A 143,229-nucleotide genomic window follows, 5' to 3' on the forward strand; every position below is an offset into this window, starting at 1 on the left:
GGCAGATCAGTTTTCATCTCCCAACTCCTGAACATCAGGCTTCACTGTTGGAACATTCCAGTAACATCAGCATACGTAGTAAAAAGAAGCTTGGTAAAGAGCAGAAGGTTAAAAATGAAGCTAGGAAAAAAAAAAAAGATAAAAAGTTGGGTCAAAAAGACAAATTAAATCAAGGTAGAGAATACCAGGTTCACAAAAAAAGCTTGACTGCTTACAAGGAAGTACAACTTCTTGAAAAGGCTGACCTGAGAGCCAATACTTCATTTACTCTAAAAACCATAGCTATAAAAGATATATAGAGTGTAGAGGTTAGGGGAAAGGGAAGGTGGGTAAGTGGAAATGTTTGCATCTCTTGGTGAGAAGGCAGACGTGTGAAAGCAGGGCTATCAGAGTGACTCTAGGCATCCTAAAAGCCATGCAAAGCACACTCAGCAAGCACTGCTAACTTCTCCTATGACTGCAATACCAATGAGGTCTCACCACAGACTCTGGGGAGTAATTTTCAGCTGTCTGATGCCTTTGCCTGGCTTGCATCTTGCTGCTGTGGCTTGAGCCTCACAGATCAGCAGCCAGCTGGCCTTGGCCTCCAGCCCACAGCAAACACATCTGGAACAGCTGCAGATGGCAAACTGCTCTTGGCCAAGAAAGCATTCATCATGTGGATTTACTTTACTGCGTTCCATGTGATGTTTCTAATTGGAAGTGTAAGACAGCCACACTTGTGGTCACCTGTGCAGGCATCTGTTTGGCCCCTGCTCTGAACATGGCATTTCTGTGCCTGGAAACCCCTGAACCACCACAACAGGCTAGGCTGGTCCACTTGCAGCTCTTGGTTTCTTCAGTGAATTTAGTCTTTCCCATCTGGGCCTCCCGCAGGCAGAGTCAGACTGCTTTCCATTCCAGTCATTTGTCAGGTGGTTTACTTTGATGCAAGCCGAAGCTCTTTGACTCTATATCCCAGCTTTGGAGGATCTCGCCCATGACTCTACTTTCTTTTCCACTATCTTATCTCCTATATAAAGTTTATCCCATGGAAACTGATAGCAGCCTTGTCCTCACTGACATTTATAAAATGGCAGCACAACATACAGCTGTCTCCAGCAAAAGTTCTTTGCCTCAGTCCCACCTGCTATCCATTAGCATGAGGGAACTCAAGCTTGCACTCAGAATGCTGGTTAACACATTTAGAAATAGGATTATCTGAGGCCTGACATGAGGGGAGATACAACTGACCTATTTCCCCTCCACACACACTGAGTTTCCACACCAAAGCCTAGATGATTTTTTGGGGCTAGTTTTCATTTTGTCTTGACTCCATCTCCAAAGCACCTCCATGGGGCATGGAACGGGAGCAAGTGGTCAGCTTTCCTATTGATTTTGGGGCATACAGACAAGGCCAGCAGGTGAGGGTGCTCCAAATCCCTTTGAAGGAGATAGAGGGGAATTAGAAGGAAGAGGCACAGTACAAAGGCATGATGGAGCTGAGGAGCCGCTGCCAAGAACCAAAAAGACCTCACTGCACATCAGCTGCACGAGGTTTCAGCACTGCCCTGCTAGTAAGAACCAGAGTTACAAGGATGTGATGCTGGCAGCTTTTTAATTTTAAAATATTTTCTGTTAGATTTTCTACTTTTTGAAAAAACAACAACTTTTACTTTAAAAATGTAAAATGAAACTTCTGAAAAACTGCATTTTTCTTCAAGGTCTTACATTTCCACTTTAAGCTCTCTACTGACCAGAACAGCAGTAAGAAAGATGAATTTTTCAGAGGAAACAGAACAATCTTTTTCAGTTCTTTTCTCCTTTTTATCCTTGCATCTTCACCTGAGTGACAAAGAAGTCTGAATATTTAAGCAAGTAGCTACTGCCGTAGTCCTTTCTTCACTCATGTTTTAGCAACTAGAAAAGCTATGAGGGGCTTCCATCACTTTGAGGAAGGTGGAAAGGCCTGATAAGTCTTCCCTTAGAAAATAAAAAATTAAATCAGAACAAAAAAGCTTTGTCAGGTGAAAATGGATGAGAAAATTCAAAGAGAAGGCTATTTCTCACCAAGAAACCGCCCATTTGAACCAGATTCAACTCTTGTGCTAAGACATTCCTCTAAAAAAAAAAAAAAGGAGGGTTTAGTACTTGCTGCTAAAGGTACTTTTTTTAACCTGGGCTGATAATATCAACCGGTTTGCAAAACAAAGCCCTGTGATGAGACAGACAGTAAAGAGAGACAGTAAAGCTGCTTTCACCCCTTCACAGACAAACCTCAGAGCCTCCAGAGCCAGGTAGTGCTGTGCACTGATTGCTGTACTGCAAGGAACAGATCCAGACTTGGTCCTGGCCATGAGGACAGGGCCAAGGAACACCACCACAATCCGCAAGAGGTGTTTTACAGCGGGATTAAACATGCGTGAAAGTTACTCGGATATTGAGAGATTATAGCTTGCATGAGAAGAGCTGCACATTTTCCTAAAACACTGAGGGAAGGAAAACCACATCTGGGGTGGCACTGGGCTGTGCAGATCAGGACCTCTTTCCAAAAGGGACTGCTGTCCTTTGGCAATGACTAGCACCAGAATACCCTGTTTCAGGAGACCTAGAAAGAGGCATCCATAAAAAGGAGGTTACTGAGGGATTCCCTCAGCTATTGACACACCGAGATACTTGGCAAGATGCTCACTCTGGAAACTGCAGAGATACAGATGCTGTGCAAGCTCCCTCTGGGGCTTTTAAGAAGTGTCTGACTCAAATGGAAATCAATGCGAGGCTGGAGTCAACTACTCCGGAGAGAAAAAGCTCCATCCAGAGCCAAGCCCAGGCCAGCCTCTTTGTGCTGCCCTGGGGCCAAGAGGCAGTGTCCCAGGGCCCTGCCTAGCTTGTGGTGAGGGAGCAGCACACCAAGGGGAGCCCAGAGGTTTGCACCACATTTCCAAGAGCTTCTCTTCACCACATCACTGAGTTCCCCCCCTGTCCCCTCCCCCCCCTTGCCTCCCTTCTGCACTTCCTCTTTATTTTCTCAGGCTCTACCCACAGCCCTTGCTGGTCACACTCCCATCCCTATGCCTGGGGCAGGACTGTGCCTTGGTCCCAGGACTGCCTGTCCCAGAGGCCAGCCAGGCCACAATCCTGCTGGGGAATGACACTGCTATGAGGCCAGTTCCTGACATGGCACAGAAATGCATTTGCTCCAGCCGAGATCCTGCTGCTTTCTGTGCCTACATGCCAGCAGAAGGCCCACCGCAGATAGCACAGATCCTCTCAGCAGGCACAGAGATCGGGGCAAGAGGTATTGCTGGCACTAACAACATCTGCCTGCAGCCTTGTGCAAGGAAGGAGCCTGGAGGGAGACTGGATGAATCCGGTGGAGGAGCTCACCCAACAGGCCGGGCTAACCGCAACAGACGTTGCCCATCTCCACGACCCTGATCAGTCCCCAACACCCTTGCAGAAAAAAGTGCCTCCGCACCGGCTCCGGGCTGACGGCGGGGAGACAGCGGGGCAAGCGCTCGGGTAGCGCCGGTGCGCCGTCCGCCCCCGGCCCGTTCCGGGCTCCGCCGGCGGTTCCGCGGCTTCTGCTGCCCTCTGCCAGCCACGGGAGGGAAGCGCCGCTGCTGCGGCGGGGCCGGGCCGGGAGAGGGGCTCTCGGGACACCTGCACAGGGACTGCGATGGGTCCACACGGGCAGGTATAAACATACCCCCGTTAATGGAGAACAGACTCTCAAAGCAGCATCCGGCAGGGAGACCTCCGTCCTCCCCACCCACCCTGCAAGTGCTAGAGCTTACAGAGAGCCACACCTCAGCCCGGCCACAAAACACTCATACAGTTTTCAGACCAAAGCACCTGTTAGAAGCCTCTGCACCTCCACTGGTGATAGCGGATTGCCACATGAGCATTGCAGAGCAGAAGCAGCAGTGATCTGGGTGTACAAAGATACAGCTTGTTTTATTTATGCATATTTATTCCTGCAGAGAAGTAATCAAACAGCAGGCAGGGAGCTCCCTGGGAATTTCTGCAGAGCACCAGTGCCTGGTTCCTAAGGAAGGAGACTGATGCAAGAGCCACTCACTGGACTCCAGGAAAATCCAAGCTCTCTAGTTAAATGGACACAGTCTTGTCTTCTCGGAGAGGCTCTCCCCCCTCCCCCCACCTTTTACACAGCACTTCTAGCAGCCCTTAACACATGGTTCCCAGAGTGTCTTTGCTAGGCTTACTTGCTCACATGCTAAGAAAAGCTGTAAAGCAATTACAGTATTACCTGCAGACATGTGCCACAGCCATTCAGATCAACCAGTGCATTTCTGGTAAGTGGACATGTCCATGGGAGACCTCTGCTTTCCCAAATGAACTTCCATTTTAAACTGAAGCTTATTCAAGCATTTGCATCCCAGTGATGCATGAAAGTGTCCCTCTGCAGGTAAAGTGACTGTAAGATGGCATTTTTGTGTATCTGGATTTTTTTTTTTTTTTTTTACAAGCTGAGCTGTGGGTAGTTCCTTCTTCGAGTTGCTGCTTTTCAGTAGAGTTAGGGTTTGAGCTACAAGCTCTGCTGCCCCAGACAGGCCCCAGCCTGCAAACCTACCCAGCAAGGTAAGGACCAAAACCAGGGGACTAAACCTCTACCCAGCAACTGCAGATCTGCAGAAGTTCCCTTCCTACACAACTGTCCCAGCTGGACATCTGAGAAATCATTGACTTTGTTTTTGAGGGATAGGGAAATTCAGTCTCCCCACACCTGTGTTAACACCCCACAGACAGCTGGCAGCACCTCTAACCCTGGCTCTGCTGGAAGAGCGAGCTTCAGCACAAACAAGCTTCACCCCTGCAGGTCTCAACCATACCCAGACAGCAGCTTAGCACTAAGCATTTGCCAGCTTATGCTACTGCAGACATACCACAAGCTCACTAGAACAGGCTCATGCCTCTCCTTTAAACTCTCCCTGCCAAGCAGGCAGCAGGGCCCATTGGAAGACAGGTCAGTTCACTGCCCTCATGGTAGTCCCCCCCCACCAACCCACTGTGGTCCTAACCCTGTGTTTGCACCCACCATAAGCCACATAGGTACAGGCCCTCTCTGAAAGCCTGCATGGCGCTCTGGAGAGGCCCCATAAAATCATGGGGTTTGCTTTTCTCTGCCATTAGAACTCCTTGGCTACTCACAGCTTGTGGGCAAGCGGGTTGAAAAACCTTGTTTTGATCTCCAAGAGGACGATCAGCTTTTAAGAACTGTTCAGACAAAGTGTGACATAACAGGGTATCTGTTTCTTCAACAGATTTGCTTCCCTGTATTTGTTTGAAGTCTGACCTGATTATTCTTGTAATTGTATTTTTAATGCTCATCAGGTATCCTTAGAGAAATGGATAGTCACTTTTTTTAGATCATGCATATGCAATCAGACAAACAAAATATAGTTCACCTGCCGTGTTCTTCCCCTCTACAGCAAAAAGCACATCCTTAACAATTACTCCCATGAAAGCAATAGCTATTCAGATGGGACTGAGCACCAGTTTCTGATCTGCCTTGGGCACATGCACCAGAAGTGCCATCTGTCTTCATTTGTAGGGACGAATGCTACCCTCATACTGGAATAAACAAAAGAAAGTTGTTTCCTTGTCACCCATGCAGTTGCCCTACTCACAGTAGGAGTTCATGCATACAGTGCCTTCCTCTAGTATTGTTCCCACATACTTGTACAAATTTACCTAGATTTTTAAATTGGCAAGTTCAGCTCCATGGGTACTTTTATTCCTGTTTTATACAGTCTATTAACCAATGCCTGGACAAGACAGAGGCAGGGAGCGTCACTCTTGGTACATTGCAGTAGTGACCTTGCAATGAATGTGCTACTGAGAGGGGCACTAATTCAGCAGATGATGCAGCATCAGTTCAGCACTTTGTGGCTGGTGAGATGCCACCCACATGTGCTGGATCACACCCCACACACCCCCTTCAAGCAATATAACCTTGGCACTGGGGGAATAAGGAAGAGAGTCTGGAAGCACTGCTAAAGAGGCAGTCACTTATAAAAACTCAGCCAGCCTAGCCCACAGTGTGAACCTGGGACATCAGTTCAAACCTGTGAGCACACCCCAAGCCCCTCTGGTCTCTGGGGCTTGGCATGTGTTACAGTTCTAGGGCACACAATAAGATCCATAGGCAGCCCCTGACATCAGGAAATGCCATCTCATCCAGGTGCCTGATCAGCTCAGTCCCCAGCCCTCTGTGGGCTGTGGTCAAGGCTTCATCTCTCAGCCTTGCTGTTGAGCAGCTGCTCTGTCAGGTCAACATCCCTTCTCAATTCCTGCCTCAGCACTCCCGGCATGCCATTCGCTGCTATTAAACCTCCCAGCCAGGCAGGGTTGCGATCAGGGTCAGCAAGCCTGGGGTGCAGGGGAGCTCCACACTCCAGTCTCAGCAGCAAGAGCCATGGAAACCCCCCTCCAGGCCTGAGTTAGAGGCAGGAAGTTTGAGATGCTGCAGAGTGCTGCCATAAGCAGGAACCATGGACACAGGCAGTCTCTGCACCTCATAAATCATCAGGAGGGGGCAGAGAACTAGCCACCATTTCATCAGTTAATTACAACTGTTAATCATATTTTCATTAACCCGAAATGAAACTGCCAGCATTCCCCCTATTTCCACCCCACGCCCCAAGTCCCATTTCTCAGATAGCAATTCTCTATCAGCCAGGACACATGCTGTCCTTTGCAACACGCATCTGGCCAGCCATCTACGTACAGTAATTTCCAGACCCTGCTATCTTACCTCTTTTCCACATCTGCATACGCACCCCTTCCTAGGCTTCAGTAGGCACGCATACTGCCTTTGCTATACAGGTGACATGTTTAACCCCCTTGTACCCTCCTAACTCTGCTCCAGGTAACCTCCTAACCCTGCTTAGGATCGGGAAAGCCTGCAAGGTCTACACTCTTCAGGCTTGCTAACATATTGATCATATTGTTATAATAGCATGCCTCAGTTTGCCCTGTTTTTTAAAATGGACTTATGCTATAAGCCTGCTCCTGTAAAGCATTTTGTACTCTCCATGTACACCTGTAAACAGAGCTGTTCATACCAGATATCCTACGGGACAGACAGGAGGGACAGGGAAGCCTTTACCCTCTTCAGGGCCGGAGGTAGCTGCAAGGACTGTTCTGCACTCTGCCAGGGATAGAAAGCAGAGTTAATAGCTCAGCAGTAATCTTGCAACAGTCAGGCCTTCCTCCCCCAGGGATAGAGGAGTGGGCTGCAAAGCCCCTGTGCCACACTGCTCAGTGCCCCTTGTGCAGCCACCAGCAGAAGATCTGCACACTCCAACTCTGCTCCTTCTCCCCTGTCAGCTTCCACTCATGGCTCTCCATGAGGAAAAGGGGTGTTGATTAATGTTAATTGAAGACTTCGGGTGCTACACCTTCCCCCAGGGTACAAAGAAATAATGAGCAGTGTGACATTTGAGGTCCCCTTTGCTTATGCTGTTACAGCAGTGTGCCTCAGCCCTGCCTGAGGGTACAAATCATCTCTGGGGTGAGAAGGAGATTCAGCATCCCCATGCCCTAACTGGTCTCCCTTCCCTGCTCCAACACTCAGCCCCAGGCCTAGAAAACCTCTTCCAGGCTGAGGCATTGCACCTCTCACATCTTTCTGCTCTGGGGAAAGCAGCCCTTGAGCAGACCCCAAACACTCCCTAGGGGAGCAGTGCTATCCCCAACCTTGCTAAGCACAGGGCACCACATCAGTGGAGCAGCACTTACCAGAGGGTGGGGGAGAAGGAGGACATGAGAGCAACCACAGAGCTTAGAGCTTCCTTCTCAGCTTGCTGTGGTTCAGTCTTGGTCTACCAAGGTCAATCCTAGTCCGAACTAGGTGGCTTGAGAGAAAGTGGTGACCACCCTGGTCAAAGCCAAGCCCTACAAAGGGCAGGACAGCACTTCTTCAGCCTCCAGAGCTGTCCCAGACTTCTTAGATGGGGATGTTGCACCTCTTCCTCCATTTGCTCGTCTCTTCACCCACTCCTAACATACAAGAGTGAACTCAACTCTATACTTGCTCCACCACCAGCAGGGCTGAAAGGAGGTCAGAAAGCCAGCCAGGGAAGGGAGGAGAGCTTGGTTAGAAAGCCAGGACCAGAGGCTCCAAGCTCTGCAGTTGCTTTTGCCTCCCTCTCCTCTCCCCTACCTTCCAGGAGCCTCAGATGTGCTAAGCAGCCTGTAAAGGTGTTAATGGGGAACGTATCACCTCTGTTGCAATTGCAATGCAACATGGCACCCAGCACAGAAATGAGATATAAAGAGTGTACTTATTCTCCCAGTGTGAAAACTGCTGGGTTAAATATAACAAAGGCTTGCTGGCTCTGGGAAGCATAGTTGATCTCTTCATTTGATGGCAGAGTGCTTACTTTGCCAAACAGCCCTCAATCCCCATGAAGCAGGCAATTTCTCCTGTGTTAAATGTGTATATACATTACCAGGTACAACAGAGGTGCATAAATTGCCTTCATTATATATATTTCCATGGAAAGTGTCACAACACAATGTCTCACCAGCCAAGCCCAGCTTTTTTTTCTCAGTGAAGTTTTTGATTGGGTCCGAGTAACATTGGTTTCTGCAGATGCAGAACTTAATGAAGGAGGTGTGTTGCAAAGAGGGGCCAAGAAACCTTCGACACCTCCCTGGCAGCCTCAGGCTGAGACACAGCAAAAAGGACACAGGATTGCTACCAGTCAGGAACTGCTTCTGTGGCAGCTTTGAAAGTTAGCATCTGCCTTCCAGTTAGAGCTTTAGCCACAGATTTCCTCTCCCCTTTGTGCTTACCTGACCCGTTAGGCCCCAGACAGAGTGCTGGAGTGAGGATAAGCTGCATTTGTAATATACCATCACACTGACAGCACAGACTACTTGGCATTCACCCTAGGTCTTCCACAGGATCATTTGTAATCCCTTGGACTTGAGTCCAACACAGGACATCCTTATCAGCTACCAGTGAGGAGAGCTTAAATGCCAAATAAACACTCCCATGAGTTATAGACCTGCTCGCCCAGCTAAGCAACTCCCACATCTTGCACCCATGTTAGGAGACTGCAGGTGCTCACCATCATTAAAAATGAAACTTCAAATGCAAAGCCCTCTAAATTCAGCAGTAAGCTGAGTTAGTTTAGCTGTGGGGGAGGAGGAGGGAAGAAGGTGAGAAACAAGACTTGCTTCTTCCAGAATTGACCTCCAATTAGCCAATAAAAAAGTCACAAACCAAACTTTTTTAATGGCATGGGTAATTAAGTATTGCATTCCGTGCAACTGCATTCCTTGTCTACCTGGTTGCATAGGAGCTTCTGTTTACAAGAGGTCTACAAATCAAAATACAACCCTTCTAACAATGTGGCCTTGCCAAACACCTACTCTGCCTTCATCCAGCTAAAGTTATTTGGCTCATCAGCTGAGGAATGTTAACCATCTGAAACTTCAGGACACCTGCGCTGGTTTTAGCTGGGATAGAGTTAATTTTCTCCATAGTAGCTAGTATGGGGCTATGTTTTGGATTTGTGCTCGGACCAGTGTTGATAATACAGGAATGTTTTTGTTACTGCTGAGCAGTGGTCATGCAGAGTCAAGGCCTTTTCTGCTTCTCACCCCACCCCACCAGTAAGTAGGCTGGGGGTGCACAAGAACCTGGGAGGGGACACAGCTGGGACAGCTGACCCAAACTGACCAAAGGGATATTCCATACCATATAACATCACGCTCAGCATATAAAGCTGGGGGAAGGAGGGGACATTTGGAGTTATGGCGTTTTGTCTTCCCAAGTAACCAAGTAACCATGATGGAGCCCTGCTTTCCTGGAGATGGCTGAAGACCTGCCTGCCAATGGGAAGTGGGGAATGAATTCCTTGTTTTGCTTTGCTTGCATGCACAGCTTTTGCTTTACCTATTAAACTGTCTTTATCTCAGCCCACAAGTTTTCTCACTTTTACCCTTCTGATTCTCTCCCCCACTCCACTGTGAGGGAGGTGAGTAAGCAGCTGTGTGGTGCTTAGTTGCTGGCTGGGGTTAAACCATGACAACACCCTACACAGAACAACTTATCAAATTACCCCTTCTGGCCTCAAACTCCAATAGCTCAAACCTTCTTGAACCCTTATCAAAAGTTGAGGCAGTATAAGCCATTTCTTATACCAGACTAGCTTACTGCCAACAACATAGGAACACACCACTCACCTTAAAAAAAAGTCAGCATTAATATTTACTAACTGAATGCAAACTGCATAACAGCTCTTATCTGTGTTGCTTATCTGTGCCAGGTTTAAGAGCAGCCCAATAAAGGCATGTCAACAAGGCTTCTTTTTTAAAAAAGGGTGCCAAGGGATCTTGTTGTAAGTGAAGATCTTTGAGAAAATTGAAAAGATTCACTGAATTAAGTGCATGGTATAAAACTGGGTTAGACAGGACCGCTCTCCCTAGGGAGCTGGCTTTGCCAGTCACCTGGGGGGAAGTATCTTTCAGAGGAAAATAAAACTGTCTTCATTATTAGCCAATGCATTTGAGATCATGGCCCTTTACTAACCCAGTTTTCCTCCTCAGCTGGGAGCACCAGCTGCATGGATGGCATCCTCAGCCCCCACTGTGCATTATCCTAGCTGCGTGAGGGCATACCACAACAAAAGGCATAAGGCTAAGGCTACCACCCTCTTAACTCCACTGCCACAGTCCACATCTTCATGGCAGCCACAGCTTTAGCATCACTTTCCTTTGCAGTATGTTAAGCTAATCCAGGTCATTCATTGTCCATAGACACCCTGAAGAGTAGCTGCTAATACATCCCAGCTCATTTTCAAGGAAAGACCACATACAGGGTTTGCCAGCTTTCTTATATCTGTGATAATTTTATATCACTTCATTTTATTACCTAGCACTGTGACACAGAGCAGTGCAGAATGCAGCTGGAACACCATGCCCAAATTTGCAGCAGCATCTAAGAGACTGCAGACTCACTGCCAGGAGAACTGAAAAGCAACAGAGGCTTATTAGCCTTGTTTCTTCAGGCTGAAAGAAGTGCTTTGAAGACACAGGCAACAAAGGGGGAAGTTTCAACTCACCTGAAGCAGTTTGCTAAAAATAACTACTCTACCCCCATCACAAGCTTGTGTTAGACTGCTATAGTACTTTAAAAGAAAGGTTATGCATGCAGCTTCCTTCTCTTACCTCACTAAATTTCTCATCAGCAGCTGCGGCACATAGACACACACACTTTACAGTATGCACAGCACCCTGGCAACCATCCTGCCTTTAGGGCTCGTCAAGTGTTAGGTCCAGCTCAATAGGCAAAACCTAACACATTTGCTATGGGGCAGTAATTGCTCAGGTCCCCTCAACACTTCACAGAGGAATCACAAAACTCAGCAACTCAATGCAGAAGGAAGAAGGCTAAAATAAAAGGCAGAAGCAAGAAACAGTACCTAATTAGAGCAGGGACTAAAAAAAACAGGCTTTGCAGTGCCTTAGACCCCTGCCTCTGAGGGCATCTGCTTGCACTGCTGACACCAGGTCCCTCACCAAGGTCCAGAACATTCTGCCCCACAGCTCTGCTGCCAGGATGAATGAAGTCCAACTTGTGAGACCTCCCACAGAAACACAGCACCTACCGATCAGTAAATATGCTGATTGTGATCTGCAGGTGATTAACTGCAAATGATTTTACTCCAGTCTGTGGGGTGGGTACAGGGGGTTCCCTACAGTATCACAGGTGGGCATGATTTGCTGCTGGAGGCTGGCACCTCCCTGTGGCTGGAGAGGAGATGGATGCTGGCAGCAGTGCTAAAGCTGCTGCTGCTCCCAGGCTCAGATTTTGTTTCTGCTCAGGCTAGGAGTGCCCTGGGTAAACACAGCACTTTGCTAAGACGATCAGTGCTTAGAATAATTCCTCAGCAAACACCCCACCTGGAGAGCAAAGTCTTCCTCTCTAATACCCTGTTTTTGCAACAAGATGTTTTTGCAGGAGGGCTTTAAAGTCATCTAGTCTGCTACAGATCAGCAGTGGGAGATGACGTTTGGGCTAATGCTCAACTACATCTCCTAGGGCAAAGGCCAGGGAGAAATACTGCAGGAGAGCGGAGAGGGAGGGAGAGGAATTCCCTGAGCAGAAATTATTTTGAGCAGAGAAAGCTGCAGAGCAGTGTGGAGTGAGGCAGAAGAAACGCAGGAGAGGGAGGTGGCTGTGCTGAGGGAGAGAAAAGAACAGAGGAGGGTGGAAACTCAAAAGGCTCCTCCGGGGAGGATGAGTGGGGAAGGTAGGATGCTGCTCACTGGGGCTCTGTTGAGGATCCCTGTCAGGAGCTGACTGGGCTCAGCAGTGCTTCCCCCTGCAAAGGGATTCCCTCTGCCACCTGCTATTGGTCCTGGCGCAGTGACGAGCTGCTGGAGTGGATTTCTCTTCCCTGCATATGTGGTAGAGGTATAGGAAAACAGCAGCCCCATCCCCCTCCACTTCAGAGAAGCGGAATTCCTTCCTCTGCCATCGGTGGATGCTCTGCACCAGGGCTGAGCACTCACACAAAACCACACAACCTGTCTTCAAGGAAATCCGCTGAGGTTTGTGCTCAGCCAGTGTGCAGGATACAGGGGGAAAGGTTGCTATGCCAGCAGAGCACTGGGGAAGGGATTCAAAAGCTCAGTCCCTGGTGAGAGCCAACACATCTCCATCTGTTGCTGGCACCAAGACACCCCCTCAACCCCACAGCCATGCTAGGGTCCTGCCTGTCCACACAGCAGCAGACACCAACTAGTCTTGCAAAGCATTGTGCTCCTGCACTTGCAGAAAGTGCAAGCAAGGCAGCCCAGGAGATGTGGGACCTGAACTGCATGCTTTCCACTGACCAGTCCTTCTGCCTTTTCTGACTTGTGAAAGAGGGACACAACTGTCTACCCACCTATTCAGGATCATGCCCAACCACATCCAAGTGCAAAACATTACAGCCTAAAACCCTACCTTAAGTTCAAGTTGTATTTTAGTGACAAAACACCGATCTCTGACATAGAACTCCTAAGTAACCTCGGGACACTCCTTTTTTCTTGTCCCTCTTGCCAAGGGAAAGATCTTCCTCACTTTACCTTGAGGGGTGCTTAGGAGCAGGAACTGACTCCTGTTCTGCCCAGTCCCATGGAAGGCTCTGCCTAGCCAGGAAGTATTGCAAGAGAAATTGCAGTGTAGGGGACTCAACTGGTACCTTCTTTCCAGGAGTACATCTGCTCTCTGCCTTCCTCCTTGGATATGAACTACAGAATAGTCCTCAGAGAGCCACTCCCACTAAGTGCTGGGGAAGCAACAAGAGCAGGGCTGCTCTGTGAGGGAGGGCAAACCGGGAGCCAAGGGTGACCACAGCACAGGCAGTGCCCTTACCATTTGGGGTGCAGCCCCACTGTACCTAAACATGGTAGGGCAGTCTCCCACACAAGGCAAGACAACAAATCAGATCCAGGCAGTCCAGCCAGACACAAGGCTGCAAAATACGTGTGAGGACCCTCTAAGACGCAGATCCAGAGACAGCTACAGCATGGCCCAAAACAAGGGAGGGTACTGTGGGCCTGAGCTTAAATGGAGTCATAGCCCAACAGGAGGGTGGGTGGGTATCAGCGGACATCCCAGGTAGGGCTGGTTGGGGCAATCAGGGCCTGGTGGTATGCTCAGGGCCCTGACACAGCTGCAGCATCATAAGGCAAAACTCTTCAGGGGTGGGTGTCCTGATGTTTGGGTGTTTTTTAGGTGTCACAGGTGACTTTTCTTCTCATCACGTCTTGCATTATGCTGTTGTCTGTGGTTTGGGAATGAGCAGAATGCAAAACACTGGTGTAAAGTAAAAGTCTCACAGAACCGTTGCAGAGCTCGATGCTGCTCAGAGGCTGGAGGGAAACCTCAGTGAACCCTTGCAAGACACCTGAAGCGCAACCTGGACCAATCTGCAGTCCTGGCCAGGGAGAAACCAGAACCAGATTGAAAAGTCCCCTTGACACACCAGGACAAAAAGCAGCAGAATATTTAGCCTGGCATTAGCCAAAACTGTGTGAAACTGTGTGGTGTGTTACACTGTCCCAAACGACGTACATGAGTGTAACACATACCTGCCTGCTGCGGGTGCATGGACAAACCCCTTTGGGTTGGGAGGTTGCTTCCAGGGTGGGAACAGGGACTGCTGCATTTGCCATTTGCGCGGGGAGTCCTGGTGTCTTCTCCAGCATCTCAGACATCCTGTGTGGAAGCAGTGAAAGTTTTGGCCATGCAGACAGACCTGCTTTTTTAACCCCTCTACCTCTTCACTCCTCTTTGTTCCTTTTGGAATATTGCATGATTTCTAATAGTGAACAAGAATTACCTAATGCTTGAAAAGCCCAGAATCTTGAACCGTTTTTTAAAAAAATGTAATTCAGAGTCACCTTCTCTGTCCTGTAATGGGGAGGATAAAGCAGTCCAGAGTGGTGATGAGATTCGTGGGATGTCACGGCACAAACAGAGCCTGGGTCTCCTGCTTGCATCCCAGATCCCTGTCCACCGCCTGGCTTTGCCTTCCCAGGGAGAGACGTTGGGAAGAAAATGGGAGGGCTATCAAGAAGAAAAGTGGTTAAACCCTCTCTCCCCCCTTTCCCTGACAGCCAGGGTACAGATTATGCTGTTTTTCTCCCACCACAATAACATCGTTATTCAACTTGGCAGCACAAGGTGGAGTGAGTGAGAGAGAGAGAGACTGTGTGTGCGGTTGGTATTTTTTAAATCTATCAAACATTTCCCCGTTCTGCCGATTGCAAACTCCTGCCCGGCCGTCCCTGCCGCAGCATCCCGCGTTGCCATGTCAACAGAGGCTGCCATCCCCTGTGTCGTGAGGGAACGCTCCGCTTTCCTGGGGGCCGTGGGCTGGCGACGGAGGGATGTGCATGTGCCCGGCTGTTGCTGACCCCTAACCAGGGCATTTTTTGGTAATTTTTCCCCGGAGCTTCCAGTGCCGGGAGATGATTTACCCCTCACCAGCCCCTTTAAGATGTCATCATCAGTGTTTGACTTAATCAGGACATCTTGGCATGAAAAAACAGCTTTCTGCTGACCCCTCCGCTTCCACTGCAAATTAGATACAACAAAGCAAACAGCTCTTCCACTCCCCGCAATGCCTTGCCACCTTCTTGCCCTCACTGCCGCTGCAGGGGACCGTGCAGGGCTGGAGGGAGCTCGTGGATTGGGCTGGGCTGTGGGGCCTCTGTCTGCTTATTTCTGTGCTCTCCTCTCCTCCTCTGTGGGAGCGGGAAGCAGAGGCACCACAGAGCCAAGCTGCCCAGCCCTGTGCCAGCACGATTTCTTTTAGAGCGTGTTTAAAGCACCCGCTTCCCAGGAAGATGTCCTGCAGGGCTAGCCAGGAAACAAACAAGAGAAAGTTTGATGAGCTTTCCCTCTTTCCACCAGGGTGAAGATGCTTTCGGAAGAGTTGTGGATGTAAATGTGAATGCCACTACCAGGAGACAACAGCCTCCCCCAGGGTGTTGGTTGACTCCAACGACAGGGAAGCAGTGGATCTGCTGACTGGTCCAAAGCTCACAGCAGGCTGTCCTCCCTTCTGTCCCTGGAGCAGAAAAAGTGGCAGCAGGGCAATGTGGGGAAGGGGTACAGGGCATGTGCTAGAAGAGAAAGCAATGGCATGCCAACTACCACTTACCTGAGACTGGGAAAACAAGAACCCCCTTGGATCAGGAGTGTCCCTGGTTTTGCCTGCTGGTTACAAAGTGTGGATGGCTTGCAGTGTGAGGGGAGGTTGGACTAGATGATCTCCAGAGCTTCCTTGCAACCAGTGTTTCTATGATTAAATCTCTGGGCATCACCAATTTGTTGGTTCAGTTTTCTCTGCAGAAAAATTGCTGGAAGCGTTGTTATATTGGTGGTCTGGAAAACAACTTCACAGCCAGAAGTTGCGATGGTAGGCTGGGAAGCAAGCTGGGAAGCTGCTGCTTCTCCTGGGAGGCTGCTGGCTGAGGCACCCTAGGTGCAGGTTCCCTGGGGACGCAGGTATCCAGCTCTGTCTTTGCTCCTGGGTTGCCTCTGGAGGCTGTCCCTTATGGTTACATCTACAAAGTGCTTTGTCCTCTCCAGCTGTGGAAGAAAAGTGGCCCCTGTTCTTGGTAACAGAGGCTGGAGGAAGGGGATAGCAGAAATACAGGTCACCTCACTTCAGTGTGGGTAGTGTTGTGCTGTGTCCTCCTTTGAAGAGGACCCAAGAAGATGTGAAGGTGTCCTGGTTTCAGCTGGGATAGAGTTAATTTTCTTCCTAGTAGCTGGTACAGTGTTATGTTTTGAGTTCAGTAGGAGAAGAATGTTGACAACACACTGATGTTTTCAGTTGTTGCTAAGTAGTGTTTCTACTAAGTTAAGGATTTTGCAGCTTCTCATGCCCAGCCAGCAAGAAGGCTGGAGGGACACAAGAAGTTGGGAGGGGACACAGCCGGGGCAGCTGACCCAAACTGGCCAATGGGGTATTCCATACCAAGTGACATCATGTCCAGCATATAAACTGGGGTGAGTGGGGCTGGGAGGGATCGCTGCTTGGGATCTAACTGGGCATCGGTCGGCAGGTGTTGAGCAATTGCACTGTGCATCATTTGTTTTGTATATTCCAATCCTTTTATTATTATTGTAATTTTATTACTGTTATTATTATCATTATTATTGTCTTCCTTTCTGTTCTATTAAACTGTTCTTATCTCAACCCATGAGATTTACTTCTTTTCCCAATTTTCTCCCCCATCCCACTGGGGATGGGCGGAGTGAGTGAGCGGCTGCGTGGTGCTTAGTTGCTGGCTGGGGTTAAACCACAACAGAAGGTCAGGATTTAGCTTGAGCTGTGGGTTATTTAGGCTTTACAGTACACTTCCACTGGGGGCCCCAGGGAAGGCAGCAGTGGGATTTGCTTTTATTCAATTAAAGAAGCAAAATGCATCACGGATATCTGCAAGCCCAATATGGCTAGCTGCTTGCTTTGCAAAATCTTGACCAGCCAAATGTGCAACCACACAGTGCCTGTTTTTTAGCCTTAGATTCAGGTGACCTCCTATAGCCTTTTGGTTTGCAAATGAGGGCTAGAAACTCCAAAGCAAGCTAAGAGAAATTTCCAGGACCTGGGAGTTCATGGCAGCCTATGGGAGCACGGCAGAGGCCAGCAAGACCCTAGTGTCGGCACCCACCACTGACCCAGCCAGGGTTCGCTGCGTCCCAGGACAGCACAGCCCAGAGGTCCTGCTCTCCTGGGCTGCTGCTCCTCCCTGCAAGCCCCTGCCTGCACATCCCACAAGAAGGCTGAGCACTGTGGCCATTCCTATTTCCCATTCATAAAGGAAACTGCCTTTCCCTCCTGGAGGAGGTTTGTACTGAGCAGTGTTGCAGGAATGCTTTATACTTCCCCTTCCAGTTGCTTTCTTCTCTTGCCTGCCTGCAGTTTCCTTGGAAAGGGTAATTTTCCCTACGGACTTTCTTTAGATGGAAACATTTCCCCTCAATGGATTTGGTGAGCACAGAAAACACCAGTTTGGAATCTGAATGGAAATAATTTGAAGCACCTTGTTGAAGAAAAAGTGGGCATTCACTGAGAAAGCTTGCACCCTTGTATCCGTGCCTTGGTTCACGTACATATGAGATATGGCCTAAATTTATGTCAATAGCTTTCCAAAAGCTCTTGTGCTAGCTTCAACTCACTTTCTACTACCTTCTGCAGCAGCTGGCGCCAGCATAAAGCAAATCTAACATGCTACTAAAGTGTTATGTCTTTGCACTCACTTTAGGCTGGTGCTAGCTGCAGCAGGAGGTGTTGGCTGGTGGAAAATCAGATGTTTTAGCTATTGCTTCAATTATAGGTAGCTCTTCCTGAGAAAAGACTTTTCTGCCTGAGAAAAAGGCAGTGGAGTGAGAGGGACAGCAGCCCAGCATGAGGATGACTGAGAAAGGATTCACACCTCCTCTCCACCCTGCACAGGGAACATGCTGTAACCCTCCTCTGTCAAGTTTTCTGGGTATCGCTCTTAAGAAAAGGTTCTTTTCCTTGCGAAGCTCAGGCTATGGCAAGGACAGACGTGGTTAGCAACACAGCTGGCACAGGCAAACTCAGTGTGACCAGTGCACGTCCTGGTCTTGCAGCTGCTTCACCCTGCAAACACCAGCCCCAGGGAACGCTGCCTCCCCTTACGCTCTCAGGTGCTGTGCTGAGCCTTAATTTTTTAAAAAGAAAGCAATAGATTAATTTTCCCAGAAAACATGGTACAAAATGGAAATGTTCTGTGGAGAGGAATTGATTTTTTTTTCCTCAATACTCATGATAGTAGACTGTAATAGACTTTGTTCTGATAAGTGTTGCAGTCCTTATCAGTTTAAATTTAGTATTGCTTCATATTAGAAATGACAAGAAAGGTACAGCTAAAACAAAACTTTATCCCAACATCTCATAAGCAGCTGTATTTAGAAAAAGTATTTTTGCTCATCTTTCCAAATTAGGATATATTAACTGCTGGATTTGGGATTTCCTCCAGGTCGAATTCCTGTAACAACACTGTTTTCAGTCAGACTGGGTGGAAAAGCATCAAGATGGAAAGAACTGAACTAAAAGGTTTGTCTTAATTATTAAGACTCTAGAGCTGAGCATGGGGAAACCACAGTCTATCACAACCCTACTACTCCTTCACTGTGTGAGTGTGAACAAGATACCTTGTTTTATGTGTCCCAGAGGCAACATGGATGAATACCTCCTCCTGAGGACACTGTGACGTAGTGTGGTTACTCTAAAAAAGCAAAAGGGGAAGCCAGAGGGTGGCCAAAGGGATAGCTGACATCCTTTTTGCAATGTATTCTGTGCAGGGGCGGTCTTGTGTGGTATCAGGGGACTGATGCGGAGGGCTGAGCTCTCAGCCTCCTGCCTGATTCAGTGCTGAAAATGGGTTGAAATGCAAGCAGAGGGAGGTGGGAAAACATCACGTGTGGGACAAACACCACTCCAGAAAATTTCTTTTGGGTGTCTGGGGCAGAGGTCTTCAGCCAGGATTCATGGTGCCGTGCTCCAGGTAAGGGGGATTACAGACATCGCCTGGGGAGGGATCAGCAGTGGTGAAAGAGCGACCTACCAACAGGCCTGGGATTTCCTGGTGGGAAAGGACCCAGTGACACTTCAGTCAGCATGGTGGCCTTCCCCAGGGATCTTCGCTGAGGGCTGGCTGTAACCCCTCCCTGCCATCCCTCCCTGAGCCATAGCTCAGCTCCAAGCAGGGAGTCCCCTCTGGTCTGCGTGGTCATGCAGGGAAAGGGATCCCCAAATGTTGTTGTGGATGCAAATGAAAGGACAGAGGTGCAGGGGCACCTGCGGCTTTGCGAGGGATTATGAAGAGCAAAAGCATTTAGTATGGATGGAAACCAATTGCTTTCCTCATCCATTTACCCTGTTCCTATATTATTTTCTTTTCTTGCTTCCTTTTTTCTTTCTTTCTTTCCTTTCTTTTTCTCTTTCTTTCTTTCTTTCTTTTGTTATTTCTTTCATTATTTCCAAGCAGTTAAAGGAAATGAAGATTAGACTCATATGCTCTATGCTGACTATGTCTGACCCCTTAGCCCCAGTGTGGTCCCCTTGGGACAGTTGAACTGGGAGTGGGATCCTTTCAGGGATTTGTCTGAAAGGTGGTGTTATTCCCAGTGTAGCCTTGTGTGGATGCTCATTGCTCAGAAAAATTCCCTTAGCCCAAATCAGTGCAATCAGCTTCAAAACTTGTCTGAGGTCTCCAGGGGTTGTGAGGGCAGCAGGACTATGTGAATCCCTTACAGGTGAAGAAACACCACTGGTGCTCAAACTGCATTTTCCTGCAGTTCTTTGGGTCAAAGCTAGGACGCACCTGAAAAGAGACAGCAGCTGTCCCTGGGAGGTGACAGCCACGAGCCCTTGTAGCTCAGTGAGTGCCCAGATGTCTTCCCTGGGCTCCCCTTTCCTCTCTCCCTCTCTGACTTCTCTCTTTTCCCCTACCCTCAGTTAGACTTTCATCTCCCTCTTGGTTCTTCTCACTTTTTTGTGCCTGTGCCTTTGCTCCAAGGTACGTCCCTGTCTGCTGGAGCGCGCTCCCCTTCCCTCTGCTACATGCCACACATGCAGGCACCATGGCTGGAGATGCTCCTCTCCAGCACAGCCCTGGAGAAGAGTTGCCCTGTGCTCCATCACTCCCGGCCTGTTGCCAGGCAACACAGCATCACATAGATTTCACTCCCAAGCTCCAAGATAAACTGTATCTACAGGGGATTTTCCTCCTGTTCCTCCAAACAGGGACCTCGTGGACATGGGGACTGGCAGGTCTGAGAGGGTGAAGGGTCTCCAGCAGTCACTGTTGGCTGCTGGCATTGCTGGGGTGCTGCTCTGCCTGGAGCAGGAAAGCTGGGACAGAGTGGGGTGGTGAAGGCGGAGAGGAGACACCTGTAACTCCTGCTGGGACCAACCATGATTTCCTTGTCCCCCCGTGCAGCTTGCTTACACTTGACATCTATCTCCCATGCTGCAGTCGCAAGGGATGGGCAGCAAGACTTCTGCCAACCTTTGGGACCAGCGCTGTTTTCTGCTATGCTGGTTCAGATCAAGGCAGATTCTTACCAGTGTTAAGAGTGAACACAGCCCATCTCAGTTCTTTTCTTTTCCAAGGCATAGGCATACTTAAGACACAACTCCTCCCTTTACCTTCCAATCTGCCAGGTTTGCACCTGGGAAGTCCCACGCTGAGTTTTGTTTGAAGGCAGCGGCTCCCTCTGGGCACAGCCCCACAGGTGGCGGCAAGCCAGGCACTTGGGAGTGGTAAGAAACACTGGCATGATCCCTGTCTCCCACAGGGATTTGTTTAACACGTGCCCCACCTTCAGCCTGCACAGGACTGGCAGACTGCAGGCTTTAATTTGGCACTCTGCATACCTACACAGGAGTTTTGTTTTCACATCTACAGAGTGAATGCTAAACTGACTTCAGAAGTTGAGCCATGACCCAAGCTGCTTGTCAGCAGGCTGATGGACTGTCAGACCTATTTCAGGAGCAAGACACATCTCACTGTCTCCCATCCTATAAAGTACAAATTGCATTTCATGACAGCCATCTAACAGTCCTGAGAGCAAATTTTGGCACAATTATCACCCTTTTCAGGTCCTAAAAGTCACTCAGCTCTCAGCCACCTATTTCAGAGCTGTCAGCCAAAGCCCCTTGCAACCACTGCAGTGGTTAAACACCACAGGAAAGCACACATGAATATTATGTCATATAAAATGCTGAGTTAACGAGGAGCACACATCATGTTTCCAGTGAGAATGTATTGCAAATACCCGGTCCCAGGCAGGAGGAATCCTAGAGGAAGCACACCTTTCCCAAAGCAGCGTATGCTTCAGAAAGCACATTTCAGATGTGTCCTCCTGCATTTCCACACTAAAAACTAGACTCAGTATACTGTCTCCATCACAGAAACAAGCCTGCTAGTTGGCTCAGGTGTCCAGTCAAAACTAAGAGAGACCAAATTTGGGAAGTCAGAGACCTCCCAACTGGGAATGCGGCACTTGCATTACCAGTGGGGACCTCTTGATCCAGCACATAATTAAGGGGATCCTGGTCTGCTCCAGGGAAGCAACTGAGCAGAGCAGCTTCCTGGCATGGTGTGACACTGGAAAGCTGCAGGCTGACAGCACTGCGGTGCAGGACTTTCTGCTGTCATAGTGTCCGTGGCCCTGCCTAGAGGGCTGTACTGTGTTAAATGCTTTACGGACGCAGGAACGTAAATGCCTTCCCTCAAGGGGGGGCAACTGTCGTGCAAATGTCTTTGGATGGAATGGCCATTGGGATTGGTGCCACCTAACGCCAAGGGAGGTTTTCCACCCAGTTTTGCACTCCTCATGTAAATAATCACCCACGCCTTAATTGGAGCCCTCCCCAGGACACAGACATGGCACCTGCCTCTCTTCCCTTACTGAATTATTTTGTACATCTGATCACCAGAAGTGTCAGCATTTCATTCTGAACCAAAACTATGTATTAAAAACCTCCCTGAAATCATCACTAAGCTGAAATATCCGAGTGACTGAAAGACCCAAAGAACTAACCTTTACCTTTTCTACTGCACAAGTCCATCATGTTTGGGGGTGAGATGCTCTTGCAATGTGACATTGCTCTGGTTGCACTTTCCTGGGTTCTTGGTCCCTCACAGAGCTACCCCTGAACAGACAACTTCCTGGCTCTCGATTTAAACCATCAACTTGGGGAAAACTTCTCTTTCTTACTGTCTTGTTTTTCTCCTGTTAATCTCAAATGTCGTCTTACAAAGGTCCAGTGTTTTAAAATCGTCTACAAAGAGAATACTGTAATAGTTAAAAAGGAGGCAAGAGTTTTAGAGGAATGAAATTGTGTGTTGTAGGCAGGTAATTAAACTAGTATCTGCCTCAATTTCCCACCTGAAAAATAAAAACAGGAATTTATGATGAACAAAGGAATAGGGTTGTTCTTTCTGCATTCAGTCTGAGAAACTCTGAATGCAGTTTTATGTTCTCTCTTTCATCTCTGCTCAGAGTATAAAGCCCAGATGGGCACCCCCATGTGTGTGACACCAGTGTCCTTCACTGATGTCACAGTCTGAGGACTTCATGCATTTGCCCGTCTCTGCAGGTCACACATCTTTGGGATGCTGCCTTCAGCAATGTGCTTACTCAGTCAGCTTCTATGTGTTCATCACTTGACATTTTCCTCCACCCATGACATCACTGGGCATCTTTCCCTGCCATTTTCCAGAGTGTGTCCGTGCCTGGGTGACCCCTACAAGCCCCTATGCATGGCCTTTCCTGTGCAAGGGGGCCCTGTTTGCGAGCAAGCCCCGAGCCAGTGACCCAACCAGCCCCTGCTGAGCAGGAAAGTCATGGGAGAGAGCCCCAGCTGTCTCCAACCAGCAGACATTGCCTGTGGATGACATCACCATAAGCTTTGTCATGGAACAAAATACAGATGAGGACTCGCTCTCTCCTATGTGCCTGGGACACAGGAGACGTGGGCTTGACCTCCCTGAGGCTAATGGGGGAATGGAGCACAGGTGCTCCATGGTGTGCAGGAACGATCTCTTTTATCACATTTGCTGTAGCCCCTCAGTGCAGGTGGTGGATGGTGCAGGGCTTTGGGAGGAGACAGCTCCAGGTGGCACCTGCTCTGGGAACATATTGTCCCCGTGGCAAGTGGGGACCAGCAACTGGCTTTCTCAGCTCCTCCTGCCTCCTGGGTGATGGTGTTGAGCCCTGGCCCTCCTCAGAGTAGGAGAGCTGCAGGGAGAGATGGAGACTGAGGAGCTGAAACCATTCTCACCTCCATGTGGTGGTCAGGAGTGGAATTTTTTTACCTAGATCCCTGTGATCCATTTCATTGCTGCTTACAGCAGTTTTTGTTGGATCTCCATGACTCAAACCAGAAGCTTTGACTCGGAAGGGGACTTCTCTGCTGGTGTAAATTGGAAGGAGCATCCCTAGGAGCAAGAGGTGCTACACCCTCTGAAATGGGGATGCCTCATGGGAGACATGGGCTCAACAGACACACTCTGTATCAGAGCAGATCTCCATCATTAACAATAATGAACAGGGAGGCATTTTTTGGCACTTCTTAACTGTCTGCAAAGGGATGAAGGGCCTTTTCCTTGCCTTGGGCCCTTCACATTGCCAGTCATAATATGATCAGAAATGCCAGTCCCAAAGGGCATCGCAGCTGCTCCTAACCACCATTGTGGAAATGCGAAGAGAAAATAAACCTGGGGCCTTTTGTGTGCTAAGCTCAAACCTGAACAGGTCTTTGGCACAGATCAGGAGTTTGTATTTACAGCCCCGAGGTGAGATGTGCAAGCGGGATAAGTCGATGACAAGCCACTGCAGTAAGCAGGGCCAGACAGGCTGACACCTAGAGGACCTGGCCCGGATCTCCATGACAGTCAGTAGCCAGGGGGCATACCACTGTACATGCGTTCATGAGTTGACTAAGGCTCTACATCCCTCAGCATGCATGCAGGAACAAATCCACGCCTGCTGGGGCACCACAGCTCTACTGCAGCTGTGCGCCAGCCCTAAGGCTGCCCTGCGGAGCCAACTCACCTGCCTTCAGGTATGGCTGGAGCAGATCGTCCCTGTGCCACAGGCTCAGCATGGTGTCACTGTCACCCTGCAGGTTGTCTGTGCATGGCAGAAGGCGGTGGCCTGGGGAGACCAGCATGCATAGAGCTGTTCTTTCATTCTAGACATGGGAGCTAAACCTTCTCAATGACGACAGCTACCACAGCACTTCTACACTTTCATAATCAAAGGACCTTCACTTGGCTGTACCATTTTTCAAGTGAAGGAAAGCCCAAACTAGAGTGTCTGCAGCCTCGTAAGCTAAAAGACAGGAGGGAGTGGGAGCTGGTGTATGAACCCTTCTGCACAGACAATCCTTTCTCCCTTCCCTCCACACTTTCCATCCTCTTGTTAAAGAGATTTGAGCACAAAGGGGATACAACAGCTGCATGCAAAGCTCCATTCACCAGTTCACCTGTTCATGGTTCCTAAGAATGGTCAACAATTCCATTTACTCCGGAGAAGTCTGCACTATCTTGCAAAGTGATGAAGGATCTTTAATTCAGCAAAGGTGGGGAACCCTGTATATACACTATGTCTTTGGGATATTTCCTCAGGCATATATAACATCTAGTATATGGTGTGTGCAAGCAAAGGGGCTCCCGGGCTGATACATTAGGAGTGATTTGTGAGTTAGAGGACACAGAGTTGCCAAAATGACTGTCCCAACTGTCCAAGCAGTTGCCAGTCGCTGTCAGCCCCATCTGACATGGGGACAGTGACTTGTGGTCTTCTCCTGCCAATGCCTGAGGGTGATTAGCTGGCCCTGTAATTTCTGATGGAGCATTTGTCCTGCAGGATAGCTTGAGGAAAAACCTTTCCTGCCAGAACTTAGAGCTGGAATTGCAAAGGCAATTGGTGAGTTCAGTCCTGGATGCAGCTGCAGCAGGAGACAGAGGCTGTGTGCTACACTGGGTGGGAAAGCTTCCCTTGCCTCTGTCCTTCTCTATTTCCACCTCATGAGGTGCACTTCATTTCCTTTCACGGTGATTTCCACGTTACACACAGGAATGCCAGCTCTAAGGCTGAATATTTTCTCTGTTCCTGCAGAACTTTTATTAAACTTCTGGTTTAGTGCCTGTTTTGTTTTGCTTTCTCTTCTTTTGTCCTTTTTCTGCTTTAGAAGAACAACCATCGTCTGCTGGGAGTTGTTGGCTTGACAGAAGAGCCAGCCATCCTGCCAGCGGGGAGAGGGGACCAGGAAGATTTTCCACCTTGATGGCAAGCCCTTGGGAATAACAGCACTTACATGATAATCGTGATGGCAAGGAAAAGAGCTTCTCATTCCCTCCTGCAGCGAGGCAGACACATGACACCTCCTCAGGGCAGGAGGTGGCACAGCTAAGTGGTACTGGTGGACCTGTATTTTGGATGCTCCCTAGTGCTAGTTCTAATTATGGTATTTCCTAATGTTGGATACTTTCTACTGAAATATCTACCCAGAATCCATTTGCTGACTACATCTGCATGCTTGGAGAGGAGGTCTAAATCATGCCTTGGTGCTGGGAAAGCTCAGCCTCCCTCTCTTTCCCTGTTTTTGCTAAAAGGTAGAGACAATCTGATTCACTGCGTTGCTGCTTTACTTGTGCAAACCCCTCAGGACAGCACTGATCCTTCTCTCCCATGCATGAATCCAAAGGTGGAGGTAGCACACACTTGAAGATTCAGTAAGTGGTCAACTGTTAGAAACCGTGGAGAAAAAAAAAAGAAAAAAGGGGGAAAAGAAACAAGAAAAAAAGAAAGGAAATTGCACTGTATGTGGTGGCTGTAGACCATAAGCCATGATCTGTAGAGGCTTTTGGCACAACACTGTCACACTGACTGTGACTTGGAGTCAGCAGTGGCCACAGGATAAGAAGGGAGGTCAGGGTGTGGAGCTTGTGGCAGAGCAACAAGTAAGAGAGGAGTGAGAATGAATTTTTTGATAGTGGAGGACAGCAAATGGCCATGAACACAATCTTCCATGGCCTCTTCAGGGTGGTTACAGCCACAGCATGTCATCTCCAGCAGCCTCTCCCAGCTCTTTTCAGACTCAGAATATGAACTTCAGAAAAACCCACTGCTGGGCTCTCATGGGAGAGCAGATAGCCCCCAGCAAGGCAGGCAGACCCAGCCTTTGGGATTCTGGGAGGGACTGAAGTATGCCTATCTTCCGGAGGGCAAGAAACAAACACCTCAGTGAGCATCATCACGTGTCAATGTGCATCAGCCTTAATGAGACTCAGCAGACATGGGTGACTAATTCCAAAGCAGTCCTTTATTCATGAACATGGCTTCAGGTAGATTATTCAAGAGCACACAACAGCTTCTTTGAATGCATTCACTGCTAAGCAATTGGCTTTCCAAAGTTTCCCGTTGTGGCTGAGTGGTCAGATAATTCATGTGACACGGTTTCTGCTCCCGACTGGGTGAACTTGCAAGCACAAATGTCACCATTTGTGAGCATAATTTTTCCCTTCATGTATGCCTCTGACATTTGCTTTCCACTTACCTTTTTGCCAGTAACATGCAATCATAGCTGGTGGGAGAGAGCAGTGCTAAGGCCCCAGAAAAGGGAGGAGTGGAAGGGCCCAGGAGGGGCTAAATGGGGCCCCTGGTGCCCAGAGCCTTGGCAGAGGCAAATGCTTCTCGACTCCCCAAGAGCTCTTCCCTGGTACCCAGCAGCTTAATTCAGAATAAGTGCCCTCAGAAACACACTGCTGCCAGGAGACCTGTGCGCTGGCAGCAGCAGCTGATGTAAATACCATACCTATACAACAGCCGACACCTGAGTGGCACTGGGCAGCTCATCCCAGGCTCAGGGCTCCCGGTGGTACTTGTGCACATGGGGAGATCTCGCAGAATGCTGGCATATCCGTGCCATGGCTGGCTGTGCCCTGCACTGCAGAGCCAGGCACACCGAGTGAGGCACAAGTGACCACACAGGAGACAAACTGCCCTGTGTAAATGGTGGGACCAGCTGCTTTTCAAGTTGGGATTGAGCCTGGCCGAGCACAGCCCAGATCTGCTGGGCTGGTTCCTCTTGTTCAACAGGCACATGAGGAAACCTTATTGCTTTGGCCTGTCTCCCCACAGCCCTTTAAGCAAAGACAAACCCCTCAGCCACAGGAATCAGGGAGCCACAAGCTTCTGGGGGAGTTGACAAAGCGTGTATTGCTCATGACACCAGGGCACATGGAAGCTAGGGCACATCCTGAGGGCATACACCATCAGTACAGCAGTCAGTCCAGCGCTGAGAGCCTAGGCAGACAGGCAACGGTTGCTTTGGGCTACAATGCAGCTAAATAGCACCAGCCATAGCCGGATGCCATGGATGAGTCCCTGCATCAAACTGCAGCCTGGGACGCCACAGCGAGTGGTCTGCAGTGAAAGCCCATGGGTAGCGGTGCTGCATCCCAGCCCCTGACTCCTCACACGTAGACACAGTCGCTGGCATGTGACAAGTGCCACTTATCTGCTTTGGCCTGAGAGAAAACACAGTGGGAGATCACTGCTCTGAGCTTAACTCGCAGAGGTCTGGAGGAGCAGGGGTCGGCTGGGCTCTAAATCAAGCAGAGATCATTTTCCACCAGCTTCAGCAGCAGGTGAGAAGACTTTTTCCCCTCCTGTTCCAGCACAGCCTTGTTGTAAATGCAAAACCTTCCTGAAGCCCTCCTTTTCCCCACAAGCCTCGCATGCTGGCTGCCCACAGGACCTCCCTTTTGTGACAGGAGCCGCAAGGGAGATGATGGCCTGAGCTGTGACACCAGGACAGTGCATCACACAACCCAGCTTTTCCTTGGTTTAATGTCTCTGCGTCTCAACAGCTCAGTCTGGCCTGAAACTGGGAAGCTCTTCAAAACAGTCACTCTCCATCCCCCTTTTTGGGAGAAGGAGTTGCAGCATACATGATCTGTGGTGTGCCTCTGATGAGGAAACCATGAAGAGCCATGCCAAGCATGACGGAAGGGAGCATTATGAACCCCAGAGCCAAGGATTTGCCCAGCCAGGGCTGGGGCAGATCTCCCTGCAGGGAAGGGCAGGACAAGGGCACTGCCCAGCGGTCACTGCACATTGCCCTGTGCCTCTTCAGAGGCATTTTGGACCTCGTCCTGCCCAGCTGCAGTGACACATCTGCTCTGCCCTCTTGGCCCAGAGGGCTTTGGAGACCATCCACACATGGATGTCAGCCAGTGCCAGGGGAGGGGAGACTTACCTGCTCGGAGGGTCTGCTCTGAGCTGCCAGGCAGGTACAGAGGAGACAGCATCTGGGACGGTCCTGGTGTGAGAGCTAAGACATTTCCTCCTTGAGCCACGGCTTCTGCTCTGCATTGAAAGTGCTGCTGGATCTCTTCTTTTTCCTAGGAAAAAATCCTCCATACGTTACTGCATGTCTGATGTAGAGCTCCTTAATTATATTACTTTTTAAAGATATAGATCAGAAGCTGATGCACAGGAGATAGTGACCGTGAAGATTTCAATGGGTGTTACCATTTCAGCAGGCAAAGCCACAGCACCGGGAGCTGATCCTCAGCAGCATTTCTGGAAGTTCAGGTTCCCTTTTCCCACAAACTGTATTGTACCCATAACACAGCACCCCCCAGGGAAAGCTGAGCATCCCTGAGTATCCCTGGCCTGGGGAAGCCTCCAGCCCCACCAGTGGCTTCAGATCTTCCCTAGTGCCCCAGGAGAAGGCCACCAGGCCACTGTGCCCCATGGCATGGAGAGAGTCTCAGTAAAACACTTTTTTATCTCTGTGGCTCAAGGAAGAAGCTCAGCCTTTGCTGATCACACTATTTCAGGCAACGACAGCACCCATCAGTGCTTGCAGCTGAGCCACTCTTGTCCAGGCACATCCCCCCGCTTGCCAAAATGCCATCACCTTTCCCATCCCCTCCCCTGCTCCCATATCCCTGGGAAAAAATGAAAAAAAATCCCCTCTGCAAGCCAGCAGGGGTTAATGTTGTCAGCCATGACGTCAGGATCCCAATTTGTCCGGAGAGTCCCCCTCCCCATCCACAAACTCCCTCTCTCCTCCCCTCCTCTTGTGACTTTGCAATGAGCAGCAAAACTCCACAGGAGCTGCGGCAACAGCACTAGGGAGACATCCAGTCCTCCCTCCGAGAGCAGCCCTTTCTGCAGACAGGGATTTATTTATTTTCTACACATGCATATATGTATTTATTTATTTACTGGGTTGCATTTGTTTTCCCTTTTTTTAACCCTTTCAGAAAAGCCCCAAAGCTTCCAAGTGATGAGTCTGAGATTTCCCTAAAATAAAATAACTGCACAGTGGGGTTGGGTTGCTTCCCCTTCCCCCTCGGAAAATAAAGAGGGAAGGGGGAGCAAGTAGGTAAAATCCAGAATAAAATCATATTGCTAGATAACTCACACCTCCCCCCTCACACACACACACACACACACACACACACACACACTCACACACACTCTCTCTCTCTCTTTCTCCTCCTCCTCTTCTCTGAAGGTGGGTAGCAGGAGCCATGCAACATCTGCAGAACCGGATGGCAAAAGAGCAGGAGGAAAAATAATCCAAGTGGAGTGCTCAGGAGACACTGAGTTCTTTTTTCCTTTTTCTTTTTTTTTTTTTATTTTTTCTTCTTCTCCTTCTTCTACATACCTGTGAGATTCGATTTCACATTTTGCTGAGCCCATTTTGGGGCATTTTATTTTTCTTTCTCTTGGGATTTTCTCCATTGCCAGAGGATGTCTCTTGTTGAGAGGATGCTGAAAGGAAGAAGAAACGAATTCTTTGACTGGCACTGAAGGAGGGGGGGGGGGATATTTTTCCCCCACATTTTTTAGTTTTTTCATTATTCTTTTTCTCTAGGAAATCATGAACGGGGGGGGTTGGTTTCTTTTTTTCCCTCCCCCCCTTTTTTTGGAGGGGGATTTCAGAGATCCATCCTTCTTTCCCCTCCCCTCCAAAGATTTTTTTTCATCCTTCGTCTTTGTGGAAATGTGGACATTTCAGGCAGACAGATTGAGTGGAATTGTCTCTGCTTTAGCAGCTCTTTGTCTCGCCTGCTGTGCGCAAAGGTAAGGATTGCGATCCCAGGCTGCAGGGACAGGGGGGTTGAGACGAGATTTGTTTGTTTTGTTTGGGGTTTTCTCCATCGAGCTCTATGTGGTAAAGGGGAGGGGGTTCTTTCCCCAAATTGCTTCCCCTGCTGCCTGCTGTTGTTATTTCCCAGCCCGTGTCATTTTAGGGGGAGGAGGGATGCTCATACATGAGATGTGGAGCAGGCTCTCTGCAGCCGGAGCCCACCTCGCAGCCCACTTGCAGCGCGTCCCCTTGCTCCCCCCCCCACACCGTACGCGACCTGGAGGAAAATGGCAAAATGAAGCATTTTGCTGGGGAACATGGTGTCCGTAGGAGCCGACGGAGTGCACGGCACCGAGCTGTGTGCATACGCACCCCAGCACAAGGCTGCCTTGGCCATGCCTGTGTCGGCACACACACGGTGCACACGCAGCCACGCTCACATCCAAGCGTGCTGTGCCTGTACCAAAGCCCTGGCTCTGCGGTGTACGGGAGGCAATGCCTACGTCTGTGCCTCCACGCAGATTTATGGCATGCAATATAATCATCCGTGGGTGCGATCCGTTCAGATACACCCCTGCTGTGCACATTCATCCATGCCCATTCGGGTGCACACGCATGTGTATCACAACACACCTACAGAGCACGACACTCTTGCCTGCTCTGCGTATAGCCGTGTAAATGGTTGCACTAAATACCCTGCATACTCAAGCTGCAGCTATTCCTGGTACATGCCCTGGGCGCTCTGAGTGATCCAAGCAACCAGAGGTGCAGGCACCCATCCAGCCTGGACAAGGTGTACAGAGCACACCTGTTTGCTCTGACACAGGCGTTTATCCACTGCCTTCACACACAGGAGTAGCGCTGCCTACTCCTCCTCACCCTCCCTTCTCACACATGCGGGCAGGTGGGTTTGTACCTCTGTGCTGACGGCGTGCATGAAGTCTGTTGCGGGGGAGCTGTGGCATTTCCTTGCTCAGCCATGCACACTGAGCAGTGTGTTCCCGACACACAAATGCAGGTCCCTGCACAGGCTTGCAGATCTGTGTATACAAAGATTTATGTTCCCATAGTTATAAACATGCACATGCGCAGATTCGTGCCCACCTTACCCACACCATTCATGCGTGGTTCCACTGTGTATGGACAAATACACAGGCATGCTCAGAGGCAGTGTCCAAGCAAATGTGTAAAGAGTAATGCCCATACCAAAAGCCTTTGCTCAGATGTGTCCTTGCATGTGTGTTTGTATCTGCTTATGTCCAGGACTGATATTCACCTATAGTCTGCGTGTGTATCTGTGCACACCTTGGAGACAAAACACTCTCCCATGTGCACATGCCTTCAGCTACTCCCACACATCCCAGCCAGCAGCACAGTGTGCATATATGTAGACGTTTGGCTGCAAGTGTACGTGTATATGCAAAGCACATGCACACCCACACAGAGTCAGGGACACAGTATTCAAAAATTCAGTTCACAGGCTAGATGTATGTGCTCCCTAAGCGGATGCAGACCCATATTTGCCAGGAATAGCACTTACATGCAGCTGCTCACCCGCAGCTGGGCAAATGCACAACTTGACTGTTCAGCGGGAGGAACGTGACTTTTCGAATCAAAAGGAGCACTGAGGGGCAAGAGACCTTGCCCTTAATCATGACACCAGTTTATGCCCTCACTGGGCCAACTTGTAGCTGGTAAGGAGGAGAGTCCCTATATCCCCTTTCCCACTTTGCCCCTTTCTGCAGGGCCCCTGGCACATTGGTTACAGTCTGTGCCTCAATTTCCTTGCCTGTATTAGGGAGGTAACACTGCTTCCTGAGTTTATGTCCTGTGTGAAGCTAAACAGAAGTGTCTAAATTGATAGAGAAATACACAGTGTCTATATTATGAATACGGAAATCTACGTACCTAGGAATGACTGTCCACAGATAAACAAATCCTGGTGCACATCATCAATCCATAGTGAGCATATATACACAAGCATGTTGCAAAATCTCACATAACTGCATAGAAATCCACAGGTGCAAGTGGACCTTGCAAGCCTAGACACAGTGTGCATACCCCTATGGCCTTTTTACAGTGATTAAAGCAATGAAATGGAGAGCGCTACACCTCTAAGGTGCACGCTCAGGAACACAGCTCAGACACTTCTGCCCCCAGCACAAGTGCTGAACAGTTTGTCCATGCACCAAAGCTGGGCCCGGGAAGCGTGCTGTCTCACATTTGCACATCCCTGTTCGGTTGAGAAATCCCAGCACGTATACACCCTGTGCATCCAGAGCTTTAACGCATGCCCAGACTCCCCAGTGGTCCCACATGCCTCCACCCACACCTGTATGGAGAGTCTGGGCACCTGGGAAGCCAGTCTCAGGCACCCACAAATGCCTGTTTCTGTGCTCCTGCATAAATTGTGTCCACAGCCCAGTGTATCATCATAACCCAATGGAGCAAGATCTGCACTCACAGTCACCTCCACACAGACTTGGATGCAGTCACACACATGCACACACATTTGTGCATGTTTCACAGCTGTACCCTTGAGCTCCAGTGCTTTCATGTGTCTGCATGTCTGTGTGCACAGGCAGGGAGTCTATACATCCTTCGTACAGTCAGGAAAGCATGCATGTCTCGGGGGGGGGAGGGGGGTGCAGACACATGGATATGTCAATGCAAACCCCGGTGTCCAGTGAGGCACTGAGCTGGCTGACAGAGGTAGTGCTATGGTGCAGCTTTCCACCTTGACTTGGATGGATGTGGGAGGTGGTGTTGGTAGGGAGACATGCTGTTGGGGTGGGTGACTGCAAAGAGCAGCAGTTGTCACCGACAGGGTCTCTATTCTCATGCAAAGCAGGGGACGAGGGTGGCACAGAGGCTGGGTATTCAGGCACAAAACCTATAAACCCCGCAGTACTGAATAGGTTCGCTATTTTTAGCATCCTTTGCTTTCTGGTTTCCCACCTTCAGTTTTGCTTTGGCTCTTGGGCTGTTTTTAGAGGGAGCTCCCTTCTTGCTGAAACGGCTGGAGGAGCTGGATCAGTGTTAGGGAGGATGGCTGCCCCACTGTGTGCAAGTCAGAGGGTCGAGAGGGGAAGTATCGCTGCTCTGGAACACAGAGGGAAAGATGGAATCTCCTTCCCTGCCTCTGTCTCTTGATTTGTGTTGCTAAGAAGTCACTCAGTGATGCTGAGTGACAGAAAATGAATTTTTACACGCCAAAAATCAGGCGTATGTTGAGGCCATAGAACAAAAGGAACAGTCTTTTTTTCCTTTACTTCAATAATATGAAGAAATACCTGGGTGCACTAAGAAATAGAGGTTTCACTGGTGCTTGTGACAGTGCAGAGTGCCTGCTGAGGGGGGGAACTTGTGTAGTGGGGACCTCAGTGCATGACAAGTCCATGCTGTGCAGTGTGAGACCAGGAGCAAGTGCCCAGTGTGGCAGGGGAAGGGGAGTAAGCCCTGCAAGAGAGAGCCTGCAGCCGTCCCGTGCACACCTTGGTGGAACAGAAAGGGCAATTTCTGCCTGCGTGTGTGTGTGTGTGAGTGTGCACCCACCTACGGGCAGGGCACAGTGAGGCACCCCGAGTGCGCGGGTTGGTGGCCAGGAAGAGAGCGTGCATAGTGAGTGGTACCTACATTGAGGGGTGCACCAGCCCAGCGGGACCGCTGGGATGCAGGCACACACCAGGCAGAAGCACAGGGGATGGAGTTTGGGGTACCCAGGAGTTGGAGTGAGCCGCAGAAGAGGAGCCAAAATACCTCCTGAGACTCCTGTGCCACCCCACAGAACAGCTTAGGACCCCTGGCAGCCCTGTGGGGCTCATGTGCAGGTCAGGGGCTGAGAGCTGTGCCAGGGACAGAAAATATGAGTGAGAAAGGGAACGGGGAGACTCTGCCCATGGCTGGGGTGTCTGTAGCACACACAGGTGCTTTGGTGCCATGAAGCGTGAGGGATGCTGCTGCGGTGCTGCCTGGGCAGGACCCCCGCCCACGTGGCTGCTGACACATGGATGACAAGGACTCTCTTTTGTCTTTCAGCCCATCCACTGGGAATATTTCTGTGGTGAAAGAGATTGTGGACAAACTGCTGAAGGGCTATGACGTCCGCCTCAGGCCTGACTTTGGAGGTATGGTGACGGCCGGTTGCAGGGAGCAGAGCATGGGGGCCATTGCGTGTCTGTGCTGCTGGCTTGGCCGCTCGCAGAATGTACTGACCTTGTGAAATGCTCCCATCTGACGTCCCCTACCCTGTGCTGTTTGCTAGCCCTCATCTCCTTCTTGCCCTCTCCCTCACGTTTCTTTCTTGCCTTATGTTTTCCCTCCTTCTGTCACTGGCTCCTCTCCTCCCACTGTCACCCATTTCTGCACAGTTGGATTGTCCGTGGTGTAATGTTTCTGGGGACATTTTGCTGTGACAGAGACAGTCTGCTTTTCCCCTGTTCCAGAGGGTTGGGGTGATAGCTGGCAGGGCTGTTGGGTGGTCTGCCACGCTGTCCCCTCAGCAACTATATGGGATAAACCATTCCCTGGGGAGCTGGTGGCCTGGCTGCCTTTCAGTAGGAAATGCAAGGATCTGAAATTCCTCTCTTGTGTCCTGTGAGCAAAAAGGAGAACGGGAAGGGCCTTCTCTTTGTTGTCCTGGTGGAGATGAAATATGAAATAATCCTTGGGTACCACTGTACTCCAGGCTACAGTTGAGATCCATTTATTGGAGAGGAACAGGCAGTGGAGAACCACAGCTGACTGCACAGGGAGGGGGATTTGGAGGACTTCTGGCTTCATCCTGCTGAGCTTAGCTGTTTTCAGTCTTTTCTGGGCAATGTTATTTCCTCCTCATGAGGAGATGTGTGGGATTGGGGGATGTTCAGCCTGCAGGAGGACAGGAACCACATCGAGATGTCCTTCTCCAGATGACTGCTGGGAAGCAGATTCATGCTTGTGCTCTCGAGGGGGAGAGATGCCAGGGCCAACTCCATGGTGATACAAGGGAGGAGTTTTCTCCCAGAGGGCCTGATCCAGAGTTCCTTGAAGCTGGGGGTGGAGGAATATCCCCACTGATTTCATCAGGTTTTGAAGTCACCCCTGTGTATTCCAGTTTCCCATGACCCCATGAATGAACCTGTCTCTCCCTGAAACCTCTGGTTTCCCTGTACGTCACCCAAACATGCGCCCATCCAGTCACCACTTCTTACCCTTCAGCAGACGCTGCCTTCCCTCCCCACGCACACCGTCCCCACTGCCCTTACCACCGCGCTTCACCCCGAGGTGGAGCAGGGGCTTTCTGGCCACAGCACCAAGTGCTGCTGGACTCTGGCCTCAGGGAGGGCTGCGGGGTGGGGGAGATGCTCATCCCTCCATAGTGCTCGGGGCATCTGGGAGGTCACTTCAGTGCAGTGGGGAACCAATTTGGAGAGGCTTGCAGTGCTCTGCAAGGAAACAGGGCTTCCCCCTCTCCCTTCTGTCCTTTGAACATGGGATATGGCTGGATTTGATTTAAAGGCTCTGTCTGGTAAACATGAAATGTCCCTATTAGCTAACCAGCCCCAATCACAGGAATTGGTGCAGTCACACTTTATGAGGGGGAGAACTGCAGAGATGACATAAAAACTGCAAGAAAACCATCTTGTAAGCCACTGAGATGATTATGATACAGTAAAACAGTAGGTGATCTGGTTCCATGGAGGCACAGAGCAGAGGGGTGCAGTGGGGAGCCATGGGTCTGGAGGTCTAGCAGCCCAGGTCCACTTCACAGCCTGTGTGCTCCGATGCAAGGTCCCCAGGGCATCCAGCCGCTCCCCCCCAGGACACAGACCACCCCTTCCTTCAGCCCGGGCAAGGCAGCAAGGGGCTCGGTGCAGGCAGTTCTGCTGACCCTGCCATGTCTGTGTGGTGCACAGGCTGGGCTCAGCAAGCACTGCATCCTTCCTGACTTTAAAATGGATGGTTTGGGGCAACCGTTGCATTTTATTTGATTTTACTTTGAATTCCCAAAGCACAAACTGCATTTTCCCTCACTCAAGCGGAGAAATAGAAAGACGACGGTAACCCTCTTTCCTGCACCCATCTCAGTGTTGCCTTTCACCCTTTCTTGTCCTTCCCTTTGCTCGTGAGTGCAAAGTCCTGGCTGACAGCACCAGTGACCATGCTCGGTGTGCAGGGATGCCCTAACTCTCAGCAAGTCTGGCCCCCTCCCCCTGAGGATAAGCTTATCTGGACAAAATTGCCCCTGCAGCATTTACAGTTGAGGGAAGAGTGGGCTGAGAGGTGAGTCTGAAAGCTGAAGATCATTGGCTTTACAAGCCCAGGGAAAAGGGGTGAAGTTTCCTTGCTTCACTGCTGTCCCCAGAGCTCACCAGCTTTCTGAGATTTTGGGCCAAATCCATTGCTAGGAGAAATCCAGTGGGATCACACCAGGATGTGTCTAACCCTTTGAGGCTTCTAGTTCATCCACAGTCCTGCTGTGGAGAGGGCGATGTTCCCCCGAAGAAATTGTGTGCAGCTGGAAAAGGCACACTTTGGGCAAAGCCCCGGAACCTGTGTGTACGCAGACCTGCTATCTCTCAGGGATGCGTGGGACTGGACTGAACCCCAGTCCCAGCACCCTGAGGACTGGGCTGTTCTCCAGGACACTGCCCCACAGCCCCCCTCGTGCTTCATCTGGACATCCTGCCACCCCTTGGCTGCCTTCCAGCTGGGCAAGATGGGTGTAAGCCACCTCTGCTGGGGGAGACAATCACTCTTCACCCACTTGTGCTCTTGCCCCAGGAAGACCAGTCAGGGTGAGCTGTGAATGGCCAAGACAGCACCTCGGAGGGGTGGCAGGTCCTGCTTGGAGCTGTGTGCCCCAGAGGAATGGCATGGGGCTATCTCAGGGCCGGCCCAGCAGTGACTGAGGGGTCTGGCTGGACAGGCAGCTGCATGCAGGAGGAGTGGAGAGGACTGGAGCAAAGCAGTTACCACTCAGTTGCCTGTGAGCCAGGCTGAGCTGCTCCAGAAAGCGCCTCTACAAGGCAGAGCCCTCGGCCCTCTGCAGCTCAAGGGTGAGGGCATTGGGGGCGGGAAGGTCAGAGCAGCCGGTGCTGGGCACCCCAGATGTGCAGACAGAGAAAGGTCCTTCCCAGACAGATTCCCACGTGAGAAATGCAACCCACAAAAGTGATAAACCAGGCTGCCCTCTCTTCCCTCCCTTCTCTGCTCTTTCCCTTCTGGCTTTCCCCATATCTTACTCATACAGGAGTGTTGTTTCCTTCTTGCCATCCTCCCCTCACCTCAGTGCCTGGTGGCAATCACCCCTGCGCTGTCCCCACCCTCTTAGCCCTAAGGGCAGGGTACCACCTCTGCATCCTGGGGTGCCTCCTCCACGCACCCATGGGTGCTGCCTGCAGAGCAGGAGGGAGCTGGGGACCTTTGGATGTAGAGGCAATGGAAGAGCCTGTTCCTGTGTACCATTTGTGCGCCTTGCCACGGCTGGGCAGGTCTTGCACGTCACAACCTTTCTAAGAGAGCCAGTGCTTCCATGGCACAGCAGTCCCAGGCTGCCCTCCTCATTCCAGCACCCCCACCATCCATGGGATGTGGTGCTTCAACGGCTCCAAATGCAACTCACGGCTCCCCAGTCCTCTTTTTTTTTTGAGAGAAAGAGAACTCCAACTAATGCCAAAAGGAGGACAGGCCTGCTGGGGATTGCAGTTCACTTTTTAATTTTGAGATGCCTCGTTAGCTCTGGGCCGAGCTGAGTGGCTGAGAAGCATCAGCCACTCGCTCTCCTCCCCTCTCCCCCACCCCCTTGGAAACCCATTAGGCTGATGAGCAGGTCGGCTCTCAGGGGTAGTGCTGTGGCAATGAGTGTGACGTGCTCACCTGGGGAGCTGGGCTGAAAGGGGGGACACAGGGGAGAAAGGGGAAAAGTTGGAGCCATATGGAGGTGATGGAAAAATCTGGGAGCAACTCCTCCAGAAAGCCGTCCCAGCTCAGTGGAGGCAGCCCAAGGGGGTCAAGCACCAGGTGAGGTGCAGTGGAGGGGCTGGCGTTGAAGGGCCTGCAGGTACGTCAGTCCTTGGGGTGCAGGTGATAAACCCTTCCAGCCTGGGGACCCCTGGACAATCCCCTCTTACTTCTCACCCACAGTCCCCCAAGCCCTAGAGTAGCACACCATGTCATAGAGATCTGGGACAGTGGCCAGGTGGGACATGTAGAGACCACAAAGCCCAATTTTCATGGGCTGAGCAAGAAGATGACCTGGGACTGAAAGGGCAGGGGGTCATTGTAAAGCAGGTCTAAGGGGTTTGGCCAGGGTTGTAGTGGGGATCTGGAGCAGTCTTTGAGCAGGGATTTGCTGGGTAGGAGGAAGATCCAGCCAGGGCTCTTGGTCTGCTGAAGAGGGAGATCTCTGTTCTGGTACTGCAAGATCAGCAACGATGCAGAGCGAGGTCTTTTGGCAGGTTATGCTGGGGAGCCTGCTTGGCTGTGGGGGAGCAGGGCAGCGTATCTCACAGGGAGATCAAATCACAGGTGGGTGTCATCCAGCTGGCCCTGGCCTGGGAGAGGGACAGTATGGTGGGCAAGGTTCGGTGGGTATATTGCAAGCACAATAATTACACCACAGTAAGGCAAGCAGGATGCTCACGGTTTAGGACTGGATGAGCAGGGGATGCTGCAGATCAGGTCTAGGAAGCATTGCAGGGCCACAGGTGGAGAAGAGAGGGAGCTTTCAGAGCAACACCCTGGTTCTTGTAAGTGCTCTTAGGCACTCACTTTCAGAAGCATTAGTTCCATAGAAGAAAAAAAAAAAGAAAGAAAAAAAAGCAAACGAAGACTGTATTGCCCCACGGTAGAGAAGGCAATGAAGGAATGGCAGGAGGATCCCACCTGAGCTCAGTGACTCAGCTGCTCTCCGTTGGTGCAATATTTCCAGTCCAAAACTTTGCAAGAGTTTCAAGCAGACGGCTCTCCTTCCCAGGAATGGATGGAAAGGGGACCATTTATGGTTTCCCAGCATCATTTACAGATCTTGTTAGGGGAGGACATTCTCTGCTCCTTGCCCCCAGTCCACCTAGAACGCAGGGATCCTAGTGTTTCTCCTGGGTGGTGTGCACAGTATCTGAAAATGCCTGGTGAAAAAGGAATGACCAGGAAGCTCTCAGGATTACACAGTAAATCCTGTGTTTTCATGCCTGTGGATCCAGCAGCTTTCCCTGCCCCATTTTTAATTCAAACCTCCTTAAGGAGAATTAGGGCTTAGGTGGTCTTGGATTGAAATGAGCCTGTGTCCTGCTCCTCATCTGCTCTGCGGCAGGGACCTGGCTTCCCAGCTCTCATCACCCTTTCCCAGTCTCACCCCTCTCCTTTGACACCCAAATCCCTCCTTAGCTGCAATATCTTGGCCTCCATCCTTTCTCTCCCCTGTGCCTCCTTCCCTCAGCCCCTCTCTGCTCCACCATGCCTGCAATCTCTTGGGGACCCAGCCTGCCTCCCCGTCCTGCTCGTTCCCCAGTGTTTCTTCTTCAAAGGCCACTCCAAATTCAGTGGACCTGGGGATGAAATCCTCAGCCCTTCCCTGCGTAACAGCATCACTTGAAATCCAGAATTGTAAAAATAAATGATTGCTGATGCATAAAGTGTTGCAGTGAAGCATCATCAGTAGTTCAGGGCTCCGAAACTGGCGGGGCTGGCAGGCTGAGCGGCTGCGTTGGCTGGCACAAATGCGGCAGGAGGCCAAGGGGGGCCCGAGCCCTGGCCCACCAGCCCTGTGTGGCTGGGAAACAGCCGGTCTTAGTGGTCCTGTACTGGAAGGAATGGGAATTTGGTTTCTTATGTAGTGAAGGCTGGTGGTATTGCACATTGTTAAGGCTTCCCGAAAATGTCCCTGTTTTCCACTGCGTATAAGGTTCAGCCACAGTGGTTGTGTTTTTTTTATGCAGCTAGCTTGCTTTGGCTTTTTGAAGGGGTGGAGGGAAAATTTAAGCAAAATTATTCAGAAATTTCCGAGAACAAGCTGAGGTATGTATGTGCTGGGTTTTTTTCCTCTCCTAAAATGTTGGGGGGGTCAAACTGGCAGCACCTCCAGCAGGGCTGGCCCAGGCGTGTGTGTAGCAGGCGGGTGCCCGGGGCTGTCAGCAACCCGGCTGGCACAAATGCCGTGGTCCCATCACGGAGTGGTGGTGCTGCTGCAGGAGGACCAGGGCGTGGGGCTGGGAAGGGGGGAGCCCGGCGGGGGAATGGGCACTGGTCCTGGGCTGCCTGTCCTGGGGGCAGTAGGAGCTGCAAACCTGCCTTTCTAGGGCTTAGTCCTCAGCTCTCCAGCTCTCTTCCCTTCCACTTCTGTGGCAAAATCGTTTAAATCTCAGAGCAGCCAGATTCAATTATCCCTATGCTTCTGAGATGCCTTGAGCCAACTCTTTTGCACGCTTTGGGGCAGGGAATTGAGACTTAGCAGGAAGGCATCCCTCCCGCCAGGGCCATCTCCTTCTCTGCCTGCAGGAGGAATTGCCCAAAGCTGGACACAGGGTTAACCTGAAATGCTGCATTTCACAGAGCCTTACTGCAGCGGGAAATATCACCCTTCCTTCCCTATAACCTGGCAGGGCAGAGGAGCAGGTCTGGATTTGAAAGCAGAGGGGTGAATATGAATCAGATTGGGAAAGGACTAAATTGAGGAAGGAGAGACAGGAGCTCTCTGGAGAAGTCTGCAAACCCCAGTGTCACCCAGGACCAAAGAAAAGATGGGTATGCTGCCAGGGCTGCCAGTAGTCCCACTTTCCTTCCTGGGAAAAGGGTGTTAAGAAAAGGATGTTCTTGGTCAGTAGAACTGGCTGCAGCTGTGTAGCCCTCACTTCCTCCCCTGTTTACATGACTTCTGGCTCCAGACCATGGGTCACATCCTCTCTAGGGCTAATCCAGAAGGAAGATGACAATCTCCTGCTGTTGTGTCTTACTTCATTAACTGAAGTGGCAGGAAATGAAAGGATCCAGTCCTTCTTGGGACATATGTGGATGTTAACACATTGCCACATGATGGAATTTCTATTTTTTTCACTGCTCTTTTTATAGGAAATACATGCTGTGAAAAGGACTTTGAGGCTGTAAAGTCAGACACTCAGGACTTCAGAAAAGCCAGAATTAGGGTATCTCCCTGGATCTATATTTGGTCCCCTTGTGAGGATGCATCAGGAGGCAAGGTCCAACAGTCGTTTCCTCCTGAACACCTCTACAGAGCACACAAGAGATGCCATTTACACGTGGAGTTGATCTTTCTTGTTCCGTTCATTCAAGGGGGGGACAGGCTGGGAGCATGACAGTGGAGAGACTAGCTGAGGTAGTCACAGCAAGTGATTAGGACAGGTTGAGCCAGACTGGAGCGAGATGTGTGTCTGATGCAAAGCCTGGGACTGAGCAGGCAAAGACCATCTTGGAATCATGCTTTCTTGACTACTCTGTATTCAGACCTGCTCACAACACAGAATTAGTTGTTTTTATAACTGTTGTCAAGCACACCAGTACAGCATGAACATGTTCACACCTCTCCTCTGAGGAGTCAAAGGTATCCCCTGCTGTGGGATGCCCAGCCAAAACACCTGATTTTCCAGAATGCTTAGCAGCATTGTAGTCAGCACACTGCATGTTCAAAGCACAGCTCCTATTGATTTCAGCCACAGCTGTGAGTGCACAGCCCCAGTGCCCCAAGAGACAGACATGCAGAGTTCACGAAAACCTGTGAGGTTTAGGTGACTTGCATAGGAAGGAGCACATAGGAACCCCTGTGACACATCCAGTTCTAGAGAACAGGACCCAGCTACACAAACATCTTCTTTCCTTTCCCAGAGGTCTCCCCCTCACTAACTGCATGGCTATCAGCTTCTTCAGCAAATCAGGCAGGGACCCCACTGTCAGTGCTATCCTCTGGTATATAATCCTGCGTCATCCTCAGAGCAAATCCATCCTCTGTCAAACAAGCAAAAGGAATGAACAAAGATCCTGTGGACTGTTTAATTAAGAACTGGCTCCATAACATCCATTCAGCAGTGGGCATCTTTCCACCTAACTTTCATCGATTTTGTTTTCTCATGCATTTTTTTTGAGTGCAATAATATTTTAGAATATTAGACCAGTCCCTTCCTCCAGTGTGATAGAGCTTGTGAACTTCTTGCTCATGTTGAACATATTTGTGCATTTATCTGTGGCCCCACAAGATCCTTATTTTCCTCCTTCAGAGACAGGAAGCTCTGACACAGCAGTGGAGGGAGTTTTGGGTGGCGTGACGAAGACAGCAATGAAGATGAGTTCCCCTGAATCTCAGCCCAGAGTCAAATTGGGCTTGGGTTTCTGAGCAATCTGTGTGCCTGCCCTAGAGCTGTGCTTGGTAGTACCAAATATTTTTTTCTGGATTTGGTATCTGGCGAAGGACATGACATCTTGTCATCATCCATTAAGCCTGTATACTTTCACAGGAACTGGAGGAGAGGTTGACTCGCACATTTGTGCCAAAGCCCATGTTGGATAATTGCATCCGGTTGCCCTCCTCCTTCCTTTCCACCCTTGGCTGGTGCAGTCTTTCCCTGCAGCTCCGCTCGGTCCCTGACACAGCCGCTTTCCAGCACTGCTGGAGCTAGTCCATGGTAGTGCACCTTGGCTAGCAGGGACAGTGCACCGTGACTAGTGAGGGGCTCTGAGATAGCTCTCTGTCCTGGTTTCAGCTGGGATAGAGTTAATTGTCTTCCTAGTAGCTGGTACAGTGCTATGTTTTGAGTTCAGTATGTGAAGAATGTTGATAACACTGATGTTTTCAGTTGTTGCTCAGTAGTGTTTAGACTACAGTCAAGGATTTTTCAGCTTCTCATGCCCAGCCAGGGCACCTGACCCAAACTGGCCAACAGTGTATTCCATTCCATGGGATGTCCCATCTAGTTTAGGAACTGGGAAGTGGGGGGGGCGGGGTTTTTCGCCGCTTGGGGACTGGCTGGGGGTCGGGCGGCGGGGGGGGGGCGATTGCCCTGCGCATCATTTGTACATTCCAATCCTTTTATTACTACTGTTGTCATTTTATTAGTGTTATCATTATCATTATTAGTTTCTTCTTTTCTGTTCTATTAAACCGTTCTTATCTCAACCCAGGAGTTTTACTTCTTTTCCTGATTTTCTCCCCCATCCCACTGGATGGGGGGGGAGTGAGTGAGCGGCTGCGTGGTGCTTAGTTGCTGGCTGGGGTTAAACCATGACACTCTCTAAAAGAAAGATGTCATCATCATTTTAACAAAGCATTTATTCCATTAATTTTGCCTCTTTTCTTAGTCATAGATTTTTTATGACCAAATACAATGCATTCAAGTTACTGATTAGTAGAATAATTCCAATATTTGTCTAATTAATTAACTGATTAAAAACAGATAGTTGCTTATAGCCACTCTGGAGGATGTTTGCCATTTCACCTGGACCCATCTTCCTCCTTGACTAACATCTACATAACAGTCACCATTTCTGAGATTATTCTTGCTGGTAAACTTGCCTTCGAGGGACTGCCACTGAAAGCAAAATGTAAAAAGAGTGTAAAACCCATTAGTACAAGTCCTTTTGATTACTCAAAATACATTCCCACAGCCCTAGAGCTGTTCATCAGAGCAGCTTTACATATCTGCATTGTTCATTTCCTAAGACTCCCAATATCCCAGTTAGGCAGAAAAATATTTTTAACCCACATAGCACAAAATATAAAAGGAATATGCTGTAGTTTTACTGCTACATGAAAGACAAACTGTGTGTGCATGTCACTTTTCTCACCTATGTCTGGTTCAAAGAAAAAAAGTTGAAGGCTACTAAAGTGTCAGGCTGAACTGATGTAAGATGGTTCTTCAGCAGTAGTGACAGTATTTGGTGCAGAAGTCCATAAGATCCATTCTTGCAGATAGCCCTTGGTGGGGTTTGTTAAGTGTATATTTAGATCTTGGTATTTCACATGAAATATCATGCACTTGTTAAAACATGACTAGAAACATGGACAAGACAAAGATGCACTTAATGATGGCATAAAGCCCATTAAAGGAATTCACATCACATATGTGAGAAGGAGAAGTGTTGGACAGTGGAGACCTATAGCATGAACAGATTGGTCAAATAAACAGGAATCCTGGAGATCCAGTGATTGATCCTGTTCCCATTAAATGGAAAGAAACAGAGCTCTTCTCAGTCAGCCCTTCCTCCCAGGCTGTAGATGTGCCACTGTTTCCTTTGAGCAGGGTATGAATTTCAGGTTGGTTTGGGGAACACTGAGCATGCAGTTCCTATAGGCTATTCTTCTGGTTTCGGCATTTATCCTTGGTTTTGTGTCAGACCTAAAAACTCTTTTTCTTCTCTGAACTTTTTCACCTCCCCTTCCTGTATCTCCTGCTCTTTGCAGTCCTGCAGGAACAGTGCTTTTAAGTAATTGTGCACTTATAGATGTCTGTGCTTGTGACAGGGGTGAGCCTCAGCCAAACCTACCATGGCTTGAATTTCCTTCCCCAGACCTCAAGACCTCTTAGTTCAAGTCTGGGATGGCTCCGAGTACAGTTATAGTTGGAGAAGAGCCTCTGTAAAAATTACATCTTGTTGTTCCATATTTATTCTCCCTCAGTGGTTTCCATGTCAAACTTGCTCAGTTTACCAGTCAAAACAAGATATTCCTACCTGCCAGCTCTGCCAGCTCAGCCTGGGCTCTGGAAATCAAGCTGTGCTCTCTCTGCTCTGGACATCATCACCAGCAAAAAAGGATTCTCAAATCAGGGCTGAGCTGGATGTGATTTTGATTGTGCATGAATATAATTTGTTCTCAGGTAGTATTAGGGGCTCTATGTGACAGAGAGCAGCAAGGCTCCTGTGCTGTGCAAGCATTGACTAACAAATCTTCCCCACTAGCTGTGGGATGATGGGCCACCGCTAGATCCATTTTACATCTAGGGCACACCAAGAGAGGGCAGCTTGTTGGGGATGACACAGAAAACCCATGGCAGCGCAAGGGATAGCACTGGGAAGTTCTGCTTCCTGCTATTGCTCTTTATTCATGAGAACAGACCTGAGCACCTTCAGTGCTCTGGTCTGCTGCTTGACCACAAAACTGTGACCTTACCTTCAACTGTGGTGGCCTGTGAAATCCCCAGAGGGAACAGACAGGTGGCCCCACTTCTTGCTGCAGAGAAATGGAAGTGGCATAGCCATAGGAAAGGCTCTCACATGCAGTGGGTATTAATTTTGTTGACAAATAGTTCCCCTTCTGGTGGATGGAGCAGGAGGGCATTCCTCACTCTCCTTTTCAGAAACACTGAAATTGTGAAAATGTTATCATTGGCTAAATATTTCAAAAAATTATACATGGCAGATAATATATTCACTGTGTATGATCATGTCATATAGTAGAGAAAGTGGGAAGGGTGTCCTGGCTATTGCACTAGTTCCAACCTTCACTTTTCTTGTGCTTCTGTAATGAATCTCACCACGGGCTGTCAGCAAGAAGGGACATCAGACTGTCAGCCAGTGCGAGACCCTGCTCTCTGTGCCCACAGGGTTATTTCAGCCACTAAAAGCCATGGTAGGTTTTTTTCTACTATGCAGACCAACCCCTACCAAGAGCAATGACCCAGAAGTAATATGCCTTACTTGGTTCCTGTGACAGTTTATCACACTGTGCTTGCATTTGGGACCAAGACTCATCAGTCAGCTGAGGTATGAGAACACCAAACTGCGTCTTCCTCTTCTACAGGTTGTAACAGCAGCTGTGCCACAGAACCAGGATGGGTTGTCTGATCAGGAGATCTTTCCAAACACATCTCAGCTGCCAGGGGTGTTCTTCTTGCTCTTCTCTTACACATTGGCCACAGCAAGACAATCCCCCTGCAGGCTTCTTTCTTTAAGGAGCTTTGAGTTAGTGAGACCACAGCAGATGACTCCTCCAGGTTGGGAGAAACTTGTGCCATGGGGAAGGCCAGGTTTGGGGGCTGCACCGGGCAGTTCACCAGGGAATGCATAAAGAAGGGTGCTGCCCATTGCAGGTATCAAAGCTCTGGGTGTAACATCAGAGGCTGTCACACCAGGAGAGGAGGCCACCCAGGTTATGGTTGGGAGCTTACAGGTGGGACATTGTCACCTGAAAAGGAAACCTCCTTCAGCTGGGGCAGTCTGCTGGAAAGCAAAGGCTTGCTGGCCTCTGGGGAAGGGTCTCAGCTTGGTAGGAAATTTTTGGAAGTGAGGGAGAGGGTACGCTATGAGCTGAATTTTTCTTCTTATCCTCCTTTCATAGCAAAAATAGAATATTCATCACAAGTTTCCCTACATGTTTTTCTTCCCTATTGCGCACTAGCTCCTTGCTAGTATTTGAAGCTAGAGAAAAAAAATTGATGAGTACTCAAGTTAATAATGCGTGATTATTATGTTGATGAATTGCTGGAGATGAATATATATGTAAAAGCTCTGCAAGATTCGCTCATCCATGCATCCTGAGTGAAAGCAATTATTTTGGTGAACAAATGGCAGTTAGTTCTGTCTCTTAATAAGAGGTGCTGGGGTAAAAGGTAATCTGGTAACTTTTGTCCTGCTGAATTTCCAGGACACTTTTGCAAATCAATCATTACTGAAATGATGGAAACACCAGCACAGGGGTCAATCTTTCAAAAGTGACCAACTTACAAACTTGAATACTTCTTCCTACAAAACTCTTGCAATTCTCAGTCATCACTGAAGTTTGTAAGATTTTCTCTGTCTTGAGACTGGGGAGAAAATGCAGAACAACCTGAACAAGGCATATCTCTTGGAAACTGTGAGATGAAAACATATAATCCTATGTATAACATTTGGAAAGGGGGAGGCTTGTTTGTGTGCGCGCTTTACTTTTCATGATTTCTAACTCAGACTCATGATTTTAATGTGAATGTCATGATATTTTCAGGCCTGACTCACTCCTTTTTTTCAATACTTGCACTGTAAATTGTCCTGTCACTGAGCATAAGCCTTGGGCACCATGTGACCCCAAAACTCTGCCTCTGAGCTGAGCCGAAGGGACACGTGCCCTTCATAGGGTAAGGAAAGGACTGGGTGTGTAGTATGGGGAGGTAGTGGTTGGAAGCATCTGAAGTCAGCATTAACAAAAGCCCTAATAGCAGGCTCTATCAGGAAGGATAAGGCGGGCACTGGGAAAGGGCTATATCTCCACAACAGACTTGACAGAAGTAACAAGAAATGAGAGACCTTATCTCCCTTGGAGACCCCAGCCATTGACTTTGCACTGCCAGGGGAAGAAGAACCATGTCCAGCACCATCAGAAAAATCATCTCATGGAGGTATGGCAAGAGGGCCCACAGAAGGGCTGTCCCCTGTTGCTCCTGGATGTCCCAGCCCTGATTTCAATATCTGTGCAAGTTTGGCATGTCCTGACCTGGCCATCTTGTTTCTTTTCTTTTTTCCCCACATGCTGCGCATGTCCAACTGGATTCAATCCAGGAGTTAGATGCTGTGGTATCCTTTAAAGGCAAGAATCTGTAAACAGTGATGAGGAGGTGTGACTAACTCATTAAAAATTGAAAACGGGGAAAAGAAGGAAAACACCTTCTTGTTGTCACTTTGATAAAAATGACAAGTCCAGATATTTTGTTTTTGTTACAAATAATTCCAGGACAGAGTAATGGATTTGATATGAACGGAGAAGTTTGTGTTAACCCATTGAAATTAATTTGGTTCGGCTCATTTTCAGCTAAGGGGATTAGATGGCTCAGGATTTGGTAATGTGTGAGAGTGTTTTCCCAGACAGGTCACATACTCAAGTACAGGCCAAGCCTGCATTTGTTTGGGGGGTGATATTTCCAGTGCACGTAAGAGAGGCTCCTCCATGTAGCAAGCATTTATTGGTAATGTTCCAGAAAAGCCCAGCACTGAAAAGGTGGGTCAGGACCTTTGTGCCCTGAGAATGAGAAGATGAGAAGACAGACTGATGGGCAACATGGGAGAAATTTCCACAGCTGCCAGCTGGTATGTGGGAAAAATTGCTAAATGGCCTCACCTGTGTGCCACCCTGGCAGCCCCACCTGAGGGGGGTGGAGGGTCCTGTGGAGGGAGGGAGCTGGGTAGTTGGATCCTGTGTCAGTGCCCAGTCAAGCACTGGATGGGATGTGCCACACAGACCACCAGCCCTGTCGCTGGGAGCTGTTTGGCTGTGGGTAGGAGGATGGTGCTGTGGTTTTCCCAGGTAGTTTGCTGTACTCCTACCTCCTGGGCTGTTGTAAGAGTGCCATGGTGCTGTGGGGGTCCCAGCACTAGGAATTCAGCCCTAATCCTGCTTAAAAATCTATATGCATTTGTGGACCTTGTAGCACCAGAGCTTGTGCAGGAATCCAGCATTTTGGGTTGTAAAAAGCATTTTCCAGGCTGTGAGGGAGCCCTGGAGGTGGGTCTGTTCTGAGACTAACCTGGTGAGCTGGAGATGAGGCAGGAGGGAGTAGCTGCCTGCGCTGAGGCTCGTGGAGTGTGCTCTGGTGGAAAGCTGTAGGTATGTGATAAAATACCCCGCTCACTTTTGCACATTTACCTAGGGGTTTCAATATACTTAGTGTCTGTGTGCAACCCTTTCTGAAGACCTGCCCACTTAAAAAGCAGGGTAACAGGTGGTGGGCTGGGCAATGAGGAGCAGCAGGGTACCAAAGGCTTCTAAGCCTGCCCGAGCTGGGGGAGCGGTGGCTCTAGGAGTGCAGACAAGTGCCCAGGCTGGCTGTGAGGAGATGGAGCAAACGTGAGCCTGAGGGCCTGAGTAAAAGCAAAAGGGCTGGACTACTCCCGAGTCCTCCACAGCTTCCCAGGCAGGCGGGCAGAACTGTGTCCCATGGCTGCACTGGCAGGACCCACAAGGGAGATGCACTTGCCTGCCAGGATCCTGACAGAGGTAGGAGGGAAGTCTTCTCAGGTGGAGAAATGTGGGGGCGGCTGATCAGTGTGGGTCTGATGCTTCACATTGCTGCTGAGGAAGAAATGCCTGGCTTGTGCTGATCTGCTGTCAGTCTACAATACATGCTTGCTTGGGAAGCCCTGTTGCCCTCCTGCTACTACTCTTGGTGGAGAGTAAGAGCTGAAGGGATCTGGGATGCTCAGTGTCTCTGCTTTTCCCAGCGTTAGCTTAGCATAACCACAGGAAAATTCAATGTTTCGTAGGGCCCGGCTCTGCAGAGAAGCATGTAAAAGCAAAACACAAAGTGTGTACCCTGCAGACCTCAAAGCCATGGAGCAGGTCTGTGTGGGTGCCCTGGAGGACACGGGGAGGAATGTCCCTGGAAGGGGAGGGCAGGTGACTAATCCTTGCTCTAGCAGCACAGTGCACAAGGAGGTCAGGGCATTGCCTTCATCATCTCCTGATGGTCAGATATGGATCTGCCTTCTGCAGCCACCCTGCTCTGACAAAGAAACTGATGGCTGTGGCAGCCCTGCAGAGTAAACTGGCTGTGATCTGAGCTGGGCGTTGCCTGCTTCAAGGGATGGGTGGTGGTTGGGAATTGGTGCTCTTGGTAAAGTTACTCTTAAAGAGTTGATTGCTTGGGATCCACTGGTGGTGCCAGGTTGATAATGATCAGTTCTAGTAAGGTGATGCAGTTGTGTATGTCTGTAATGAGAGCAAATATGCAGTTTAACAAACCCAGGAACTTATTTTGCTCTCACTTTGGTGTGACTTTACCAAGTCTGCATCACCCAGGCAAGAGATATGCATACAGAAGGCTTTGGAAGACTATCTTCATCACTGAGGATGAAAAAGCTTTAAAAATCTGTCTCCTGAATATTGACCTAGGCTTCTCCCAAGAACAGATGGTATTCTGAGTAGTCAGTGATTTTTGTTAATGCTGAAAGCCCTGTGTGTGTGTACAGGTGCTTTCCTGAACTGAGTCCACCAGTAGTACAGATGCTGTAAGGGTTGGCGTCTACTCTCTTGTTCCATTTTTAGGCCTGTACATTTGAGACCTTGTTTTTATTCAGCTTGGGTAGCTGTCTACCAACATCTTTTAAAATCAACCTTGATTTAGCTTCCTCTGTAATCCTTCAATACCTCTGGGACAACCTTTACACTGTTTTTGCAGCCAGTTGATTGTTCTCTCTCACTTCCAAATTTCCATGGGATATTTGCCATATCCCACTCTAATACCTACTAATCCATTAAAAATACCCATGAGATAGATTAGGTAATCCACTGTGCCTCAAAGATTGTGCTCCTTAGCTCTCTGCTTTCCCTAGAATAGTCACAGAATGAGCACTACATCTGCATTGGGAAAGCATTGTTCCTCCAAAAGGATCCCTCAGCACTGGCTCACAAGCAGGCACAGCTTGCTTGAGAAAATTCTCTGTATCTATTCAGATCTACAGGGACAGCTTCATTTGACAACATGCTGGAAATGTGGCTGCCATTATCAAGGTTAACCTGTGTGTTTGCAAAGGGCATTACAGGATAGCAGTACTTGAGTGGTCAGTTCTGCCTGCTCTGCAAGTGCTGTGTCTCTTGGCTCCTTGCTGAAGAATTGGCCTCATTGCCTGCTTAGATGAAAGCCTGTCTCTTGCTGAAGCCCTTGATCTGTTCAGTGTTTGGATATTCCAAAGGTCTGCTCAAGAGCTATGCTATGGTTGTACCCTCCCTTAGATGTTCCATCAAACATGTGCTGTCCTTGATGTCACCATCTTGGCAAGAGCTTGCTCTAACTTTTGAGTTCTCTTGGAAAGTCCCTAGTATTCCCCATTCTTAAATGAACAGTAAAAACTCAGTCATCTGACTGGATGAGGTGAAAAGCCAGACTACCAGGAGAGCAGAATGGTACAGGCTGGAAATTGTCATTAGCCTCCTCGCATAGGGTGATGCTGTGTCTGGTCTGATGTGGATGGATGGAAAGCATAGTAAGGTAAGGCATGATCTTGTTCTATGTGCAGGCTCAGCGGCTTAAAAAGCACCAAGCAATTCCTAAAGAAGTATGGCAGAATGCAGGAAACCTGTCAGGCAGAAGAAACTGTTTTCTGCCACAGCTACTTGGAGACTAGCTGCAATCTCCATGAGAATTAGTGATGGTAGATACGTCTCCTGCCCCTGCAGAACAATGAACCCATGGGGAAATAGCAGGCACTGGCAGCCCCAGATATTCTGGAGACCAGGGTCCTGTATTTCAGCTCCAGAATACCATGCTTTCTTTATGTGGAGGAGATTCCTCAGCAGTAGCAAGTCATTCATACTCACTGTTCCCCCCCCAGACAAGAAGGCAATGTCATATTTGCTGACTTGCCATGAGACCATCTCTCTTTCTGGTAATGTATAACAGTGGCCAAAAGCAATGTCATGGTATGCTTTGCTCTTTTAAATCCAGTGGATGTCCTAGAGTGACCTGCTAAGAGTAGGGGGAGAGCTTTGATATCAGCCTCTGAATGTGTTTGATGGTCCTGGCTGTTGTGCTGAGCCCTGCAAGCTTAGTGTGCAGCATTGGCTGTGGGTGGGGGAAAGGTCATGGAGATAAGAGTAAAAACCAAGTGGAAGAAAGGTTGGAGAGTGTTTAATGGGTATTTAAACCTAGATTTTCTTGGAAAAGTTTGAGTAGGTTCTTAGGAGACACTGCTGCACTTGGTGCTTCTAGATGTCACTGTAAATCAGAGATGCTGGATGAAAGTGATTCCCAAAACGTTTCTGCTTTCATGATACTTTTGTCGCTCCTCAAGCAATGTTAACACTTACTGAATTTGTGCTTGATGCTGTACCTAAGATAAAAAAAAAAGGAAAGGAACAGGAAAATTAGTCTTGGGAAAATTCTTTGTGATTTGGCTTGTGTAGTCTGCTGGGATGGCACCTTTTAGACATTCTCCTATTAACTGCTGTAGCAGAGCCTCAGTCTTTAGATCTGTGAGCACAGCTATTATGCAGATAGCATTTTGTGAACTCTTACCATCCTCCTGTATGGTGAAAACCCAGGAGCGTTTCCATTCTCCCTGTTCTGGGGTGTTGATATAGACTCCTCCACAGTGAATCTGAGTGTCCTGACTACTCACAGGCTGGCCTCTGAGTTACCTTTTGGGTGGGTTTAAAAAAAACTATGGCCCAGGACTAATTAGTCCATCAGCTGAAAATTATTCAAGGGTATCTGTTTTGGGAGGGACAGAGTGGGATTTCTTAAGAGATCATATGGTTGCATCCAGGCGGCAGCTCCTCAGCTAGTAACAAGCTTCATGCTGAATGTGCTGCCTTCTGCACATCTGATTACCTGGGAGCTCTTGCCTCCTAACTAACCATGGCTGTCAGCCCTTGTATAGCTAACTCATCGCTGCACGTAGCAGTGACGTGGGTCATGGTTTTAAGCAGTAAACTTACAGCCAGGGTGCCCTGCGGTTCAGTGCTGTGAACAAAGCAGAAGCAGTGGCTTGGGCAAACTATTTTCTACAGAAAGAGCAACTAGATACTGAACAGTTCTCCCTTGTCCAGGGAAGTGGGGTTAAGACTGAAGGAAAAAGCCCTGGGAGTGAAATTACAGTCTGTGCTGGTCATTTGGCTTTGGCAAAGTCTGACAATATCCTAAATGCTGATCCTGTTTGGTGTGGGGGTCACTGAAAATGCAAGTGAGACACTGCAGTCCTGTAGCTACATATATCAGCAAACCTTGCCCTCCATGCCTGCCTGTATCACCCTGCATTTGCAGAAACAGTTCTGCCAGCCAGTGCAGGGCAACCTTGTCTGGGACTTGCTGTTTCTGGGCTCTAGTGCCACTGCTGTCTCCTGGCTTCTGGACAGCTGGGGATGAGGAGCAGGGTTTTGCATGTATGGAGTCTTATACCTGTGGGTATTTACCATTGCAGGGTAAGGCACAGACCTGTTCTGTATGTAGGTTTAGTGGCTGAAGCCTCTAATTTTCTCTGGTTGGCTTTGTTTACTCAGCAGAAGACCTTAAAGCAGCTTTCCTGCTGCTGCAGGGATCTTGGAGGCTGGTGATGCCACAGGCAGGGTGCAAGCAGGGAATGCTGGGGCTCATGCACAAAGCTGTCTTGAATAATCTTACCTCTTGTTCAAAAGAGACAGTGCTGTACTCCCTCTTCCTGCATGCGTGATGCACTGTAATGGCAAGAGCTAGGCTGCCTCTTTAACATCTCTAACCTCCTACACAAAGTGAGCAGCTTCCAGGGTGGGTGCAGTGGGTTTGGAGAGGCTTCTGTGGTTTTATGAGAATGCTGTACACAGGAGGTTGCTTTTCTTTTCTCTGTACTGGTGACATGTCATCTTTGTTTCAGTGGCTGGTTTCTGGATACCGTGCTTTAAAGTAGAGATGTAGACAAATTGGCAAAAGGCCAGAGAAGAGCAGCACTAATTGTCAGAGCTTTAGAAAACATGACCTCTAAGGAGAGGTTGAAGAAATCAGGTGCACTTAATCTAGGCAAGCCAGTATGGCAGAGGAGGGAGAGGGTTGTCATGATTTCTCAGTACATAAAAGCTGTTGTTACGGAAGGATGACTGATATATTCTTTCACTATCATTGGGAGGAAATGATGAGACAAAACTACATTTACACTGCAGAGATGGTTTAGTTTGGGTGTTTAGGAAAAACCTTCAGTGCAGTGAAATGCAGGAAGAGATTATCCAGGGCAGCTGTGGAATTTCTGACACTGGTGGTTTAAAGAAACTCTGGTCTGCTTCCATAAAAGATATGGGCTGTGCAACCTCCCAAGATCCCTGTTAGTATCTTTGCTCCTGTAGTTTAGGCTAAAGGGTAGGTTTGAGGCTGATGCCAGTCCCTTAGCAACTGCAAGCCTTGGCTCTGCCAGCATTGCCGAGTTCGTGTGGTCAGAAATGCATGAACCAGACTCCTCGAGCATTGGCTGTAGTTTGTAAAAATGGTATGGCTTCAGTGGATGATAAAGTAAGTTCTGTTTACCTGCCTGCTGATTTTGAGTCTTTTTAGCTGTGTCTGTATTGCAATTGGAGATCTGATGGCAGAGAAACCCAGGCTTGCTTTAGTCTAACTTTCTTGGGTAGGAGTGAAGAGAGGGCAGCTTGGACCTTAGTACAGGGCAGCTGCCCAAGTAAGCATCCACTGACTGGAGAGCTATTACACTGAATTTTGTGCTATTGTCTTACTGCTTTCTGCAGCTGAGGTACCAGGCTGAGATCTGGAAGAGATGTCCTGATCCAGGCTGCTGTCACCTCTGGCTGTAGTGTAGGCAGACACAGACTTGAAAACACAACCTTTCCTCTGCAGTTGTGCCATAGGAATTATTTCTGTAGCAACATGACTCTACGTTCTGGGGCTTTTAAGCATTATAAAATAAAATGTGAAAGTAATAACTGGTTGCTGGGAAAATATTGCAGATTAGCACAACTTGTTCTCTACCTTGACTGTTTTTATATTTGGCAAGTATCACTAGCAGAAAAAGGACAGGTTTTATTATAACTCTTTTGTCTGCTTCCCTTCCAACTTTCCAAGTACGTTTTTCACAGGCGTCAAACTACTTTCAGGACAAAATGTTGGTGATTTCTCCAGTGGTGGTGAGAAACGAGGATGTGTGAGGGTGCTGTTCACTGGTGAAAGTGGCAGAATTTCTCACACTCCCTCACTTGTGATCTTGCTTACAAATCTTTTCTAGGTGTAATCTTTTTCTTTAAGGGGAGAAGGTTTAGTTTTTGCACCCATTGGCAAGGCACAAATAAAAGCATGGACCTTTAATATCAGGTTTGCTTTGTTTGCCTCGTCTCAGATCCACAAATGCAGAGTTCTGCCTTTTTGGACAAATTTACAGATGACGTTATCCCATATTTTGAATACCCTACTTTTGTATCCTTCTTGCCTGAAGCTATTAACATTGGCAGAATTGATGTCCTTTGTTTATTTTGTGTACTACTTACAGCCTGAATGTTGGACACCAGCCGATCTAGTTTTTCTTTGGGCTGCAGTAAGAGGTAGGGCATGCTTTTTCTGTTGGCTCTGTACATGCTCTTGCGTTCCTGCCCTGAGGAGACTGCGAGACAGTCTTCAGAACAGGGATGGAGAAGGTGAAATGGCTTCCCTGTGATCAAGCTAGGAGCAGGTCCAGTAAAGGCAGGACTTTGCATACCTTCATCTTTGGAGTGCTTGTATGACGATCACACGCTTCTGCCTGTGGGTTGATGGGCACAGCCCCCAGGGATTGCAAGAGGGCAGTGGAGCCTCCCACGTGCTGTGATAGATGGGGTGTGGAGGCCTTGGCAGTGCCCAGAGCGGCCAGAGGAACATTGCTGACTGCGCACGGGAGCTGGGTGCAGCTGAGCCCAGGCTGACGGGGAGTAGCGTGGCTGATCTCTACTCCAGCATCCGGAGGATCTGGGAGTCGGGAGGTCTGGATCTTATCCACGGCTCTGACACTGAGTCACTGCATGACCTCAGGCACTCAGATACCATGGTGATGAACACAGCACAAATGTCTAGACAGATAGATTAGATTGGATAGACTTTGTATTTGACAAATATTTGTATATCACCACTTTCGGTGCTCTCCTGCTATAACCATCCAACCTGATGGTTTCAGTGGGTCTCCTACACAGGGGCAAGGGGGAAGAACCACTTTTTGCACTGAGGAAGGAGGGGAGACATAACCACAGTGACACAAGTACCGGTGGTGACAGACTGGAAGCAAAGCAGGCAATAGGGCAGCCCTTGGAGGAAACAACACTGCATGGCAGAAAGGCTCAGGAGTCAGGAGCTGGCTTCTCCCCAGCTCTGCTGCAGCCCTGTGCGTGGCCCTGTCTTTCCTCCTGTAACCAATTAATCAGTAAGATCCTCAAGGCAGCGGTGACTTCCTCCTCCTGCTACGGCTTCTATCACAAGGCCCTGATTTCAGAAAAAAAGACAAACTATCAAAGTGAGATTCCTTAAAAGCTTTCCTGTGCCACTGTCAGCCTCTGGTGCAAGGGAGGATGCAGGAGAATCAGCTCTCCCTGGAGTGACTCTTGGTTATTTTCCCACCTGGTTCCCGTATGAAAGATGAACATAGTAGTACAGCAAAGATGTGGCTAGGAGCATGGCCGTGTAGGGATTTTCAGAGGCTCTGTAAGGTCTCCTGAGCACCCCAACAGCAAACCAGGAGTGCTGGAGAAAAGCACTGCCTCTTTAAGGAGATTTGCATAGCAAGGCCTAATTACAGTTGTTGATTCTGATGTTTTCAGTGTTGTTCATATTCCATTAAAGGATAATGCTGCTTAATTTGCAACAGAGGGTCTCGGTTAACAGTATATCCAATCACAAGGCAGCCCTAATGACACTACTTCCCTACTTCTGGTAACACATAATTAAAAAATCACTTCATTTCCAGTTGTGTGGTTCTCCCCTCTCCCCCAATCTCCTAATTACTTTCTAAGCCGTTTCATGATTATCTGTAAATATTTCAGCACTTAGATCTACTAACGAGTCCATGGAAGAGTTAATACCTTGAGTGGCATAACTGCTTGCCATTCCCTTTCTAGGACTGCATCGCAAGGAATAATTTTCCACCTTGCATGTGCAAGATGAGGGGCTTTGCTTGCTGTGGGATTGGGTTTGTGCTCTGGCTTTGGGGCTGTGGGGATGATAGGAGAGGGGTAGGACTCAGAAACACCATCTCAAGCTACGGGAGGTATTTTGCTGGTTTTGGTAGTGGATGTGTATCTCTGCAAATTGTTTTATGTGGCTTAAATCCCACTGAAAGGGCTGTCCTGTTGCCTGGCTGTGGGAGCTGCTAGACAGACAGGCTTAGGTAGAACTGGGTGTGAGTCTGCATCTAGCTGGGATGCCCGTACTTCTGGAAGAATCAGCTGAAATGGCTGGTTTCTGCCCTGACTCTACAGGTTTGTGGGAAGTGGTAATACAGCTCTTGCTGCACTTGGGCAAGAGAGGGCAATAGGTCTGGCTGTGACTGCCCTTGTGTGGTGTTTCTTCACAAGTTCATCTTGCATGCCACAGTTGGTGGCACTTACTACAACATGAGAGTAGCTTGGTCACCAAGTAAGGGAATATCTGAATTGCCCAGCAAATCTGTGCACAGATGTCTACCACAGCTCTGCGGTTGCAGGCAAGAGGATGTGGGGTGACATGTGCCCTGATGCCCCTGGTAAAATGGGGAATCTGTTCTCTAATCCAAGTGTTGTTCTCGTCTGAAAAGCCACTATACAAATGCTGCTTTCTCACGTCATAGATCTGGTTCCTGTACTTGTATGGTATCTTGGGTATTAAAATTCACTTGGGATTTTCAGACTGAGCACTCAGAGCTGACGGAGTGATATAGGAGTGAGCTGGAGTATCTTCCTGCCCATGCGTTGCATGGGCTTGATTGCTATGTTCTTTGTATGGTCAATCAGTAACACCTTATGCAAGCCCACTGGGAGCCTACTGATGGTCTCTGAAGGCGTTATTTGGAATAACCAGAGATAATTGTATAACTAGGGGGTAATTAACTTCCAGGAATTAAAGAATCAAGCTTAGTCTGCACTACTCCTAGGGGTGAGTCTGTAAGGCTGGGAATTAGAGAAATCTACTCTTGTCTAATCATTTGAGCACATGTGACTTGGAAATCCTTGATACTTGGGGAATGTGGGTCTGCTTCAAATCATATCCATGCATTTCTAGGCAATTCTTTAATAGCAGATAAAGGAGAAGGGCTTGAATATTGTCCTAACGCAGTCCATTTGTGTTTCAGGTAACCCTGTCACAGTGGGAATGAGCATCCATATCTCCAGCATTGACCAGATCTCTGAAGTCAACATGGTAAGTTTGGAAAGAAAAATTAAAAAAAGCCTTATAAGTTGTTCTTCCATTTTCTGCGTGAGATGTGCTTCCAAGGCAATGGCTTCTTGGAGCTACCTGAGATCTCAGGGTGCACTTCTGACAAGTAGGGTAGTCACACCCCTGCTTCCTTCACCTCCTACTACAGATCTTCCCTGCAGCTGGGAAGTTGTTGCAGGAAGAGTGACATTTGTCTGTTACTGAAGAAGTATTTTTTTCTTCTGCTTTGGACAGAATGTTGAGGGGTGATAGGAACTCTGATTTAAGACAGAATTCTTCCTCACTAAAGAATAAGGAATTCAAGGATCATTTCTCCACATGTAGTGTGATGAAAAATAACTTCCAACACATAACTGGGCTGTAGGAAATGAGGGGTTTTTTCCAAACTTATTTCTTAGCATGCTGGTTTCAGTCTGAGCCTTGCTCCTTCCACCGAGTGGCCTGTGTCACTGGGACTCCCTGTCAGTTGTCCCCACAGCCTTAGCCCAGCCCCAGGCTAAAACAATCCTGAACTCACTGAAACAACATTTGCAAGACAGGACTGGCATGTGGGACCTCTGTGGCATACACCTACCACTGCTGGTGGTACTTGTGATGTGGTCAGACATGCTGAAACACTGAAGTTCACTTCCTAATGTGGGGTACATTCTAGTAGAGTTAGTGAGTGTCTATAACAGCACACTGAAGTATCCCTGGTGTTATCTGTAAACATGTGGATGGAGGATCTCTGCTGGCATCTCTGGAGCTAGTGGCATCTTATCCAGAGTAGATTCTCATCCCTTATATTTCTGTGCTGGTTGCACAGCCACCTCTCCGAACCATTAATGCTTATGCCTTAAAAGAGTAGATGGGAATTGTATTTTTTGCTTGATACAAAGGCAATGGTGGCTTTACAGTCAGCCTGTGCCTGCCAAGTTGAAAAACAGTTAGTGGCTTTTCATGTTTGCTGGCGGTAATTTGGCTTTTCTTTGGAGATCTGTACTGGAAAGGGAGGCATCTAATGGAGATCTGGTTTTGGGTAGCATTGATAGACTGGAGCTTTTCATACGACTGAGAAGAAAAAATTTATCTGCTCAGACAGCAATGGTTTGGGGTGAAAATTGTTAATTATTTTGGTCATGGTTTGGGTACTCATCCAGGCCTCTGCTATCTGTCCCTGAGAAGCCCTTAGCACCCAGGGGAGGACATGGATTGCACTGATCATTGCCTAACCTTGCCTTCCTCCCTGCTGCCCAGAGCCTTTTCCTCCAAACTCCTCTCATTTCCAAGAGGCTGAGTGGAGTGCAAGGCTGGTGGGGACCTCCTAGCAGCAGCTGTCCTGTTCCTCGGTTCCTGACCCATGCAGGAGAATCCTAGGCCAGTTTAAAGCTTTTGCTATTCAAGTCAATTAAAACCTTGGTCTCCCAAAGCTCCTGTCCTACTTATCTGTTTCTGGACTCTCCTGCCCTGTTTCTCTAGCTCACCAGCTATTCTGCTGTTGCATGGCGGGGAGGAGGGGAGGCAAGACAATCTGACTAATTGTTTTGGTTTCCAAACTGCTTGAAAATCCTGAATGCATATGTTGATACAGCCCAGGGTGAAGGGCCAACCATGATCCTTCAGGTTCTCATATTGAACAGTTTCTTTTGCAGGGTCTTTACTAGCATCCCTCCATTACTGTAATTATCTGCATGGCATGTTAGACCTCAGTCTAGTAACAGTGACACTGCATAGCGTGTACAGTCGGAAATTCAGGTACAGACCTATGTCCCCATTGCATTGGGTAGCTGTGCTTGAGGTTAGGCTCAACTTGGAAGAGCCAGATGGCTTAACCTAGTTCCATCTATCTTGCCTGTCAGGGCAGAGCTCAAGCTTGAGTCATCTCCTCCCCCGGTCTCAACTTGGACCTGCATTTTCCTATGTGGTGAACCAGCTGTCACCCTCCTTGCTAGAGCCAGCATGAATAATTTGGGGTCTGGACCTGTAGCTTAAGACCCCAGCTTGCACAAACATAACTGGGAGGGAGTGTGGGATTTGGTTCTCAGTTTACCTGTAACAACTGCCCTGATCTTCTTCTGCAGACCTGAGAAGATAGCTGAGAATGGCAGAGGCTGATTCAGGATGAATCTCCTGCTGGAGACGTGTCCATGGGCTATAAAGGGTGATCAGGTGCTTTGTCATACACCTGTTGTTGTTGTTAGCAGCTGTGGCCAGGCATGCTGTGTCCTAGGCTAGTAGCCATGCTCTCAGCAATACTTTTCATCCCTTGCCATGTGAATGCGATGCTCTCCCCTCTCCAGTGAATGCCTGCTTCCCTCTGCCACAGGATGGCTGGGACAAACGTGTTCACTCAGGTCTGGGGAGAAAAAGCAACAATAATATCTCTGTAGGGTGCATGGGAAAGCAGGTTTCCTGGCATCAATCTTCATCCACATGCTGCTCTGATCTTGCAGAATTTGGGGAGCACTACTGATGGACATTGCATGTTTTGATGGTTGTGGCATGGCTGTAATCAGGCTGGGCACCAGGCACTGTCCATGCCACGCTCCTGTTGATACTGTGAAGGCACGTCACTTCTGGGCTTTTGATTATCCCTCCTGGCTTTCTGCTTGACTTGACAAGCATAATCTCCTGCCCATCCTTCCTACATATGTTGGGGCAGGGGGTGGGAAAGGAGGACAAAGTGGCTATATGTGAGAACTTGATCAAGGTCTATAAGCACCATGGTGAGGCAGCTTCAAAAAGGGGTTAAAAAATCAGAATCATCTTAAAGAACAAACATTTAAGGAGCAGAAGAGCTCTTGTGATGTAAGTTTCCAGGCTGAAGGGATTCTATGTGCATCATTCTTCTGTGTGACAGATGCCCCGGGGAAAGGGCTGTGTCGTACCCCTGCTCTGGACATGGATACTGGCAAGAAAAACAAGGCATTTTTTGGCATCATGGGTGATTGGGAAAGGGACTGTGCAATGAATAAATTAAAGGCATACAAGTGAAGCTGGGTTGTCATGGCAACCAAATAGCTTCTATTGTTCCACAAGGAGTGTTATTACTTACTGCCCCTTGTAGGATAATTAATTAATCCTCAGACATCCTTTCTGGAACAATGGCCCTGGTGCTGGGGCTGGGCAGGCTGAGGAGAGCCCCCAGCTCCCCATGCCTTTCCCTGGGACTCTTTGTGTCTGCTGGCTGTGTGATGGTGGGGAACAAGTGTTGTCAGTGACTAGTCGTTGCATGATTCAAAAAGTTGTTTTTCACAGGAGTCCAGCTGGATGTGGTGCTGTGGAGGAATACAGCTCCACCCATGATCTAAGGGGCAATCGTTGCCTTCACTCCCATGGGAACTGTAGTCCCAATGTGATGATGTGGTGACATTTCAACCCTGGAGGATACAGGGCTCTCTGCAAAGGCAACACAGTTATGTCTTTATGCTGGAAGTTCCCAGGCACTCTGATGTACAGGCAGCTACAAAGCATTCTGTATATGCTATGTGTTTCCTGGTGCCTTGCTACACAAAGTCAGTGCATCTCCACCTCCTTGAGGGCCATGCACAGATACAGTGCCATGGTATAGCACAGAAGATGGAGTTGTGCCAGGACACAGGACATTCGTGTGTGCAGTGCTGGCTTTGTAACGATCTCCCAAGAATGAGGGACCAAAACTACAGTCCTTATTTTAAAAAAAATGGCACCTTCTTGTTCATCGCAGCTGCTGCTTGTGTGTGGTCAGCCGTATTTTCAAGCTCACTTGCTAGAGTAATGTTTTATTACTGTGTACTCCTCTTAGCCCTGCTAAGCAACACTGAGCTGCAGCCTCTGTTCTTGTCAGTGATTAGAAGGATTATTTGCTGAGCCAAGATCAGTGACATCAATTGAAATGCCAAGGAAAGGATGCCAGGGGCCAGGCCAAACAGGTATTAGGGAGGGCACATTTGACTGGCAGACCATCTGGGAAGTGCTGATCCATGAAGACAAAAGGCCTAGCTGGAGTCTTTTCATATCCTGTACAAATTTGCAAGTTGGGGATTTAAAGGCAGAGTGAAAGGAGGAAAGTGTTCATAATGATGTTCGGTAGCTCATGTGATCTGCAAAGAATGGAATGATGGTATGTCCTACTTCTCCTTAAAGGAAATGGGCTGGATAAGTTATCTGGTAGATGTCATTTTGCTACAGGTGGTTGAATTGCAGTAAGCAGGGAACAACATGCAGGTATTTATAGATGCTTGTTGGTGTATAGTGGTACTTGGACAGTGCTATGTTCAGACCTCTTAGTATGGTACCCAGGTTACTGAGGAGTCTAGCAGTACTTCTGACCTAGGAGAATGAAGAGCACTGGCAGCATGGAACTCAAGTCACTCTGCAGCTGAAGCAGCATGCAGGTTTCTGTCCTTGTGCTACGTGGCCTGAATGCTGCCCAAAGTCACTGTCGGCTTAATGGTCTGGTTCAACCAACCTGCTTTGGTGGATCCAGTTCTCACGGTATCCAGTACCAATGGCTGCAGAAGGAGCTGGAAGTCTTGCCCTACTCTTGCATGTCCTTTCAACAGAGAGCGGATGACTGGCCTGTTCAGGGCATATTGTACTTGCTGCACAGTGGGACTAAGGGCTAATACTTCCAACTGTAGCCTACTCTCTCTCTCTAGGTATTCTTTGGGGATGTATTTTTCTAGTACCAGACAGTTCAGACTCCCTTCAAGCATTAATGAACTATTTCAGTAAGGAAAACAACCAGAAGTTTTGTATGCATTTGAAATAAGAGATGGTTACCCTTCATAACGCTTCAATTTTCCTGCCCTATGATCTGTGCAGTCCTAAGCCTGCTCCCTCCTGTGTATCTGCACACCGTAGACAGCTTGGAGCATCCAGCCGTTATAGTTGTGATTTCTTTGCGGCTCCTATAATTTATTCATCCCAAGATGCTCTCCTACATCTGCAATAACATTGTTTCAGTTTGTTATAGCACTAACTTTAAAGTTTTATAAACCTGGTGACAAGTTGAGAAGTTACAAGAGGATTGCTGTAGAGGGCTAGTGCAAGAAGCAAGGCTTCCAAACAGAAATGTTCGCAGGAATATGCATTAAAGGAATGATGCCTGTGGGATTGGCAATACCTTTTGCTGGGGGACAGTCTGCAGTGCAGATAGGTTAGAAGTTGGTGCAGGATGCTTGGCAAAGCTGACCTTGATGCTTCGCTTCATTGCCTCCTGCTCCCTACTTCTGTACCACCTTTTGCCTCACTGCTGCCTTGTTGGAGTGATGGCACTCGCACTAGAATACTGCACTGGATCTCTTGGGGGTTATGGAAGGAAACATCATGTCTGTTATTTCCCAACTTCCCGAAGCTTGCTTGAAAAACAAGCTGTCTTGTTTGGCAAAAACATTTTCCCTGTTCAAGAGAGATGTAAAGCATGTCCCAAGACAGTGATGAGCTGCAATGGTTTTAAATTGGCTTTTAACCCAAAACAAAGAGTGGATCAGGTTGTGTCTAAGGGTGCTCTTGACCAGGACAGTTCATTCTACAATCTGTTATGCCATCATCAGTGGGGCATCACTCTTCTCACTACATCAAATTTTCTATCTATTAGGCATGCTTGAAATAGCCTTTGTAGTGGAATCTGTCCTGATCAGACTTTGCAGTTCTGTTTTCACTAAAATATGAATATGCACTGACTGGTTGAATCTCAGTTTCAGTGTAACCCATGCACAGTAAAACATGTGCTTAACTCTGCTGTATGCTGGCCATAGTTGATGAAAGAAGGCAGTGTGGATGGGTAGGCTCCATACAAGAGGCTTTCGTTGGTACACAACACAGCAGTCTCTTAGGCCGTACGCTCTCCTCATCAGAGCTCTTGACCTTTGGGCCCTTTCAGGAAAGGGGAAGGGAAAGGAAGGAAAATGTATATCCATATGGGATCACTGATCTGGATGCATGATGTCCAATCCATTCTTGACCTGTTCTGACAGTCAAATTGTGTATGCAAACCCCTGGTTTCCTTGGGGCTAATGCAGCTTTGGCAGTAGCCTTTGAGGACCCTCAGCAGACCCTCTGTACGCCTGCAATAACAGACAGAAACAACTTTGTGCAATATGACCCCGAAAAGGATTTTCCATTGATATATATGTCTTGAGCTTTAAAAACCAAGAAAAAGTTCCTACTATTATACTGTACCTTATACTACCATATATTCCCTTCAAATACATCAGCATTTTCCTTATTCTTAACTGAAAGTGTTCTGGTTTGTTGCCATGTCTTTTCAATGGAGAAATGACATACAGATATTTCCTAGTCAGTCTATTCTATGTCCCTGGGTATCCAAAGGTTTTAAAAAAGCAAAGGTTAAAGCATTTAAATCCTACAGTCAGAGGTTCCTGTAGTTATATATGCTATGAGATACAAGTTTGACATGACACTCCAGTGCTGCAAATGTTTCCCTGTAGCCTAGGGTATCTCCAGCCCTGTGACACTGTGGTATCTAAACTGAGTGTGTGTGTGTATATATTACATCTTGGTATTTAAGGCTGCTGAATATCGAAGACTGCCAAAATATGGTAAAACTAAGAGGCTGAGCTGAGCTAATGCTGGATGTGCTGTAATGGTACTGCATGGGCTGTAGTCCTGTGGGATTGCTGTAGGCTCCTGGGATGGTAGTGTTGCAGGTAGCAGAGTATGTGGGGCCTTAGTACTGGAGAAGGGCCAGATCCTACCAGTGTGGCATGGTACCATAAGAATGTACCATAAGAATGGTACAGCTCTGACTTAGGGTGAGATATCCCCAGGCTCTGTGCTGGCATGAACAGGTAGGGGTTATGTGATTTTTTTCACATGCTAGGGGCTTCTGTGTGCTGTGATTGAAACTAACCTATTGCAAACATGCAGCTGAGCTGGAAGGTTGCAAATGTCTGTGCCTTCCTCTGCTGATGATCACTTCAGTACAACTTAGGTCATGCAGCTATTGTCACTTCAAGTCCTGATGTGCAGAGCTGCAATGCATTGGATGGCTGTTTTCTTGGGAAATCAAACAGTGGCAGTTCTGCACATGTGAAACAGTGTTTTCCTGAAGGGGAGAGTTATGAGGGAATGCAAAGGGCAGTCCCACACAATGGTTGTGCACAGTGTCCTGTGCACACTGCCATCGGTTACATATAGTCACCTTGGTGGCCTTCTGGCGTCTCTGCTTCTCCAGCAACAGGAAGCAGTTTGTGCGTAAACACACAAGCACTTGGCTAGCTGAAGGAAAGCAACAGCATCTTGATGCTTTTTCCTTCTGCTAGAGGGTTGTTTGGGGAAATAAAAGATGGTTGTAGCACAGTGGAGAGTAACCCCCAAACCACCCTAGACACAGCAGCTTTGAGCTGCTCTCTTTTGCAGGCAGGAGGTACAACTGCCTGCTCTGTGGCTCATATAGATAGATGGTAAGAGTAGAAATCTAGTGATCTCCTAGAAACATCTTTGCAACAAAGCAGATGTTGGGGACCTATCTCACCTGCCATTGCTAGATTTGAGCGTACTTTGTCTCTCCTTGCAGTGGTGACATCCTGTGACTGCTGAGGCTCAGGGTGACTTTCACCAGCACTGATACAGTCTAAAAAGTCAAGAATCAGATGTGGATATCTGCTCACAGCACATTATGCTTTTCTTTAACAGAAATCTCACTGATTGTGCTGAAAGATCTCTTGGACTAAGGTAGTGCATGAGGACAAGTAAAGCCTCTGGCCTCAGGCGTGCTCTGCACTGTGGTGGTAGTGGGGAGTGGATGCTCAAGTTTAAACAAGCAGTGGTCCCCTTTCTGCCCAAAAGACAGGGATGGTCCTTCCACAAGAGGATAGGGTTCTTGCACAAAATAGTTAAGAATAAAGCAAACTTGTGAAGGGGCCTGAAGTACTCCCCATTCATTTGTTCTGAAATTGGTTGCAAAGAGATTGTCCCAGCTTAAAAACTAGAAAATAGGTCAGTGTGACTCATATGTCAATATTTACTGCATTTATGGCAACTTGTAGAAGGGAAAAATCTGATCTGTGTTCCATAATATTTCACAGGTTATCCCATTCCTATGACAAAATTCTCGCTTTGCCCTTGGTCCTGGTGTTGCTTGACTGCAGAGACAGCCCAGTAAATTCACTACATCTTAGAGTCAAGTTGCTAAGTAACAACCCAAAGATCACCATACAGTCTCTTCAAATGCCGTGGCCATCTGAAAGCCTGGATCTGCACAAAGCACAAGGAATTCCTTCTGAGACAGAGGTCTCAAGGACTCAGTGCATGGGTAGCAGAGAGCAACCTGGTAAAGCAGCAGTCCTGCCAGGTGCCTGCCACTGTACTGCCTGGAGGTGTCCTCATGTGAGAGTGGACAGCTTTATTGCTTCCCCTATAAAGTGGTATCCTGTGCTTGTGCTGAAGGGCTCTGATGTTTTGAACCTTAATGATGCACTTGAATGAAATACTTTTGCTGGCTGAATTGCATGATTTTGCCATGTACATAGATCAGCAGATGGTGAACTGTGGAAACCTTGCTGAAACAAGCACTCTAGCTGAAGAAAGACTGTGAACTTCTGGACTAGGGAACGACTCTCTGTCCCTGAGGCTTTCTATTCTACCATGCTTGTTTATTCCTAGGGATCTTGTAGCATTTACATGATATCTTAATGGGATAGTTTGCAGAAAGCTCTTTGCATAACTGGAAATTCTTGGTTATGGGAAAGCTGTTGGGTAGACTGGCTGATTCCTAGCCTAGACCTTGGGTTTTGCAGCACAAATAAAATGTGTTGGCGATGTTTGTTGCAAATTATTCCCCCCGTGCATCTTTCCATGACGCTGTTATCCCTAAGGAAAAGCTCTGCAAGTCCTCCAGTATCACAAGTTCAAGCCTCAGGAGGGTTGAGTCAACCCAGCTCTAGTAGTGAGAAACAGAGTTCACATGTTTTGCTCACTAGGCGATTTCCCAAATGAGAACATTTCTGTACTCTCACTGAGGAGGCTAAGTTCACTCTGCATTTTGTAGGTGACTCCACCCCACGGCAGGAAAGAAGTCATGTTGGAGAGGATGAGAGTCCATGGCTACATAGTTTGCAGCGTGCTTTCAGCTGAACAGTGCTATGTATTGCAGTGCTCCATCTGTTCCTGTATCAGCCAAGTTATCTTTAGATCTGAACATGTCAGTGTTGTATGGTGGTGGTATGAACCACTTCAGCTTGTACCCCAGCACTCCTGTAGTAGTTAGAATTGCTACTGCAGAAAACTTTGCCCAGGATAAAAATGTCTTTTTTTTTTTCTTTTTTCCTGCTTAAGTTTTTATTCAGGTTTTTACACAGGCAGAACTCCCACAGTCTTTATATATATTCTTATATATATATATATTAAAAAGCTGTCTGTATTTGAGAGCAATGTTCCAAACTGCCACCTGTTTCAATAGCAGTGCTGCAGCATTGGAGAGGATTACTGCAGAATGCTAAAGTATCTTCCCACAAGTGAAAGCTTCATCTAGTTTGATTGAAAACCAAATTAGATCTTGAGAATCTAACCTTCTGACATCCTGTCATATATACATTTAAAGCATCTAGCAATAGAGAGTGTATGTGCGCAAGAGTGCCGGTGCCTCGATATAGAGCGTAAATCCAAATACAAGTGCATGCGTGTCGTGCTGCTATTTCAATATGTAAATAAATGGGGCTATATATAGCTCTATATGCTATGTACATGTTAAGTGAAGGTGGCAGATACGACAGCTGAATAGCTTTGCTGTTTCTGAATGCTGGTAGAGGTTCCCTGCATGCTCCCTACATCTCTTGTGCTTGCTCCTACCCCTCTCAGCCTTTCTGCTATCACATTTTTCAGGCCTCTGGAGAAGATCGTGTGTGGGGACAGGAGTTGTTAATATTCTGAGTCTGTGCTGAGTTGCTAGGCTACAGAGAAAAATGAACATTCAAGGAAAAGGGATGGTGAAAGGAAGAGGATCTGCTGAGCTGTTTGGAGATCCAGAAAGGTCCTCTAGTCAGATGAAAGCGATCATTTGGGGGAGGGAGGGTGTGCATGCACATGGGATGAAATGTGGTAGTCCCTGCTGCCCTGACACAAGTGGAGTCTCAGGCCAGCTCCAGCCAGAAAAATGGCAGAGGAAGGAGTAAAAGACAAGATCCACTGGCCCCTTCTCTGTCACTGCTTGCAAGGTGTGCACAGCTGGCCTCCTACTATCTGTGCCAGGGTGCAGTGGGTCACCAGGCTGGAGTATGCCCTCTTATACATCCTTTGCCCCCACTTTGCAGGGTGCACTGAGCTCCCATCTGAGGCTCTAGTGAAGAGGGAAGCAATCCCAAAACATACTCACTTCTTACAGGTTGGACCTCATCTCCCTTTTCTACTGCAGCAACCTGCTACCGCAGTATCTCCTTTAACTTCAGTGTGACTGCAGGGGAAGGCAGCCTGTGGCTTGTATCTCCCTGTCCATCCCCTTCGCATTCCTAGGTCATGAATACACAAAGTATTGACCCTCTTATCCATCAAGAGTTTGCAGCTAAAGTTCAAGAGGACTTGAGGTTTTACAATACACAAGCTCCTGTCTGAGCCTAGATTTCCTGAGTCCCAGTCTAGTTCCTGAACACAAACCCTCTTCCTTTTCAGCTGTTCCCCCCATAAATGAGTGTCGGATATTTAGCTGTACAGGCCATGAGCCATCAGACCTACCAGGTGCCTTGTATTCCACTCTTCTGGAAGGCTGGTTTTGCCCTGTGCTCCTGTCTGCAAGATTTCTGTTCCCTCTCAATATTACTGGCTGTATCAGAACTCTCAGAAAAATTAAACAGTGCCTTTGGGTATTTTTATTATCTGGATACTTTATTTACCGAGCTCACATGGGCTCCCTGCCAATAACTTTCAGCCAGCTCTGCAAATAGAGCTCCTTGGCTCCAGGACTGTTGGTCCTGGTACTGCAGAGAGCACTCACTCAGCATGGACAGAGACTGCAGCTTGTTCTCTGCCATCCAGTTGGCCGTGAAGTCAAAGTCTGCTTGCTTGTGGACCTCCACAGCCTGCTGAAATCTCCTTTTTCTTCATGCACCCTGTAATAAGTTTGACTTGTTCAGCAGAATCAGGAGTGTTTCATACAGCTGCATTTTGAATGCTATTGTCAGTTAACTACACTGCACCCATCCATCAGGTTTATGATCCCGCAGCCAAGACTTGGATTGCTAAAGCAGAAGAATGATAGTATGGGCCATATTGTGTGCACTGCTGCTGGTGTCAGCCTGGACTGGTTCCCTTGGCTTTACCCTGGCATAACCAAGGGCAGACTACCCATGGATAGAGGCAGAGGTAGACAAAATCCATGATGATACACTGTCCGGTCAGTACTGTTGACAGTAGAAATTGTTTCCTAGAACAGATCAGTGGATACTCCTGTACTTTTTGGTTGTCCCAGCATGACTATACAGTACTCTACTCACATCACAGTTGAGACAGTTGACTGCTAGCCCTTTGCTCTAATGATAACTCAATCTTACTGAGTTTTTCAGCTTAGGGGCCACAAATACAGCTATGCAGAATATTTGTATGTAGAAGCAGTCACCCCAGATACAGAACTGGGTCCCTGTGTGCAGGAGTCTCAGGGTTTTTAGTTTGCAACCAGTTTGCTTGGGCTCGTTGAAAAGTAGGCGTTTTTTTTTCTCAAACCGTAGGGCTGCCATCCTCTACCCTTAGGGGACCACCCTTGACTTAACTGAACCCTATTGCCAGAAATAAATTGTGCTCTTCTGCATCTCATCATCTTATCTGCCTACTCCCAGTCATCCTTCCTACATGATCAAACTTCACTTTCTTTAGGAAATAAACACCATTCTAACCTTTTGGTCAAGCCAATCTGTGCCAGCCTAGTTGAGGTGATTGCTCTGCCCAGGACATGTTAGTTGTCTTACATCATTTAAAGGATTTGTTTGCCTCTGGCTGCCTCCTGGGAAATGACATCTTTGTGGCAGTTTTCAGAATCTGGAATATCAAACCTTCTTTCTCTAAGTTAAAACAGTGTCTTTAAAGCACTGTGTGCCTTGATATTGTTGCAGAGAGTCTCATGGTTTCAGTGCTTAGACCTGTATATAGAGCATTTTATTCTGCCATATAAAGTAGTAATATTGCTTCATTCATAACATGATTCCCTATCTATGCAGCTCCAAACAGCATTGGTGGTCTTGACTGCCACAGGGAATTACAAGCTCTATTTAATTTTTTTTCCCCAGGGAGAAAAACTAATTTCTGTTCATTACACACTTAGCACTTGCCTAGACATGTGGGGATCCCAAACTGCAGCAGGGAGGCAAGTTAGCATCAGTGTCTTATTTTTACAGATAACAGAAAATGAGGTATAGGTAAAAGTGCCCAAAGTCTCCTACAGAATTAGCATTGAGTGAGCTGAAATTGATACTCAGAGGTGTTTTCTAGAGTACACTAATTCCAATGGGCTACTAAGCCCCCTAGCTGCTTTAATTCTGCATTCCCCCAGCCTTTTCTCCCCATGATCTCTAGTAGTCAGTGTCTATGTGGAGGGCTGCAGAACCTCTCCTGTTTGGGGTAGAGTCTGATTGGTTTGGTGTCCAGTAAAACTCCTGGCAAGGTGGAAAGGATGTTTCATTTAAAGGAGTGAAGAGTTCTGGGAGTGTTTTGGAGAAATTACATTTTTCCATTACTAGGTTACTCCTGCTAGAAAGCCTATTGAGTTTTAACCACTTGAAGTGATCATCTCTCAGCAAGCAGGAGATAAGAAAGTCACTACAAGGTGAAAATTCTCTGAGGATACATGCAGAAGCTATGAAGCCCCTTGTCTTCCAGCATCGCCTTTCCCTTGACATAATACAGTTTTCTTCCCCCATCTTTCTGAGGGCTTTAGAAACTGATATCTTCACTAGTCACTGTTCAAATGTCTCACTCAAATTTAATTTACTCTAATAGACTAGTTGTTGCATGTTTAATTAAATATAAAGTGATTACTAAAAACATTTTTGAGCTTTAATGGCTATATATTAGATATGCCTATAAGTGTATGCAGGAGGACACTGGCAACACATGCTGTAAGGTAGTAAGGGTAGCGCTGGGAAAGTATGAAAAGATGAGTTGGGAGAGGGGAGAAGAAGAGGTGGGATACAGGCACCAGCACTGCCCCATGGCTTGTAAGTGTGCAGAAGGCAGCTGTGTAGCATACTAAATTAGTGCAGGCAAACAGTAGAAGGTAAAGATAGCCCTTCTGAAGGCACCATGTTTTCCTGTCATGGGTCAGCAGAAGCCTATGGCAGCAAAATCTGTTTTAAATTACCCAGTACTTCAAACCAGAAAGCCTGTTGTAATATAAGCATGCCCTCGGACTCCATTTCCCAGCTATGCAAGGCGTGATCGTAACACTTCTCTGAGACTCCATAGAGGTAGCGCATTAATGCTTGTGTGTCTCACACTGTGGTAATGGGTGACCTTGCGCATACCTAGACAGAGGCTAAGAGAATCAACAAAAAGGGCTAAGTTAAGATTTTGCCTTAAGTAAATATGGTAAGAGACAGAAGGGATTTGGGAAGGCTTGATGAAGCCATTTGGAGACATCTGATACACTAGCAGATGATAGATGTAAGCAATAAATTTTTAAGGATCTCCAGAAGGGGGAAGAACCCATGTTACCTGCACTGTCTGGGACCCATGTCATTCCTGGAACAGACTTCACCTGGGAAAACATACATTGTACTTCTTATGGTGGGGGGGGTGTGGGGTGTGTCATCTTGCTGCCCTCCCTGCACTATCTCAAGCCAGTCACCCCTCTAACTTGCCATTTTCCTGGAAGAAATTACTCAGCTGTGGCCTTGCTGCCTGAGCTCCCTGCTTGTTTAAGCGAGCATCTTACCTGGTTTTAGCTCTCCTAGTACTACAATGAGTCCTTACCAGTTCCCGGCCCATCTAGGATGAGAAGATAGTGTAAGTACCACCCCTTTGACTTTCTGCCTGAAAATTGGTCAAATTCATGCATTACCTTTTTCTGAACTTAATGTACGGCCTTGCTTCTCTGGCCTTAGTTGGGTCTCTGTACAAAGCATGCTCTTCTGTGCTGGTTTGGCTTGGGAAGGTATAGGAACCAAAAATGAGTTTGACCATTTCTCAGTAAGTGGTTCCTCTCTGGGAAAGACCATTTCTCAAGCTATGATGAGGTTTGGACTGAAAGCTAGCTGGTGATACAGAAATGGGAAGGTCAAACAGTCCTGTTTTTGGGCATAGAATGGGCTCTGGGTTTTGTCCAGCTACTAGGTGATGGGGAACCGAGTGAGGAGAGCAGGCCAGCAGAAATGGTATGCAGTAGCTCACAGATTTTATGCCTTAAGAATAGAAACTGCCTGGCATTGTTTTCTAAGAGCTTGCCTGAGGAAGATGTCATGCTGCAAGTGGTGATTTTGGGATTGCTGTCTATAACACTGAACAAGGTTGCTGGTTTGCATATGCTCATAAAGCAGGTGATATTCATCCCTGTGCCCATCAGTTCTGGCTTTCTCCTCTTGACCTCTGCTTCCAGCATGACTGGAGCTGTTAAGCAGATGATATGCGGTGCTGCCCCCTGCTCAGATAGGGCATTGATATACAGGCTCAGAAGTCTGAAAGCCTTGTCATGGGCAGATCAATGCCCTTTTGGCTTAGGACCCAACTAGGTAGGTCCTCTATCTTACACCTGCAAGACCAGCACCAATGCAGGTGCTGCAGGGCTAGGGCATGGCAGGAGAGAAATAGGGCAGCAAAGTGGCACTTTACTTGCACACCCCTAGCTGTTGAGGATAGCTGATACCTGTCCCAGTTTCTGGACATGCATTCAACAATTAAACACATGCAAATTACTACAAAAGTAGATCAGATTAGTGAGAGGAACATCTCCATGCAAAGTACTTCTCAGGTCCTAAAGAGAAATGAGTTCAAGAGCACAAAGACCTGCAGCGCAAAAGGGCATAGAGCATATACTAGAAGCCAACCATTCCTGTCCCCTTGCATTACTGGCAGAAAGATTGCAGATGGAAGGTGCTCTTCTTGATCCCCAAGTCAGTGCTGACATCTGGTTATTCAGAAACAGGGGAGGTTGAAAGTGACTGTGGCTTTCTCACCTGCTAAGCTGAAATGTAGGGAAAAGGGCAGTATCTAAAATAGTTGTCACTTTATGTATAACAGTTGTCATGCAGAACTTCAGACTTGTAAACTGGGCACTGGCTTGCACCAAAAGAGAAATTAAAAGCAGCATTTTGGCAGAATACTCTCCCCATGAGAAGTACAGTAAGTACAAGAGCTGCTGCCTCCTGCCCTAAGCAAAGGCAAAAGTGTGAACAGACTTTGTGCTGTCTTAGGGCTGGAGAGACTGCTATCAGGTATTTACTTATGTCAGATTAACTGGTGCTCATTAAAGTCTGGGACCCATTGATTTATCTGCATGGAAATGGACAATCCCTTATGAGGGCAAAGTAGTTTTCTTAAACAAGCTTGCTAAGGAAGAACTATGGTTGTCTTGCTTTGTCCTTCATGTATTCTTCTGTACATTTTACACTGCTCCAATTCTTTGCAACTGAATGCAGGCACATCTTGTCTCCTCCCCTTAAAAATAATTCCTCTTATTTCCCCTACCCCCTCCTTAAAATGAAACATACTTGAGGACTACTTTGTCCTTTAATTTCTTTCCCAAGAATGACGGGAACAGGAGATGGTGTTTAATCATCAAAGAAGTTGAAGCCAGCAAACTGTTCATTAGTCTCTGGCAGTGGCAGCTTGGTTTTTACTAAGTCAGATGTTCCATTTTTCTCCTTCTTTCTGGAGCATCTTGGCTTTCCTAATGTTCTTTTGTGATCTTGGACAAGGAGACCATATGTCATTTGCTTATATGGGGAAGGACTTTTATTTGGTCACTTCTCCAAAAGGAGGTGCTTTATCAAAGTCAGGGTGGAGAGGAAATGAGGGAAAAAGGTTAAGTGGCACAGCTAGTGCTAGAGGCAAGTTGCAAAATCTCCTTGATCCCTTGTGCCCAAAGTCATGCAGCAGCAGAAGAGCAGTGTAAACTCTCCCCTGCAAAAAAGTTATTGCTTCCAGTACCTTACAAGTGCTTGGTGAAACACAACCTCCACTAGCAGCCTGGAATAGTCACCTTCACTTTCAAAGCCCCTCCAAAAAGTGTCCGAGTCATTTGTCATCCCCAAAAATGGACCAGGCACAGGAGACATCCGTGTTGCCAGAAATACTGTATTCTGAGCAAAGATTCAACCCTTTCACATACGTTATTCCTTCCATTTCTAATCCTGGCTTCTGAGTCTAGAGTAGCTCCCAATGAGCATGCACACTTCTGCCTCTGGACAGGTTTAGTACTGGGGACTCTATAGGTCACAGCACAAAGGCAAATGATCTTGACCCAACCTGCCAAAGATCTTCATTTCCCAGGAGCCATACTGAGGGTTAATGAAGCAGCCTGCCTGGGAGGGATGCTTCTGGTGACTTTCTGTTGGAAGATGGAGCTTCTGCCTTGCAGCAGGAAGCTCTGCGTCCTTGGGTTATTCTTTTCTGTTAGTCCCTTCCTTTTATGACTTGGACTGTAATTTCCACATTAATGCCTAGACCTTCCAAAATACTGTTAAGCTCCTGACTTCATGATTTTGTAACAGCAAATTCCACAGGCTCTGTGGAAAGTTATTTCCATTACCTTGCCTTCAGTCTGTTCTTGTGCAACAACCCACTGCAGAACGTCAGATACTGTCATCATACAGCTCTGTTCTGTGTTTAACACGTGCAACAGTTCTTCCTTGCCTTGCTGCTTCCTGCCTCTATCAAAGCCTTTCTAGCACTTTTGAGAGTGTATGTAGTTATTTGTGTTCTGCTCAGTAACCCTTAAGTATCTAAAACGGGGTGGGACCCTGTAAGCTTGAGCAGCATAGGGTTATGATTATTTACTGACTTAATGCAAGCACTAAAGGGAATCAGAAAAGAGTAAGACTGATTTGTACTTTTAAAGTGATGTAAATACAGGGAAGAACAAAACTGTGGAACTCACTACCACAGGACTGCAGATGCCAAAGGCTGAATATTCTGAAAGATAAGACAAACTCTCAGAAGAAAAACTGAGTATCTTCAATTAAGAAGGTAGAAGCTCTGGCTCAGGAGATCCTTAAGCCTCAAATAGCTGGAGAATTAAGTATCACAACAAAGACCCTGTTTTGCTTATATTCCTCCCTGCTATTCTCTTTACTGTTACTGAAGACAGGATATTAATGTAGAAAGACTTTTGGTCTGTCACAGTGTCTCCAAAATCAGCACAAGCACACTTGTAAGAATACCACTTGGGACATATACCATGTTTGTGTTCTGCATGCTGACATGAGCCTGTGCGGAAGGGCAGCTCTTTCTGAGGAAGAAGGGGTCCTTAATTTTACACCCCTTCTCTCACTGCAGTGAGCAGAAAGGGATACACGGTGCTATCCTCCAAAGGAGCATCCTTGAACCTAGGGACTCTTAACAGTGTGTCACTGCATGCAAAGGAGGAGTGCCTTAGGTGGCTTTCCAGTTAAAGACTGAAGCTGCTCTCTGCAGAGTGCTGCCCTTGTTACTGAGGTGCCTTAACTGGTCCTGCTCTACTCCTTGCTGTTCTTTGATCTGTAGACAAGGAAGTTCAGGTTCCCACCCTGAACTGACTCCCCGAAGTGTTGTGTCCCTTGGTGGTCTGGGCGCATCCCTGCATGCTGCTCAAGGCACTTGGCTGGCCCACAAGCAACCAGCCACATGCCCGTGTCCTCACCTGGGTTGTGGTGGCTTCAGATAGTATCTTCTACCCCCAAGCGCTCCAGCTTCCTCCTGCCCTCCTCCTTGTCATTGCTTCAGTGGCAACCAACCTGTGCTCTCAGCACCAGGAGTGACCCACTCTCCTGTATTAGTCCCCTTTCCTGGACCCACATGTCCTCTCACTGACTTGGCCTCCTTAAACTTTGCCTTCCTCTGCACAAGTGGGTTTGTTCCCATTAGGCTCAGATCTGGCATCCTCCTCCTGCGACACTTCTGCTCCAAGAGGCAGCTTTGGACTCCTGTGACAGTGAGCTCATTTCTGCTCCCAGACTGCACAGAGTCAGCACAAGTGGAGAAGGGTCCAGGGTGAGTCCAGGTTTGCTTTCTAAGGATAGGTGAGCATTTCACTCCCAAAGAGGCTCTGCAGAGGTGGAGGTGGAGGGGCTCGTATGTTAGGTGCTAATAAAGGCGTTTGGAATGTGAGCCAGTGGAAATTCATTCTTGAATTCATACTGTTGGTGCCAGCTTATTTCCCTTCTTGCTGTGCCTCAGCTGCTGTTCCCTTAGACTTACCTACCCTGTCCTCTGAGAAACTGGGGAATCCCTGTGCATGCTTGACTTAATTTGTTGCCTCTGGGGTTCTGCAGGAGATACCTTCCTTCCATCTATGCCCCTCTCATGTCAACATTTCAGCCTTTCACTTTTCAGTTCTCTTACATCATCTTTGGTTTGGGGTCTCTGCTAAGTTTCAGGAAAGGCTGTAATTATCAGTCTCCTTCTCTTGTCTGGAGATGGATGCTAGCAGCCCTGTCCTCAGCAGCTGGTAGGATGCACTGTCATTTCAGCACGTGAGGCCCCCAGGTAAGCTCCTCTTCCTTCTCTGGGGCTTTTGTGGGCCTCTAAGTGAGCTGCCCTCCCTCCTTGCAGGGAGGCACCTCTGCAACATGAGTGTCTGCTGGCTCCATGTGTTGCTCTCACCTCTGTTTTGTGTGCATCACACGCAGCAAGAAGGAGGAGGGAGAAAGAGAGCAAAGCCTTTGCAAAACCTGGGACTGGGGGAGGCAAAGGGGGCTGGGACTGATGGCTCGCAAGGAGCTGCTCAGCAGAGCAGACGGAATAGAGGCATGTGGAGGGGGGTCCCAAGGGGATGGTCATGCTGAGCAGCTTTCCAGGAGGCTCAGGTGCCATCTCGGCTTCACGAGCGGCCGAGGGGGAGCTGTAATGCTGAGTGCGGTCCTGCATGCAGCTGGGCCACGAGGTCTGCCTTGCAAGGCAGGGAGGGCAGCACAGGAGTACTGCGGTAAATAAAAGGGCTGGAAGCAGCATTGCAGTTGTGCAGCTTGTGAGCTACTGGGTACCAGACTTCTGGGACAAACCAAGGGATCTGGCCAGTGCTGGGCTAGCAGAGATGGAGGAGAGAGGAACAGCTTGTTTCGAAACACAAGCTCTTTCGGCATAAGGGACACGTGATTTGTAGGTCAGTGCGACTGGGCAGGGCTCATCTGGGTCTGAAAACAGGCTTTCCCCTTGCCAGCACTGTTGACTACAGCATTTCAGCTTCCTGCAGCGGGATGCTGGTCAGGGTAGGTACAGGCTGACATAGCCACCTAAGCTACAGTAGTAAAGCCTAGTTAGAGAAAGTTTGCAGGTATCTTTGGAAAGCTTGTTTTCCTGTGGCTGGAAAACAGAGGACCAGGTGGAAGCACATAACTTCTGGTCATGCCCACCCTTCAGAAGCCCTCTTTCCATTGTCCCAGCCTTTGCTTTTTAAAACCTAAATTCTAAGTTCACACTGAACAATTTCCAAAGGTCTTTGCAGTGCAACCTGCATGGAGCTTCTGATGAGGAGTGGTATCTCCCTTCCTCCACGCTTGCCTCTGGTCCTCCAGTAGCCACCAGACGAAGCAGGAGGTTGCACAGGGTGGCCTGACACATGTATGTTCCCTCCAGCGTGGGTCCTGCCTTTTCTCCCCAGTGCAATAGGTGTACCTGGCAGAGTGAGCCGGGAGCTCTCTGCAAAGCTTTCCCATCCTTGCCACAGCAGTGACTGGTCTTGGCCAGACTCTGGCCCTGCCTGAGCATTTTATGGTCCTCCAGAAAGACCCAGTGGAATACATAACAGGAAATTTGGAAGCATTTTTCTTGCTACTGGAGCTGCACTGGTGCAGTCTGGAGAGGGTCTAGGCTGCTAGTTTAGAGGCAAGTGGAAAGTCATATTTGCCTGCATCTCCCGCTTGCTCCTCCAGCAGCAGCAGCAGTAGAGAAAGCTGCTTACTGGGTACGCATGCACAGAGAAAGCCCCCTCGCTCATCCCTAGCACAGGCAGCAGGGAAATTGAGTTGCGTTGTCCCACTAAAGTGCTTCTGTGGTGAGCTGGAAGGAAGAGCTGGAGGGGTGCATGGGCTCAAGGTGTCTTTGGTTTTGAAGTTCTTCACTGAGCCTGATAAATGGGCCAACTTTCTAACTGCTGGTGATGCTGAGAAACCCACCTTGTGGTATATCTGTGGCATCAGCAGGCTTGTGAATGTCACTGGTTACTGGGAGATTTGGGAAGGTCTCGTATTAGCCCAATGACAGATAAAACCCTACAACAAAGGGATTGTCATTCAAGACTTGGAGGAAAATCAGGCTCATTACTTCTGATTCCTGAACTTATGAACCACTACATGTATTGGCTCCATCTCCCCATTCTGCTTCTGCAGAACAATGTCACCCTCGGTCATTATTTTATATGCCTCTGAAAGGAAGGCTATGATTAAGATCTCATCAGCTCTGGAGCCTGGCCAGGTGATGATGCTAGGCTGTCACGTGGGTGATTCATAATTGCCTGCCCAGGCTATGGGGTATAAAGGGGAAGTCAAGCTCACTGCTTTCTCTCCTGAGTACTGGTCCCTCTTACTAACTGTAGTGGGTCATATCAGTGCTTCCTCCAGCCCATCGGTCTGTGCCCTGCCCTCTCCCAGGGGCCTGGAGGCAGAGCATCCATCTTCCCCATAGCTCAGTGCTGTGCTCATCAGTATGTCAGCAGCATCTGTCCTCCCAGGGAGGACTGACCTCTGTTGGGTGGACACTTGTCTTTTCATTCTGCCCAGAAATCCTGCTTACTGTTCAACAGTGTGATGGGGTAGGGAGAGCAGGAGAATGACAAGTGGACCACAGGAATCAGCAGAGAGAGGGGCTAAGGAAAACTTCAGGCACTAGATGAACCATGATTATCAAGTGCTCTAGACTTCCATGATGCTGCCCAAAGAAATCTTTAGTGCCAAGAAGCCCAGGAAGATCAGAGAACAGAGCTCAGCCCAGGGCTGGGCTGGCTGTTCTTCCCCAGAAAGGTCTCTGCACCTGAAGAACATCATCAGCCTGAATGCTAGGATGTAGGCTTTTATTTCTGCACCCTTCTGAGTTTGTTCCCATCAATCCTGGAAATACAGAAGATGTGTTTAGAAGGTGTATCTCTTAGGTGCTAATGACTGATCACTTTGTAAGCAGCTTGCCCTTTTTGTCTTCTGGAGATCAGTGCCACCTCTTGTCCGCTGCTGCTTGAAGGCTGGCAGGAGCCTGCAGTGAGAGCAGGGTGGCCTGGTTAGGGGTGAGGTGTTGCAGGGCTCTGTCAAGGATTAGGAAAATGCAGGTCAGTGAAGCAGCTTGCTAAGGTGTGCGGGTGGAGTTCTTAAAGGGGGGAGAAAGGAAATGATGCCTCTGTAGCCAGGTTTCCCACAGGCAGGGGAAGAGATGGTTACCAAAAGGGGTAAGAGGCTCCAGGAACTCAGACACTCTGCTCCTCTGTGCTCTCACTGCAATGCAGGTCCAAACTCCCTGGGAGGGGTACCGGGGAGAACATTTTCCTTTGCAAAGTCTTGACCGAAATGAAAATATTTGTGCCCCTGTGAGATGGACTGTGAAGTTTCTGAGGCAGGAGTTTAGCAGTCCTTGAAAAAGCAAAGCAAAACAGTTTCTTGGCCAGAAAACTGTCACTGTGTTTTTGTTCTTTTCAATATAACACAGAAAGTGACAGATATAGCTTTTATATCCAGTCTATACCACAGATTTACTCTGTGACCTTTTGGATTATGCATGTGGGTCTAGATTTCTGAATCATAGTTAGATACCCAAAAGCTGGCATACCCATAATGTGGAATTATTTGAGCTTGTTTTCAGAGGTGTTAATCAAACCTGGCTTTGAGTGAAGTCAGTGGGAGAAGACAGGCAGGCAGGATGCCTGCCTCTGTGCTCAGCCCAGATGTTAGCACATGAGCAAGGTCCTTATCAGCCCTTTGCACAGAGGTGGAATTTGCAGAGCAGAAATGCCCTGTCATGCAAATCTGTGTGGTCAAGAGGATTTCTGTGGCACTGTAGGTATCTGCTTTGGAAGAGACAATGCGTCTCTGGCCCCACCCATTCTAGATCATTTGCATGCATTTGCAAAAATGCTTTTTATTTAAGGACTTGTGAAAAAACACTGACTTCTGTAAGGCCACTGTCAGCAAGACTTGTGCCCACTTCCTAATCAGCATCCTGTTATTTTAAGGCTAGCTGTTTTACCCTCCCAATACCTTGGCTCATACCCTATTTAAGACCTGTTGTGAGAATGTTTTCTGTCATTGGTGTGTACAAGACCCCTTCCTGTACTACTCGTTTACCTGAGAAGAAATAATTGTTCTTCTAGAATGGTGCCACAATACTTTGTCTCTGAACAAGCTGGTCTGGGACCTCTGGATCTCCCCTGGATGTGCTGTTACTGTACAGCAGCCACTATGGTTTCTGCAGAGCTACAGCTATGGGCCACCAAAGAGCTCTCCCTGCCCTCTATAAAATTCTTGTCTTAGCAACAGTTTTAAGTGCCAACTTTTTACTATCGAACAGAAGAGGAGCAGTAGATACATATGGCATTGTGCTAGCTGGGGATGGTTAGGGAACTGCCCCTTTACCAGTGGATCATGCTCCACTGGTGACAGATTTCCTCCACATATGTCCCTTCCTGAGAATTGCAATGAACTCCCAACTTAGCTCATATAACAAGGCAAGTGTTAATAGCTTGACATGGCTGACCTGGGTTGACTTTGAAACCTTGGCCTGGAGGTGAGATTCTGCATGTGCTCTTGGGGATCTCCTGAGTTTGTGCTCAAAATAAAATTGTCTTTTACCAACTGTGTGGTAACAAGCAGTGGCTGAGTGTGACTGCATTGTGTCCAGACATCTTTATGTAACTTAATTGGGAGATCAACCTTTGAAGTCTTTGGCATGGTGTAGCCCACTGTTGGTTGACATCCTTTAGTGCTGTTGTAGTTCTCACTACTACTAGTTTTGCAGCCAAACTCCAAGCAGTCTGGGTCAACATGGGTGGGATGCGGTTTTGTTTGAGTGGAGTCATGTAATGCCATTTTGTCCCCTATAAAGCTCAGGCTTATTTCCGTTTTCCCAGAACAAAGCACAGTCCCCCCAGCTGGTAGAGGTGCGGACACGAACATTTGGGTGCCAAGGAATTTGCAGACCCATCAAAGGTCTTGGCAGCGGCAGTAGTGAAGGGACTGAGTTATGTCCCTATCCTGGAGCCAGGCTGACATTTCCATGTTTCTCTCCCAGGACTACACCATCACCATGTACTTCCAGCAGAGCTGGCGGGACAAACGCCTGGCATATAACGACCTTCCTCTCAACCTGACCCTGGACAACCGGGTGGCTGACCAGTTGTGGCTGCCTGACACCTATTTCCTGAATGACAAGAAGTCCTTTCTGCATGGGGTGACAGTGAAGAATCGCATGATTCGGCTCCATCCTGATGGGACTGTCCTGTATGGCCTGAGGTAAGTCTAAGGGGAATCTTTGTTGGCTGCGGTCAAGAATGACATCTCATCTAAACATCCCCAATTTCCAAAGATATTCTGGTAAGGCAAGGACCCAAAAGCCCAGAAGATATTCAAGTGTTGCACAGTTTTAAGTATCTGCTCTTTCTCCAAGCTAGAAATTGTTGTTTCCTTCAGGCCTCCAAAGTTTCCTGTGCTGTTATAGACAAATGTAGGAGATAGGAATAGTCTGCTCTGAGTGTTTCAGGTCACTGTCATTCATGTTGCATAACACTTCCATTTGAAACACTCATTTTCAGTTGCTTATAATTTTCCGCAAGTTTGGCCTATGGAGATGAGACTTCGTTACTCTCGTATCTAAGGCTAAATTTCTGTAGTATTTGAGTCAAATCATTTTAGTCATTTCTGAGTATGAGATAGGAGACATGTTTTTGTACAGTTAAAAAAAAAAATCTCTTTACCAGAGCAATTCTGAAGATTGAGGCTTGAAAGTTGATATCTAGTAGGGGAATGGTCCTCAGTGAGGAGGCTTTTTGTGGTGTCTGGAGTAAATTAACGTAGGCAGGTCCACAGCCTTTGAAAGTGCTGTGCTTGTGTGTGGTGGAGGTGGCAAAGATTGGCTTTAGTGTATTATCTGGATATGTGGAGATGCCAGCGTAGGTAAGAAAGTAAAATGGAGGGGGTAGAGGGCTAAAAGGGGAATTTACAGCTATAGGTAAGAGTGCAGGTTTTGGATACTGTAGCGGAAATCTAGGCAATTATTTTCCCAACCCTGTATTTGTCTGCTTTGAGCTTTTCTCCTAGTTTGTTGGGTTTTTTTCCTTTTTGACTACCAAAATTCACAGCTGGCTTTTTAGACCTGCCTCCACATTCACAAATTATTGCAATAGCAGCTCTGGGCTTACGTTCCAGTGCAGCAAAGGGGGAGGAAAGACCTTTCTCCTTCAAAGAGGGTACACCCACCCTTCCCATTTACAGTATCAGCTCCTCTGCTGCTTCGTGTTTTGTGGCAAAGTCTGCATTGTTATGATTTTTTCCTTCTTTTTAAGTAGCAGGGCTGCTTTGGTGATGGTAGGGCTGGGTATAGGCACAGCAAAGAAGGAGGCTGCCCAGGGCGTCATCCTGCCAGGGCAGCAAGGTGGCTGTGCCCTGTGCTTCCCCTGTGGCAGAGCTGACTACCCCAAATTTACTCATTGTGTTAAAACAAGAGTGAAGGCTAGGCAAAAAGATACTTTGACTTGGGGTAGGTAGGAGCATAAATTCAGCCTGTTGGGAAGGAGGGGGCAAAGAGTGCTGTTAAGCTTAGGCTGCTTTTTGCTGCTGAACCAGCCCACCTGAGTGTAGAGCTGCCTCCCCCAGGCTGGTGGGAAATCTTTGCACACACCTGCACAGCAAAAGAAGAAGAAATGCTAGTATATTTTTATCAACTGCCATTTAGTCAGCTCAAATAATGAGCAGCGTGAACCCTGCAGCACAGGTGACAGGCAGTGGAAGTCCTTGGAGGGTTTGCACTTGAGCTGGCTTGGGCTGGGACGCTGTGCAAGCACCTCCTGCACTATTCCTTTCCTTCCCTTCCCCTCCCACGGGGCCCAGCAGCATGGGGAAGGGAGCTCAGCTCCCTCACATGACCTGTGTAAATGGGTGAGATGAGGAAAATTGCATTGAGGCCAAAAGAAAGAAAATGACAGCTGTTTGCCCCTGTTATTTCCAGGGCCATAGTAAGAGCTGCCTGTGTTGTTTTAACTTTTGGCTGGTTTTCCTGGAAGCTGCTCTCTTGCCCCTGGAGAAAATGGCAATTGCAAAAATGAAATACTGAGCAACTGCAGCTCCTGTTCCCGAACTGTATCCCAGGTCAGGGTGGCTGGCTTTTGCTATCTTGAAAGCACTGGGGTTTTGGTGGACAAGCCAGGTGCCCTGAATGCTTGAAGTCTCTCTAGCTTTATTCATAGTGGTATGGACAACGATTTCCTTAGGGCTGCTTTCCGTACTGACTTCTGCACCTGCAATTTTGCTGACAACAGAAGTACTAGGTCCAGTTATTAAAAAATACATAGCCATGTGCACAGCAGGTGTAAGCAAGTAAGAAAATAGTCACTGAATATTCACCTGTGTTCCCTTTATCTTTGTAAAAATGCAGTCATGCTTGTCCTGCAAACAGGAAGAAAAGTGCAGGTCCCCCCTGTATTTTGAAGCCTGTTCTTGTCTTTTCCTGCATTTTTCGGAAGGATTCATAAAATGAGTTGCCCTGATGGAAGAAGGCCAAAGGAAGCAATTTCTGTTTCTTTTCCTTTGTTTGCCTGTTTGCTTTTCCCCAAGCGAGATACCACAGCTCTGCTCCTTCTCCTGCTACCTTCTTGCCAGTCACTTCCCCCTCCTTTGAGCTGGTCCTGTAGCAAAGTGACTCAATCATGCTATTTGTAGCACAACAGTAATTTTTCTTTCCAGCAGTCTCTGATGTCAGAGACTGGGAAGTATGACACCCTGGCAGGCCCCTGCCTTCAGCAAGTGTTCAAGCAACCAGCAGGATCAGGCTCAAGCTCTGGATCAGACCACAAGGTCCAAGTTAGCTCACATGGAAGTCAATGGGTATTTTGTCTCTGACTTCAGTGAGAACAAGATCAGGCTTCAGATAACTTGTTTGCATTAGTAAATAAAGCCCTTTATTCCTCTACTCCGCTCCATTGTGAAAGTTGTGTGTCAGAAAAGCATATGCTTGTTTTTGGTAGAATTAGCAAATTAATGGATGAAGTGAGTGCAGCAGATGTAATACAGCTACATCTTAGGAAAGTGTTCGATATAAAAACTTACTCCAAAATTGATTCCCACTGGGCTCAGATTAAAAGCTGGTTGCCAGGTCTCCAACAAAAGGAATGCATAAACAGCAGTGGGCTGTGCTGGGACAGTGATGCTGGGCTCCTGCGGGGCTGGAGTCAGGCTTGGTGTTCCCTACCCCCTTCCCCTACAAGTTAGCAGATGGCATAAATCCCAGAAGGCCAAATAGGGGCCTGGAGCCCAGATCCAGCCCAGAGGGCATTCTTATCTCTGCAAACACGAAGTGGGATGGGAGGATGCAAATCGGCAGAGCTGAAAGGGTTTTTAGGAGGTGTAACCTGGTATGATGGTGCCTGAACTCGCCTGGCCCCCAAACACCTTACAGGAATTAAAAGTGCCTGTGAAGCATAGGAGAGCTGGTCACCTGTGGCACACAGCAGGAAAGTGCTACAATGATGTGGGAAGTCCGCAAGATGAAAGGAGGCTTAAAGGATCTACCCACAAAGACAAAGCAATCAGCCATTGGGTAGTGGAGGGAGGCATATAAAATAGTGAGGAAGAGCTGGATGGCACTGGCTGAATTCAATATATTTTTCCTCCTAATGGCTTTTTGTCAGAAATTGCATTGGTTTCATCAAATTTTAAACAAAAAAATTAGGGAGAAATTTTTCATTTAAGAAGCAGCATTTCAGAGAATGTTGATGTTTCATTCCCAATTTCTTGTAGAGAATTTTTCACTTATGTCAATATTTCCCTCACTATTTCAAGCTGCTTTACTACCACTACTGATGTCTGAGTAACATAGAGAATCATCAAAGGCTTTCTCTGGACCTCCAGAGACTGTCTAGTCCACCCTTGCCACAATATTCAATAAGCTTTACATTATCACATGTACAAGCTTTATATTACGGTCTGAGATTTTTATTTCATTTTCTAGACCATGTAGCATCCATTTGGTAGTGAAACAGGTTGACACTTGTCAAATGCTGATGTCATCAGCATTTTGCGATCTGTTTTCAGAGACCTAAAAATAGAAACTGTAACAATGCTGAAATTCTCGTATGGTGATTTGAAATCGTATTTGAAACCAGCTTTAAAACATCCTTCAGGGAAATCTTAAAGCTATTTGATTTCATTCTAATTAAGGACAAAACCAGATTCAAGCAAAACAGGTGCTTAGAGGAGCCCAGACTGCATCCTTGAGCTTGCAGGGGGAGCGGGAGGGCTCTGGGATGCTGGGAAGCAGGTGCGAAGCCGGGTGGACAGCAAGCGAGATGCAATGCCTGGCTGGCGAGGAGCCCAGGCAATGTAAACCGAGCAACTGAAAAACTGCAGAGGAATTTAGTCACTGTCATCAACAGAGACTAAATCCTGTGCAGAGAGAATGAGGGATCTCCTCCTGCAAAGGTGGTAGTGGTGGTAGGGAGCATGTGCATGTGTGTTTTGGGGTTTTTATTCCTGTCCATGATAGTCCCTGCAATAAGGTGTATTTCAGAGATGAGGCAGTTTGGATGCATGCAAAGGTGCCAAGGCATAGTGGGGCTCTGAGCCCAGTGAGTGCCCTTCTGGGGAGGAAGGCCCCTGCTATCCTCATCAGCGTAAATACTTGTTCAGTGCTTAAAGCAAGGGGGAGAGAATTGTCATACTTCAAACAACGCAAAATGTGCAGTTTTAAACTGAGAGAAGCTGGGCGTATCTGCTTTGGCAGCACTTAATTTCTGCTTTTCACGGGGTAAGTTCCCACCAGTCAGCTGCTCCCTGCAAGGTAGTAGCTCCTGGGGGATGTCAGCCCTCGCATTGCAGCAAACCTCTGCTGACCTGCTTGTGGACCAGACCTTGTTCCTGGGCAAGGCAATGGCTAGAGCACCACTTCTAGCTCACCTTACATAGGGAAGCAACGCAGGTTAACAGGCATATGTCAAGCATCCCACCCACTCACTCATCCAACACCAGGTACTTTGTCAGAACCCCCCATGCCACCCTGGTGTGTGGTGCCTCCAGGGCTGCCCTGCCTGCTCCCCTTGGCTGGGGCTCTGCTGGAGCTCATCCTGGGAACTTCTTCATAGCTCTCTTCTCCAACCTGCCTCTTGATCAGGACCCAGCCCTGCCTGCGTTACATTCTCCAGGTCCCAGCCTGGGGTTATTGTGTTCTCCAACTGGTAGAAAGGTTTCTCCTGGTCCTGTCTCACTTGAAGCCTGCTGTTTGCAGCCATATCCTTGTTCCCTCCATGGGTGTTATTTGATTTTCTGCAGAGAAGATGGCCTGATGGGTTAAGACTGAGGAGTTTTTTCTACACTGAGACCACTGAACAATTTTCTTCTCCCATCTCACAGACCAGAAAGGAAGAAATCTGTGATTTTTACCTCCCCTTCCCTCCCTGAGAGAGGTTTCTCTAGAAATGTGAGACATGATTCAGGCTCTACCCTGCCTCTAGTAGCTCTGCCTGTACCCTCTGCAGGTTAGGCAAAGGCAACAGAAATCTCTCCTTTGGCAGCTTGGGTGCAAAGACTTGGGCTTATGTCCATCCAGCTGGCCCCTTGGAGCTAGTCCTGCAGTCTTGTACTGCTCCCACCACAGAGCTCTGCTTTGGGCCAGCTCCTTAGCGCGAAGATGTGGGGGTGGGAAAAGAGTTTGTTAGGTGGGGGAGGGGAAAAGAGAATTTAATTAGGAGCTCAGCTCCCCAGTTGAGCTTAAGGACAGATCTCCTGCATTTTTGCCTCCTTAGGGTCGGGATGAGGGACTTAGCTGGAAACACTGGAGGGAAGTTTTATAATATGGAATTTCAGAATAATCTTAGAAGCTGTGGAAGAAATTGGAGCTCACTAAAACAGGATAAAGCAGCAAGCCAGAGCCGCTTCTCCATCCTTAATGTTGCAAGAACAGAGGCAAGCATCATCAGGGCCTGGCTGGAATTGCTGCCTGTGCTACATCTCCTATAAGTCCAACTTGTTTATTAGCAAAAACAGAGGTCAAGGTGTATCCACAAGCAGCTGATTACCACTGTCTCCTCACAGGTGACTGAAACAACTTGTGTGCCCTGAACCCCAAGCTCACCCTGACATCACCTCTTGGTCTTCCTGCTTTCCTATCCCAGCCATCAGCCTGAGCCCATCCCTGGACCCTGTCTATTCTTTGCCAAACCCCACAGGTTTAATTCATGGGTTACTATTTTATTAATTCAACTTCATTCCAGCCTGATGCTGTTGAAGGAAGAGACCTCCTGCTCGGTTAAGTGCAGGTCACTGTTGTCTGAAGCAACTGTAACAAATGAATCTCTTCTAAAACATGTTCCACTTAGGTCTCTCTTGTCCCCCAATCCAGCTGACAATTTACCAGACACACAGCGCTTTTGGAATAGTGTAAAGGGCAGAAAAGCAAAACCTTGCAGCCAAGGCAGCTCTGCTTTGTACTCTGCTTTGTACTCTCCCAGGCTGGAAAAACAGTTGATTTAGATGGCTGGTACCCTGAGTACTAGTTTAGAAGAGCTTTTTTTTTTCTCCCCCATTGGAGTGCAGTGCACACTTATTTATCAAAGGATGCCTATGCAAGCACAGATACTTTTGGAAACAGAGTGACCTTAGCAGGATTGTGCCAAGGCTTATGGAGTCAGTTTTAGGCAAAGAGACACAAGGGGAAAATATTCCATATCCTTGCCTTGCTCTCGGTTCTAACATGACCTCCAGGAGTTTGCAAAGATCAGACTGTATTAAAAGAATGGCAAAATTCACTATGGGTTTATAAATCCCTCCAGGCCCTACAAAGTTTGTGCTTACTGCCAGGCAGAAAGTGACATTTGCCAGCCTGTTTTTATGACTGACTTTGAGAATGTATAGAGTAAAAATTCAATTTTGTTTTTTTCCCATGTTCAGCAAAACAGCAATTTTGCCTCTCTCTACTCTTAGTCGCCAGAATTCCCTTATGAGTCGAACTTCCCCATGGGGCGAGCCTGCACAAGTCCTATGAAACCTGAGCTGCTTCCATCCGTTCTTATTGCTGCAAACTGTTGTGAGCTTTGGGAGTCTGTATCCCGGGAGGACAGGAGCGTCTTCAGCTTCTCAGGAGACCTGAAATCCAAAAAGTTGCAACTAGCAACTTAAAAAAATGTTTATCTTTTGCTGTGAGAGTGTTTGTGTTAGTCCCTGCATAATGAATGATACTTAATCCGTAACTGCAAAATAGGGTAAGTGCCTGAACTGCTGGCTCTGTCTCCTCTTGAATTAGGAAGGCAATGGTGGGGCTATTTGTGCTATAGTCCTCCTATTCTCATCCATACTGAGTTTTAGGCAACATCCTTTTGAAGCGAAAGGTATCGGGAAACATTCCTGGGCACTGGACATCAGTGGCCCACATAGCCAATTTGTTTCCTGGGTTTGGTCTATGTCCACAAACAGTCTCTTGGGCATTTCCCAGTCAGAGCACAGCAGAGGCTTGTGACCATTCTCAATAGGCATTTTGCCTGCAGCCAGACCCTTTTTCTGGAGGGTAAGGATTTAAGTGTAGACAATTGACATTGGCCCCAGAAACCAGTGCCAGGCATGTTTAGTTTCCTGATATAGACACAGTTATGATGCAGACAGTGCAGTAGTTTATTTTGTAAGGATGAGCTTAACGGGAAAGGGACCGCACTTGCTTTAGGAACCCCTCAAAGGTAATAGTCTTCCCCTCTCTCCCACCCAGTCCTCCTTAGAGAGTCTGGACCTGCTCCTTTTGAAACCAGATGGTATTTTGGGGAAGTCATTTTTTTGCCCCTTACACTTGTAGCTGGTGAACTTGGTTCTCCCAACACACTGGAGATGATCTAGAGGATGAATGGGTGGCTGAGGGCCTTCAGAGCTGAAGTTTGGTAGAGGGAGATCTGACTGGGGCAGGAGCTGAAAGGGCAGCTACCTTGGAAGCAGCCAGCAACAGGATAAGGAAGGGATGGAAAGAAGACATTGAACCACGGCAGGTTTTAATGGCAAGTTGGAGCTCTATGCTGCTGTATGTCTGTGAACTTACATAATCATTCTAAATAAGACAGAAGAAGCCATTAATAAGTAAACAGCGATGAGGAGGATCAGAGAGGGAATGAAACGGCTGGTGGTGTTCATGTCAGAGAACTGAAATATTTGCAGAGACTGACGGTTTGCAGAAACCTGAGAGTTCCCTTTTGAGCTGCAGCTGTGGTGGGACAGTCTGCTGCTGCTGCGGGGTTCAGCCTGCAGAGTAGGCAGTGGTGCAGGGACAGCAGGGTGAGGTTGCATTACCCTTTCTGTGCCAGCATCTGCTTTGTCAATACAAGCTTCAGGTGGACATAGCTTTCCTCATTGTAACAAATAGACACCTAGCACTCAGCCTTGTGTAACTTATAGCTTTGTGGCAGCTTTTCTAGAGATGGTCTCTACCTCTCCTGGGGTTGAAGGATGCTCTCCAGAGCAAGGTATCCATGCTACTTTGGCTTCTGCTTGGATCCACTGGGTGCCAGCAGAGAAGGGGGATCTCCATCACCCCACAGCCTGTCAGAGCTGCTTGACATCTCATGAATGCTTGTCCCTTTTTTCCTTTTTTGGGGGGGATGTAAGGTGTTTTCTCCACAGCCCTATCTCCCCCCAGAAGAACTGCGTCCACCTGCCAGCTATGCAGCCAAGTAGCAGGGCAGTGAGGACTTGGCTGCTTGATAGCACAACTGCCTACAGATCTCAGGAGAAACGATTAGGGCAAGGGCATGAATGTCTTTTTTGTGGGGAAGGAGGTGTAAAGGTTATGACATGTGAGGGGGCTGGCCCAGAGGCCCACAGGGTGGGCAGAGACTGGGGGAGGAAAGGGGAGCTGGAGATGGAGGGGGGTGGTGGTGGCTGGGCTCGGTGGCTGGAGGGATCGGGACTGCTTCATTGAGCGCATTGTGCAAAGCGCAGGAGAGCCTCTCCCCTCCGATGGGCAGTCTCTGTGAATCGCCGTCAAAGCAGATGAAATTTCACACCACACAAATTTTTGAATTTAAAAGGGGAGGGAGGTGGGCAGAGAAGCAGGAGAGGAGGAGGGGGAGGGAGAAGACGCAGCCTGGCCGGTTGCCAGCACCTCTTGCTAACGCCACGGGGAAGGTGGCATCCTTTCCTGGCGTTCCCTCCAGCCCCCGCGCTCCCTGCTCCCTTTCACTTTGGTCGCATCTCCTGGAGGCAGCACGCTCTGTCTAGAGCTGTTTACAAGGCGATGGTTTGTTCTCTGTATCCTCATCTCCTTTCTCACAGTGTAAGTATCCACTCCTCCTCTGCTTTCTGTCTTTTAACCTCTTGTTTTTCTCCAGCTCTCCTTCCCCAGGCTGCTTTACCCCTTGCTTCCCCTGATCCCTCTCCTCTGTTCCCTTACCCCAGTGGCCTCCTGTCCTGCACTATCTGCTCTCCTGTCTCTCATCTCCACTCCTGCCTCCCCCATCAGTGCTCCTGACATCATCAGTCTTTGATCCTTTCCTCATTTTTCCACCTCTTACTTTCCTTCCACCTTTATTGCCTGTTAACCCTGTTGAGACACCCAGGAGCTCCTTAGTGTCAATCCCCCCCATCCATCTCTCCATCCAGTTCTCCCCACACTGTCTTCTATGTACCAGGCAAACACATCTCTTTACACAACAGCTCAGAGTGTATCAAGGTAATACATTTGTACCCATCAAAACATGAGGCAGAGCTTGGTCCTGTGGCCTTCTGGACCAGAGATGGCATGTGCTGTGACTCCACAAGGTCACTGGGGTGCCTGTGTTTTGCTCCCATTCCCCCTTTGGCTGCAAGAGGTGAGTGGAACCTCTCATCCCTTTATGAGTGCCACCTGCCCGCAGTACACAGCCACCAAAGGAGCTTGAGAAATCGCTTGTTGGCCTCTCTAGGAGCAAGTGAATGTTGAGTCAGTCACAGAGGCCACAGGTGGATATTTCACCAACAGTGGCAGGTGCTGTGTAAAGCAATGACAGGGTTGTGATGCTGTGGGTCACCCATGAACTTCAAGCAGGGTATAGCAAAGGGAAGTTGGTGTCCAGGATGCTTTTTGAGATCCGAAGTCTAAAGAACTAAACACACCCTTCCTCTCTGGGATACCACTTGCTGTATCGGGGTGTAGGAAGCCCAGACGCAGGACCTGAGATGAACCTGGTGCCCCAGGCCAGCTGCGCCTCGCATCTTGTCATGCTGCAGGAGGCCCACATCCAGGTGGTCCTGTGGTGCTGGTGTCCCTGGGCTTGCCAGGCACACCTCACCGTGGGTACAGCACTGCAGCTGAAATGCTCCGGACAAGCAGGTGGCTACAGCCCAGGACAGCCAGGTGCAGCTGTGCTACCTGTGCTCTGAAAACAGAATAAAACCTTCACCAATTCTCACCTGCCCGAGCAGCATTACATGGGCAGATCACCAGGAGTTTGGGACCTGCAGCCAACTGGGGTATCTCTGGAGGATGCTGAACTATACAGTGTGGATACATCTGCCCTTTAATCAGAAGGAAGGAGAAATTACCTGGCTTTTGAGGACAGACGCCCTCTTAATCTTGTTTTTCTCCTTTCTGTCCTACCTATCCTGAGGTTCTCTTCTTTTTGAATCAACACAGCTAAATTCTGCCCTGATGTAAATCTCTGCTTATATAAATTGGTGTGATCTTGCAAAAATCATTGGAGTGGCTCTGGATTTATGCTGGCTGTTAGTGGGAGCAGGATTTGGCGCATGGAGTGTGGTAGCCATAGCTCACTGTGTCGTGCTCTGCATTTCCAACCAGCACTGCAGGTGATAAGCAAATCCTGTCGAGAGGCGAGAAGGTCCCTCTCGAACCAGAAAAGGCTTCCTCTGGATGTCCTTTGTGTGGCCAAGTTAGCCAGCCAGGCTGCAATTTTGGGATGGACACTGTGGAAAGGTTTTAGCCCACAGGGTCCCACAAATGGGGTGGAAAATTTTCATTTAATACATTTTTGCATCTCACACTTTAGGGAAAACAGGAAAACGCATTTGTAACTGCTATTTCCCACGGGTGCAGTATAATATATACAGTATATGCCGTGTGCAGCATAGGGGGATGAGTCATACCCGTGCATGACTCTTTGGTCTCAGTGCCTGGCCAGGATGGACTCTGCACCTGCCACTTTGGGCTTTCCTGGCAAGGTGCAGCTCCCCCCAGGTGGGCTTCGGATCTGCTCCTTCACTGTGGTCTGCCGTGCCCAGCTACCCTGGTCCAGGAGGACTAGGGTGGGTGAGGCATTGCGTTTCCAGCAGCCCTCCTGGAGGTGCCAAACTGGGAGGCTGTAAAAGCAGTACATGCAATCCCAAAGCCATGGTGATAATTTTTAAGTGGTTCCTGTCCTGTTATCCTTCTCCCCCTCTGAGCTTTCTCCTCCACCCCAACCACATTACAGATAAAAGGGTTAAGAGCTCACTTGGGCCCCCTGCTCGGAGAGAGGGCAGTTGCAATGTTGTATCTAGACCCAGTGAGGATATATATAAATTCCCTCCGTCGCTTCGGATCTATTTATAGCACAGCAGGCAGTGGCAAAGGCTCTCCTCAAGGCTTCATCTCCTACAAACAGTCTTCACAGACAGCAGAGAGATAAATTTAGCACACGAGATTTCTTAAAGAGCCAGCAGCTCTGCGGGGCTGCTCTCCTGCCCTGCTACAGCCCCCACCCCGATACCCCCACCAGGACAGCCCTCTCCTGTGGGTGCTTGCCCCCCCACCTTCTCCCCGTTTCCAATTTTCTGTCCAGCTTCACCCATTCTCTCCCCCTTTCTGGTCTCTTTTTCTATCATTGATGTTTTTTCTTTTTTTTTTCCTTCTTTTTTGCTGGTTCGCCATCTCATCCTCTCTGCTTTCTTGGTTTTCTTTTTTTCCTCTCCCAGGCCACGGGGCTCAGAAGATAAAGCTTTCTCGTTAACAGTTCACTGGTTATGCCTACATAGTAAAAAATGTGTAGCTTGATTAATGCCTTCCAGATGGTTAACTGAAAAAAAGAGGGGGGGAATGCACCAATCTTTCCCCCCTCTTCAGCACTCTGCACACATGCATTGCACAGGAAGAAAACTGCACTAAAGGGTGAGGGGAGCAATATATTTTGGAAGTAGGGGCAGCCTGTTAACTCCAGGGCAGCGTTGCCAGGCTGGTGAGTTAGCTGTTGATTTGCTCTGTCCCTGCTTCATGCCCTCTTCCCTCATCTACCCCACTCTAAAATTCCCCATCCCAGTAAGCAATGTTCTGTCACGTGCAAGATGTAACACACACAAACCCTCCTCACACCCTCAAGTGAACCCCACCATGGGCACCATGCCGCTCTGCCCCACCCCATGCTCTGACACCCCCAAAGCAACACCGACCCTCACTCTCTCCTCATATTAATTTTTCAGGGGGATGCACACTCACACCCATGTGTCTTTCATGAATCTTGAGCATGCAATTGGTTGCATGAGAGTGACTCTGTTACCAGAGCCATAAGCTCACAGAAGCCAAAGGGCCTCGTTGGTGGGGTCTGGGCTTTTGGATTCGGCAGTGCCAAAGTGGGTGCGATGGAGAGGGCATGCGTCGGTGGGGGCTGCAAGTAGCGTCATTGGGGCAACTCAGAAGGAAAGCGGGGGGAATAATGTTGTCAGCTATTCTTCTCCATAGTCATTGCTGCGCAATTTAATCAATAAGTCTTCTGTTTTATGGACACGTGTCAGCTGTCTGTCTCTTACAAACTGACATGCCTCTCCTCTTCCCCCTGCCCATAGCTCTGCCTACTCCTGGTTTCTTTGTCTCTCTCAAGGGAGAGGCAGAGGAGGAACACAAATCCCTCCCCACCCCATTAATAGAGATACTGCCTTGCTGACGTGAGTCATGAAGGGTTTTTGCCGTACAGTTGAGGGTGAGCAGCATCCAGCCCCCCGCCCTGCACACCTCCCACCACGGATCTCCCTGGTTTCCAGGGAAACAGCGGCCCCAAATGCTGCCTGACTTTCATGTCTGCCTTTCATTTCTCCTTTTTTTTTTTTTTTTGTAAGGAAAAACGCTTAACTGATTTTTTTTCTCCCTTCCCCTTTCAGGATCACCACCACGGCCGCTTGCATGATGGACCTGCGGAGGTACCCCCTGGACCAGCAGAACTGCACGCTGGAGATCGAGAGCTGTGCGTATGCCTTGCGCCCGCCCTCCACCATGCGGTGCCACCTGATGCCACCCACCCCAGCCGCAGCTTCCCACTCATGGGATGCCTCCCCAGGGTGTTATGGGTGACCCCTCCTGGAGGATGTCCCCTGGGGCAGGACCAGGCTCCCTCATCCAAACTCCATCCTGAGGGGACCTCATGGGTGAAATACCCAGGAAAATGGAGCTCTAGCAGCAGGCTGGGCATTAAAATCACTCTCACCCTCAGGAGAGTGGTAGAAGCCTCCCTTACCCCTAAGAAAGTCCTGGGAGCCTGCCCTCGCTCATGGCTGGCCCTGCTCTGCACAGGAGGTGGGACCCAAGCCATCCCGCAGTCCCTCCCCACCTCAAGGATCTTCCCTTGACTCCTATGGAAAACCTCTCCTGACCGTGCTGGCAGAGGAGGTCCGGCTCTCCCTCATAAAAATGCACCACGCTATCCCCGCAGGAGCGGTCCAGAGCAGCAGATCTTACAGTAATGATGATGCAGCTTCAGTGGTGATTATCAGAGAATTGCTTTTTTCATAAAAGAGGTCCCACAGCATCCATAGGCGGAAGGCGCCGTGCCGCCTTACCAGCCCTGCCTGCGCCTGGGAGCCCCTTTGCTGCTCGGGTTGCTCGGGATGCGCAGCCATCACAGCGCTTGGTGTGGCGGGTAATGGGATGTAAATTAGGTCCTGCTGGAGGCACTAATGACATGTCATTTCTGGCACTCCTTAGCATTTTGAGAATAGTTTACGGTACAACCAAGAAAACAGAAGGCAGAGAATTACCCACAGTTCCCCATGTTGCTATTTTGTCCTTAATGGGACATGTCAAGCCAATTTGTTAGTCAAAGCTACGTTTCCTTACAATATTTCTAAGATCCACACAGAGATGAAGAGATTCAATCGTTTCCTTCCTCAGAGCTTTTGTCTTTTACACACTTGCCCATTCGAAATCTGCAGGGCTCCATTTTGGTTGCTTCCAAGTCCACACAACTCTGGAATAACAGTCCTTTTATGGCTGGCTTAAAAAACAAAGTATATAAAAACCCCAAACCAAAACAAACCACCAAAATAGCCCTTTTGTGGTGTAGGGGTGCTGGGTTTGTAAAGCAGCAGCAAGCAGCTGGGGTCTCCTTCCCCACAGGGGCTTGGGACACTTACCTGCAGGAGATAAGCCAGTGCTGGCACTGCCTGTTGATCCCATCCCTCCATCCCCAAAATAGCCCTCATCACGTATACCCCTGCCTAGGTGTGTGACAGGATTCAACAGAAACCTGATGAGGCAGACTGCAAACAGGCTGTTAATCTGACATTTTAAGACATCGTATCAATACTTTATGATATTTCAGGTTGAAATGACTTGTCTTTGTGAAAGTTCTTTTACTTTTAAAAAGTAAAATGGAAATTTGGTTTTCTTTTTAAAGCTAGAAATCAAAGTGAAGCATTTATTTTTAGACTGAACAACCTTTCCCTTTAGAATCACTTTAAAAAATGGCTTCCTGAAAAACATGTTTGATTTCATATTGCATAATGCCATAATAAAAAAAAAATACAAAAATTCATACCCACTACCAGCAGGTCATAGAATAAATGGAATAGAGCTAGTTAACTGTGAGATCTCCTAAAATTAGTTACTGTAATTTGACATTTTCATTGCTGATCAGGAAGTAAATTTGAAGTCACTGCTGTTAAATTTGTGGATGATGAAGATAGCAGCCTGCGTGGCTTGCTCGCTGCACATTTGAATACCTCCCAATTTGAATACATCCAGAATGCATATGAATACAGCTAAATGCGGAGGTCTGTGCCTGGGTGCAGGAGCACGGGCCAGGCTGCCAGACTGAGGAACTCGTACCCGCACGGGTATCGACCGGGGGAAACGATGAAGGGATGGCAGCCCTGAGCACCACTGCTGGAGGTTTCGTAGCAGGGCTCTGACAAAAAGGGCTGGAGTGAGCCTTGGTTATACGAACTAGGGGAGCCGTGAGTCAGAGCAGGGAGTCGACTGGCCTCTGAATATGTCGCTGGTGAAACAGGGAAGGGGACTCTGTCTGTATTTGGTTTCCAAAATTTAGAAAGGAAGTTGAGAAATCAGAAGAGGTTGAGAAAGGATGCTAAAAAGTAGTTCAAGGACTAGAGCAGATGTTTTGCAGTGAGAAACCTCAATAGCTCAATCTGGTTTGTTTACTGCAAAGGAGGTGGAGAGGTGACTTGTTTACAGGCTGGGTGCACCTCTGCAGAGGGGGAGTGCTGGGTGGAAAGGGCTTAGTAACCTCCTAGAAAAATTCAGAACAACCACCAGAGTCTGAAAGTCTGAGCCAGAAGAATTCAAATGTAAAATCACACACAATGTTTTTAGCTGCGAGAGTGTTTGAGCCGCTGAAATCAACCACCAGGAGGAGTGGGGGACTTGGCTGTTTCTTGCTGCTTTCCACATTTGGTCTCAGTGCTCTGGGAGAGATGCTGCAGCCAGATGCAAATACCAGTTCCTGTGCAGAAAGCTGGGGTACTCGAGGCAGTGCAACATCCTGTGACACCCCAGTGTCTGCAGCAGATGAGATGATAACCTAAGGGTCCTGAATGTGGGTGGACATTCCCCCACAGATGTGGGCTCGTGGGTGTGGGTGCTTTACCCACTTACTGCCATGGGAGCAGAAGCATGCCATGAGGGGAGGAGGTGGAGCCCTGGTTTAGCTGATTTACATCAAAAGCAGATCTGGCATGGCATTTGGAAGATTGTTATTATTTTTTAGCACCCATGAATAAGTGCAGTAATGACAGAGAGCACAGGCTGTGGGCTTGGACACTACACAGTCATCAAATAATTCAGTTTGGGAAGAGACCTCAGGATGTCTCTAGTCCAGCCGGCAGCTCCAAGCAGGGTCAGCTATGAGATCAGACTGGGTTGCTCAGCTCTTTGTCTGCTTGGGAGCTGCAGGATGACACCATCCTCAAAGGTTCAGCTCTGATCTGGGGTAACCCTCGGCCCTTAAGGTTAGGTAGAAAAATTTATCCTCCATGGTACATTCAACAGCTCTTCATTCCCCTGATCCCACTTATAGTCTGGTGCTGGTTTTGGTGCCAGCTCTCCCTAGTGGATGTTAGCCTTGATGGGTATTGCTAGCCAACTGCCTCTCTGCTGGGAAGGCTTGTGGATAAGGCTGTTGTGCTGCAGTGCAGGTTGTGAATAAAAGCTGTCTGCGGGCATAGGTGAAGTTCATGCACTAAAGGAAGCCTTGCACCATGCCACACCAAAGCCTGTACATATCTTACTTCTCCTTTGCACACAGAGGTGTTCCCGTGCAGCTCTGCACTTTGCTTTGAATAAGAGGCCACCCTTTGTGCAGCAACAGCCACAGTGCTTCAAAACCCAGCTTGCTGCAAGTAGCATTAATTTTTAGGTGGAGATGAATCCTTGCCCACCAGGGCAACAGGCAGGCCTGTGAACATCACGCTGATAGGAGGGGAGCTGTGTGAGTTCATCCCCTGGACCTCGCTCCCCATGAGTCCAGAGCATCTGGGGAGTCTTTCTCCTGGGACTGTAGCTTCGGGCTCCTCAGCACTTCCAGCCTGTGCAGCCCTGTCTGGCATGTATAGTTTGGAGTTGAAGTAAGAGGCTGTACACTTGGTTGAGTTAACAAATCCATTACCCTGAAACTTAAGGGATTAGTATTTATTACCAGCCTGACTCCCCTTCCTCTCTTTTCCCATTACCGCTCTTTTCAGCCAGCACTTGGTAAAAGCAGCCCCCAATCTTAGATACTCTGTCCACTTCTCAGCTTCAAATTTTGACTGAGAGTGCTTAGAAGATGGAGATACTCTGATGTTCAAATTTCGTTTCAACTGCTGCTGTAAATCTTTTTCTCTCTGGGAATTTTTAATACTTAGATGCTCTGTTTACGTAGTCCCCACCTGAATCTATTGTGTGGTCTCCCCCTTCTGGTAGAAGGAGGCAGTTTTTAAAAAACAAAATGCCGTGTTTGGTGCATTTGACAGAGGCTTCTGATGCACAAGTCCTTTTCATGTCAGCCATGGAGATTATGTAGCACAAGTCAAAGCTCGATGGGCCACTTCTCACTTTTTTCTCCTGAATTCTAGCCAGAAGTGGGAGTTCTGACCAATTTTTTCCTCTTTTCCTGGGGACTGTACTGCCAAGCTCAGCTGAAGAAGAAAAGTACGTCAGCAGGGAGGGGCTATGCTTGCTATCTGATGGTGTGGGCTTTCCTTTGGATCCTTTTCCAGATCATCTTAGAGAAAATGGGGGTGTCATCTGCTCCAGCTTGTCAGCTCAGTTCTCTCTCTCTGCTTCTTCATCTCTGCAGATGGTTACACGGTTGATGACATTGTCTTCTTCTGGCAAGGAAATGATTCTGCTGTCACAGGGATGGAGGTGCTAGAATTGCCTCAGTTCACCATTATCGAGCAGAGGCTGGTCAGCAGGGAAGTGGTCTTCACCACCGGTGAGTCTCTGATGAAGGGATGTGATGGAATGTGCAAACCTTCTGCTGATCAACATCAACGTGGTTGTTCCTCTGATTCAGATGCTGAGGCACTGATTTAGGATCTAGGCTTCAACTTAGGGTCCTGTTTCATTGGAAAAGAGGCATCCTTGCCCACCAAGTTTGCTTTTTTTTTTTGGCTGCTTCTCTTCAGAGACTTATGGGATCATTTTTTTGCTGCAGTTGTTTCCATTTCTTAGTCAAAACACCAACTGAGCTCAAAACAGAACCTCTTTAGAAGGTTCTCAGCCTTTACCTTATTTTTATGTGGTTTGCAACTGGCTCTCGAAGCTAACGTAGGTGCAATAGTGAGTAGAAGGATATATCAGTTGAAAAGCAAGTGGTCTATGAAATGATGCAAACCCATCTGTACATGGCAATAAAATGATCTGGAGAGAATACATTGGACGATTCAGGTACTGCCAGTTGGGAAGTTGGAGGGGTTTGGATTTTGGTTGCTGTCTTCACTTTGATCTGGCATGGAGTTCACTGTGAAAACAGCACGCCACACACCTGTTAAATAGGACAATTTTTGAAATGCCACAGCCTAAGTCTATCAGCCGTGGTGGCAGATGGTGATGTTGCTACAATGGTGCCTCGGGGGCACGCTGGGAGCAGAGTCCCATTGCAATGGTAATCTAGAGACCCACAACAAGAGGCAGTGTTCCTCCAAAAGAAGTTTGCAGTCTAAATAGGTAAGACCTTCAAAAAAAGACTGGTGAAATACTGTGTTCAAGCTACACAAATGGCACATAATGGTAAGAGAACATAACCTCCTTTTTCCCAGTCTACCTCCTTGATCATTAAAGGCTGTTGTTCTCTTGTTACTTTAGCTGCCAACCCATGATTATACCCATGTTTCAGGCTGCTGTATTGCCTAAGGGACGGAGGTGGGAAGGAGGAATGACTTGGACTTTGTTTCACAGCAATGAGAGAGGCCCTGCTTTGTCCCTGTCAAAATGACCCTGCTCCAGTGGAAGGACTGTAAAAGTACTTATTGTCGTTACTATCCCCATTAGGTTTGCTAAAACATTAGGAGGAAGTTGCAAGAACTTGGAAAAAAAAAAAAAAGACCTACAGATTAACTAACAGTACTCTATTTGCATATGAATTTGCCCAGTCTGACCATAACCCATTTTTAGAACAACATGGGAAAAATACGATTCAGATCTTCATTGCTGTTTGGAGGAAAAGCTAGCACATGAAACATTGGAAAATCATCTTATTGCATCCAGATATAGGGTTAAAGTCTCCTGTGTAAGCCTGTATCAAATTGGCATATACCATAATAGAAATTTCAGCACTGAACAGACATTCTCCCATGATGTCTGATATCATAACGTAACTTATGTAGAATTTCCTTTCTTCTTAATATTCTGAGCCAACTGAGCAGATGCTGAAGAGCCCTCTTCCAAAAACTGATGAGTCTGCAAAATGAAATGAAGAAAAAAGAGAGATTTCTCATTATCCCTGCCTCTTGAGAACATTTTACAAATAAAATTTCAATTTCTAACCTAAGCTCTTGTCATAAATACAGCCTTGCCCTCCTCTCAAACAACATATCCCTTTAATATCTCATTGACAGGTTCATATCTGCGCTTATCCTTGAGTTTCCGGATTAAGAGGAACATTGGTTACTTCATCCTGCAGACTTACATGCCATCTATTCTCATCACCATCCTGTCCTGGGTCTCCTTCTGGATCAATTATGATGCTTCTGCTGCACGAGTGGCACTGGGTATGTACCTTTTCATTATATGTTGAAGAAGGTGTTTTTTTGAGGGAAATCAGCTAGGACAGCTGAAAGAAAGAAAATACCTCCTTCTTTGTGAGGTAGCAGCTAAGCAAGCCACATAGGTGTGTCAGACTTGTAGTCCCAAATGAAGGACACTTTTTTTTGAGAACAAACTTCACCTTTTGAGCCAGAAGAGTTACTTTTGTTCAGAAGTATCAGTACTTCCCAAGCTTGAGTCTGTATTATTTGAATCAGTAGAAGTTCTACCATAAATTTCTGTAGGTGCAAGTTTAAACTCTGTAACAAAAGCATAAATGGTCACAGCTTCTCAGACACGTGAGACACTGACATGCCATGAGCCCACCAGTTCCTTCACTCTGGTTTGTACTTGTTTTCTTCAGAGAAACCTCGGCACCTCTTGGTCAACAGGTGTGCCAGGACTGGTTAGCTGGATGATAAATGCTGAGGGTGGGTGACCAAAGAGTAGTAAAAATGGTGAGTGAATGGCTAAAAGATGAAAAAAATAAAGGAAGTGGCATTACACATTTTCGTGATAGTTTAGGCCCCATACAGACATTTTTGTAGCTGAAGACCTTCATAACCAAGGCAAATGTGGGACAGTAGTTAAAGTCCACGTTGTCCTTAAGCACATGCTCCCCTAAATAGGAATGTTTTCCTATAAGAGGAAAAAAATGAGGTCTTTTAAGCAACAGAAGGGAAGTGGGGGTGGATTGCAGATGAGGATTTTGAAGAAGGAACAGGAGAAGGGGGGGGTGGCTGGCATATGAGAATGGGGCTGTGCAACATGATAGAAAGTTCAGAGGAAATAGGAGAGCCAAGGAGGGAGAAGGATTTAATCTGTGAGTGGGAAAAGGCTCAGAGAGGCAATGGAGCACAGGTAGAGGCTGGGTCTTACAGAAAAGATTGGGGGCTTAAATTAGCTCTAGGAGAAGACAGAGTTTGAGAAGACTTAGAGGAGGGATGGTTTGTACAAAGATATAAAACAGATGATTTGGCTGTGCTTGCTTGGAGAGGCTGTAGCAGGGAGACAGGGAGGGAACAAGAAGAACATGGTAAATTAAAAAGGTAAGTTGCATTGACAAGAGTATAATCAGTGACAGAAGAAAAAGAGACCATGGCAGACATTGCTGGCACAGTGAAAGTGCAAGCAGAAGGGTGGACATGATATGCACAGCTGTTGAATTTCTGCTGACATCTGGATTCAAAGGAGAAGACAGAAGAAAAACATTGTAGATCAGAACTGAAACAGCTCTCCCTAAACTATTCCTGACAGCTCTCTATCAAACTTGTCCTTAAAAAGCTCCAAAGAAGGAGATTCCACAGCCTCCTCTGGACACTTAATCTCCAGATTTATCTGCTTGGACAGTCAAAAAGCTCTTCTTTGCCCGTGTCCTAAGTCTCCATTGCAATTTGTCCAGCTCTTAATGGAGACATGGAGAACATTCCATTCCCCCTTTCTTTGCCCCAGATTTCTGCATATTTAGACTACTATATAAATATAGACAATATAATATATTGTATGTATATAAATATATCTCCCTTCTGTTTACTCTTCTGTGCACTGAAGACTATTAGTTCTTTAAATCTTTTATCAGGAATGACACTAAAGGCATGATGAGGGTGAAGGGGAAACAGGACAAGCAGAAGTCCAGGATGCACAGAGAGGTTTGAGAGCCATCACTGTAGAGGTAGGGCTGAAACCAGAAGAGCAAATTAAGGTCATGGAGACTAAGAGACCTGCCAACAGAGAGATGAGGAGGAGGGACCCTAGAAGAAAAGGAGATCAGCAAAGTAGCAAGAAAAGCAGGACAGCTGAGTTAGTGAAGCGGGAAAAGAAGACTAGGTTGAAGAAGAAAAGTTACTGCCCCCAAAAGAAGCATGAATGCTCATTGCCATCTTTTTGAAGCTGGCAGAAGACTGTCAAAGAGACAGTCCAGAGAAGGGAAGAGGCTGAGAAGAAACCTAAGAAGAGGACTGAAGCTGTGAGACTAATCATGGCACACCAGGCTCTTGGAGACTGAGTAGATGGGGAAAAAAGTGTTCAATGAGACCAAGAAGTGTTTCTTTAAGATGCAGGAAATATGAGTAGGCCTAAAATGGAGAGCGTGAGGACCATGGGAGGAGTGTGTACAGATGATAATTGAAGTGGTGAGTAGTAAAACTGGTGAGAGGAAGGTGGGAATTGACGGGGTCAGGGATGTAGACAGAAGCCTATGAGGCAGGCAAAAAAAGAGAGCACATGAAGAGGGAATCTCTTCACTTTTCTCCTATTCATGGCATTGGAAAGACACAGCAGATTATAGATTCATGTCAAGGATACTAAGGCATTCAGTAATGCGCAGGGAAGCCTGATGAGTTCATGAAGTGGAAAAAAGGGAGAAGAGGTTGAGAGACTGAGAGCAAAACTGAATGTTTCCTATCATACTGAAAGAAAGAAGGAGGATCAGGGAGGACTTAAAGAACCAAGGCCCAGAGGATGTTGATCCCCATCATCCTGATGATACTCAGCTTTGACATTTTCTCCCACTGTTGGCAGCTGGTTTATTTTCTGCTGCAATTTATACTGGGCAGCTGGGCTTAGAATAATGACAATTTTCTTCCCAGTTGCACTGCTCCCATTCCTCCTGAGGCTGTCCAGCTGGGAGGAGGGATGGGGAAGCTGAGAGTGGCATTTCAGGAAACCATCCCACCTTGGTAACAGAGCACCTACCCTCTCCTTACAGGGGTCACCACGGTACTTACAATGACTACCATCAACACCCATCTGCGGGAGACTCTCCCCAAGATCCCTTACGTCAAGGCTATTGATGTTTACCTCATGGGCTGCTTTGTCTTCGTGTTCCTGGCACTCCTGGAGTATGCTTTTGTCAACTACATATTCTTCGGGCGAGGTCCCCGGCAGCAAAAGAAACAGAGTGAACGGATCAGCAAGGCCAACAATGAACGCCACCGTTATGAGGAGAAGAGGGTGAGAGAGCAGGTTTGTCCCCTTCTTTCATTGTGGCAGGAGAATTCAGACTCTCCACTGTTCATTCAGTCCTGGGTGAGCTATGGAGCAGCCTCTCTCCTCATCGCGATAGATGAACTCCTGTTCCCCTGTCTGGTGATTACTGGGAGTCTTTTCTCCCTGACCATTTTGTCATCATCCTCAAGTCAGTCTTATCAGGACCATCCTCTTGCACAGGGCAGGTGTACCCAAAAGTACCCCTGTGACTTTTGGTCCTACTGTGTTGGCAGAATCACACTAACACGCTCAAAAGTTTGCTGCAAGCACATGTGGCTAGTCCTTCAACTCCAGCATCAGTGGACAACATTTTCAAATGCAGAACTCCAGGTTCAGAGCTCACAAATGACCCAATCAGTGGTATTGTTACACAGAAAACAGTTCAAAATCACCCCTGATGGTGTGGCCCTCTGTGCATTGTGCACAGGACACCCCTGCTACCTTTCTCTCTGTCTTCCCTGTTCTAGGTTGACCCTTATGGTAACATCCTCCTCAGCACTCTGGAGATGAACAACGAGCTGCTGGCCACGGACATGATGAGCAGCGTTGGAGACTCTCGAAACTCTGTCATGTCCTTTGAAGGCTCAGGAATTCAGTTCCGCAAGCAGCTCGCCTCTCGGGATGGATTTGGTCACCACCCAACCCTGGACCGCCATGTCCCACTAACCCACCATGCTGCAGCCCGCAACCGTGCCAACTGCCGTCTCCGCCGGCGGTCATCTAAGCTGAAGCTCAAAATTCCAGACCTGACAGACGTCAGCACCATTGACAAGTGGTCACGAATCATTTTTCCAATCACCTTTGGATTCTTCAACCTTGTTTACTGGTTGTACTATGTAAATTGATGCCTGCAGCCTCCGAGAGAGATAGGGACAGACACTCAGACAATGACAACACAGGAGTGTTGTGGTCTTTTGGGTTTGGGTTTTACTCTTTACTATCATCGTCATTTATTCCTTTGATTCATTAGATTTATTCTAAGCTTACTCTTCTCTTTTCAGCACATGTAGAACCATGGAGTGTGGGGGGGGTAAGGGAGAGAAGGGTATATGGGAGGGGGTTTGGTTTCAGGGAGGGATGTGTTTGTCTTGATTTTGGTTTCCTGTTGAAGGACTTAAACCATTGTAAAAAAAAACCAAAAAACACCAAAAACAAAAAAAGAAAGAAAAAAAAAGAAAAAATGACAGAAAAAAAGAAAAAAAAAACCACACACAAAAAAACCAAAAAAACCAAGAAAAGTTTAAAAAAAGGGGGGGAGGGAGATTTAAAGAAATTGAGTCAAAAACTGGTGGGGGTGATAGGTTATCTTTGGCTGTGCTCACTAATGCGCTATTCTCACTTCCATTTCACTACCGAATTTCACCTTTCTCTTCTCAGTATTACTATATTTTTTTAATCTTTCTTCTGTCACTGCTCTTAACACCTTCATGTTTATTCTTTCATGGATTCATGAGATGGTGGGGTTTCATTCTCATGCTATGAGATTTCTCTTTTCTTTTTCTCTCTCCCTCTCTCTTGCTTACAAGCCTAAAAGAATCTTTTAAACCAACAAATAAAAAGAATATTTATTTTGGAAGAGCTGGGAAGGGGGGAGGACAAGGCAATTATTTGGGAGGGAAGGGGCAATGTGGGGTTATGGGAGGGGGGGAGGAGGGAGCTTATCAAAAACAAAGGCACATTTGCAAGTTGCCTTTTTCCACCTTCAGGAGTTTGCAAGCTGTTTTTCCTGTATGAATGCGTGTGTCTGTGTGTGTGTGTGCGCGCAGCACAGCTGTGTGTGTGTATGTGCGCATGCATGTAGATATGGATGTGTGTGTGCAAGCATGTTTTCTGGGGAGGGGAGCTGGGGAGGGGGGTTTTGTAATGTCTTTTGTAGAAAGAGAACACAGATGACATTTAACTGGCAGTGTTTGGGGGGGGAATAGCAGGGTTTTGTTTGCTCATTGCAACTTCGCAAGGTTGGAGTTGGAGTCCCAGCTTGTATTAGAGAGAGCTGGGGAGGTAGATTGTGCAAACATATACTTGCTGAGCAAAGAGAGGGCTTTGGGGATCAGCAATGGGACAGAGCTGCTGTTCAACACTGGCATCTGATCTCTAGTAGACTAAGCTGATTCAGTCCTGAAAAGAGGGGTTGTTCCTCATCATTTCTACCCTGCATCTTTCTTACTGAGTTTGGGGAGAAAAGCAGTTGCAGGACTCTGAAAACTCAATCCTTCCCTGCCTTTACCTGTGTGTTCCTTGTGCCAGGCAAGGGACTTCACACTCCAGCCCACTGAGTGACCATAGCCTATGGCAAGGTGCAGAAAAGGGTGGATGTCGTTAAGTTTGTTGTGCTTCAGGATGAAAAAATCTGGAAATGATTACTATCCCCTTTCCTAAGAAGTTCAGAAGCAAATGGTGGGCTGCTGCTACCCTCTGATCTGTACTGCTTCTACCAGGCCTCGCTTTATGTCTGTTAATACATGCAGAGTGTAGAGAAGAGCACCCTGCATCTCTTCTTGCACAATATGTAACTAAGGATGCAGTAGAGTTCCATGGAGCATGGAAGACGATGGTCTTCAAAGACTGGGCAGGGTGAGAGTTGCAATGAAAATGCTGAGTTTGTCAGTGCTTGTGGAAGCCCCTAAGTCTGTAGCAGCTTCCATCCACAGGCACTCATTATAGAGGTACAGAAGGGTAACTTGGCCTTGGAAAGCAAGGTCAACTTTTTCCAAAGGAGCCAGTGACTTTCAGGAAAATCACTGAATTATTGGCCACTTTGGTAATCACTGATGATTGATAATCTCCCTTATAATATTAATAAAAGCCATGAAAATAATAAATTCACAAGTGCAAAACTTTAACCCTAGGGTCATTCTGCCATTCCTGGAGTAAGGATGAGAACCTTGTTCTTATCTGATGGAGGTTTTTACATGCCAGACACACACACACACACACTGCCTTGAATCCAACCATCCCTTTATTTTCCTGCTAGCATTCTCTTCCTTTTGCCTTGATTCCCTTTGCTTGGGAGAGCGGAGTGACCCTCTGAGACCAGGGAAACTTCTGTTTTTCAGATGACAGATGCATCTAATGCACATCTTTTCATTTACTAATTTATGTCTGTACAGTGCTATGAAAATATAAATCACTATAGGCCTGACCTAGTAGCACTGAAGTCATGGAAAGTTTTGCCTTGACTTGGATGAAGCAGGATCAGGGCTCATCAGAGTAATATGTGTTGTTATTTTTTTTATCAGTAATGTGTCTTACGCATTTTCTACTAACAGAATCCTAAGCATAAAGGTAGAACATCCATCCTTCTCAATTGCCCCCAATCTCTGCCTCCCTCTCTCACGTTCATGCAGGCACACATTTGGTCCAGGCCTACCTGGACTCACCAAGGTTTTAGCACAATTGTTAAATCAGACTTAGATTCCCAGCTGCCCTGCAGAACAGTCTCTTGCTGGTTTCCACATTCAAAAGCCATGCTGTTGAAAATGGGTTTTCCCAATATTATTGCAGTTTATGGTCTAAATGGGTGTGTATAGTAATAAGAGTCTGAAGAGTGAATGGAGCTGGATAAATAGGGCTAGGGCTGGATTGGGTGGTTTTGTCTACCTGATACACAGAAAGTTAAAGCTTGGCCGATGGAGAAAGTTACACTTTCTAGTGGCATTCTATTTGGAAATGGCTTTTAAATGTTTTAATGGAAGTCATAAAGTTGTGTTTTATAACATCAGCAGTATAATGTAGGTGGATAAATGCATGTCAGATGACTGCAGTTCCCAGATGGAGGCTGCCTATCAGCAGGTTCAGTTTTTAAGGGGAGTCTAACCAGCTGATTGATGATTAAATAAAATATCTAAACACTCACCCTTTATATATGTGATTGCAATGTAAAGGGTGGCCAGAACGATAGAAGGGAAAAAAAGAGGCAGTTATACGAAGCCTATTAAGATTGGAGGGAGAACAAATGGCCATGTGGTAAGAAATTATGAAGCTGAGGGAGATGACTCAGGAACTCCAGTAATTTGCTAGTTGTAATAAAAGCCTGACAAATGTGTAGTAGGAGTTAGGCACCTGAGAGCTCTCTCAGCTGGTCCCAAAGACTGGCAGGGGCAGCAGAACACAGATGATGCTCTTTGCTGCTTGGGCACTGAGCCCCACAAGAAGTGGGGTCCTGACTGACCCCTCCAGCACCCTGCAGGTGCAGCCCAGGGCCTCCAGCAGCTGGAGGTCAAGCACATGGGGGCTGTGTTTAATATTTGAGGCTTCAATCAGAGACTGAGCCCAGAATTTCATAGCAACAATCCAAAAGCTTTCCAGGGGAAAAGCACTGCTCAGCTGAGCTGGGACTGGGAGCCAGACTCCTTTGCTATTGCCTCAGTTCTCTGTTGGCTGGGTTCTCTTTCTTATCAGGAGTCATCCTAGTTTCTCTCTTTGAATGTTTCTGACCTGGTATTACCAGGTCAGTTTTACTTCATAGAGTCAGTCTTAGTACATTCAGACATCTGGACTATTTGGTCCTACACAACAATCCTTGCCAAAGAGTGTGCAGTCAGGACTTTTCACAGTTCAGGAACTGCCTTACAATTTCTGGTGATGGGGCAGAATGCGGGAGAACAACTGAGCGTCCTGTGAGTCGAATGAGTAATAGAAAAATGTGTTCCCATACAGAGGTGAAGGAAGAATGCTGAAGGCCTTTAAAAATGCCCTCCTCCAGAGCTCAGGTGGCACCTCCATCTTCCCCCTCCATAGCTGCCTATGTCCACCCCTAAGAAAGGCAACAAACCCATGTCTCATTTTGAGGTCCAGTGATCCAGAAAGGGGATAGTGGAGAAAAAATGGCATTTTAATCATACTCAAGGCTCAGAGGTTTCAAGCCATCACAAGCATGAGGAAAGGAAAGGCATGAACCTCTCATGCAGTGGGTACAAAGCTTGTGTTACTGGAAAGGTGGTGGGGATTTCCACGCTGCAGCTTGCGTGCCTGCTGCTGTCCACCTTTTCTTTGTGGGGAGAGAAGTGGGGAAAGAGGGAGGAAATTGTGAGTGCTGTTCCAAAGTGGAGCTTCTTCTGACTTTTGCTGCAGTGGTGCAGGAGGCAGTTCTGATTGGGACTTGGTTTGTTTGCAGCTTGGGGCAGGACTGCTGCTTGCTGCGTTGTGGTTTTTTAGCAGAGACTGTAACCGGAGTGTGAGGGAACCTTCCAGGCTGCCTGAGGGAGCTGGGCTTGGGGACAGTGTTTTGCACCTTTGCCATGCCTAACAGCCTAAGGCAGGCATGTGGAGGAGGAAAAGGAAGAGGAGAAATAGAAATGAAATCTCTCTCAGGATATACATGGCCAACACAACTCTATTGCTACATTTTCTGATACTGTATAGTGCTGTCACTCAGGGACCTTTAGGAACTAGGACCTTGGGACTGTAATCCTACCTGTCCCCCTCCTACCCCCCCTTCACCTTGAGTATTAAGAACTGAAAAGAGAATGAGAGAAAGAGCAAAACAGGAAAATAAGAGCCCTGGTAGCAATCCCCTGCTATTCCATGGGTGAAAGTAAAGCTTTGGTTACTACGGTAAAAGGAAAATGTATACCTTTATATTCATGTCTTCAAGCATAAACCAGCCCATAGTGTATATAGGATAAGTTCACAGTGCATGAAACAAACAGGACTGTAGGTCTTAACTGGCATCCAGCTTTCTTGCATGCACATCTGACACCCCGCCAGCAGCTTATGTCTTGCAAATAAGTAGGGAACCTGCCAAGGCTTGGCACTTCCTCTGTCCAATGGACAGCACATCCACTTCCCAGAAACAGAGCCGTGCAGGGAACTGATCGGGCCAGTCTGTTTGACCAGATCTGCTCCAGAGGCTCTGGCAGGAGGAGATAAGGGGTGGGGGAGGGAGTTGGTTTTGTTTTCTTTTGGGGGTTGGGGCGAGGAAGGGGTTTTAAATCTCTGAGCTGTTACCAGGCAGAAGAGAAACCTCTGGAGCTGCAGACCAAAGGACAGTGGCTTTAGGGAAGGTGGTTACTGAAATCCTAATGGGGAGGATGGGATGAGGAAGAGGTTGTTGGTGGAAGAGAACTGTAACTTCAGAAGCAAAGCAAATAGGAGAGAGGTAGCGAAAATATATGTGCAATACAACAGGTTTGAAAGGACTAGAGCACTGAAAACCAGGGACCTCCACTGAGTCAGACAGGCTGGGTGCAGCTGCGGGCAGCACTCAAGGAAACCCAGCCATGGCAGCAGTCCCCGGCGGGCAGAGACCACAGTCTCTGGGAGGTGGTGAGGTCAGGAACGGGGAAAATAGAGGGAGACTCACGGTGCACTGCCGTCAGTATGAGCTCAGTCCCTTTAAGCAGGGACAATCATTTGCATCTGGACAATGTTGCAGGAGCTGGGCTGGGATGCACAGGGGAGCGACCACCTTGCCAAGCTGGGGCAACGGCTAAGCTCTACCCTGGTGTCAGAGATCAGAGCCAACTGGGCAAGAAATGCCATGTGGGTTACCAAATGCTTTCTTGGAGATGAGATTGGGCTTACCAAGCAGGGCGGGATGTCTTTACAGTAGACATGGAAATTGGGTCGGGGGCATGGGCCGGGTGAGAGATGTGAAACCTATGTGTTGGAAGCAGGACCTAACACAGATGCTGGGAGGGAGGGAGGAAGGGTGGGAGGGAGGGAGGGGAGCAGAGACTGGGGAGGAGAACATGTATATAGTATTGGGGCTTGGGTTTTATTTTTCATTTGTTTTTTGTTTGGTTTTGTTCTTTTTTTTTTGAAAGAAAAAAAAAGATGTTTGATTTCTAATGTCTTGATGTAAACCAAATAAAAATGGTTCTGTACATTCAGAAGTAAAGAACAGCTGAAAGGTGACAAGTGTAATAAAGAAGCACTGTCCTCCAGGCTGATATTATAAACGCATTTCCCCAGACTTTTCCCACAGGGATTGGAGGGCAAACCTGTGCCTGTGCCTGTGCCTGCTCGGAGGCGCAGCCTGGCAGGGTGGTGACCTCAGGGCTGGCTCCCTGATCCACCCCCACGGGCCATAAAGAAGAGGTGGGCAGTAGAGGTGGAAGTGATGGTATGCAAGTAACTTTTCAGTGTTTGATCCCACCACCCCTGAGGCCAATGGGAGGAGGCTGTGTATTAGATGCTAATCATCTCTTGCGCACATGGTCTCTTCCTGGAGAGCCAACCTGCACTATGCCTTATTGTATTTGGGATGTAGTGAAGGCGGTGAAGATGATATCAGGTTATCACTTGCATAAATGAAGTAATGCAGCTGGAGTAAAGGCAGTACGAGCCTGAACTTTCTTTGAGAAGCTTTTGTTGCTGCTGCTGCTTTCCACCCTGTGATTTAGCCTAGGGTGACAACTGCTAGGAAATGCCCAGGTGCTCAGAAGAGGTACAAAGCAAGCCCTCCATGTGAAAAGATTTATCTTAAGATGCTTTGCAATTCAATAGAACCTTGCCTGTGGGTTCCTGGCTGTTTGTGAAGGATGGGTTTGGAAGAGAGTGCAAAGCGGGGACCTTGTGTTAAGCTCAGTTATCTTTTTTAGTGGCTATTGGCCTTGCAGAGACAAATTCTTCGTCAGAAGTACAAATGAGTGGGCTCAAGTGTAGGGCACTGATTGAATTTGGACTGAGGGACACTTGGTTTCCATGCAACTTCCAGTTAGCAGAAATGATTAATGGGGAATGCCAAGGATGATGATGGTAGTGGGTCCGAGACATATGGGTAACCCTCTATTTTACAATCCATCTTTGTCTGAACTGGAAGGAGCGTCAAGGGTAAAAAGAAATATGAGAAATTGCCTGTCTTATGTTGCCTATCTTATGTTTAGTGCTGTGGAAAATCAGAGGACAGTGTTGCCTTCATGGGGCAGAAGTGTGGCTTCTTTCTACAGCTGGGCTAATGAATGTTGTGTTACTACAGCGAGGCTAAAAGAAAAAAACTTTATGTGGAAGGCTGGCCAGAGGGAAGTCTCAATCCTCTTAGGAAAGGCCATTCTTCAGCAGTAAAGCTTCTCTCCACTGCAGCTGCCACTCCAGCTAGAGTGCATCAGTATGGTGCAGCCACACAGGCCCTGACTTAGCCATTTCTGCTGATGAGCAGATGGTGGGTAAGCAAGGACGGGTGTTTTGCAGAGACAAAACACGGAGGAGTTTTGTGAGCATGAGTTCCTGCATCCCATTGCGCTCTAGACTATAAAACCCTGGAACAAAATGTGGTCTCTTGCTCCCAGAAGCTTATGCTGTCATCACCCTCCCTAGAGACAATGGACCCAAACCATCCCAAACCTTCTGCTCTCAGCTCCATGCTGTGGGCGGCCTGCTCCCATCTAAGACAGCCAGAACTTGCCAGTGCCACAGGCACAAAGCACTTACAGAGTAGTATTGAATATGTGTATGGCAAAGTGGGGAGATGAGAGGTGGTAGACCCACTTATGATACAGGGATGCACATATTATCATTTGCACAGGCTGAGCTTGGCATTTTTACTGGCAGACATTTCCCCCAGAAAGGATGAGATAGCACAATGGTGAGTAACATTATTTTTTTGAAGAGGGTGATAATATCTCTTCCAGTATGTATTTTAAACAGTAGATCAGTATTGGTTTGCCTTCTGTAAAGGCTAATGCCTCCCAGCTCTCAGTGCTATGCCAGCTGAATGACATGGGGCAGCTCCAGGGTTAATTGCCATACTCAGTTAGACACTGGGTCCAGGTCTTATTGGGGGACCTTGCTGGGCATCTAGTGGACAGAGTGCCCAGGCAGGAGCATCAAAGATCTTTTCCCTGACTTTCTCACCCCTCTGGACATGTCTTTGACCACAGTATGCTTTGCTGGGTATGCCGTCATGTGGCTCACGCTGCCCAGCTGCACAGATAGCCCTGGTGCTGCTGAGCCCGGTGGGGAGGGCTTGGGGACCAACAGGCTGGGAGAAGCCAGGCCAGCAAGGAAAGAAAATGTGATTGCCTTTGTTGTGATGCCAATGCCTCTTGTGGACTCAGACAAGGGGCAATGGCCTATTTTTCAACATCAGGAACACCTTGTCTCAGGTTAGCAGAGGCATTTCTCTTTGTGGCTGATCTCAACTCTTCTCTGCAGAGAAAGGAACTGGCACTGCCTCTTCGCTGACAGATGCTCTGCCCCATACTGAGACAGACTCGCTTGACCCCACTCAGTCCTCTTTGTTTTTACCTGTAGGGGATGGTGCATTTGGTTCGCCTCTTCTCTCTCATCACCGTCCCCTGGCTGTGCCCAGGGCCATGGAGCCTGTGCTGCTGCAGCACCAAGCCCTGCCAAGGCAATGGCCTTTCCCAGCGAGACCAGAGGGTCTCAGTGGTGAGCGCAGAAGGTGAGCAGGTAACTCCTCACTGCAACAGTGGCTGTTGTGCAATATCATGACATGTCAGGTGGGAGGCCAAAGAGGAGGCGCGCCTTCTGAGAGAGCTGGCACTGGCATAGCTGGTGATGCTTAACCTTGCTTCTCCAGAGACAGTGACCCACAGGACCTGAAGTTCTGGGGACCGCTGTGCTACCTGCCTCAGGGACATCTGGGGACCCATCAGGGGTGTATTGAAAAGGAATGTATCTTTTGCTAGTGCAGCTTCCAGGCTGTTGTTAGAGATCTTGCCAACCTCGCGCCCCATGAATTTGGAGGCAGAAAGGACATGTGTCCCAGAGCCTCTCACAGGCAGAGACTGGGCAGAAATCCTTGAGTTTCAGCCCCTGCCAAGGCTAGGTTTTGATGAAGGAAGAGGTTAGCAAGGGAGGTGAGGTTGCCCCAACCTTTCTCTCTCCCATTCCAATTGCACTGAAGCAAGAAGGGGATGGGCAAAGCAGAGAAACGTGGTGGGATTAAACCTACACAGTACCCCAGCCCAGCAAAGCCCCAGCCCTTGCTCAAGTCTGAGCACAGGAGCAGACCTGATGACTGCACATCTGCTTAAAATCATGCCTGGATCTGACAGCTTCACTGGGTCAGGGCCAATGTGCTTGGCAGGCCAAAAGGGAAGATTCTTAGTGAGCAACCCCCTAGAAAGGCTCAGCAGTTGTCACAGAGAAGAGTTTCTAAGATCTGGAAAGATGAATAGCTAGGTGCTGGAGAAGAAAATTGGAAAACTGAGAATAAAGGAAAGCCTCAACAGTTACTGAGAAACATCCCATCCCATCGGCAAGTACCTGTGACCCTGATGGCAGGACTGTTGTCCAGTCTGCGGTATTTTTTCTTTCCATTGCCTGACATGTCATAATATTGTCTTTGTGTGAAATCACATCCCCTTTCAGAAGAGAAACCAGTTTCTGAAGGACAAATGCCCTCTCACAATGTGCTCACTACAGGGATGTTACACCAAGAGGTATGAAAGCAAACAAGATTAGACCTCTAAGGCTGGGGCATCCTTCCCAGGAAAATCTAGAACACTTATGCCAATGTATCATCCTCTCAGACTGCACCCATCCGTCTTCCTCTCAAAGATGAAGAAGCGGCAACATCTTCTCTAACTGGGGACATCTTAAGTGGCCTGAAATTCAGACAAACAACTAACTGAACAACAATGACAACAGGACAGGGAGATCAATGTCAATGTCAATGTATACTATCAAAGGGACTGCTGTGAACCATCTTAACATACTCTGAGTGGCTGCGTTGCATTCTGTACAGTGTTACAAAAAAGAGAAACAAAAAACAACAATAACAAAAAAAACAGAACAAAACACCCATTTTTATGATCTTTAATTTGCATTTTCTGCATGAAATAAGACCTTGATCCTTGTCTTTTTTTCACAAAAGCAGATTCTGCTTTAACTAATGTAAAAAAAAAAGGAAAGAAAAATAATGTTTCTAGCAAAGTGATTTAGATGTAGAAAATTTTGTATAAAAACGGGAAAAAGAAAAAAAAAGGGAAAAACAACAAAGAAATAAAATAAAATGACTTAAAGAGCCATCTTTGTCTACTCGAGAGGTGAGAAGGTGTGATTGGTGGGTGGCACTTTCTGCTCTCAGAGCCACCCTGTGTCAGTCAGAGAGGCACTGGAGCCCATGCCCCATGCTGCAGGAGGGCTCCCAGGAAGGGTGTGCTCACCAATTACTGCTGGGTGCTTTCAAAAACTGTCTCCTTCATCTTCTTCAGGGAGAGTGGGCAGGAGGGCAGGGGGAAGGGTGGGAGGGGGCAAGGAGAGTTGCTTTGATTTTATTTTGCGGTTTTGTTTGGGGTATTTTTGTTCCTGCAGTGACAGTTTTTGAAAGGTGATGATGAACAAAAGTAAAAACAAACAAACTTGAAAATAGTTTACAATTTTGTACAAACCATTATAAATACTAACAACAAATGTTTTTAAAAATGGTCCATACCAGTGCCAAAATAATGTAATGTGTACCTGAATTTCTTCTTTTTTTTTTTTTTTTTGAAAAAAGGTGTTGAAACACAAAAATATTTCTTTTTTAACAAATGCTGTATGTGGACATAAATGTACTTGAACGCTGTTAATTATTAATTGGTTAGGAATCTTTCTTGGGCTTTTGGGTTTGCTTTTTTTTTCCTACCCAGAACAAAAGTAACAATTATAAAATACAGCCTTTAAGGAGAAACAGTCAACTTTTTCTCTGCTGGTTTGAATGTTCTTACATGTTTCCATTTTCAAGGCACTGTCTTTAGGCCAAATCTGTATTACTGGCCTCTGAAAAGCAAATCAACTTTACCATCCAGAGGACTCAAACTTGTCCTTAACTTTAAACATAATTGTAGTGATGCCATTTGAAATGTGTGTCCAAAGGACTTTGCTAAGACTCAGGCAAAGTTTTCTGCATGTCTAAGCATTCTGCTGGGTTGAACCAAGAGCTGGGATACACACAAGCTCTGTGACACTGCCTAGAGCAGAGGGGAAAATTAGAATAAATCCCCAGTCTTACTGTTCCACCATAAGGTGAGTAACTTATCCTAACCTTGAGGAACAAAGATCAGACATTACATTTTCAAAGGCTCTTGAGTCCTATTTCCACAAGCAAATAAAGTACTCAAGCACTTCTAGACTTTGTCATGCTAAGCAAAAGTGGATTAGACAGGACCATTTCCAGAAATGACGGATGCACTTAAAGTAAGGCATTGAGGTATTTCATGTTAATAGGCTGAGTCTTAAGCTCCCAAATTTATTTTTAAAAGTTTAAAAGGCTTGGCCTTTTGAGGTCATCTAGAAGTTTTTTGGAAGTGCAAGTAAGGCTGTCTGGACAGCCATTGCAGAGTGGGCGAGTGTGTTAAGCAGCCGGGGTGCTGCAGTGTGTCAGCATCGCTCAGTGAGGGGCTGCGGGGACGTGGGGGGATGCTCTTAGGGAGGTGGGAAGCATGGTCAGCTATGACTGCAGGTAAAAGGAGGGGGCTGGCTTTGTATCTCTACTTCCCTGTGGTGCAAAGTGATGTTACTACCCTAAAATCCCTCACAGCATCTGCACTGGGTGTCCATGCTCCATCCAGGCTGCGTTCTTCACAGCTTGGTCTGCTCCACACCTCTGTGACTTTGTGCTGTAAGCATACATCTAACAATTAAAAAAAATACAGGGAAAGTGATGAGTGCAGGGACCCTGGTGGGATGCTGGAAGTCTGCTTGCCACTGACAGGACCATTCTTGCATCCCTAAAGCAGAGAGATGCTGTCTCCCCCACACTCGGGCAGGAAACAGGAGAATTTACAATGCCTGATATGCTCCAGCTGGGCATTCAGGTATCTGTATCTCTTCTCAGCTGGGACCTACTGCCAGTGGGATCAGTGTGGGTGCTAGGATGACAAGTCGGGAAAAAAATCATGCTAGGAACTGCATTCAGCACTCAACATGTGAAATCCAGTCCTTGTTCCCCTCTCCAACACCAACCAAAGCCACCACCCATTCAGCAAACCAACTGTATAATATTTGGCACGTGATGGGGAGGAAGGTTTCTTTTTTGCCTTTGGATTTTTTTTCACTGAAGTCTATATATAATATGAAACCATTACCTTGCTTTCCTCAAATATGACAATTCAACCTTTAGCTCTCCTCACCAGCCATTAGGACAGTTCTTGTCTTTAAAAGCCCCAAAGCCCTGCTGAGCTGAGAGGCTGCCCTTTCCTGGCACAGCCACAGTGGTGAGCAGGCCCTGGGAGCATTGCTCCTCTTAGACTTCCTTCCCACTGATGTCATATTTGCTTAAAGCTGAAGCTTTTTGAAACCTAACACGTGAGCTAGACATCCAGTCCTCAGTCTTGGATGTCCAAACTCTTGAGCGTCTCAGCCTCACCAAAATCATAGATGAAAGCTACGGAGGCTTTGACCCCCAATAGAAACAGTAAGAGCCAATTATTTGGTAGCTTTAAAAGAGAAATGGCAAGTGGATAGTGTCTGCCGTGTTTATGCTTAAATAATGGGAGTCTAGAGCAGAGGAGAGCAGCACAACAGAAATCTTTTCAAGCTGCGATGGTGAGTTACAGTTCCTGCTAATCTGCCACTCTGGAGATTTTCTGTGATGCTTTTTTTCCTCCTGCCTTCATTTTATTAAAGAGATAACTGTGTTTATGTTTAGCTGCTGGAAAAACTCCTCATCTTGCCATGTCATTTAATTTAAAGTGAGGTTTTAGCCCTGTTAATCTCACTTTACCTTCCTGTTCTCTTCTGTTTAATCTATTGTCCCTGAGTTTTCATGGCAAGATCTCATACTGCAACAGGAAAGAAGCTTTAATGATTTCTTCTAGTCGTAGTTTGGGACAAGGTGCTAATAATTGCTTCACATCCATAGACAATCTTCAGGGTTCACACCTGCCCAGTGTAAATACCCTCTGTCCTTTTATGAAGAATATTTTGTCTAGATTAGAATTTCAGCACTTCTGCTATATTAATCCGTATCCTTAGTAAGCAGCACCAGTATATACCCAAACATCCTGGAAGCCCAGATAGGGTAGGTCTACACTGTTGGCAGCAACAAACAAGCTGTTAAATTCAATACCTGCCCACCTCTGTTATGGGGTACTGAAAGGATTTTTTGTTAATAACAGCAGGGACATTGTTATCCTTAATGGTGCTAGTAAACTTATTGAATAGTCACATAATGATAGAGCTCCACATTTTCAAAAGCCCTTAAGTGACTGAAGCATCCAAGTTACTCTGACTTTTCAATGACTTGGGCATATAAGTTGCATAATAGTAATATCCAAAGTGATATGCAAAGTTTGTAAAAACATTAATAGCGTGTTTAGATCGGTTTATTCTGGAAATTCTCTTGCTGTTGGAAAGAAGAAAACCTCAAGATCAGTTTGTATAATAGCATGCAAGAATATCAATACACTCCCTCCTAACTCTATTTGCAGGAAATACCACTGCAGATCAACCTCCAAAAGTTTGGAATGTAGCAACAAGGCAGAGTCTAGTGCATTGCTCTGTCAACTATCATGCATTAAAGTGAATATGTAGCCTCTTAAATTTGAGAAAGAACAGAGATTCTAAAAAAAGAGTTGTTTTGAAAATTTCAAACTAATATCTTTAATGCATGTGAAATCTTCAGTGTTAAAAAGGTTTCATTTTTTGTTGATAAATCTTAGGAGCATTCTGTGTCCAAGAATAAATTATGTTTTGACCTGTATCAACACAATTTTCATTAACTAATTTCAGGCAGGCAGAGGCAGAAGAAAGAAAAATTGATAGCAAAATGGATACTAAAACTTAAATGAAATAAAGTATTTTATTTCAAGGCAGCTGAAAAGCATTTCATTTGAACCACCATGATTTCACTTTTTTTTACAGTTTTTGAAAAAATGTAGATTTTTGAAGGAAAAAAAAGAAAGAACAACAAACATTTTCCAGCCAGTTGTCTTCCGAAGTCTCATTTAATAGACCCTGTGCTGAAAAGCCCTTGTAAGTCATTCTCGCCTGGAGAGTAAAAGGAGCCGAGCCGACTCAGCTGCAACTCAAACACGTGGTTTGAGGGAGCCTAGACACTTTGTGCTTGCTGTTTAGATCATGCAGCTTTCCCCCAGACAATACACTTCTCCAAATGAGGGTGATGCTGAAGCAGCTGTCTAAATCGGGCACTGTGTCAACAGTTTAAATATTAACTGTTCCATGTGTTCTCACCAGCCCGTGGGAAATGCAGTATCAGCCAGAGGATTCAACCTTGAATCCTGCTCATGGACTTTTTCCCCCAAACAGAGCTGTTCAGTCACGAAGAGCCTAGAAATAGCCCACATTCCTTTCCAACAGCCAGCTCTGTCACTCCATTTCTTACACCAAAAGGGCTATGTAGGAAAACAGGGCTTTTCCATGACCACAGGGTCTGTTTGGGCAGGCTGCTGCAAACACAAGCAAAAGTAACTCAGCGTCCCAGGACATGTCTGCTGAAGGGATGAAGGCTCCTTCTCCATGAAACTGAGGACCTATTACCTCCAAAACAGGCAGGTTTGAGACATTTGGCTACTTGGCCAAAAAAACCAAACTGTAAAACCTGCTTCCCATAAACCACCAGGAAGCAAGCATGCTTGGGGTCAAACAAGCCAGCAACAGATGTTGCTGACAAGCGTCATGTCAGGGTCTGCACCAGCTTTGGTTAATGGGTTCACTTAAGTTTTGACATCATACTAGGCACAATGCAGGAGTCTGGCCTTGCAATAATGAAGGCATAAATTATGATAGCAAGGTCTGTAGCTGGAAAAATAGTCTCCAGAGGAGTTCCTGGTTAAAAATGTGACTTGTATAAGCTGTTATGGACAGTGGTTTTTATGATGACCTCAGTTTTAGGACTGAAAATTCACCTCTGTAGCCAGTTGTGTATTTACAGGTCAGGTCCTAGATCAGGATTTAGAAGAGCTCCCTAAAGCTCATTACACTGTGTCAAGGAAGGGTCTGACTTCAGCCTGGATCCACTATACAGGAAAAAGATCAGCCCATCCCTTTCCCCCATACTTGCACTCATGTGACAACAGAAGAGCTCAGCTTTAGCACTCACACCACTCCCTTAGGAGATGTTGTCAGGTGAACATGCAAGACCAATTAGAATGTATGAGTCGTTGAAATACGAAGTAGTATCAGCAGAAGTAGATAGATAGGGCAGATACGAGGCTGTGTTCTTCATGCTCCATGTCTAAAATCTCTGCTGTACAAGCCCTCGGGAAAGAGCTCTCCCCATGTAGATAAAGCCAGCATTTTGGTGGCATAATACAGAGCTCACAGCAGTACTGTTTTGAGATGGCCCATCTACCGCGTACCCGATCCCACAGGGTAGATCCATCCTCACCCACCCACATCCTCACACTGTATATTCTTTCACTCTGTGGGTTTATTGGTGAATGATGAGTACATTTTCAACTGGATTCATCTTTCAGTTGCTATGCGGAGACGCACCCTCCTCAAGGAGCTGTGAAGATCACAACAGGAGCTGCTGCCCAGTTTTTAAAATACTGAGTTTAAAGGCAGGTGCTGCAGGTACAGATGGAGCTTCTTTTTAGGAGAGGACTGGAAAGTCAGTACTCTGCTGAGCACCGCCAGTTGCACTCCTGCTGGAGCAGGAATCACTGCTCAGTTCTGCACCTGGATGTCATCGTCGTCTGACAAAGACATCCCTCCCCTGCCATGCACCTTCAGGCAGAGCCACTGGCAAGCCAGTTCTTCTGCTTAACATTGGATGACCAAGGAGGATACACAAATACAATTACTATTTCATATTTCTATTTCTAGGCTCTGTTCCTTTTCCCAAAGGCAAGGTCTTTTTTTTTTCTAAAGTTTGAGCAAAATCCATTCTGCCATTTTGAAGTCAGATGGGTGAAAATGAGCCAACTTTAAATCAGAGTTGCCAACTGGTTTAATTTAATTTGGTGAATTAATCATGAGCCTAGTTCTAAGTCCTTCTTAAAAAAAACAACAACATGTTCTTCGATTCATGGGAATACATCCAGGGCTGTGTTTGCATTTAAAAACAAAAAGCAAGTTTCTGTCATGGAGACAAGCTCTCATAAATGTGACTGCTGGAGTCTATTATCAGAAGATAAATTAAAGGAATCTGCCATTAAATGTTTATTAATCAAGTAATAGGTTTCAAGTCAAAATCAAGATTTTGGAGAAGTGAAAAGGCAAATAACTAATAATTATTCAATATTTGTGTCTAATGGTATTTCTATACCCAGTCCAAAATCTCCTTATCTCCCTTCCCCTGCAACATACATGTATGTGTACACCCCCTACACCCCCACAGAAGAATTTAACTTTCTCATCTGGGACTCTCTCACAACAGTGCTTCTGATTAGCTTTGCTGGACAAAGAAAAAAAACATAATTTATGCAGTGGAAGCAAGGGTGGCATAGAAGTACATGACTGCTCATTTTTACATTTTTCTTGGATAAAGTTTCAACCTGCCTTCATGTTATGAAACAGTGATGATGATTCACACTACAGGAATACATGAATGCCCCAGGAGGTATGTAAGCAGAGCAAGAGAAAGCCCCCAAGAATGGTATAAACAAGAAAAACAGAAACGCAGAGTTCAGGTCTCCAGATCTCCTGGTGCAGTACCCTATCCACTGGATCATGGCAGAATCAGAGAGTATTTGTGGTCTTGATGGGGAATTCACAAGGCTTCCTGCTGCAGAGAAGAGCTTGTTCCCCCTCCAGTAATGGTTCAGAAAGAGAAGATAGGACTATCGTCCCAATCAGCTGATGTTATTTACTGCTAGAGCTGTCCAGCTGGAGTCGGGGGAAGCATTGCACTGTCCTTGGAGGCAGGATAAGGTATCTGCGGTGCATCTTAGGGAGAAACTCCTACAACCTATTATGACAATGTGAGTGCTGCATTGGCATAAGCTCTTGTGCAACCTGGGTCACCCTAATTGTACGAAAAGGTTGTCCACAGAAGGGCATCAAGAAGGATAAAACAGAAAAGGATGTTTAACCCCTCTTCTCACCACCCTACATATTTGCACATGTATTGACCTACTTGTCACTGTGCAAAGTTCCTAGATAAAGTCACATTGAGGTATCGGGATAGTGAAAAGCACCTTCTTCACAGACCTTAGAGGTGAGAGGACAGTGTTTTACAGAAGAGGATCCTTTCCCTGAAAGTGTCTTCAGACCACTGCTTTGTCATCATTCCTTATGGCAGAGAGGGGGTTGATGTGTAGGTAGGCAAAAGGAAGATGAAACTGCTCACCACTGAGGGAGTCTTTTGCAATTTCCCCTCAAACATGTGCCTAGTACCTTCTCTTAAGGAAGGTCATACACAGGAAAATCCCCTTCCATATGCAGCTCTCTGGAGCTTGCTAGGTGTTCCTATATGGCTCGTAAATCATAGAGGCAGCTGTTACTATCAGCATTTTCCTTCTCCCTTGAAGTACCAGCAGCCACAGCAGCTGCTGAGTCTGAAGTTAATTTCACAAATTAACCTGAGAGTACCCCAGAGTCCCAGGACAGCAACCCTACCTGCTCCATGCATCTTCCTGGGAGGGACAAAGCTTGCAGCCTCAGCACTTCTGTAAACTTTCCAGGAGGAGGGGAAAATCTTAGCGGGGGGGTGGGGAACCTCAGCTGGTTAAGTGTTGCAGCCAGAAGGCAAATGGAGAAGACAGGATGCATTGTACAAAGGCAAAACACACAGCAGAAATAAAAATGAGAGAGGAGAAAGGCTCCTAAGAGTATGAATGAACAAAGAAGAACATGCATAGTTATCAGTTATACTTTGAAAAGAAAGAAATGAGGAGTAAGGCTGAGGCTGGAAGAACTTGGTACCAGTGACAGCTAACCAGGACATAGGGGCCAGAGTCCTGTGGCAGGTTGAATACCTTTGTTTTGTTTAATGTGCTGTGAATTTTTCAGTACCATGGTGGTACCCCATGTTTGGCCATGGAGATCTGTCTCTGCTCTCTTTTGTGTTTCTGGGGTGTGGAAGCTTCTTGTGAACCCAGCCCTATATCTCCCCATTTCAGCTGTAGGGACTAAGCTGTGCAGCTCATTATTGTGCTCTGCCTTTTCTCCACTACTTTTACCAACACACCTTCATTCCTACCAGACCTTGGCATAGGGGACATTAAAGCCAAAGAGAGAAAGGAAGAAGGGTGGCTTTTCTCTCTCTACTTGGCAGGTATTTGAAGCTGCTGTGCTACCCCAGTGAGCTGCAGAAAGTGTGGGGCCTCCGTCCAGCAGCGGCTGCGTGCTGGGGGCCAGCAGGCAAACCACTGAAGCAAACCAGGTACCTACAAGAGATGCACACCTGAGTCATGCTGGTTGCTATCCTGTGTCAGGGCCCTGCATGCACTAACAAGCTTTAATTAGCCTGAACAGCCTCACCTGGGATCTAGTCCTGGTGTGAGTTGTGCTGGTGGGTGTGTGCTCAGGTCTATCCTGGCTTGTGGGTGGGATTGGCATTGGATTTGTCTCTTCGTCTCATGTTTATTTCACAGTTACTGGGCTGTCAAATGATCTCATTACCAGCCCTGCTTTGCCTGGGTACTGTGGGACTGTGACTGCCCTTGTGACAACTCATGGAGCAGCTCTGCTCTTGCTGCTTCCCATCTTTGGAGAAGATCTAGTGGCATTTGGTAGCAGGACTACTGGAACAACTTCTCACTTTAAAAAGGTAAAATCTGAGACAGCCAAAACATATCCGATGAAAGCCCTGCCCTCTGAGGCTGGTATGCAAGAGGCCCTGAGCTCTAGGAGAAAGGGTGGGGTGGCAGAAATTCTCTGAGGAAATCTTGAAGTGTGCAAGGGACTTACTGAGGTGTGCTAAATGTCCTCCATGGTGTCCAGTACTTGAGTTGAGGTTTGCACAGAGTGTTTCTTGATATTGAAACTGTTGAGATCTGTTGTCTTCTTGCTCATGAAGTAGTGGAAAATGTGACGGCAGTGGACATTGTTAAATGCCATGCATAACTCCTGCAAGCACTGCACTTGGGTGGTCAGGGCCTGGAACGGCAGGCAAATGCATTTTCTAATGTAGATGAATGAATGGTAAGCTCCAGTAACTGATTTGGGTTTCTGTCCCTAGAAACGCAGCTAGTGTTAAAATCCATTACCTACATGGGGTTTGTATTTCTCCTTTAAGGCTGATTAATTAAATGATTTATTTCTGTAAGTACGTAGCAAGAGGGAAGGAAGGCAGTTGAGAGAGACTGGAGCAAACAGAGCGGGCTCCATTTGATCACCAAAGGATGCCTGATTTCCTGGCCCCAGCCATGCTCTCAGGGCAGTCCTGTCCTCCTACCTAATTGGGAGGTGATGGATCAGTATTGTCAAGTGTCTGGGTTGCTCCTCAGTTCTTCATAAGCCAAATAGCTCTTTTTGGGGACCTTGGCAGAAAGGCTTGAGGAGTTGTCTCCTGGACGTGGTTACTTTGCAGTGTGCATGGTGGAAGTCTGCATGACTTGCTGGTCTGGGCAGTGAGAAGTCTGGGCAGTAAATGTGGCCTTTTCCTGAGCATCTTGGGATTTACCCTGCTAAGTCCCTCACTACACTTAGTGGGAAGGAGAGGGGAGGTGTGCAGGTGGTTTTCTTTTCTCCTTGGCCAGCAAGCTCCTTTGGTTAGGACCTTTTCTATATGGTGCATGGGGCAATTTCATGATATTTGCAGAGGTGAGGATTTTCCCTGAACACACAGCCAAAAAGGCCTTAAAGGCAAGCAATGGAATAGCACAGGGGGTATTGACCCTGCCTGCTTCCTATGATTTCCTGATCCTTTCCTAGGTGCAAGGTCAAACCCACTCTCTGGGGATGCAGTCCGTGGCCTCTACCTCCTGCAACAATGAACACTTTGTTACTCATGTAAACTGGAAACCCATCAAAATGGGAGGGATGAAGCAGTTTGGTATGCCCTCCCCACCCTAGAGATGTGGGACCTGCTGCTTCAAACCCCTTTGGGCAGAGGAGGGAGCTGAGTCCGCCCACATCCTGACTGTAACTGCTGAGCCTATGCTGGGATCAGGATTGTCCCTCCTGCCCCGATTCAGTAAGACTATTTAGTTTCTTTATTTTTTTCCTTTCTATAGGACTAAACAAAAGAATTAAGCCTTTGGTATGAAATGTCTGATTCAGTGTAAAGCTATACACCCTTCATCTCCCACCCTTCTGTGAGAATTGCTTCTTTACTTCAACTAACAAAAAATAGTGTGTTTCTGTGAGCACAGCCCTACTTACAGGAGGAAATAAAAGTTCAGCATTTCCCACAGTTTTGGGCTTTGATATTCTTGAACACAATGTACTAAACGTAAGGAGTCTGAGCCATCCCTTCTACAGAAAGGGGATGTGTTTGAAGTACATGTTTGACTATGCAAGACCTAACCCTGACTGCAGTTGAGCACCTGCAGAATTAGAAGTAGCAGAGCCAGGGTGACACTCTGCCTCCCTTGTCCTATGGAGTGGTGATGACCAGGAACCTGCTTCTCCCTTGCTCGTTGGTGTGAGCTGTGCTGCACCAGATCCTCTGCACCCAGCTGCAGGACCTGAGAGGGATGCGTGCTAGAGGAAAGCTGAGCCCTCACATCTACTTACGCTTCTGCTTCCAAGAATTGCTCTTAGGTAAAGAACACTTTGATTAAAAGAACTAATTTACAAAGCAACAATAAGCAGAGAAAACCCTTCTGTGAGCTCTGTACAACAGTTGCAGCACCTCATTGCTTCTGAGCTCAAAAGACCAACTTGACATTTCATGCTGGCTCCTGTGCTGAAGCAACAGGAATAATGGGAACCAGAGAGGTCATGCAAACCTTCAGTACTTTGGGTCCTTCAACAACCAGCTCCTCCTGAGTAGGGCCATGGTTACCCCAGAATAACATCTTATCATGAAGCAGTGGGGTCCCAGTCATTCTGCGCTTCAGATTCCACTTCAGGGGGAGCTTCCTATGTACTGTCACATTTAGATTTACACCTCCTGTCTGCTTCTCTACTGTCTTCTTCAATAAATGTGTTACAGGGCTCTGCACTAGTCTGACACAGTTTTTCTAGTTCTTTTTCTTCTCAATGTCTGTCCCAACTTTCTCAGTCAAGACCTTCAAAAAGAATTGCCAGTCTCACAATTGAAGGTCCATGCCTTGATCCTGCTCTGATATGTGATGTCCCCTGGCATCTTTAGAACCTGCTGCAGGGACAATGATGCAAAGAGTCTGATCCAGCTCTAGTCTTGGGTTCCTTTTCACACATCCCCTTCTGCACTGTTTTGGTATATATGGAATCCCCTGCTGCATGTCCTTCCACACGCAGTGTTGCTTTGGTGGTGTTTATTCAACTGATGACAAATGTCATCGGTTTTGTCTCCATCCTGATTTTACTCTAGGTGTCTGTGGCTGGAAGGAGAGCACATCAGGCTCAAATAGAGAGTTCCTGTGGTTAAAGGGGTAACTGGTGGCACTATGCTGTGTAGGGGTGGGAAGAGTAGACTGACCATCTCAGAAGATCCAACGCTGTATCTATGCTGAATACTGGGAAGAGGAGCCCCTTTTGGGGAAGACTGTGGAGAGGCTGCTTCTTGAGAGTCATATCTATTGGAGTATGTAGCTATGCACATCTTGATCTGCGGCTAATCCCCAGGAAGTCTGAATCTACAGCTTGGTTTGAATCTGCTGTGCTCAAAGCTGAGGCTGTGCTGTGCACCCTGCTTTTCACAGAGGATTGAGAGCTCTTCTTGAGTCTGTGTACTCGTTTTCTGATTTAATTTGGTCCTAATTAATTTTCACAGTAATAGGATAAGAGGCAGAATTGCAACAGAGGAAATTCTATTAGATAAAAGGAAAAAATTTCCATAGGGAATGCAGTTAGTCATCAAAACACAGTCCCAGGTAGGCTGTGGGATCTCTGTACTTGGAGATACTCATTATTTGACAGGACAGACCTGAGGACCTAAGTTAACTTCAAAGGTGGTCCAGCTTTGGTTGGGAGTTAGACCAGAGACCTGCAGAGCTCCCTTCCCACCTGAGTTATTCTGGAATGTTGTGAACTTTGTGTTGGCTCTTACCTTTCTTCCACCTGCTCCTCATACCACCAGCCTTAGGTGCTGCGGATGTTCCTGGCACCACAAGACCCAAGGGCATGGTCCAGACCAGGGAAAAGAGCTTGGGTGTGCAGACATGACTCTGGAATAAAATTCAGTGAAGCAAACTGATTTGGGTGGAGGAGAGTAAAAATAAAGCATTGCCTTTATCAGTGGACTGTGTCCAGAGGCCAAGGAATTAAACCAGAAACATACACAAGCGTTGGGATGGGGAGTGACTTAATCAGCCGGAATTAGCTGTGGGGTTTGTCACTTCAGTTTTTTGTGTTTGGAGTGATTACAATTAAAAGATCTGACTGCTTAAGTGTTCTGTGCTAATTGGGGAATCAGTGTGCTTTCTTTTCCCTTTCTCCTCTAATTCATCTTAAGGCTTTGTTTCCAGTGCAGAAGGTGTGGCAAGCTCAAGGATTTGAAATGAGGGAGAGAGGTGGGAAATACCAAATCAAAACTGTGTGGGTAATTCCTCTGAAGCTGGGGAGGGAGGGAAGCACAGGGCTCTCCCTGCATAGGGAACAAATCTTTCCAAAGGGATGCAATAATCCTTCTTTCCTCTCCTCTGGTTACTTTTTAAGCTCTGGTCCAACAGCTCTGGGATTTAATTGAATGAGATGGATTGGTCAAGAGTTTGCATGTTTTTGCAGATAGCGTGTAGGCTGGGGCAAAGCACTCTTCCTCAGAGCAGCCAGGGGCCTTTTCTTCACCAATGGGTGCTTTTCAAGGGTGAGGTCCCTGGTTCTCGGAGAGGGCAGCTGAAGAGCTATCACACCCATCTTTTCATATACTCTCACACAAGCAACTAGCAGGCCACAGCTTACCTTCATGAGGTAGATGTTGGCAGCAATTAGCACACTCATGTATCTGCCCCAGATCAGCATGATGCTTCTTGTGCCTGGAAAGGGGTATCCTGCTTGGGCTACCTGGGTGAACAGTGAAAGGGAACAACCTAAGGTCTCCAACATGCAAGAGAGCACAGAGTGGAGACTTCTTCATGCACAAGTGGTGTCTGGGGAAGTCTTGAATGTAGTGTCACTGCAGTTAGTGATGGGGCCGGTCCTAAAGTCCAGCCAGCGCACTTTTGCTCCTGATGCTGTGCCAGCTCTACTTTGGGCCACACTTAAGCACCCAGCTGGGGCCAGCTCTGTGGTGGGGTCAGGATTCAGGGGCAATGAGGCACTGGCATCACGAAAAGAATAGTGTCAAGTGCCATTATGGGCAAATGCAGCTATTCCCACCCAAAATTTGTGTTGTCAGCTCTGCTTCTCAGAGATCTGTGGTCAGCAGTGATGGGGAGCTGGGCAAAATCACTGCCAACTGCTGAATTAATCTTTTAGCAGCTGAACGTTCCTTGGTAGCCTTCTGCTTGTGCCCATGATAGCCCCTTGACATGGTGATAGCGTTACCCCTTCCTTTTTGATGGAGAGCTGAGGCCCAGAACACACCTGAAATCCAACAAGGTGACTCCAGCACTGCAGGGAACAGAGCTAGCAAGAGCCTGGATAACCATCATGTCAGAGGCAAGGGATTTGCAGAGCGCAGTGAGGACCGGCAAAATGAGAGCTAGGGATGCAGTGAGTCACAGGCTGCTCCACCAGCCGCTCGGGAGGGCTAACGGTCCTGGAGAGTCCCTCTTCAGAGGAGGGTTATAGTGATCCTTTACAGACTTCATAACATGCTCTCGAGGAGGGCAGGCATTTCACATGCTCAGTATCTCCTTACTGGGAAGTAGCTGCAGCACTTAAATAAAAACCCAGGCTCCCCATCGTAAATTCCCCTTCCCTGGACAGGCTGCCTGTGTGCTGTGGGACTGGGGTTGATGACCAGGATGTGTCCGTCTCCAGCTGGAGACCAGGGGTGGCTCTGCAAAGGTTGAGAGGAGGTGAATCCCTCCTCAGAGACATGCAGAGGAGAGCGAGCAAGGGGTACACTGGGGCTGCGCTGCCTGCGCCATGGCCAGGGCCTGCGGGAGTCCTCTGTCCCTAACGAGCCTTCTCACGCCCAGCCAAGCACGTCAGCAGAGCAGCCCCATCCCCGGGGAAGGGGAGGACGGGTCCCGGGGGCTCTGCCGCAGAGTACCCAGTGATGCAGCTCCTGCTCTCGCTCCAGTGGTCTCCGGAGATGGGCAGCTGTGTGTGAAACGTGTTCATCTGTTTTTTCATGAATTCAGCAAGAATTACCACCGGGAAGGGAGGGAGGAGAAAGGAAAAGAACTTCTGATCCAGAGGTTGGGCAGGGGAGGGAAGCAGAGCTGTGGAGGGAGAGGAGAGAGATGGGCAATTGAGGAGGCCTGTAGCTGTTAGAGCAGAGGTACTGTGAACCCACTGACTGTTGTGTATGATGGTTTTTCCTCCTCCATTGCCCATGCTTCTCTGTTTCCCCACAGGTAGAGCTTGCCTCACATATGGGATACAGGAGATCAGCACCCCGAATCCTGAGCAGAGCGTCACCTGCGGCAGGGGATGGCTGTGTGTATGGAGCTCCCCTGGGTGGGCTTGGGGGGAGATGTGTTTGTGTGTGGCCTTGCCAAGCCACACGAGGACCCAGTTCAGAACCAGGTCCAGACGTGTTGCTACCCATTACTCCTCCTTGGCTGGGTTTCTGCCTGTCAGCGCATCCGTGTCCTGCCCACATGCTGTGAGCTGAAGGCAGCCACTGCTGAGCACAGGGCGTTAATGTACCTCATACTGAAAGGAGGAGCGGTTGCCTCTGAGTCATGTCATCATATTCCCGTTGTTTTCCTTGCTTGGGGTTGGTGGGGAACAAGTACTTTCATGTTCAGGCAGCAAGATGGTGGGTGCTGGCATCAGCCTTTCTGTATTTTTTTGTTGTTTAGCAGCTGGCACCCTGGGGGCTGAGGTACCCAAGGAAGGGGCCATGCCACTCCAGCAGCAAGGGAAGGGCCAGCATCAAGTCTCTTCCCATTGGCGGGGAGGATAGCCAAAACCCCACTGCAGAAACTGGCTGTGGCACATGCACACTGAGGACTGGTAATTGGTTTCAGATCTGGAAGCGTTCTCCATCCCTCGTGGTACCTGAGCACTCAGGGAGCAGTGCAAGAATGAATCGAGTCCTAGCTTCTTCCTTGCTGCTGCTGCTCAGCAGGTCCTATCAGAATTCAGACTTGGAGGCAGGCTGTGTGAGGCCAGGGAGGTTTTCTTCTGTTCCTACGTAAGCTTGGCAAAGAGCTGGGAATTTGGCTTGCAGCAAGAGCCAAAGTTTGAGATCCAAGTCATGGGAGCAGGTTGCCCTCATTGAGAAGTCCACAAGCCACCTCCTGTGCTTCTCCTGCACTGAAGGTGTGACCTGAGCTGCAGAGTTGGCTGGTGGACCCCAGATCCTTCTGGGAACAGCTGCCCTGCAATTCTGTCACTGCTTCCCTTGCAGGACCTGCCAGGCCCCTGCTGGCAGGCCCGTAGTCAAACAGGCATGCAGCAACTGCAAGCAGCATCCGTATTTTCACTTGGGTGGGTGTCGCAGCTGGCTGTGCCTGGGACTGGCTCCCTTTGGGGGTGCAGGTGTGTTTGGGGTGATGCTGCCAAGCAGCCAGGCAGAGCAAGTGGGGAGGACTGGAGCAAGAACCATGTGCAATGTGGTGTGGGGGAGAGATGACTATACAGACAGCTCTCACTTTCCTATAGCCTCCAAAGCAGGAGGGAGATATTTAACGGAAATATGCTGGACTGGCATGGAAGGAATTTTTTTTTTAAAGTTCCAAGTCAAACTGCTGTAAAACCAGGTGTTGCTGAGGCAAGCTCTAAACTAAAGGGCATGAGGGCTTTCAACTTGTCCTCCTGAGGGGAAACTCAAAGGCAGAGAGAAGCAAACCCTTCTTGCCTAGAAGCCCCAGATTTTTTTTTCCCCTCTTCAAACACCTAGGTGGAAGCACAGAAGGACATGTCAGCAGCATTACCAAGTCACCTGCTTGAGAGCAGCCTTGGGTGGCGAAGGGACTTTCCAGAAACCACAGGGAGAGCAGGCAACCAGCCCAGTGCTAGGATCACACTGGGCTCTGTAGAGACGCCTTCCCTTCAGAAGGAGCAAGAAAAATTCAACCACTTCCTCAGAGGCTTGTTTGTATGAGGGTCCCCGTACTGATGCTAGTCCTGTTTTTTTGAGCAGCAAGGGAAGGAAGGGAAATAGTCTCCTTGCACTAATATAATGTGGGAAAGCAGGAGGGCAGAGCTGGGATGAGGAAGAGACACTGGGGTCACTCTCCTGGGCTCGACCAATGCACAGCTGGGATGTTCTACTGGATGTCCCCAAGCTCTGGAGCACCAAGTACCTAAACGTGCTTGTAAAGGAAACCTAATGTGCCAGCTCCTAAAGACCAATCTGAGAACATCCTGCACAAATGCAGAGAGAATTGTGTTAGGCATTACACTTTTTGCAAAGTGGAAAGTGCTGTTAATGGCTGTTTTCCTAAGTGCAACAGAGCGGATGAGAGAGCCACTTGCCCCCAAAATGAAGGTGAAACCGGAACTCCAGTTCCTGTCTTAGAGAATATCTTCTGACCACAGCAGACCCGTGGGACTTCTCTTTGTGTGGGCTGGTTCCTGACCTTGAAAGTAATTGGGGCAATAGGACAGAGTTGGCCTCTTGTGTCTCACTGCTGTCCAGTGGGACATGCAACTTGAGCCACCACCACTTGGTTGTGTTCAGAAAGAATTTGGGACACCCCCGGGAGCCAAACGGTACCTCTGTCCTGAGCCTTGGACACTGCTGTTCCTGGCACTGAGATGCTTCTGGAGCCAGGAGGGAGAACAGCCACTCAAAGAAAAAGTCACTTTTCTTGTTCTCCTGACAAATGAATTTAAATTGAACCAGAATTTTGAGTGAAGCTGATAATAGCTGTGCTATTTTAATCCATCCGTGTCTCCCTTGCCTCAGCATCAGCACCGACGTCAAAGGCTCCTCAGCCAGGAAAGACCCTGGTCGGATCTCCTGGAAGCTGGCGCTCTCAGCAGCAGCATGGGAGGATTGCAATGTGCAGGCGGCTGCAGCCCTGTCTCTGTTAATTGGCTCTGTACCTCTGGATGTAGTGCTTAACCCTCCACAACTGAGCATAAAATATGTTGAGGAAGTTTCCTCCTGCAACAGCAAATCTCAAACCCAAATAGCCTTAATAAATAAATAAGGTTCCATGTTCCGCTCTCAGATGCCACTGTGGAAATCCAGAATAAGTTCAGTGGATGTATTCTGAAGATAGCAGTGTCAAGGAGAGCCGAATTTAGCTTGAATGGCAGAGGAGGGAAATGGGATGCTTTTGCTCACTGCATTGAAGCATAAACATAATTTCCCATGTGAAGTTTTATAGTGATTCTCTGAAATATAACAAGAGGAAGCTGTGGCTCTTCAGCATCGTTTCTTTCTTTAGCTGCCCTTTGCTGATTGTACCAGAAGCAATATGTTACCTGCGTGTTTGAGGCACAGTGCCACAGAGGAACATGTCTTCGGGATTGTTAAAGCCAAGTGTGTCCCAGGTGGGCTTCCTGACATCAGTGATGCCTGTCACGGCACAGGGAACAGCAAGTTGAAAAGCCTACTGTGACCCTGGCTGCAGTTCCTTCTGCCTAAATTTGAACCCCATCTCTGGTGATAATTGAGAAAAATCTCTTCTTTGCCATGAATTAGGGCAAAGCCCTCCATAATCTTTGCATGAGGCACATCAGTTGAGCACATGAAAATTGTAAGAAAGGCAGAGGTAATGTGGTTTTACTTCTTCAGCCTTTTTTTATCTTGCCTCCTTCCAGTTCCAAGTTGACTTTTTTGAGCTCAGTTATCTTTTCCCTTGTCCACCCCAAAATTTAGTAGAAGGTTGTGTAAAAAAGAAAAAAAATTAAGCAAAAGCCTGCAAACAACAGAACCCCCCCCAAAAACCCAATGCAAAAGAGTTTCTTTGTAACCAACTTGATGTCAGCATCTGTGGAAATGAAATATTTAGCCCAGGATTCAGTGCTTATCCTTCTGGTGTCAGCTCTAATCTCAGCTGCCACTTAAGAAAATGAACAAACAAACAAAAAATAGTCTAACCTTTTCCCTTATGATGATAGTTTCAAAGATGTAAATTCAGGACTTGGAATTCATCATAATGAGTTTCTTTGCATATACCAGATTGTTCGGGGGAACTTGTGATGTCCCACCATGGCTTCTGCGGCTCATCTGCACCATTGCATCTCTTCCCTCCCTACCCCAGCTCCCTCTCCATGTGCTCATCTCATTCCCAACTGCCAGAGCTGACATGCACCCTGGGGCAGTAGCAGCTCCAGGTCCTGTGGGGCACCAAGATTTTTTACTTAGTTATTCTGTTATTTGCTATCACTGCTGCTCTAGCCTGGTGATGGATGGCGCTCAGCTCCGGTGGGCACCAGGGCAAGGGAGCATGCCTGCAGAGAGGAGGGGCAGTTGCACCTCTCCAGACCTGTGCCAAGCTCCAGGCCATGTTTCCCTAACACAAATTTAATAATCTATTTTTATAGGGACTCTTTAAATTGACCTTTAAGCAACCCCTAATGAGATTCTGTTTGGGGATTTGGTTTTGATTTTTTTTTGGCAGCAGTAACAACCAAAAGCCAAATAATATTTTAAGCTTTGGACACCCCAGGACCCTTAACCCATCCAAAAATATTCCTGAAAAGCAGGAGAGCAGTAGTCTGCCTTTCCCATAAATGCCACAAAAATACTAACCCCAGGAGAAACTTTTTTTTAATGCTAAAAGCGAATACATTTTCAGCCAAAATAGAAGTTGATGTAATAGATTTGACCTTTCTTGCTTGCTGTTGCACAGTGCCGGTGCTTGTGCCTTACCACACCACAGTTCAACCTTGCTGTATCTCAGACATTGCATATCCTCTGCCACGAGGTTGTGAGTCAAGCTGGGGGTGCAGAAGAGCCCACCAGCTCCAGGGTTTGCCCAGTTTGGGGGAACCCTCTGTCTCTCTGCTGTTGGCAATACTGAGGATGCCTGGCCAGTCTTGCTAGGGTCTGGTGAGGGGTCCCCTTCGGGTGGCCCCCAGGTTTCCATGCTTTAGACACTGGTGGTGGGGGCCATCCAGGCCAACCTCAACATAGGGCTGCCACCATCACTAGACCACGTCAGTGTGGCTTTGTCTTGTGAAAAACTGATGAAACAGCAGTGGTGATGGGAAGCCAAGGGAATAACGTGATTTTACTCCAGCTGAGGATCTTGCACTGATTATGTCTTGGGGATAGATGGTTCGGTCTTTCCCCTGTTCTCCGGGGGATGACTGGGCTCTTATCTGGAGTCTGGTCTGGAGAGTGTCTTCACCTCATTCCAAATAGGCCAGTTGTCCCCACCTCAGAAAAGTCATGGACTCCCTGGAGGGCTGCCGGCTCTCACCTTGTCCCTCTGCAGCGGTGTTGATACTGGGAGTCAGCATGCTCTGTTTGCTTTTAATGACCACAGCGATGTTCTCATTGCAGATGAGCCTGCATGTGTTTAAAGCAGCAAAATTAAATCCCCACTGGCCTCCCTCCCCAGCCAAAAATGAAAAGTACAGCAAGGTTGGAGGGGAAATGGCACAGCTGGGTGTCCTGCGTGCTCGCCCTCACCGGAGGTGTAAGCCGCCCATCTCTCATGGAGTTTCTTTGAAAAGTGTTCCTCCCAGATCAGCCGAGCCCCGTCCCACAGGGCTGGGGAGGGAAGGGGTGCTGGTGGGTAGGGGGGACTGGCAGCAGGGCGGTGGCAAGGACACAGAGGAGGGAGTACGAGAAGAGGGCTGAAAGGCTGCATGAGGGCGATAGTGAGGAAAGGCACCAGAGTAATGGCCATATAGCATCTCTATAAATACATGGCAAAAAGCTCTCGGTCCCCCAGCTTGCTAGAGGCACCTAGTGCTAAGGCTGGGCACTGCCCTGCAAAGCAGAAAAGACCTTTTCTCACCAAATACTGCTGTGGCACAGCTCATAGTGCCTGTCCTGCTGTCCTCACCAGGAGTGGGAGATGACTGACACCATGTTGGGGTTGGATGAGGGGGATGCGGCGTCCCCAAGAGGGTACAACAGCACAGCAGTGGCTGCTGCAGAGTGGCAGTCTCTCTCCTTCACATTTGTGCAACACTGAGCATGTTTTGGATTTATTTCATGGTTTCTTGGTGCTGCCCTAATGCTTCTCGTGGAGCTTCAGGTGGGCAATAAGGCAAAAAAAGAATGGTTCCCTGTAGCAAATGTGCTGTCTGGTCTTCCACCATCTTTCTCCTTCTGCTGTTATAAGCCTAGGCTTGCCTGGATTTGAGATCTTTGCTTTTAACCCATTTGTGGCTTTCTTTTTACCTTTGCTCCCTGGCACTGGGTAAAACCCACAGAGCAAATGATGTTTGCCCCCCTTCACGTTTTATTATGAAGCTGAAATTTAGCCTTATTTCACCAAGCGCTTTTGAACTAACTGAGGATGAGCTTCTGGTCACAGGCCTCTGACTTCTTCATTTTTTCTGGGAGTCTAGACATAGGGTCCCTTGGCTATATGTGAATGTAGTCATGGCCTTGCCTTACATGGTCCTTGTAGGAAGCCAGAGAGGGGTTGTGAGTGTCTTGGCGAATTGTTTTCTTTTTTAGTAATCAAAAACCAATTCTGTAAAGCCAAAAGTAGATGTGGGACAGGGAAGGTCTCAATAAATTATACATTTTCAAAAACCCCCCATATATAAACTTGCTCTAAACAAAAAGATCAATCATTTTTCCATAAATGTATATCCACTCATAGCTCAAATTACATGGCATTTAAAAGATCAATAAGGAAATGAAACACAAAAATTACCAGGACAATGTTTCAGCTGTTCAAATGTGCTTATTTGGTGCATTTTAGAACTTATTTTTCCATTTGAAATTTTCATCCTCATTTAGGCTGAAAAAATGCATATGAAACATCAAAACCACACCTGAACTCGAAAAATTATTTTCCTCTGCTTTTGAATGGCTCCTTTCCCAGGCTGTCAGCCACCCACCCAGCTCTTTGCAAAGTCCCTTTGGGCACGAGCAGTCTGCCAGCAGCTCATTTCTGCAGTCCCGGGCCTGCAAAATGCTGCTGCTGTTCCCACAAAGGCCTGATATCTCAGTGGGATGCCCCAAGAAGTATCTTGCTGATAAGCCACCATTGGCTGCTCCATGCACGCTGCTCCCCGTGCTCCTGGTCCACCTGCACCTGCCTGCGGTGCTGAGCTCCTGCCAGCCAAAGGCATGTGGTGCCGGCAGCTGGCTTTGTGCCTTGCTCTCTGCATCCCTCTCGAGCTATTAACGTAGTGTCAGGCCATAATGGGAGCTTGCACAGCCACTTGCAAGGCCGGCAGCGCTGCTTTAGCCACCCAGCAGAGGACACTGGGGAATGCTCCTGGCACAATTCTCCTGAGTCTGAAAGGACATGGACCCAGTTGGTACCTGAGTCTTGCTGACCAAGGGAGGTAGGAGTGCAAAGGAGAGATACAGAGCAGCAGTTCCCTTTCTTGGGGCTGGCTATGAAGCCCTGAGACTAGCAATGCTGTCACTGAGGAGCAGGAGGAGGTGCTTTTGGCACCGAAAGCTTGCACAAGGGGTGCCAAGAAGAGGGTTTGTGCAGGTGTCTGTCTTGGCTTCAACTCCATATTACGTAAAACTGATGCAACTTTTCTGTGCAGACGAAGCCTTTCCTGGGTAGAAAGGGTATATGAGAGATGCAGGTTTGGGAGAGCACAAGGAACAGAAAGGGGAGGGTGGGGATATCTGAGCCCTCATCACTCTGGGAATTTCAGCAGCTGCAAAAAAGCTCCTGAATCTTGGGGAAAAGTGACTTGTAACTCCCCACAGGACTTGATTATGACAAAACCCAGCTGTAGTTGCAACAAACAAATGTGCCGTTCTGAGCCTTGGACCTCTCTCTCTCCCTTGAGATGTGTTGCTCTTAATGCAAACCTCAGCTGCTCCTTCCCAGCCTCCTTGAGGAAAGCAAACCATTTTCTCACTCCCCCCCCCCAGCTTTACTTACAGAGCAGAAGGGGAAGCCCACATTAGACTGAGCACTATTTAAACTGGACATCAGGAAAAGAGTCCAGGATAAGCCCTACCCCTGTATTTCTGCTTCCTGTAAATAGCTGACAACTTGGACTGTTGCAAGAACATGGGCCAGATGAAATAGCTGAATGGGTCATTGCTCTCTGCGTGGAGAGCAAACCATCTCCACATAGCTCAGGTTTTGCCTGCACCAGTTATCTGAACGGGTAGCTGATTCAAGTACCAATGCCAGTCTGGGTGCTCTCAGTTTGGGTTAAGAACTGTTTATTTTGGAGGCAGGGGAGTTAAATGTAATGTTATCCTCATGGGCGCAGACTAAATTGCAATAGGAAATTAGGGCATCCTCACAGCATTTGCATACGTCTAATGAAATGCACTTAAAAGTCTAGGTTTAAAGCTCACCTAGGCAGTTGTAGATTTTCTTTTTGGAGCTGGTTTAATTATATTGGTTTAGAAAACAAGGTCTTCAGCATGTTGGATGTTCCATGAAAAAGTTAGTGTTTGTCTAGTTATTGCACTACAATTATGCTGGTACACACACATCACTGAAAATATAGAAAAAAGAACTGGGAAAGACCAAGAGGAGTAATCTAGACCCAACCAAGCAGTCATCTACCCAAACCTCTCCAGAAGGTTTACATGAATGTACTTGTCCTGCTGGGATCAGCCTATTCAAGTCAGCCGAGAACCAGCACAGAGGCAAGAGGTCTTCAAGCAGCATTGGGTGGGTGACTGCAGTGTGTTACTCATCTGAGCTTGCTGGGGGCTACCCAGCTCAGGTGCAGCGTACAGGGAACACCATGGGTAAGTCCCACTGGTCCTTGCCTTTCCTGAGATTTTTGGACTCAGGTTTCATCACTGTCCAAAGCTCAGAAGTAGACATCCATGAAGTTGTGGTTTAAGCCCAGCCGGCAACAAAGCACCATGAAACTGCTTGCTCACTCTTCCCACCCTGGTGGGATGAGGAGAAGAAAATATAAAGAAAAGCTCGTGGGCTGAGACAAGGACGGGGAGGGATCGCTTACCACTTATGGTCATGGGCAAAAAAACAGACTCAACTTAGGGAAGAAACAAAAGCAATTTAATTTACTACAGATCAAATCAAAACAAGGATAACAAGAAGTAAACCCAAATCTTAGAACAGCTTCCCCCATCCCTCCCTCCTTCCCAAGCTCAACTCCACTCCCAATTTTCTCTATCTCCTCCCCCCCAGCAGCGCAGGGTGACAGGGAATAGGCATTGGGGTCAGTTCATCACACATTGTCTCTGCCGCTCCTTCCTCCTCAGGGGGAGGACTCCTCACTCTTCCCCTGCTCCACTGTGGGGTCCCTGCCATGGAAGACAATCCTCCATGAACTTCTCTGGCATGGGTCCTTCCCATGGGCTGCAGTCCTTCACGAACTGCTCTGGCATGGGTCCTTTCCACGGGCTGCAGTCCTTCAGGCACAGACTGCTCCAGCATGGGCTTCCCACAGGGTTACAGCCTCCTTCGGGCATCCCCATGCTCTGGCATGGGGTCATCCCTGGGCTGCAGGTGGGCATCTGCTTCCCTGCTCCTGTCCATGGGCTGGGGGGGGGCCAGCCTGCCGTCTCACCATGGGCTGCAGGGGCATCCCCTCCTCCCCCGCTCCTCCTCCCCTCCTTCTTCACTGACCTTGCTCTCTGCACAGGGGTTTCTCACATTCCTATCCCCTCCCCTGCTGCAGGTTCCCCTTCTTAAATCTGTTCTCCCAGAGGTACTACCGCCATCGCTGATGGGCTCGGCCTTGGCCAGCGGTGGGTCCAACTTGGAGCTGGGGAAGCTTCTAGCAGCTTCTCACAGGAGCTACCCCTGCAACCCCTCCCCCACTACCAAAAGGCCACCACTCAAACCCAATACACATGAACATATTGAGTAGTGGGCATGTGAAGGGAGCAAGTTAATTCAGTTGTGTTACAGCTGAGGTAGATCTCTACAAAGTCTGGCACTGGTTCCTATTTTTCACCCAAACTGTTCTCTTCAATCTTAAAAATGGCTTTGATATGTGCTGAGTACCAGAGAGGCTGTGATCAATTTGTTAGAATGAGTTTATTAAAGAAGAGAATTCCCAGAAGAAGAAATTGGGAATGTGGCACTTGTAGTTATCTTCATCAATTGAGATAGATTCTGAAAACCTGAGTTTCCCCTCTCTGGCTTTGCTGCAACTCTAGTGTTTCACACACAAACTGCATCTTTGAGCCATGCTGGTTGATCTGCTTTTCTCCTCTGAGCACTGGGTGATTCCTTCCTCTCCACTCCTGACCATGACATGAATAATCAAAACAAATATGCCAAATTGCTGAAAAAATTTCCTTTTTGAGGTAAACCCAACCTATGTGCAAATTTGTGTCAAATTCCACAAACAGTTTCAGCCAAAAGCACACAGGACATGTTGAAACATTTTTGGTTTGACATCAAACTGAAATGTTTCAAAATGGCCTTTTTTTAAATTTCAAAACTGATGCAAATATAGTTTAGCTTAACATTAAAAACCAGACTAGACAATAAAGGAAATTTTCTCTTTCTGTTGAAGGAACCACTTAGGCTTGACTTCAATGATCTTTAGGGTCTTAATTTGTTTTGCCAAAAAGGTTGACCCAAATTTCCTCTGATTGCTTTAGGTTCAGCCACTCGCATGAAAAATAGTCTGTTCAACCAGCTGTAATTCATATGTCTCTTCTAGTTTCCTGCCTTCTGCCCTGGCTTTCCTCCTGCATGGTCTGTTTGCGTCCTTCTCCCATCCAGTTTGATGCCAGTCCTCACCAAACCCCCTCTGTTTGTGATACACTCCCTCCTCTCAAGGCTGTTTCTCAGTGGAGGGCCATTTAATTGTCTGGCATAATTCCCTTATTATTCAGCGCCACACATGTATGTACACATAATAGGAATGAATAATGGATGCTAATAATGCATAATTAATTCATGATAAGTCTCTGTTACAAAGTCAGCATCAAAAGTGGGATCACTGCAGGGAAATTCCCCATCTCCCTCTCGGGCTCCCGATGAGGGGGTTGAAAAGACCAGAGCTCAGTGTGTACCTTGGTGCCTCTCCAAATTACGGAGTGGGGGTCTGGGAGGAGGAGGAGAGACCATCCCCATGTACTCAGAGCAGAGGGAAGGACTGAAAACTGCAGTGCCAGGAGCTGAGTTACTCCCACATAGCACTGTGTGAAAATGGGCTGGGGACCAGTTCCTCCCCTACCTGCTTCTCATCCTTCCTGACACAGAACAGGACATCAGATCAACACCAGCTGCTCTCCGAACTCCCACCGCTGTCAGGGAAGACCTGGGCAGAGCCTCATCCCTCCTGCTTAATCGTATTTGTTCCCCTGTGTCACCATCAGTCAGGTTGGCACTCGCGCATGACAGCTTTGATCTTCCCAACTGTGCTGCGGGAAGCCTGGCAGGGCCAATGTTGCCTGCTGAGGACCATTAAAGCCTACTTGGTAATGTACCTGATGTCTGAGGCTCTTTGCACTGAGTCCAAGAGCCAGTGTTAGGCTTGGAAACGAGCACAAGTGAATTCCTACAGCCCCCAATGCCTGCACTGCCATCCAGGGAGCACCCATGCCTCTTCCAACTCTTCTGCTTTCCACTGAGCATTAGCAAGGCCACAGATGGTCTCTGGCTGGGACAAACAAGAAGGATGTATATGGTGATGGGGAAGGAGTCTCTAGCACAAAGCTATTCCTTCTTCCTGAGTGCTGCTGCCTGTCCCCAGTTAACAGTTCCCGTCCATGTGAACACAGGCAATATCTCTCTGTAGTTCACAGGGTCTGCTTGTGTGGTACGTATGGACCCCACGTGTGTTCAGAAGCGTCCTCATTTGTTGCCTGACAAGAAGGCAGAGCACTGTTTTTTCCAAGTGGACTGTAGGCATGACTGAGACCATACTTTCATGCCCCATCGGCCTATACGTCCTTGTCACATCTGAGGTCAAGAGGTGCAATGCAACGTAGATGGTCTTAGTTATGGCCCATAAAGGAGCTCAGTCAGGCTCTGACCTCAGTCACAGGCATGGGAGATCCCACCACCACCCACCACCAACTTCCGAAGGCAGCAGTCAGAGGCTCTGACTCATGTCTTGCAGAAACCCTGCTCCTACCCCATTTCCACTGCTGCAACAAGGCTTGCGAGGATCAGGGACTAATAACAGCTTGAAATATCCTCACAACAGCACCAGTGGCGCTAGTGCTGAGCAACTGTACAAAGTCTTGTCCAAGATGTTCATCAGCTTCTTTGCTATTCACTTTCCCCTGACCCTGCTTCCCACACGTCCCTGTTTCCAGTTTGGCTGATGCCAAAACTAACAAGCCACTGCAATGCTGCTGATCTCCATTACTGTTCCTTCTGCTCCTCCTTCATGTTGGGCTCCACACTCCTCTCCACTTGTCATCACTGACAGTGGAGCAGCTGCTGTCAGCCAAAGCCTTACTTAAGGGAAAATAATTTTAAATTGCTTCAGGAGAGACTCTTGTGAAGATCGGCTGAAAGAAAGTCAGTTTCTTCAACCAAGTCTTCAAATACAGCAGTAACCAGAGAGCCTTTGCACACTGCAAAGGGAGAGGCAGAAAGCACAAGGAATCCCCTGCAATAGGGATCTGACCCTGAGTTACGCTGAGGACCTTCTCTGTGCGGGGCCACCCTCGCCAGCAGGGATGGGAAGGGGTAGGGACAGAGCTGGGCTGCAAAGAGCCCTGACTAATGGACTCAGGGGACCAGAATCTCACCTATGGAACTGCAAACATATCTCCTCCTGACCCAACCATGCATCCGACTTCACAGGAGCATTTTTATCTTGCAGAGCATGGCTGCTCTCCCTTCCCTCACCCACAGGACAATTAGCAAGATCTGACACTTCCTTGCCCATATCTTCAGGGACACTTAGTCTCTCTTCAGACACTGAGGCCACACCGCCTGGCAGAGCAAGACACATTTATCACTTACAGTGTGCAGACAGCCATCTCCTTGCCATGGTCTGCTCCTGCCACCCAGGAGTCGTCTCCTCCCTGCTGCCCCTTGCATGGGCCCCGCACCTCCTACCAAGGAATGGGAATGCTTTTCCTGTGCCACCCTGCACACTGAATGCAAGGGAGCTCTACTGATCCCAGGGACATGCTCCCATCCTCCCAAAGCCAGCAACACCGCCAGTACATCTTGCCTTCCACTTTCCCAAGTCAAGAAATACACATAGTACAGTCCCACCATGGCACACTGCTCTCTTCTAACCTTGGCACATGCTGCCTCCGAACTCCCTGCCTCAACATGTTGTGGTACAGCACCAGCATGCAAAAGGTCAGCTTTCCATTATAAGAAATTCAAGGCATTTAAGCTGTATCAAACGCAGAAAAAGCTCGTGATTCTGCACTACATAAAAACACGGTAAAATTGCAAAAATGTGTTTGACAAATCCATCAAATTACATCAACAGAGTGCCTGGTGTTTCTGGATTTCTCCATGCATGCTTTTGAAAGCAGTAGGAGTTTGCCAGAGGCTTTCACCAGAGCTGAGCTGTACCCTGGAAATGCAGCTTTCCACAAGCTAATCGTATGCTCACGGTCAAGCACGAGCTGTGTGGTCTTATCTCCTCCGTCTTTCCGAGGTCAGTAAAAGGGCTGTGCATGGGGCAGTAGAAAGTGCAGTTCATTGTATTCCCCACCTACCAGATGACTTATTTCTTTAATTTCTAGATTTGCCTGCTACAAACAACCATCACATCCTGCCTCAGCCTTTGCTGTTTATCCAGTGACAGTCTGAGCACGGGGGCAGGTTTTTCTCCCTCCATCCTCCCTTTCCCATCTTGTCTACCCATGAAATCTAGCAGGAAAGGAAAGCCAAGAAAAGGGAAACCAAGCTGGGGGCAGAGGGTGACCACAGTGCCAGCAGTACCCTCACCAACCAGGGTGCAGTCTTGCCACATTGAACAAGGCAGACTGGTGACACTAAGAGGCTCTGGTGAGCCTGTGGTCACCATCAGGCAAGGGAAGATATTGCCCATCCAGCAGTTCAGTCAGGAGTAGTTGAAGACAAAGCTAGAAACTGTGACAGAGCTTAAGTATAGCTCTTAGGACCATGGGTGATGGGTGGGGGTCCCAGATGAGGCAACTAAAGCCTATTAGTGCACACAGGCCTGAAAAAAATCTTTCCTTTCCCTTTCTGGTATAACATGTGTAATTTTTCCTTTATCAGACTGTCTGATCATCATGTACACTAGTTGTTTTCCCAAGAGAGGTAAGTGTTACAAAAAAGACGCAGTACCAAGGGAAGAGCAAGAACACTGACAGTGCCCCAGGTGGGGAAAGCCATGCAGGCATTTGGGTGAAGCAAGTCCCACCCCTCCCCACAAAACACTCCAGGAACCAGTCAGCAAGGGGAAGGCTTGGTGAAATGTCTGGGAAGGAGGTAAATTGAAGTGTCAGTGTCAGCCCTCAGCCAGAACGTGATCCTTATGCCAGGAAGAAACAGACCAAAGTCATCAATGGTCACCTGGCTGCCACCATGCCATTATTCCCCTTTGCACGGAGGTTACACCATCCCCAGCCCTAGCAACTGTGACTGCTGCAGATTCTGCAGCAGCTCTTCTTGCTCTGACAGTGAAATGAAACTGAGTACAAAGGGTGAAAGGCTGGCATCCAAGAATAAGGCACATGAGCTGGACGTTAG

The 143,229-nt window shown here is 47.7% G+C and overlaps 1 protein-coding gene across 2 annotated transcripts; it reads left to right on the top strand.

The window, feature by feature from the left end:
* The first annotated feature begins 29,543 nt into the window (after positions 1-29,543).
* On the top strand, positions 29,544-104,653 carry GABRQ (gamma-aminobutyric acid (GABA) A receptor, theta). Of its 2 annotated transcripts, none has more exons than XM_010568902.1 (9): positions 29,544-30,169; positions 34,215-34,303; positions 57,828-57,895; positions 81,221-81,441; positions 94,234-94,316; positions 98,643-98,780; positions 100,405-100,557; positions 103,299-103,555; positions 104,047-104,653. In XM_010568902.1, exons 1-9 carry the CDS (start codon positions 29,967-29,969, stop codon positions 104,422-104,424), a joined length of 1,590 nt encoding a protein of 529 aa, XP_010567204.1. In that variant the 5' UTR covers positions 29,544-29,966; the 3' UTR covers positions 104,425-104,653. The 2 variants fall into 2 exon arrangements, with proteins under 2 accessions (XP_010567204.1, XP_010567205.1); XM_010568903.1 differs by having other exon boundaries at positions 103,299-103,543.
* Positions 104,654-143,229: the final 38,576 nt, after the last annotated feature.

This window comes from Haliaeetus leucocephalus, unplaced genomic scaffold (assembly GCF_000737465.1).
Source record: "Haliaeetus leucocephalus isolate CR32 unplaced genomic scaffold, Haliaeetus_leucocephalus-4.0 Scaffold262, whole genome shotgun sequence".
Taxonomy (NCBI): domain Eukaryota; kingdom Metazoa; phylum Chordata; class Aves; order Accipitriformes; family Accipitridae; genus Haliaeetus; species Haliaeetus leucocephalus.

Coding starts and splice junctions, on each gene's coding strand:
- GABRQ (XM_010568902.1), top strand. CDS start 29,967: ATGAACGGGGGGGGTTGGTTTCTTTTTTTCCCTCCCCCCCTTTTTTTG. Junction 81,442..94,233: donor ACTGTCCTGTATGGCCTGAG/GTAAGTCTAAGG, acceptor TTCCCCTTTCAG/GATCACCACCACGGCCGCTT. Junction 98,781..100,404: donor GGAAGTGGTCTTCACCACCG/GTGAGTCTCTGA, acceptor TCTCATTGACAG/GTTCATATCTGCGCTTATCC.